We start from the raw sequence: 141,436 nt of genomic DNA on the forward strand, positions 1-141,436 counted from the left end.
TACTGCAGGCAGGAGCACCGTGTTTAGAGCCTCAAGCCCTGGAAAGTGAGTTCATGCCTTCACTCTGCCTCTGACCACTGTGTGACCACTGGCAAGTGAGGATGGCAAGTTCTTAACCACTCTGGGCTTCTACATCCTCATCTATAAAACGGGGGTGAAGAGGAGTTCCCGCTGGGGTGCAATGGGATCGGTGGCGTGTCTGCAGCACCAGGACGCAAGTTCAATTTCCAGACCAGTGCAGTGGGTTAAAGGAGGATCCAGCATCGCCCCAACTGCGGCGTACGTCGCAACTGCAGCTCGGATCTGAACCTGACCCAGGAAATCCATAGGCGGCGGGGCGGCCAAAATAAAGAAATGAAATAGAACAGGCGTTCCAGTGGTGGCTCAGGGGACCCAACACAGTGTCTATGAAGATATGAGTTCAATCCCTGGCCTGTCTCAGTGGGTTAAGGGTCTGGTGTTGCCTCAAGCTGCAGCTTGGAAACTTTCATACACTGCAGCTCCAGCCCTAACAAGAAAAACATAATAAAATAAAATGGGGGTGATGATAGCACCTACCACCTAGGGCTGTGGTGAGGAGTCCGGGAACTCATGACTCTAAACCTTTTCGCAGGATGCCTGGCACATGGACATGCTTGCTAAATGTTGGTTATTATTGTGTGGGCCTGGCAAAAGGCAGATAGCTAGACAATTGGTAAAATGAATGTTCAATGGCCATCTCTTTTCTCCTCCCTGTCATCCCCGGAGGCCAGGTAGATAAAATCTGTTTCTGTGTGTATATAATTGAATGTTTAACCATGTGTGTATGAGCCCAGGAGGGGACAAGAGGACGCAAGCCCCCTGGCCCTCTTCCCTCACCTGTCCGCCCAGGCCCTGGCTTAGTCCACCTCCTCTGGCCCAGCCGAAGCCTCCCCTCCCATCAGACAGGCTCCCTGCTCTCTGTCCTCGGGACATTGTCCCCAGTGGCATCAGGAGCCCCAGCTGTCCCTGCTCCCTGGCTTTGGCCTATCCTTAAAGCAGGCCCCTGGGTGTGCCTGGGTGGGGGAGAATGGGAAGGGCTTAGATTTGGGGGTTAGAGTCAGTCACTGCTGCCATATCAATCAGAGCCCTTTCATCATCCGGAAACACCGGCTGCTCCAACAAGTCCAGACGGGGGTTCCCTGCCCCTCCCCAGTCTGCCCCCCTCTCCCCCCTTCCCTAGCTGACAGTCACTCTCACCCTTCCCCGGATGTGGGGGACAGGCTGGGGCAAGCCAGGGACACACTCAATTTCCCTTCCCTGCTGCCCCTCCCTGGGGTGATACCCACCCTTCTCCCCACCTGCCCCAAGTCCCCAGGACCTGGCTGGGGTAGCAGCCGGAGGGGTAGCCAGAAGAAGAGTCCACAGGAAGCTGACTGTGATTGGGCCTGAGCTCCTTGGGCAAGATGCTTTAACCAGAACCCTAGAAGAGCAAGGTGGGGATGGGGGACCCCCGAGCACTGAGTGGGGCAGGGCTACACTGGGGCTGATCCAATACTAGAGCCCAGAGTTTTGTGGGGTTTTTTTTGTTTATTTGTTTGTTTGTTTTGTCTTTTTAGGCCTGCACCTTTGGGGCCGTAGCTGCCAGCCTACACCGCAGCTCATGGTAATGCCAGATCCTTAATCCTCTGAGCGATGCCAGGGATCAAACCTGCATCCTCATGGGTACTAGTCAGATTCGTTTCCGCTGAGCCATGACGGGAACTCTGAGCCCAGAGCTTTTAATGACTCCTTTATTTCCCTTGTCCTGCAGCTTCAGTTTCCTTATCTGTGTAGTGAGGGACTAAGTGGGGAGGGGGTCTCCTGACCCGCTTCCAGCCCTGATTCTGTGCGCCTGCTCAGCCTCTCCTCTTGCCATCCTCGTGTTTCCCTGTTGATGTGCCCAGGTTTGCTGGGGGAGGTGGCTGGAGTGGGGTGAGGGAAGGGGGCACTTCCAGCAGATTCAGCCTCTGTTTTTTCCTTTTTTTGTCTTTTTGCCATTTCTTGGGCTGCTCCCATGGCATATGGAGATTCCCAGGCTAGGGGTCGAATCAGAGCTGTAGCTGCCGGCCTTCGCCAGAGCCACAGCAAGGCTGGATCCAAGCTGCGTCTGCAACCCACACCACAGCTCACGGCAACACTGGATCCTTAACCCACTGAGCAAGGCCAGGGATCGAACCTTCGATCTCCTCATTCCTAGTCGGATTCGTTAACCACTGAGCTATGATGGGAACGCCAATTCAGCCTCTGTTTTCAACAACTTGACCCCCTCTGCCGACTAAGACACTGGAGGCTGTTGTATGGGGAGGGTCTGCTTTGGGCAGTGGCCAGATTGGTTCTGTTGGGTTTACAGTTCAGGGCTCTGCTCACTGGACTCTCCAGACTGGAGTCTGATGGAGGCCTGATGTCAACATCTTGTGGGATACGATTGTTCAAAAAGGATGGAGAGGGTATGGATGGACAGGAGACAGTGAGGTGGGCAGGACCCAGGATCCCAAACGGGGTGGGTAGGGAAGGGCTGGCTGAGCCAAACTCAGAGCCAGGCCTCTGGGGATCCAGATAGTGGTGTTCCCCCACCTTAGCCCCTCTGACGGTAAGGACCTAGGCTGAATTGTGCAGGGGTCCCAAAGATCAAAAAAATTCATCTCTCCCCCGGCTGACTTCTGATTGCTCCGCTGGAAGGAGAGAGTGGACCTCACTGTGATAACAGCCAATGTCTTCCCCTTTGGCCTGTATCACCAAGTCGTGGGGGGAAGGGGTGGCGGGAGCCCTGGAGTGTGCTTCGTGATCTTGGGCTCTTCTCCTGGCTCCACCCTTCTCCCATCAGCTGCGTGACTTTAGGTGAGTCACTGGGACTTGGCCTCTCCATCTGGACAATGGGTCCCTGCCCTGCCTTCTCAGTAGCGCAGGTGGGTGTGGGAATCTCCAGGAAGCGGTGGGTGCGCCTCTGGGATAAGATGGTCCTTCAGCATCTACCCATCCCTTACCCCATGGCCTGAGGCAGCTGCTGCTAAAAAAAAAAAAATCATTGACCAATCCTGAGTCAAAATACCTCCATCTCCAGAGAACATCTGACACAGCAGCGCTTGCTGCCCTCAGGGAGCTTGCTGTCAGAGCCAGTCAGCCTACAGGCTGGGGCAGACAGAGGCCCAATTTAAACCTGAGGAAGAAGCGGGGGAGGAGTCCCACAGCCACACAGCCTAGACACAGTGGCTGCCCAGGTGTGTTTGCCTCATAAAACCTGCAAGGCCTTCCCATCGTCCCCATATCCTTTTTTTTTTTTGGCCACGCCTACGACATGTGGAGGTTCCCTCGCCAGGGATCGAACCCTCGCCGCAGCAGTGACAATGCCAGATCCTTAATCCATGGAGCCACCAGGGAACTCCAGCCTCTGAGCCCTCTATCCTTCTCGCCTCTCTCTCTGCCCCTCCTCCCAGCCAGGTGAATGTGCTGTGTCTCCCAGCAGGCTGGAAGCACCTCGAGGACCTGGGCTGCCTCCAACCTGGGGGTGGGGGGGGGGCACCTAGCGCAGTGGCTGTGCCTAGGGGATGCTCATTCGGAGCCGGCAGGGATGCTGGTGGCATCCAATCCCTGTTTGCTTTTCTGTTTCCTGAACAAAGCCCCTGGCCTGAGTTTGAACACTACAGTGGTGGGGGCTATCACAAGGTCATGGTCAGGCGTGTTTTGGGAGGGCAGTGGGGTCCAGAAAAAGAGAGGGAAAGAGAAACCCCAGACCCTGGGTGAAGGGGAGATCCGGGTAGAAACTCAGAAGAGGGAGGAAGGCAGAGTGTCTAAGAGGTCCCCTGGAGCTGAAGCCCTCCTTCCCACCATCTGTCCAGCTTGCAGCTGATTGCTAAGGACAGAGTCATGCCCAGAAAAGCACCCCTACATCCTTGTGGGCTCCCTGACCGGGCATAGGGGTTGAGGTCCTAGGACTCTGGGAGAAAAAGCCTGGGTCCTGGGACTTAGAAGGTCTGAGACAGGCCTTGGGGCCAAAGGGGGTTGTAGCGAGGTCTAGCAGGGGACTGGGGGGCTAGCAAGGGCAAGGCCGAGAAGGTGAAGGGTACCTTGGAAGTGGCAGGTGTACCTTGGGTATTCCCTATCCTTACCTCTGCCCTTCACAGAAATCCCTCAGATAAAATTCAGGATTCCAGTTCAATTGGAATTACAGGGTGCTCCAGCTCTGGGACTCCCTTCTGCATAAACAGAGAGAAGAGTAATTTTTCAGTATATCTCAGCTATCGCACAGGACAACGATCGCCCTGTATTTTTCTTTGCTAAACCTGGCAAGCCTACCCCACCTCCACCATGGGGACACCTGTCTCCCCCGGGGGCTGCCCGGAAGTGGGCTACATCCAAGTTCTGGTGGGCTGGTCCCCCTGCTCCCAGCCAGGCTGGAGGGCCCTGGATGTGCTGGTTCCGTGGCTGTGGTGAGCGGCAAGGCAGGGTGTGTGTGGACTGGGGGAGGGGAACGGGGCAGTGGTGAGAGCCAGAGACAAGGGAAAATTTTCCTGTGGGTTCCTGTCTCGTCCCCTCCCCAGACTCACCGTCACCCAGGGCCTGAGTCACTGGGGGGAAGGGGCCGGGACCAAATTTTTCCACTCAGCCCCTAGCCCTGTAACTCAGCTCACCTGATCGGCCCCGCCCACCCAGAGGGAAATTCCAGTCCTAAATCCTGTCCGGAATTCTCTCTCTGGCCAGCCTGCTCCGCATTGGGGGTTGGGGAGCCTCTGGGGTCAAGAGACACCTCTGGGACTCCCTTCTGCAGAAAGAAGAGAGCAGCTTGCTGAGGGCACAGCTGGGACCAAACTTCAGGGCTGGGCATGGGAGCAGCAGGACTGTGAAATCTGAGGCTGAGCCTGGGACAGTGTGTGTGAAGATGTCTCCTGGGGGCTTCCTGGGTTCAGTTGACACCAATTTAGATGGTCCCCAGCCTGCGGTGTGTGTGAATGCGTACGTGCGTGCTCTTCTCGCCCAACTGCTGGTGGTGGAGGGGCTGCAAGTACACAGCCACTGCCAGCATAAAGCCCATGTTCTTTTATTCCTTTAGTCGGTGAACCGCTTCTTTTATTCAACCTTGTGTATAGATTCGTTCCAGGAAAAAAAGAAAATTCCAAGTCCATTTTAATAAAACAAAGATGTCTATAAAAAGTACAATTCAGGAGTTCCTGTTGTGGCCCAGGGGGTCACGAACCCGACTAGTATCCCTGAGGAGGCAGGTTCGATCCCTGGCCCTGCTCAGGGGTTTAAGGATCTGGGGGTGGCTGCAAGCTTGAGACCATAGGTTAAGGATCCTGTGTTGCCGTGACTGTGGTGTAGGCCGGCAGCTGAGGTTCTGATATGACCCCTAGGGTGGAAACTTCCATATGCCGCAGGTGTGGCCCTAAAAAGAAAAAAAAAGTGCAATTCGGACAGTGACTGAATCATACTCAAGCCTAGTCTTTGGCCTGACGTTCAAAGCCCTTTGTGTCCAGACCTCAAGGTACCTTCCCGTGGTTATCCATTGCTGCTCCTTTTGGTGCTCTGGGCTCTCATCCAGGTCCTCAAACTCAAATGCCTACAGGGGCCAGACAGGTAACTGGGGACATGGGAAGCAGACTGGACTGGGGAGGGGGGGAGGTGTGCTCCTTAGCTTCTCAATGGTTGTTGCATTTCTGGAATTTAAGACTACAAAGCCCGCCTTCCTCCACCCCCAACTTCATTGTTTACCTTCTGGCTCTGGTGATGGACTGTGCCTTTTTCAAGGACGCCGTGCAGGCCAGTGCGGGTGGGCCAGACAGAACACGTCTGAGGGCCGGATGTGGCCCATGGGTGCTGGTTTGCAACCTCCCTATCTGTCAAATTGCACCTTTAGCCGTTTCTTGTAAAGGCTCCTCCAATTCCTGCCTCTGTGCCTTTGCTTAAGCTGTTCCCTGACCTAGAATAACCCTCTGCCATCTCTGGGTGTCCAAATTCTATCCATCTTTCAAAGTTCAGCTCACAGGCCACCTCTCCCATGAGGCCTCGGTCACCCTTGCCTTGCACTTTCTCCATCCTCTGTCTACATATTTTAGGACCCAAATCACTTCCTGTTTTATGTTAAGTTTATTTATAGTCCTGCTGAATCACCTGTAGGGGTCAGTCCTGTGGTCAGTTAACGTCTGACTGCCTGGTACAGAGCAGTCGTTCAATAAATAATTGTGGAAAGAATGTCAAATGGATGAACGTAAAAACCCACACATCCCTTTGAGTCAGAATTGGGCTCAAATCATGGCTTTGCTCATTTATTATGGCTGGGCAACTTAGGGCAAGTTACTTTGTCTGAGCCTCTATTTCATCATCTGTAGAATGGGTGGCATATTAATAGCATCTACATCTGGAGGTAGTATGGAGAAGAAATACATTAACGCATTTTTGTTTTAATTAATACATTAATACAAAAAGCACTGAGAGGAGTGCCTGTGGTGGTTCAGAGGTTAAGAACCCAACTAGTATCCATGAGGAGGAGGGTTCAATCCCTGGCTTCCCTCAGTGGGCTAAGGATCTGGTGTTGCCATGAGCTGTGGTGTGGGTCGCAGACGTGGCTCAGATCTGGCATCGCTGTGGCTGTGGAGGAGGCCGTCAGCTGCAGCTCGGATTCAACCCCTAGCCAGGGAACTTCCATATGCTGCGAGTGTGGCCCTAAGATGAAAGAAAAAAAAAAAAAAGCACTGAGAAATGTGCCAGACAAATACAATAAATATAAGTCCTCCTCCTTCTCATTACTATTATTGTTATTATTATATAGTTTAAAGGCTGCCTCCTCCATGAAGCCTTCCCCCCTCCTGCAGTTGGAGTTCACCTTTCCCTCCATTGAGTTCCTGCTGTAGTTTGTTTGCCCTGTGTTATAAGGAGCAGTCTACATAACTGACTCCTCCCTCAGGTTGTCACCTCTTAGAGGGCAGGTCCACGCTTCATTGATCTCTGTGTTTCTCAGTCATTCACACAAGAGTTACTGAGTGTTTTCAAAAGCCAGGCACAATGCTCGGGGCTGGAGACAGGCTGGTGAAAAGATATGTCCAGTGTAGCACCTGGCGCCATGCCTAGGTTAGCGTTCGTGTCTGCAGAGTCTGCAGAGTCCCATTCTTCTTGACCCAAGGTCTCCTAGCATCACTGGGGGATGGGCTGGAATGAGGTGGAGGGGTGGGGGCCCAGCAGAGCCCAGGCTCCACTGACCACTGAGGGGCAGCTCTCCCACAGTGGGATGGGAGGGCAGGGCTGAGCTGCCACTAAAGGAACAGTGAGCAGGCTGGGCATGGGGGTGCCTGGGTCCTTCATGTGGGGATTGGGATGGTCCTAGCAGGGTAGGGACCAGCTCTATGCCCCAGCCAAGTGGAGACCCCCACCCCCACCCTCCACCCGGCCTCCCCAGAGACACGCAGCTTCAGCTTCAGGATTCAGGCCTCATGCTCAAGAAGCGACCTGGAGAGATCACTGTGAACCAGACTTTTACCGGCTCTAGGGTCAGACTCTGGGTGTGACTTCCAGCAAGTTACCTGGCTTCTCTGAGCCTCGGCTTCTTCAAAAGGAATGGGTGTGTTCAGACCTCCCTGGGTCTCAGCATTAGCATAGGCTGCTTGCGCTAGGCTGGGAGTGGGGAGCTCTTGGTTGATTCCTGGCCTACTCCTAACTTCCTGTGGGACCTTGGACTCGCCCTTTGCCCTGGGACTTGGAGGCTCCCAAGCTGTAAGAGGAGCAGTGACCTCCCAGCCTCAAGAGGCTTTGAGATTCTCGGCCTGGGGTCCAGCCCCTGTGAGAGGGCCTTGCCCTCTCCATCCCCGGGGGGTCAATTTCCCCTGAGAAATGGGGTCCTTATGCACTCAGGTCCCAAGGATCCCAGCCCCAACTCTCCAATTCCAGCTTCAGTTTGGGGACCTGAGTACTTGGTCCTGCCCTAACCCCCCACTTGCTCCCCTTAGACCACTGCCACTTGCAAGTGGGGCTCAGCTCAGTGTCACCCCCGGAAGTAGTCACAGGTGGGTCCCTGTGTCTGCACACTTCATGTTCCCACCCCTTTGCCAGAGGTCATTTACGGGGTCCATGGCCACAGCCAGGAGGCACAGACAGAAGGGAAGGAGCTTCTGGAAACCACCCGCAAGGGTGGGTGATAGAAGACAGGCAGGAGGCTTGGGCTTTGTCCTATAAGTGGGGATTCTTCTTCTTCTTCTTCTTTTTTTTTTTTTTTCATTTTTGGACACCCCAAGGCATAAGGAGTTCCTGAGCCAGGGATCTGATCCGAGCCCCAGTTATAACCCAAGCCGCAGCTGCAGCAGCATGGATCCTCAGCCTACTGTGTGTGGCCAGGGATCAAACCCACGTCCCAGCGCTTCCAAGACACTGGCGATCCCATTGTGCCACAGCGGGAACTCCATAAGTGGGAATTCTGAGCATATGTGGTTCTGTCAGGCCTGGCTTCAGAGTCCTGGTGGGCCATGGAAAGGAGGGACCCTGTTATTTGGCCTCCAAAGGCAGGGGAGAGAGGAGGAGGTGCTGAAAGAGAGGGCTTGGGAAGTCTCCCTCCCCCACCCAGGCCAGGATGAAAGCCCCCTTCCCTAACCCCCTAAGTCCCTGGTCCTCATTAAAGATCCTAATCCTCCAGCCCCCAGCACAGAATCAGAGGCCTCCTCCCCCAGGTCTGGAGGGGAGGGGACAAGATATGCTTTCTCTGTCCCTTTCCCCCTCCCCCACCAGCCAGGCTGGGCTTAGGCACCTGCCTGAGTGGTCAGTGGGCATCTGGGGTCCCCCCACCACCGGCATCCCAGGATGGAGCTTCTGGGAAGCGGAGGAGGGAGAAGGGGAGGAGTCCTGGGAAAAGAGGGAATGAGGAGGAGGTGGTGTCGATGTTGGGACCATGTGGGAGAGTCCCTGGCAAGAGGCACTTCTCGCTTCTCCTTGCCCCTTGCCTCCCGGAGATCCCCCACTGAGGGGAGCCCAGAGGGTGGGCACGGGCACCCAGCTCAGCACCTCTGCTGGGGCAGAGCCAGGCTGGGAGCCCTCGGGCGGCGGTTTCCATGGCTCTCCAATAGGACAGATCCCTCCCTCACTTGCTCTTGCCTCCCCTCCCCCTGGGCGGCTTGAGGACAGAGGGAAAGGCCGAGGGGAAGGCACTTTGGCAGGTTAGCGTAGCAAGTGCAGCAAGTGATGGAGGAGGCCAAGGCCAGCGTTTGCAGTTGGCTCCTGGTCTGGATGGCCTAGTGCCGGCCTGCGTCGTTTCCACGAGCCCAGAGCTTCCTGGAGAAGTGTGGGGCAATCCCGTCCTGCCCTTTTGCCTCCATTCTTCCCAGGGGCCACTGAGATCAGCTTTCCTGGGCTCTCCTTTCTGTGCTGCTGGGTTGGAAGGTCCAAGCTTCTCCATGCCCCCCCCGCCCTCCCTTCCATCGTGTGGGCTTCCCCAGCTGGGGGTGCTGGGCTAGAGGCTGAGGGGAGCTCCGGGGAAAGAATAGAGCATGTTCTTAGGCAGCTCCTGGGCTGTTGGGTCAAGACACAAGCTCCACCCCCAGAAAACAGACTTGGAAACAGAGACATGCCCTGCTTTTCACCCACTGTTGACTGAAAGGGGCAGGTGGTCAGTTATGCAGACCAGAGATGTAATCAACTGTATTTCGTCAAGAGCAAGACAAATTACAGACCATCGAGGAGAAAGAACGCTGCTAATTAAACTATGACACAGTGCCTTCTTGTTGTTGATTGCAAGGTGCATCCTGATTTCAGAGATGTTAAAATGTCAAAAATGTGTGTCAGGGCACCAAAATAAAAAACATTTCTCTGGGACATACATTTATTTTTCTGCATTTCACAGTGTTACTTAGAAAGGTTGTTCTAGGCATTCCCTTTGTGGCTCAGCAGTTAACGAACCCGACTAGGATCCATGAGGATGAGGGTTCCGTCCCTGGCATTGCTCAGTGGGTTAAGGATCTGGCGTTGCTATGAGCTGTGGTGTGGGTCAAAGATGTAGCTTGGATCTGGCATTGCTGTGGCTGTGGTGTAGGCCAGCAGGTGCAGCTCCGTTTCAACCCCTAGCCTGGGAACTTCCAGGTGTGGCCCTGGGGAAAAAAAAAAAGGTTGTTCTGAGGTTAAGGAGATTAGATGGATCAAGCCATTGGGACAGTGCATGACACACAGTAAATGATCACTGAATGTTGTTATTATGCTTGCCATTATAGGTACATGAATTTTATATGCAGGGGAAAGTCCTTTTTTGCTCATTTTGTATTCTCCTAGAGGCTAAGGTCTCCGAGGACAAAAGTGGCTCGAGGCAGAGGGGCCAGCAGAGCTGAGGAGGCAGCTGGGAGGGGTCTCTACTCTCTGAGAGAAATCTCCAGTGTCTTGTAATCCCCATGGAGGCATCAGAAGGGGGCTGAGCCCAGAGGCTGCCCTTGCCAATTGCTCTGAAAAGCACCACCCCTGACTCATTACCCTTATCAATCAATCAGTCAATCAATCATGCAATCAATCCATTCATTAAGATATTTATTGAGCACCTGCGCTGTGACAGTCTCGGGGCTAAATCCCCTCCTCCAGCAGCCCCCAAGTGGCCGGCCTGGCCCCTGTCTATTAGAAGCATCCAGGCCTCAGTTATTCGAACTGGCACATCAAAGGCGGATTGACCCTGACCCACCATCAGGGGCTTTTTTCCATGGATCAGCCCAGCTCCTCCCCGCCTCACCCAAAGGGGTTTTGGTTGGGGCGGGGGCGGGGGGGGAGTGTGGTGGGGGGTGGAATCTTCATTTCCCAGGCACTTCTAGGCCTTTGTAGAGGCTGTTCGCTCTGCCAGGACACCCTCAGTTCTGTTCTGCGCAAAGCCACACAAGGAGGTTTGTTTCAAATCCTTTCTCTAGAAAGTCTTCTCTGAGAACGCCTGCCCCCTGCTCAGCCTCCTGTGGCCCGGGCTTCTCTCTGGCTTTTGCGTCCTAGCTCAGGGGGCCGGATGCCAGCGGAGTGAGGACAGGGTTCCTAACACCCCTGCTCTAATTCCGAGTTCTCCCCTCCCAAATCTATACAGCATGTTCATGGGAACCGGGCACAGTGACAGGCCCTGCCCTGAGCCCTCTCAGCCCACTGGGCTATGACGTCCTCCCCTGCCTGGCCACATTCCTCAGGCCTCCCATCCTCAAATCCCAGCCTCCTCCATCTGATTGGGGTATTCCTCCTGAGCAGGGCAGGCTGTGTGGTAGGCACTTGGGGGGGACCCTTGTCTCTCCCCAGCCACAGATCACCGGCTAAACCCTGCCCCCACCCCCTCTCCTCCCCTGGGGGGGCCCTCGGCTGTTTACCATTCAAGGGCAGACCCCAGGGGCCAAGGCCTTTCCCACACCCAGGACTGAGCTGTCCCGTCCCCAGCTTTCCAAGAACAGGCTCCATCGAGCACACGCATTGTGAAATGATCCTGCTGGGCCCTCAGAGGGATGAGGCCATTTGTGGGCTGAGTGGGCTGCTGCCGGCTGCCAAGGGTCAGGCCAGGGACCTGCATGTGCCAGGAGCCAGGACTCAGGCCACAGCCTCGGGAGCACCCACCTCCTCCCTGAACGCAAGCCTTAGGAGCCAGGGAAGTCGGGGGAGTCTGGGGAGCGGGAGCCAAGCCCCTCAGGCCACCCTCCTGCTTTCCTCCGCAGGAGGGCTTCTCCAGAGGAGGAGACCACAGAGAGGAAAACACAACTTCCGGGCTGGGGGCAAGACCGGAAGTAGAATCTGTGGGGCCAATGAAAGTGAAAACGCAGGTCCTTTGCTGGACAGCAAAACACTGAGCCGAGCAGGGGGCTGCCTGGCACGCATCCTGCTGGAGGTGCCCTAGGAGGCCTGTGGCTGAGCCCCACACTGTCCTGAGGAGGCATCTGTGGCCTGAGAGGGACAGGGCCTTGGCCACTGCCACTTGGAGTGGAGGCTGGGGTCCTGCTCCCTGTCCAGTACCTGCACAGGAGGCCTTTTCTCTGTCTTGGGCTCTCCCACTCGCCTAGATCCTTCCTGGTCACTTCTGAGCCTCCAGAAATGTTTTCTGTCCCCCAAAGTCTCCTCCTCCAGGAAGCCTTCCTTTCCTGTCTAGACCAGTTTGACCTGCTGAGCGTTCCCCTGCTTTTTACCCCTTCCAGGCTCACTCCTGTAGCTTTGCCCTTGAACTTCTGAGCCTTTAGTGAGTACATGTTGGCGAGAGCACAGCCTCCTTCCTCCCTTGCTCACAGTTTTTGAGGGCGTCTCCCTCATCAGACTCGGGGCTCCCTGAGGACAAGGCAGGGCCTCTCTTCAGGCTGGGGGGGGCCTCCTGGTGTTGGAAGCTTCCCTCTAACCTTGCCTCTGCATGCAGGAGGCCCTCCCGACATTGCACACAAGAGGGGACCGAGCTCCTGGGCGGTCACCCCTGCTGGCTGTATGCCTTGCGGGGGCACTCGTCTTGCTCCTCGTTTTCCACCATCTTCGTGTCCTTTCCAGATCCGTGGCAGCGGATTCTGTGAGTGGGGCTGGGTGGGGGAGATGGAGCCAGGGGTGAGGGAGGGAAGCGGGGGCATTGGGAGGCAGGGTGGCTCCCATCCTCCGAGGGCCCCCAAGGAGAGAAGGCAGCAGGGCCTCCTTCCCACGGCCTCCCCTTCGGCCGCATGTGAGGGAGGAGGGCTGGTCCTGGGCTGGGGTCAGGGTCCAGGAGCAGCCACTCAGCTGAGGCCGGTCACGCAGAGGCAGGGTTTGCGGCATTTGGGCCGCAGGAGAAGGGAGGGAATGTGAGGAATATCCTGACTCAGCACCGCGCCCCCCCATCCCGGGATAGGCGTTCGGGGAGGACGGATTTGATTGCTGAGAACACGCAGATGGTGGAGGCCTGTCTGCCGCTCCCTCCGTCATCCCCATTCTGCGTCCCCCTGGGTTGTGTTTGGGGACAGAGAGAAGGCAGGAACCCTGGAGTCTCCCCCTCCCACCCCAAAGATAATGGGGAGGCAAGAAAGGCAGCTGAGGGAGGGGGGTGAAGGGGGGGAGGGGTGCCTTTTGACACTGTCATAACTGTGAATGTCAGTGACCCACCAAGGACTGTCCCATACAAGGAGACGTTTACTCCTTTGCGGGGACAGGCTGGGGGACAGGATGAGGGGAGGGCTGGGCTAGGGAGGAAGGGGGGAGGGGAGGGGAGGGGTATTAACTGTGAGCAGACGGTGGCCAGAGTCCCAGGGCCAGCCAAGTGGGAGGGAGATGGAGGCCTGCTTTAGCGGATTCTAGAGCTTTCCATAACTTGATTATAGGCTTCCTTAAGGCAGGGACCATCTCGTCACTTCTCTTAATTATCTGACAACCCCTCCGCAGGGCTGGGCGCATAGTAGGCATTCTGCCCAAGCTTGAACTTGAACACGCTTACATTATTTTTAAAGTGGTCTCATAATATGCGGTCCCCCCAAACTAAACTCACACCCATAATCCCAGCTATTTACATTTCTCTTTGTACCTTCCAGCGTCTTTATAGGTATACACTTACGTAAGGCTGACTTATGTAAACTCAGCCTGAGTCAAGCTTTTCCAGCAGCCTTGGCAAGAGAGAGTGCTGGCTGACAGAGTGGAAATGCGTGTCACGCTCTCTGCTCCTTCGCTCTGAAGTAACCCTTGTTCACGGGCAAAGAGAGCTGTGTGACACCCTCACTAGGCAGGTTTTCAGCTTCCCTCCACCCCCCCCCCGTGTTTACATTGGTGCCAAGCAGATACCTGCTTCGTTTATCTCCTGATCTGAAAGGATTCTGACTTATGTAAAAACCGACTTATGTAAGGTTTGCCAGAACGGAATACGAACGTGATGGGGATGGCGTGTGTGCAGCAACTGTTGGTTGACTTTTTTTTTTTTTTTTCTTTTCTTTTTAGGGCTGCACCTGTGGCATATGGAGGTTCCCAGGCCAGGGGATGACTCGGAGCTGCAGCTGCTGGCCTATGCCACAGCCACAGCAACGAGGGATCTGAGCCACGTCTGCGACCTACACCATAGCTCACGGCAATGCCAGATCCTTAACCCACTGAGCGAGGCCAGGGATGGAACCTGCATCCTCATGGATCCTAGATGGGTTGGTCAACCACTGAGGCACAAAGGGAACTCCCTGTTGGTTGACTTTGTGCGCAGAACACCAACCATCTTGAGCTGGAAAACCTGACTTGAACACTAAAAACTTCAAGACATCCTCACACTCCAAAGGGCAGTTGCTGTATGGTGGGTATCCATCATTTGAGAAAATCCGTGAAAACAACAATCTATGATGAAGTTAGGAACAATTTGAAATGAAATCAAGGATCATTCATCTCCAATAGTATCTACACAAGTTTGAAAGAACAATAGCAAATGTAGTCGGGAATCATATTCACTAAGTGAGCGGAGATGTTCATTGCAGTGTTATTATTTAAAGTGAAAGCATTAGGATCCATTGGGGGAGGTTGTCTGTCATCCGAGTATACCATGCGGCTATTTAACTGACCTGTGCAGAACTGTGGGGGCGGGGTGGCGTAGAGGTGAAAAATGGGAAGGGAAGACGTTACAACACAGCATCTTGCTTGTGAAAATTCAGTGGTTCTTGGGAGGAGGAGGGGGCACGGAGGAACTACCCTGAGGGTCTCAAATCTGTAGGTGCTGGAAATCCATTCTGAGAGCAGGGAAGTGAGTGTCTGGCCTTGAGTTCTGGGTGGGGATGGGGAGAGGAGGCAGGCACCTGGCCAGATCATGCAGACTCCCAAGCAAAGCAGAGGCTGCTTATCCTTAGCGAGGAGACTGGGTCTTTGGGTGCCACGAGAGAGCTGGGAAGTTCTTCCTTGTGCTGAGAGCCTTCTTGCTGTGGTTTCTGACGCATCCTTCCTTCGTTTCCATTTTACATAACTGCTCACTGTGCCCTGGGCAGCTGGGTCTAGAGATCTTCATTCCGTAGTTCCAGGGACCGTGTGTGTGTGTTTCCTAAACTCCAAATCTGGGCCTGAGGTCTGACAAGTCGCAGACGAGCTGTGGGGATTACGAAGCAGGAGATACTAAATAATCAGGGCCGTCCAGAAAGCCAGCGCCTGAGCGGGGAAGCAGGGGACCCACTCCCGCTCCCTTCCCCACTGTGGCCCCCTGCCTCCCGCTGAGGGAGTGGAGATCCGTTGGCCCAAGGCGTCCTGGGTCTTCGCAGCATCCTCCGCTTGGTGCTTCTCCGAGAGCAACGTGCTGAGAAAGCACTTGTGAGGATGGCGGGAGCGGGGGCAGGGGTCAGGGTGCTTTTTAATTTCTCGTTAGCCGTGACAGCTGTAGAGCTCGAGCAATTAAGGAGGAAGACTCCTCCAGGATGCCAGAGGGCCAGCCCCCCCCCATCCCTGCCCCAAGCTGTGCACATCTTCCTCCCTTCCTCCTTTGCCATTACACTCTGCAGCCCGCGTGGCCCCTTGCGCATGCGCGCACGCCCAGTGCAGCCTCCCCTCTCTGGGCCTAGAAAACTGCGCTACAACTATGGGGAGGCGAGGGTTGCAAAGGGGTCCTTTTCCCTGAGTTGCAGTAGCGGGTACAGGTCAGGCGGAGTAGGGAGAGTCGGATGGTTCTCAAAGATGCCTTCTCCATCCTTCACTCCTGGGGTGGGTTGGACTTGCGGAAAGGGGGTCCCCTCTCTTTGGATGTGGTAATGAGGTTGGGGGCATGAAAATGACCAAGGCGGTAGTAGCCTTTCCTGCACTTCTTGACTAAGCGTCCACTCCCCAACTCAACTTGACCTTTGGGGGTGCAGGAGAAGGGTGTCAGGTGGAGAGGGTGGGAGAAGTTCTGCTTTTATTCTGTTAAGATCTCCAGGACATTAAGAGACATCTCACAAATTTCCTCTTCAGCTTCTTCCTTCCAGCAGCCTAGTCAGGATCCTGCCCATTTCCTGGATTCCTGTTCTGTTCCCAACTGTGGGAGGGAGGGGGGTATGCCTGTTCACTGCTATTCTTTTATTAACATCAGTCCTGCTGCACCAGCGGGCGTGTGTTTTTGGATGCAGGAGCAAAGCTCTATATCCCAGTCCAAACATCTCACTCCACCCACCAGCTGATACTTGAAACCCCACCGTTAACACTTGCTTCCTTTAAGGGTATCTCCTTGTTAAACCACATACGCCCTTGGGAAGGGAACCCCTTTATTGTGAACAAAAGATCTGACAGCTGACCTAGATAAAGGAGTAAGCCGGGTGGGATTCCCAGGGGCGAGGAGGGGTTGGGGGTAGTAGGTTTATAGAAAAGAGTAGACAAGCTTCACAGCTTTCCCCTGCTTCTGATTAAGTCTTTAGAGCGTGGGAGAATGACAGCCCAGGCTGGTTTTCTCTGACCTAGAAGAAAAGGAAGCCTCCAAATTCTCATGGTCATGACCATTATCATCAAGAGCCCTATACAGTGAGTTCCCGTTGTGGCTCAGCAGTTAACGAATCTGGCTAGTATCCATGAGGACATGGGTTCAATCCCTAGCCTCACTCAGTGGGTTAAGGATCTGGTGTTGCTATGCGCTGCAGTGTAGGTTGCAGACGCGGCTTGGATCTGGCATTGCTGTGGCTGAGGTGTAGGCTGGCAGCTACAGCTCTGATTCAACTCCTAGCTTGGGAACTTCCATATGCCACTTGCAACCTGAAAAAAAGAAAAAACAACCAAAAAACAAAAAACAACTTATACAGACATGAAACACTAATGATGCTACCAAGATGCTCGACACACGGCCCTTGCCCTCAAGATGCTCACGGCCTGGTGTGAGGCACCCAGCTCACCTGAGTGGCTGATGAGGAGCCTGATGGAGGTCTTAGAGAAAGGGCTTACATGTGCCCAGTGTTATCTTAGGGGGATTAGCCAGGTGGAGGTGACCAAGGACGACCTGAGATAGGAAGAGGGGATGTGAGGCTCTTTGGGAACCCTTGCCCTCATGCAGGTGGGAGCTGAAAAGGCCTCAGTTGGGCTGACAGTGATGGGAACATGAAGGCTGAGACTTTTCGTTTTCCCTTTTTTTTTTTTTTTGGTGTGTTTTTGCTATTTCTTGGGCCATTCCCGCGGCAGATGGAGGTTCTCAGGCCAGGGGTTGAATCGGAGCTGCAGCCACCGGCCTACGCCAGAGCCAGAGCAATGTGGGATCTGAGCCGGGTCTGCAACCTACACCACAGCTCACGGCAACGCCGGATCGTTAACCCACTGAGCAAGGGCAGGGACCGAACCCGCAACCTCATGGTTCCTAGTTGGATTTGTTAACCACTGCGCCACGACGGGAACTCTGAGACTTTTCGTGTTTGAAAACGAACCTCCAGGACTCTGACTATGGGGAGGATTGGGGTGCAGGCACTGAGTGTGAGTCATATGAGTGAGTAGTCCTTTAAAGTGGTCAGTAGAAGAGGCTGATCAGTAGTAGAAGAGTGTGAGTCATATCAGTAGTCCTGCAAAGTGGTCAGTTGAAGATAGCTTGCCTTTGATCAAAACATTTTACCCATTTGTGGAATAGTTCCTGGGTGTCCACGTGACACCTGGCCTAGTCTTGTGGAGGGACATGTAGACTGTTGGGTTTAGGTCTTCAGGAAGCTTACTGTCTAACTGGGGTGACATTAAAGTAAAACTCACGAAAAAGGTCATATGTAACTATGTCTTCCCATCGTACTGCTCTATATTAAATGAACACTAGTTAACACCACTGAGCAGCAGCCCTTTATTTGCTCACAGTTCTGTAAATCAGAAGGCTTGGCATGGTTGGCTGGGTTTTCTGCTTAGAGTATCACAAGGTTTAAATCAAGGTGTTGGCTGGATTAAGTTTTGTGGGTGTTTTCTTTTTCTTTTTCTTTTTGGCTTTTTAGGGCCACTCTTCTGGCATATGGAAGTTCCCAGGCTAGGGGTTGAATTGGAGCTGTAGCCACCGGCCTACACCACAGCCACAGCAATGCCAGATCCGAGCTGCATCTGCCACCTACACCACAGCTCATGGCAATGCCGGATCCTTAACCCACTGAATTAAGGCCAGAGATCGAACCCGTGTCTTCATGGATACTAGTCAGGGTCGTTACTGCTGAGCTGCGATGGGAACTCTGGATTGAGTTTTTATCTGGAGACTCTTGGGGAAAAAATCCACTTCCAAGATCATTCTTATTGTTGGCAGAATTTGGTTCTTTGCGACTGTAGGTAGCATTGCGTTTCCATTTCTTTGCTGGCTGTCAGCCAGGGCTGCTTGCTGCTCCTAAAGCTGCCTGCATTCCTTGCCGCACGGCCACCTCCATATGGAAGCCAGCAATGGGATGTCAGGACCTCAATGCCTGACTTTCTCTTCTTTGACCAGCCAAAGAAAACTCTGCTTGTTTTTTTTTCTAATTTTTTTATGGTGGTAAAATAAACGTAACATAAAAATTTCCACCATAACCATTTAAGTGTACATCTTGGCTGTGTGAAATACATTCGTAATGTTGTGCAAACATCATCATTTCCAGAACTCTTTCATCTGACCAAACTGAAAGTATATACCCATTAAACAATAATTTTCCATCTTTCCCTCCTCTTGGTCCCCAGCCACCACCATTCTACTTTTTTTTTTTTTTTTTGTCTTTTTGCCTTTTCTTGGGCCACTCGCGTGGCATATGGAGGTTCCCAGGCTAGGGGTCAAATCGGAGCTGTAGCTGCCGGCCTACACCACAGCCACAGGAACGGGGGATCCAGGCCTCGCCTGCGACCTACACCACAGCTCACGGCAACGCCAAATCCTTAACCCACTGAGCAAGGCCAGGGATCGAACTCGCAACCTCATGGTTCCTAGTCCGATCCGCCACGACGGGAACTCCCCCATTCTACTTTTTGTCCTGATGATTTTGACTACTCTAAGTACGTCATATAAGTGGAATCATACCATAACCATACCGTCTTTTTGTGACTGGCTTATTTCACTTAGCATAGCATCCTCAAGGGGAATCCATACTGCAGCATATTAAAGAATGTTGATGTGCCCGATGATCGTGCATTGTAGGTATGCACCGTATTTTGCTTAGTCATTTTTCTATCAAAGGACACTTGGGTTGCTTCCATGTCTTAGCTGTTGTGGATAATGCTGTTATGAGCATAGATGTACAAGGATCTCTTTGAGACCCTGCTTTCAGTTCTTTTGGGTGTATGCCCAGACGTAGAATTGCTGGATCATATAATAATTCTCTTTTTAATTTTTTGAGGACTCTTCATACTGCGTTCCACAGTGGCTGGATCATTTTACATTCCCACCCACAGTGCACAAGGGTTCTAGTTCCTCTATATCTTTGCTGACACTTATTCTGTTCCCTCCCTCCCTGTCTCTTTTTGTAGTAATTATCTTCATGGTCGTATCGTGGTATCTCGCTGTAGTTCTGATTTATGTTTCCTTAAGCATTACTGATGTTGGACATCTTTTCTTATGCTTATGGGCCGTTTGTATATTTTTGGAGAAAGGTCTCTTCAAGCCTTTTGCCCATTTTTGAACTGGGTTGTTTGTTTTTCTTTGTTGAGAAAACTCTGCTTTTAAAAGGTTCATGTGACGAGGTCAGGCCCGTTGGGGCCATCTCTCATTTCTCGAGTCAACTGTGCCATATAGCATAACCTAATCACAGGGGTGAAAGCTGTCATGGTCACAGTCCTGGGAGTGCACAGAGCGGGTACACAGTGAGAGGGGGATCCTGGGAGGCCATCCAGGATTCTCCCTCCCAACTCAGATTTAAATGTGAAGTTTCTACAGCGGCCTATTAGACTTTACATGTTCCGACCCCTAACTTCCTCTCTCCTCAGCCATGCAGACATTCTTACTTTTCTTCAAAAAGACAAGTATGAGGAGTTCCCTGGTGGCTTAGTGGTTAAGGTCTGGGTGTTGTCACTGCTGTGGCTTGGGTTACCGCTGTGGCTCAGGTTCAATCCTTGGCCCAAGAACATTTGCATGCTGTGGTCTCAGCCAAAAAAAGAAAGAAAAAAAAAAAGAGAGAGAGAGAGAGAGAAAGAGAGAGAATAAAAGTGATGACTTCAGGAATTCCCATTGTGGCTTAGCGGGTTAAGAACCCAGTTAGGGGAGTTCCCATTGTGGCTCAATGGAAACGAACCTGACTAGTATCCATGAGGATGTGGGTTCAATCCCTGGCCCTGTTCATTGCATTAAGGATCTGGTGTTGCCGTGAGCTGTGGTGTTGGCCGGCAACTGTAGCTCTGATTCGACCCCTAGCCTAGGAACTTCCATATGCTGCAGGTGTGGCCCTGAAAAGAAAAAAAAAATAAGGGATGACTTCACCATAGATTATACAGATATTAAAAGTAAAGGATACATGTAGTAAAAGAATGTTACAATCAATTTTACTCTAATAATTTCCGTAACTTAGATGAAATAAACAAATTCCTTGAAAGACACAAACTACAGGAAGTTTACTTAAGAAGAAATAGAGAACTTGGAGTGGAGTTCCCCTGTGATGCAGTGGGTTAAGGAGCCGGCATTGTCACTGCAGTGGCGTGGGCCACTGCTGTGGTGAAGTTTTGGTTCTGACCTGGGAACTTCCCCATGCCATGGCATGGTCCCCAACCCCCAAGAAAAGAAAAAGAAAAAGAAAAAGAACTATATAAGCTGAAGAGACCTAGACCAATTTTTATATGTGTGTTTGGTATTTTTTTTTCTTAAATAAATTTTATTGAAATAGAGTTGACATACAAAGTTGTGTTAGTTTCAGGTGTACAGCAAAGTTAATCAGTTATACATGTACATATATTCGTTCCTTTCAGATTCTTCTCCCATGTAGGTTATTACACAGTATTGAAACTGGATTTAGAAGCCTCCAAACCCAGATGGCTTTACTGATGAACTTTGCTAAACATTTAAGGAAGAAATAATATCAATTCTAGGAAATTATTAATTCTAGAAAATCACAAAGGAGGAAGAACTTCTCATTACTCTAATACCAAAATTACAAAGATATTATAGGAATGAAAAACTATAAACCAATATCCCTCATGAGCACTGATGCAAAAATTCCCAACAAATTTTTGTAAATCAAATCTAACTCTATTTTTATCTCTATGGTAACACATCATGACCAAGTGGAAATTATCCTAGGAATGAAGGTTGGTAACATTAAAAAAAAAAAAAATCAGGAGTTCCCATCGTGGCTCAGCAGAAATGAATCTGACTAGAGGATGCAGGTTCAATCCCTGGCCTCGCTCAGTGGGTTAAGGATCCAGTGTTGCTCTGAGCTGTGGTGTAGTTTGCAGACGTGGCTCGGATCTGATGTTGCTGTGGCTGTGGCATAGGCTGGGCGCTACAGCTCTGATTCAACCCCTGGCTTTGGAACCTCCATGTGCCATGAGTGTGGCTCTAAAAAAAAAAAAAAAAAAAAAAATCAGTGTAATTCATTATACCATCTAATTAAAAATGAAAAAAATGATCATCTTAATAGATGTATACAAAGCATTTGACAGGATTCAATAGCCATTCCCGATAAAAGAATTTTAGCAAACCACGCATGGAAAGGAACTTCCACAACCTGATAAAGCACCTCTACCAAAAAACCTATGAAGGTGCTAAGATCAGGAATGAGACGAGGGCGTCTACTCTTACTGTTTCTAGTCAACATTGTACCAGAAGTTCTAACAGTGCAATAAATAAGGCAAGACACATAAATACAAGGCCTTCATATGGGAAAGGAAGAAGTAAAATTGTTTTAATTTGCTGACAACGTAATCATCCAGGTAGACCATCTGATGGAATATACGAAGAAGCTGCTAGAACTAATAAATGGATTTAGTAAGGTTGTAAGATCCAAGAGAGATATACAAAAATCAATTGTATCCCTATGTTTTAGTAATGAACCACTGGAAATTGAAATTGAAAACGGTACCTTAAAAAATGGTCCCACTGCACTGTATCTCAGAAGTTCTTCGGTTCTTTCTTAGCCGATGTCACTGATGATGGCTTTCCCTTAGTTTCTGTTTCTCCAGCTGTTTGGATGTTCTCCTGTTATTTGGTTATTAGTGCCCACACTTCTCCTCTAATTCTGTTGTAGGTGAATATTTTCCCATCCTTTTGTTGTTTTCCCTCCATTTTATGAACGTTTCCTCAGCTTTATTTTCCAAAGCTCTACGGAGTTTTTCATTTCTGCTCTGGCATGTTTGATCTTTCAAGATCTTTCTCTCTCTCTGGTGTTCTCTTTTTAGCAAATACTATTCTATTTTTGTTTCCTTTTTGCAACACTTTCCTTATCAGGATCAGGGTATAATGATAATATTTTTAAGCTTTCTTCCTGCTGCATAGTCTCGGCTTCCTCCAAGTCACGTTTTGCTTTGTTTGGGGCTGTCTCTTGTATTAGAAGCTTTCCTCAGATGGCTCAGAAGCTGTTGTTTTTTGCTAATTTTTAAATGTGGGGGTCTGAAAAGCTAGTTGGAAGCCATGTGTGTGTGTGTTTTGTTATCTGTGAGCCTCACTCTAGGGTGATGTGGCAGGGAGTTTTCTTCCTTTTTTCCTTTCTTCTTTTCTTTCTTTTTTTTGCTTTTTAGGGCCACACATGCAGGATATGGAGGTTCCCAGGCTAGGGGTCAAATCTGAGCTGCAGCTGAGGTCTTTGCCACAGCCACAGCAACGCAGGATCTGAGCCCAAGTCTGTGACCTACACCACAGCTCACGGCATTGCCACATCCTTTACCCTTAACTTGCTGATTGAGGTCAGGGATCGAACCCACATCCTCATGAATACTAGGCGGATTTGTTACCGCTGAGCCGCAACAGGAACTCCGGGGCAGGGACATTTCATTCTGAAGCCTCTGACGTTAGTATCTTTGGGTCTTTTCTTCCTTTTGGGTTGTCAAGATTCCAAAGAACTGCACACTCCAGTTTCCAGCCTGGAGGAAAGAGGCCAGTGTTGTGGGATTCCAGTGGGTGAGAGGACCCAGGTCTCAGCATCCACTATGTGAATATTTTCAATGAGATACTCCTGCCTTCACTGTCCTGGGGTTTCCTTGTCAGAGACCCTTTGTTTCCCCCTCACCAGGGAGGAGACTTTGCCTGGCTGTATGGGACAGGGGGAGAATCTGAGGATCTGACTGCTTTTTAAAACACATTCTCCAGGAGTTCCCGTCGTGGTGCAGTGGTTAACAAATGTGACTAGGAACCATGAGGTTGCAAGTTCGATTCCTGGCTTTGCTCAGTGGGTTAAGGATCTGGCGTTGCCATGACCTGTGGTGTAGGTCGCAGACGAAGCTCGGATCCCGCATTGCTGAGGCTCTGGCGTAGGCAGGCAGCTACAGCTCCGATTAGACCCCTAGCCTGGGAACCTCCATATGTCACGGGAGCGGCCCCAGAAAAAGACAAACAAAACAAAACAAAAAACCCCTACAAAACCCATTTTCTCCAGTCTTCTTTATTTACTCGACCCCCTCCACCCTTACTTCCAGAGGGAACAAGTGCCAATTCCTGAGCCTTTGGGGGATTTTAGGGTATAGATTAGGTGGTAATGGCTTTCACCATTAGGTTCTTTCCTGTTTTTTCCATCTGCTTTCTAGCTTCCAAAATTGTGAGGCTGTGATACACAACACACCTGTTCTCCCTGGCCTTGTGGGTATATACCTTAAGAAAAACAGTCAAAATGAAAGAAAAATGTAGAAAGCCTTTAACTTTGCTTTAACGGCATTTCAGGAAAGAGTGAAAGGGGCTGCCGGTGTTCAGGCTGCTGTCTTTCCCCAAAGTCTCTTAACCTGTGATTCGAGGCTTTTAGGATGACCGGTTCTACTAAATCATAGACCAGGTCTGCTCTACCCGGGAGCTAATGAATTTATTCCAAGAGGGCAGAGGTGGTGTCAGTCCGGTTTACGATGGCATTTCGTCCCCCTGTGCAGGGACTGGTATGTGAGAAAATGTCAAGAAATATTTACTAAATTTATGAATGACAATAGAACAAATGAACTGCCTTCAGAATCTTTGTTATGATAAAAATGTTCCTATGTCCTTGGGGACAGAATAGAATGTGGAAATAGCCAAAAGTTATTTAATGCCAAGATGTGTGACCCAGGAGAGGGAACAAACTGAGCAGGTAATAACAACACTTTTTTTTTTTTTTTGTCTGAAACAAGGTGTGGCACCAAATTATGAGACCGATTTCCTTGTTTGGTGTACAAGGGAGTCTGAGGTCAATTCACAGAAAGAAAGAGTCCAGAAGTGTTTTAAGCAAACTTGGTTTTCTTGGCCGAGGTTGTAAAGGTCTGGTTTTTGGATACGTAGGATTTTTGCTGCAGGGAGTCTGGAATCACACAGTATATGATTTGGAGCAAGTTGTGTAGGTTGCAGAAGGTTTTGCCTTCCATTTCGGGGCGGTGGGGGGGGGAATGAATTGGATGCGTTCCTACTACTTCTTAGTGATGGAGTTCAATGTTGATACTAAGTCTCTGGAGGACCGAGATGTGACTGGTGGGGCAGGACGGAGCGTAAGGCCAATTTCCCAGGAAATGCATTCTGGTAGGCAGGTGGGAAGAGGCTCTGGGAGAAACCGCTTCCCTGCAGCCGAAATGGAATCAGCATCTGGGCACATCTTCCCAGCTTAAAATGACACCACCACGGCCTCAAGTATTTATAAGGCACTCACAATGTGCCAAGCCCTGTGCACTCGTCAGTCACCTCCTGACATCCTTGTGACAGCTCTGTGGAATCGATAGTTTATATCCCCATTTTCCAGGAAAGGAAACAGAGTCACAGGGAGAGGAATGTAGTGTAGATATTCCAAATCTATTTAGAGCTAGAACTATGAAAGGAAGATGGCAAGGGAGTTCCCATTGTGGCCAGTATCCATGAGGTTGCAGGTTCGATCCCTGGCCTTGCTCAGTGGGTTAAGGATCCAGCGTTGCAGTGAGCGTCAGTGTAGGTCGCAGACTTGGCTTGGATCCTGTGTTGCTGTGGTTGTAGTGTAGGACAGCAGCTGTGGTTCTGATTCAGCCATTAGGCTAGGAAATTCCACATGCTACACATGGGGCCCTAAAAAGCAAAAAGAAAAAAAAAAAAAAGAAAGAAAGAAAGAAAGAAAGAAAGAAAGAAAAATCAAGGTGGCAAAGGAGGACAGAGGCATGAGGGGGATGCATTTCCCGTGGCCAAATCTTACTTTAACAGTTGGGGATTGATGGGGGCATATTTTTTTTTTTTTTTTTTTTTTTTTTGGAAGGGGCAGGGGCCGCTCCTGCAGCATGTGGAAGTTCCCAGGCTAGGGGTTGAATTGGAGATGCAGCTGCTTGCCTACACCACAGCCACGGCAACATCAGATCTGAGCCTCATCTGCGACCTACAGTATAGCTCACGGCAACGCTGGATCCTTAACCCACTGATTGGGATTGAACCTGAGTCCTCATGGATACTAGCCGAGTTTGTTACTGCTGAGCCACAGCAGGAACTCTGATGGGGGTATATGTGAAAATCAGTCAGTGAGTGGTCTTCTGTGGTTGCTCCATGTCGTATTTGGTGACTGACCAATGTTGCCCATTTAATTATCAAAAAGCTGCTAAGTTGTTGATCTAAAAAGAGAGGGTAAATTAAGCTTCGCCTACAGACAGTTAAAATTAAACTAGGATAGACTCAAGCATTCTGGAGATTGAACTTTGATCAATACGGTAAGTGAGGGAGTTCCTGTTGTGGTACAGCAGAAACAAATCTGACTAGTATCCCTGAGGATTTGGGTTCGATCCCTGGCCTTGCTCAGTGGGTTAAGGATCTGGCGTTGCCATGAGCTATGGTGTAAGTCTCAGATGTGGCTTGGATCCAGTGTTGCTCTGGCTGCAGCTCCGATTTGACTGCTAGCCCAGGAACTTCCATACACCATGAGTGCAGTCCTCAAAAAAAGGGGAAAAAAAAATCTGGTAAATGATTTTTCTGATTCACTCTGGGATGAATAATTTTCAACTTCATTTGCCTATTTTTTTTCTAGAACCCTAGTGAGTAAGGCAAGGTACCTCTTTCTGCAGTGACTGAGGTCTCTGGCCTCATGACGACCCGTGTGTGATTGAGACCTATCAATGGACTCTGATTTGAAACCCTGAAAGCATTGGACTAAAGTTATTTATTTATTTTTTTGCATCGGGGCACATGGAAGTTCCTGGGCTAGGGGGTGAATCGGAGCTGCAACTACAGGCCTACACCACAGCCACAGCCACTCTCTGGATCCTTAAGCCGCTGAGTGAAGCCGGGGATTGAAACTGCATCCTCATGGATACTAGTCGGGTTCTTTCTTAACTGGCTGATCCATCACGGGAACTCCCTGGACTCAAGTTCTGATAGCACTTCGCTTTACTGTTAGAGCACCAAAAGGAATTTCTGGTTTTCAGCTCACTCTTTTGTTTAAACCAAAGTGGTGAAGCGGGCAGGTTTTGGAGCCAGACAGTTTAAATCCCAGGCTTTGTTGTTTATTGGTGGTATGACCTTGGGCAAGTTACTTAAACTCCGCAAACTGTAGTTTTACAATCATAACCTACGTCTCAGGGTTATCGTGGGGATTAATGAGATAAGGTAAGGCACACAGGAATGCAATCAGTGGCAGTACCGACTGTTATATCATCATCATTCGCACAGAGTCTGCACATGGTTACCTACGCCTGCAGGCCCGTATTAGTCCTTAGGCTGCCGTGGGGGTGGGACTCAGATCACCGAAAAACACAGTCCCTTCTGTGTAAGTATGCTTGGACAGAGATCTCTCACACACACATACACCCTCAAAAAGTCAAATGCATCGAATAGCAAATTGAGGCTGGTGTGAGTGCTGTAGCCAGCTCACGCTGCAGGAGTTTTGGGGAGGCCGCTGAGAAGTAATCCAGGAAGTCTTTTTTTTGTTTGTTTTGTCTTTTTCTGGGGCTGCACCCGAGGCACATGGGGGTTCCCAGGCTAGGGGTCCAATCGGAGCTGTAGCCTCCAGCCTAGGCCACAGCCACACAGGATCCGAGCTGCGTCTGTGACCTATACCACAGCTCATGGCAATGCTGGATCCTTAACCCACTGAGCGAGGCCAGGGATCGAACCGCAATCTCGTGGTTCCTAGTTGGATTCGTTAACCACCGAGCCACGATGGGAACTCCCAGGAAGTCTTTCTTTTTAGATTTATTTTTATTTTTTATATTTTTTTGCTTTTTAGGGCCCCACCCAAGGCATATGGAAATTCCCAGGCTAGGGGTTGAATCGGAGCTGCAGCTGCCGGCTTACACCACAGCCACAGCAATGCCAGATCCGAGCCATGTCTGTGACCTATGCCACAGTTCACGGCAATGCCAGATCCCTAACCCACTGAGCAAGGCCAGGGATCAAACTTGCATCCTCATGGATACTAGTTGTGTTTGTTACTGCTGGGTCACAATGGGAATTCCCTCTTAATTTTTTTTTTTTATTGAAGTATAGTTGATTTATAACGTTCTGTCAATTTCTGCTGTACAGCAATACACATATACATTCTACGTATATATATGTACATTCTTTTTCTCATATTATTTTCTATTGTGTTCTATGACAAGTGATTGGCTATAGTTCTCTGGGCTATACCAAACAGTCTTGTTTTAAGAGGTGCATCTCACAGCTAGTGAGGCACAGACCAGGAGAAAGAAAGGAGCCGTGTGTGTGTTTGTGGCTTTCAGAAGACCTGTCTGGCTGGGGTAGGATGTATGTGTAGGAAGGCGGTGGGAAATAGGCAGCAAAGGAAGCTGAGGCCACACACAATAACGATATTATTAATGATGGGAATAGCAATCACCATTAATTTAGCTTCTACTGTGTGCAAGCCAGGGGCTTATGCTACCTTCTTTCCATATGTTAGCTCATTTAATCCTCACCTCCACCCTATGGTGTAGGTATTATTGATACCGGTTTTTAAAGAAACTGAGGCTCAGAGAGGTTGGGTAACTTGCCCAAGGACACACAGCAAGAAATTGGAGATCCACAACATTTTTTTTTTTTTAATGGCTGCACCAGAGTTCCCGTTGTGGCGCAGTGGTTAACGAATCTGACTAGAAACCATGAGGTTTGCGGGTTCAATCCCTGACCTTGCTCAGTGGGTTAAGGATCCGGCGTTGCCGTGAGCTATAGTGTAGGTTGCAGACACAGCTCGGATCCCGCGTTGCTGTGGCTGTGGTGTAGGCCGGTGGCTACAGCTCCGATTCGACCCCTAGCCTGGGAATCTCCATGTGCCGTGGGATCGGCCCTAGAAAAGGAAAAAAAAAAAAGGCTGCACCTGCAGCATATGGAAGTTCCCAGGCTAGGGGCAGGCCTATGCCACAACCATGGCGTCACTGGATCTGAGCTGCATCTGAGTGACCTGTGGCAATGCCAGATCCTTAACCCACTGAGAGAGGACAGGGATTGAACCTGCATCCTCATGGATACCAGTTGGGTTCTTAACCTGCTGAGCCACAACAGGAACTCTGAGAACCATAATTTGGATGCACAAATACACTGACAGAGACAGCCACTGGGGCCTAGGCTCAAGCAGCTGACAGCTGTGTCCCTCCTCATTCTTTGCTTCCCTCTCCTCTTGCTAAAGTGGGGCCAGTTTTTTTCTTTGAAGGGTCCTGTGTGAAAAAGTGACCCTTCTACTCCTCCACCCCACCTCTGCCTCAAATACACCTGTGGCTTCAGTCCCCAGGACAGGCAGCACAGAGGGCAGTGCTGGGACTGAGATAAGGGGGCTGAGGTGGCAGGCTGCAGTATTATCGGAGGTGTCACTAAGAGGGCCAACCTTGCACTGGAGAGTGAGCACCTCCTTACCTTTTTTTTTTTTTTTTTTTTTTTGTCTTTTTAGGGCTGCACCCGTGGCATATGGTGGTTCCCAGGCTAGGGGTCTAATTGGAGCTACAGCTGCCAGCCTACACCACAGCTCACGGCAATGCTTGATCCTTAATCCACTGAGTGAGGCCGGGGATCGAACCTGTGTCCTCATGGATACTAGTTGGATTCGTTTCTGCTGCGCCACGATGGGAACTTCACCTCCTTAACTTTTGTGCCCTCACTGCCTCACACAAGTTCTGGTCCTATGTCAGGTGAGGAGCTTTGCAGTTCTGCTGGGTGGGCCAAGAAGCCCCTCATTATTCCCAGGTCAGGCAGAGATTCCCTGGGGCCCGGGGTGGGGTGGTGGGAGCGGCGGCTGAGCTCTCCTTTCGGCGCCCAGATGAACAGCAGAATAATCTCAGATTGGAGTCTGATCATCTTTCCACTGTTCCCGCCCACCATTCTTCAGCATCCCCCACAGCCCCTCTACAGCATGTCCCTGTATCCTCTGAGCAGCCCCCCTCCTAGGTCTGGCCCCCACTCTCCTGCCCCTAGACAGTGAGTCTGGCTGCACAGCCTCCGGTGTGTATCCCCCCGCACCAAGGGCAGGAGGTGGGGGCATTTGGTTGGTTCCAGGGGCCTGAGTGGAGAGCCACCAGGGTATGCCCCAGGGGCAGAGGAGTCCAGCGCTGCTCTCCCGCGCCCTCTAGAGGCTCGGGGTGGCACTGAGTGAGACACCCAGGAGGGGTCCTGATTGAGGCGGGGGGCCCTGGGTCTCCTAAGAATGTCTAGAATGTGTTCACTGTCAGACATCAGCTTCATCTAAAGCCCACTGCTGAAAGTGCCTGGCAAGGTTGGCTTGGGTAGCAAGGGGTTCAAGGTCACACATCTGAGTGTGGAGGGCCCTCCCTCCCGTGGGCACCCAGCCAGCCCAGCAGAACAGCCCCTCTCCACTTCTTGCCTCCCCCTTGGGCAGCTTCAAGGAGGCTGGAAGCTGCCGCTGCCAGCCCTAGGGGTGGGGGAGGGGTGTTTAAGGACCACTGTGGCCCTGTCCTCTGACAGTCAGGAATCCCAGAGGAGCTTTAGGTTGGGAGGGGCAGAGGGGTGTCTCCCCTGGTGGCTTTGCGAGGACAGACGTGGGAAAGTGATGGGAGAAATTTCCAACTCCTGGTTGGGTAGGCCAGACAGAGAGCGGGGAGGACAGGGGTGTGGAGAGAGCCTGGAAGGATGGGGGCAGAGTGGACAGAGGTGGGCAATCACTTCATACATCTTTCCAGGCTGGAAGCTTGGGAGCTGGGGACCTGGGCTCCCAGAAGGGATTGGGTGGCTGACCAGCTTCCTTGTAACACTCACGCGTGGCAGCTTGTCTGCTCACCCGGCCCCCATCCGGGGACCCCAGCCTGACTTCAAACTGTCCATTCTTAGGCTCAGGTAGTTGGGAAGCTTGCCCCATTCTCTTGCTCAGACTTCTTACCTGGTCCTCACTGCAGCAAAAAGGAAGGTGGAGAGAGGGAAAGAGGGACTTCCTGGGTGGGTTTTCAAGTCTCAGTTCCCTTAGGAGACCAGAGATTCCTGGCTTTGGTACAGAGGAGGAGGAATTATGGAATAACTCTCAGAACTGTCCCCCCACCCCCGCCCAAGCACCTGGCCAGGACTAGAGCAAGGATGGGTTTTCTCCTAGAGCCTTACCGGCTGCCCCCAGGGGAGCGGGAATGCTGGTACCCAGAGGGACAGCAGAACTGGCCTGAGCATTCCGCACTCTTGGGACAAAGAAGGCACCTAATCCTCAGTCCACCCTGTGGTCACCCCCAGCCTTACCCTCTCTAGGGCCTGGGCCCAGGCTGGGCAGGTGTCACTCTAATTCTCACGCAGTAGCTCTGGGCTCCCCCTGGCCAAGCTGAAGCCACAGCGGAGGTACAAGACCTCTGTTGACCTGGAGAGGGGCTGGGGATGCCCCCGGAGCAGGAAGCCCGAGGCTGAGGCTCCCTCTCTCTCCCTCCCGCTGGAGAAGGGTCTTTCTCTCCATTTCCCACAAACCCTTGCTTTGCCACTTGACAGCCTTGTCATTCCATTCCCTGGCTACCCGGCTCTCGGCCCCACCACACCCGAGACAAATTCCTTCCTCCACTTCAGCGCCCAGACCGGAGGCCTGGGCACCCCACCCACCGCCTCTGCCAAAGAGGGGCCCGGGGAACTAACACTCTGTCCTGCGCTCTCCTGCTTTCTTTCCCCTTCTCTCTCACTCCCTGACCTTTCAGGCCACGAACGGAAGTCTCTAGATGAAACAGTCTGCTGCTGCCATTCCATAAGTACTCCCAGAGAAGGTGAGGTTGAGAGGCCTCTATGTACCTAACTCACATCCTTCTTGCTGCAGTCCTGGCCGTTCTGGTTGATGGCCATGGGCAAACCCAGGACCCAGGCTGCCGGTCAGACATGGACCGATGAGTGTTCTCACCTCCGCCTCCGGCCCACCTAGACTCCTGCGATTCTTTCCTTTTCTTTTCTTTTTAGGGCTGCACCTGCAGCATATGGAAGTTCCCAGGATAGGAGTTGAATCGGAGCTGCAGCTGCCAGCCTACGCCACAGCCACAGCAATGCAGGATCCGAGCTGCGTCTGCGACCTTCACCACAGTTCACAGCAACACCAGATCCCTGACCCACTGGGTGGGGGCCAGGGATCGAACCCGAATCCTTATGGATACTAGTTGGATTCATTTCCACTGCAGCACAACGGGAACTCCTGACTCCTGTGACCCTCAGAGCCTCTCAGAGGTGGTGCTGGAGTGGAGCTCCCCAGGCCTCCCCCCATCTCTTCCAGTCCTCCAGGCCACAGGCCCACGTGTCCACAGCTCTCATCCTTACTGCTTCCTCCCCGGCCTGGGAGCTTTGGCAGGGCTCTAGAAATCAGGCTTTGCCTTCATTCTCTAGAGGAGACGTGGAGGTCAGAGGTGGGCAGGGCCTTGCTCCAGGTCACACAGCCAGGCAGTGACAGGTCCTGGTTTGGAACTCAGATGACATGACCTCCAACCACAGCCCCCGATGCGGGTCTCCGAGGCGCTTGCTCAGGAAGCGGCGGGGCTGCATGGCAGGGACTCAGGGACACTCGGAGGGGTCTTCAAGGTAGCTCCTGCGGCGGTGCTGGCAGAGGGTGCTCAGGGGACGCCCAGCCTCTCCGCAGCTCCCGTAGGAAGGGCGCCGTGACCCAGGGCAGCTTGCCTTGAACAGCTGGATTTCTGGGAACGCTCCTCTCTCCTCCATGGGGCCGTCATGGGCGGCGGTGGTGGTGATTGTGCGTTTGTGTGTGTGTATGTGTGCATGTGTGTTTGTGTGGTTTATTAGTCCCTGCCGCCTTCAGCCTGGAGATCTGTGGGGTGATGGCGAGGAAGAGATTGGCAGATGGGTGGCGGGGAGAAGGTTGTGCCATGGGGGGAGGAGCGGCTTGCCCAGGACGATGGGCAGGGGCTGGTGAAGGGCAGACTCACCTCGCCTACCTCTGTCCTCTTTAAAGCCTCAGGTCACACCAGGGGCTTGGCAGAGGGGCTTTGGCACCCCTCACTGTGCTCTCTCTACAGTGGCCACCCCAGCACCCCTGGCACCCCATAGGCAGGGGTGCATCCCATCTCCTCAGAAATGTCCCTTCTGCAGGTTCTCCTGTAGTCCCTAGAGGGCCAGTGGGAAGTGGGGAGATCTTTCCCCCTGGCTTGTCCCCCACTGTCCAGCCTGCCCGCCAACAGTGAGTGGGAAGAGGGGAGCGGTCACCTCCCAGGGGCTCTGAGAAGCTGAGGCTTCTGAGAGGCCAGCGGGATGCTTACTTAGCCAGCAGGTCTGGCTGGGAGGTCCCTTGGGACAATGGGAACTGGCAGAAAGGAGGGGGAGAGAAGGAGGTGAGGAGGGATGAGGTATCCAAGAAAAGAGACGAGAGGGAAATGAAGATGCTCTGATTACTCATAACTTGTGATCTGGACACGGGAATTCCAGCCCAGGGCTGGCACTCGCATCGCAGTACCTGCCATCTTCCAACAGTGGCTGGAACCCGTGAGCAGTGAGGTCCCTGTCATGCGGGGTGTAGGCTGCACTTATGCACAGAGAGTAGGGGGAGTCATGCCCTGGTCCCCCCAGGAGCAAGGAGGATATGGAGGCACACAGGCCAGGGCCCCAGACAGGCCTCATTCCTGGCTAGAAACTGTACATTCCAGCCGAGAGTTGAGAGTGGACTGGGACCGGGCGGGCTTGCAGCTGGTACAGCCCGGCACGGCCACCTGATTGGTAAATAGCTGCTGTTCCAGCCCCTGAGTTCCCCATATGCCTCTCTGGCCTTCCTAGTCCCGTCCTAGGTCCCGTGGGTCTCCCCTCAAGTCAGAAACAGAGGGGCTGGCGCATGATTCAGCATAGCCCCCAGCTCTGTGTAAACTGTGCCTGGGCTGCAATGGCTGTTAAATATTTTGGCCATCACCCTCAGCTGAGGGGCTGGTGCCCCAACCATGGAGCTGCCCAACACCAGGTCTTAGGATGTGGGGAAGCTGGTAGCAGGCACAGCAGCCTAGAGCATGCCCTGTTTCACTTTTTTTTTCTCTCTTTTTTGGCTGCCCCAGAGGCGTGTGGAGTTCCCAGGCCAGGGAACAGATCTGAGCCACAGTGGATACCTAAGCTGCAGCTGCGGCAACGCAGGATCCTTAACTGACCGTGCCAGGCCAGGGATCGAACCCAAGTCCCAGTGCTCCTAAGATACTGCCGATCCCGTTGCACCACAGCTGGAACTCCTGCTTCACTCTTCTTTTTTTTGGTCATTCTAGGGCCGCACCTGCAGCACATGGAGGTTCCCAGGCCAGGGATTGAATCAGCTACAGCTGCCGACCTATACCAGAGCCACAGCAATGCCACATCTGAGCCGCATCTGCAACCTGCACCACAGCTCAAGGCAACACTGTATCCTTAACCTACCGAGCGAGGCCAGGGATAGAACCTGCATCCTCATGGATACTAGTCAGGTTAGTTTCCCCTAAGCCACAGTGGGAACTCTTGCTTAACTTTTCTTGATCCTTCCAGCTGTGTTCTGGAAGGAGATGGGTCTGACTGAGTGGGCTGGCATGTGGGGAGATGTGGACATGGCCACTTTTCCAGGGGACCCCCTCGGGGCCTGGTTCACAGAAGCTGCACCCCCTGCAGAGCACTACGGAGAATGAGGGAGCACCGAGGCCCTCTACCTGGGAAGGAGGAGCACATAATGGAGCCTTGGGCCTGGAAGCTGATCCGCTCCTGATGGCAGGCACCTGGTGCCAGCACCCCACCCTGGCACTGCCTGGCTCCCCAGAGGACCAAAGCCTGATGTATCCCCAAGGTGCCTGGCTTGGTGCTGGGTCTTGAGTAAGTGCTTAAATGGCCCTTGGAGAGGTATCCTTGGCCCTGAGCTGTGAGTCAAGAGACCTGGATGGCTTTAGACAGCCCCATGGCCTCCTTCTGCTCATTCGGCAGTAAAGGGATTTTCAAGCTTCTTTAGCTGTGGCATCGTTTCTTCAAATGAAATCCCAAGGCTAACTCCAGTCAATGAAGCCAGTAAAACTGAGTGGGCTGTGTCTGTCTCCCCTCCTCCACTGCCCCCACCTCTAAGGACGCCCAAAACTCCCGGGAATCCGTCTGATGTTCTCCTGATGTGGATGCCCCTTGACTAACTGTCTGTTTCACTGATGATCTTGAGGACGTGAGGCCAGGCTGCTTCTGGAAGCCGAGGGGAGGCCCCCCCACTCTCCATGGCCTGCCCTGCTCTTCGGGGTCTGGGAAGGCAGGCAGGATGTTAGGGCCACTCCTCTCAGGGCTTTATCGTTATGAACCATCCCGGGGTGGGGGTGTGGGTCATGAGCCAGACTTCTGGCCCAGGCTCAGGGGGGTCACTGGGGGAGGAGAGAAGGGATCCTTCTAAGAGTTGGGGGCGGGGGGGCACTTTGAGTCCCTGCCTCTTTTTTTCTTTCTTTCTTTTTTTTTTTTTTAGGACTTCCCTGAAGGAATCTACATGGCAGCCAACTCAGCGACAACCTGGTGACACTGTTGCTCTGAAGAAAGGCTAAAGCAGGAACTAAGCCAACATAGCCCCTACCCCTAGTCATCTATGGCATGTGTTGTGTGATTTACTGCTCTTTCTCTCCTTCCTTCTTTCCTTCCTTCCTGCCTTCTTTCTCCAACCCTCCCCACCCTGGCTAGGGGGATAGGATAAACCCATTTCCCTATTCCTTTCTGTTTGACTTTAGCCAAAGGACAGTAGATTTGCATTCTCTGAGAGTTTGTTTCATGCAGGGGAGTAGGCATGGGAGACACGGAAGGGAATAACAGACTCTAGGCTTTGCTTATGCTCGCTGTGTCCATGTATCTCCCTACAGCCTGGGAGGTTATCACAGTGGCTCCCATTATACAGATGAGGAAACAGGCTCAGACAGACAAAGTGACTTGCCCAAGGTCCAAGGCTTGGACCTGTGAACGAAGATTGGGTGTAGCCTGTCTGGCTTTTTCCTCTGCGTGCTATGGGGGAGGAGGGTGGAACAGGGGAGCTGGTGGGGGCGTTTCATAGGGAGGGTTCACCAAGCCGGTGTCTTTTCGAAAAGGACAGAGGTCCTGGCCACCCAGGGAAGAGAGGAAGCAGTTTTCTACCTGCTGGGATTTGAGGGGTTCCTTGGAACCACTAACACTCAGGGTTTCATGCTGGATTTCTTTGAATTAAGGATCACGCTCCCTAGGAGCCTCTAAGAACACATAGACCCCTGGAAGATGGGATGCTGTGTATCTGTGGTCTCAGCTGAAGTGTTTGATGGAACAGTTACAGAGCCTTAAAGCTTAGGGAGTGTGACCTCACGCTCTCACCCAGGAGAAGCCTGAGGTCCAGAAGAGGGGGCTGACTTGGCCAAGGTCACACAGCAGGCAGCAGATTCGACTTTTCCTCCCAGTGCGGTTTCCAATCTCCCACGCCTGTGGCAGGCAGGCAGGAGGGCCCTGGGTACCTGATGCAGATAGGAGGGGGCAGAGCTGGAGAAAAGGTCTTTCTGCTTTGAGCTCTGTCCCAGCCGAGTGGCCCTGTGCTTGTCACAGGCTGGTGTCCTCTGCTCTCCTCCTCTGGCCTACCCCAGGCAAACAACAGCAGCACTCAGTGTTGAGCTGAACCTACCTCCGGTGTCTGCTTGTTTGTTGAAATACTCTGGCTGAGACATGCTGTCCCAGAGGGCGGGGACAGCAGTGCGGGGCTCACCCCCATGAGGGAGTGGCCTTGTCCCTGTGGGCTTTGGCTGGGGATGTTTCGGAAGAAGCCCTAATCCCCTGCTCTGCCTAGCCTCAAAGTTTTTGTCACCCTGGGGAGCCTGCGAGAACTGCATGCGCCAGCTGCGCCCTCCAGACGTCACTTCCCAGCCTGTTCCGTATTCCTGCTCGGCTCAGCCGCCTAGACTCCTGCTCTTCTGTCAAGACAAGTGTCACCTCCTCCAGGAAGACTTCCCTCACTCCCAGCAATCATGTGCCCATCTCTGTTTTCAGTTTACTCTTTGGTTCTCCTCCATATAGGAAGCCCCATGGGTTTATGGGCTGAGTTTCATATTTGCTTGTGGAATGAACGTTCTGTGCCACATCCTGCAGCAGGTACCTCCTGATGTCCATTCCAGCCACTCTGACTGCTCTACCGCAGTAACTTCCTGACACTTTGTGGCTCTCTCAGGGCCTTTTTCCCCTCTTACCTTCTTGGGTAGCTGTGAGCAGCTGTCTGCAACTCTCCAAGGCAGGTATTATCACTCCTGTTTTACAGACAAGGGGAACTGTGGGTCAGAGAGGCTGAGTAACTTGCCTAAGGTCACACAGTTAAGGAGTGGCAGTATCACTTGGGTCCACTGGGAACCAGAGTCCCTGCGCTTTTCACTGCCCTACTTAGGTGTCCCCGTATCGCCTATAATATCAGCACCGTGCCTGGTGCCTAGTAGACCTTGGGAAAGATCCATAAATTGGAATAAAGCTCAGCTCCCAGGCACAGCCCAGGGTGAGAGGGAAAATGCAGCTTTAGGACCTTAGCTGCCGCCTCTGCCACCACCTTTAAAGCAGAGGGACTCCCTTCAAGACTGAGTGGGGGTGTGAACAGGGGCAGCAAGGGGCAGAACGAGGTGGGCAGGTCAGACTTTGAGGGGGAGCAAAGACCGGGGTGTCAGGAAGGGGACATGCCTGGGGCTCTCAGGGAGAAGCAATCCAGGGGGACGGCCTGATGTTCCGTGATTCAGCAGAGGCCCATGGTGGCGGGGCAGAGATGCAGCTGATGAGGCCTGGGGGTGCTGTGGATGGGAGTGGTCCATAAGACAGTGACCCTACCCTGTCCCTTCTGTCCCCTCTCCTTCTTCCCTCCCTTTTTCCTGACTGTCTCCTCTTGGGGAGTTAACTTCTTGGGCTTCCTCTGCTCTGCTCTTGTACTCCAGTTGGCATCATTATCCATCATTACCCCCAATCAGACCTCCAGATCCAGATGGGAATATGATACTCGTGCTGGAAAAAGAGGGCCCTCTTCCTTGCTTGTGCTTCATTTCCCCATGGCTTTATTGCAAAGACCTAGTGAGAGAGAGAGAAAGTTTGACCCACAGCCAGACAGAGAATCGAGCAGAACCAACCCAATTCTCTCTCCTTCTCTTCAACAGCCTCTATCCCACAGCCCTCCCTGCGGATCCGCCCTGTGTCCTGCTAGGCGCCTGGGGCTTGGAGGATGGAAGGAGGGAGAAACTTTTCTTCCATCACAGAGAAACCACTTGGAGAAATGTTTAGACAACAGCAAACCTCAGCGACTCTCTCCTGCCTCCCTCTCCCTGCTCTGGAGGGGCCCTGCCTCTCCATCCATGGGCTTGGAGGGGACAGCCCCTGCCCGCAGAGAGAGACCGTCCCTGGGACATCAGAGGTGTTAGGACATCAGGAAAAAGTGCAACTAGTGTGCCTTGGGCCCCATCGCTGCTTCCTTTGTCTGAGGCCACTGCTGGCTCCTGGCCACCTTTCATGTTCCTCTTCACCCACCCCTGCCCCCTTCTCGACTCCCCCTCACCTGGAACACCTTTCCCTTCCTCTTTGGCTCCTTGAACTGCCTCAGAGCCATAGGAGAAGGCTGTGCTGGCCATGAGGTGGGGTCCTCCGAGGGAGGCTGAGGTTGCCCCCCACCATATGATCTCTGTCTTGGCTGCTCTCTGCTCCATATGCCCCCAGCCTGGCCATGTTCCTGGGTGACCTTGGGTCCCTCTGTGCCCTTGGGACTCTCTGCAGGGACAGTCTGCTCTGATATTCCCTGACCTGATGGGAGGGGCCTGCAGAGAGAGGGTTAGGAATTAAGCTCATTGGAGGAGATCAAATCCACGGGAAGAGAAGATGCTATAGAAACACCATGTGGTCTTAAGATTGTTGACTTGTGTTCCTTGGTCTGTGTATTTCTGGCCCCCAATTTTGAAGACTCAGGTGCGTGGACCTCTCGGTGTGATGATACCCCATGAGGCTGGGTCCATAACAAGGTAGTATTGTGAAAGCTGGTGACACCTCATTGGGGGATGGGATGGGATCCAGAGTCAACCCCCCTCCCAAGTCAGCAGCAGGCCGTGGCTCTGAAATGAAGGGTGGAGATGGGAGACTCCTCTTCAGGCGGGCGAAGGTGCTCAGAACCCCTCAGGCCAGGCTGCCATTCTGCTCCCTCATTTCCCTGGTTCCCTGAGCAGAGGCTACAGAAGTTGCTGGAACACACTTTGCTCAGGGTAAGGGAGAGCTCTATGGCTATTAAGTGGCGATTGATGGCCATCCTTCCTGGGAACCCCTGTGTCTTCCTCTCAACTTCAGGGTCCTTTCTCAAGACCTCCTCTTCAAGCCTCTCCAGGGGCTGAGGAAAGCTGGGATGAGAAGGGGTACAGAGGAGGGGGCCAGAGTGAGCCCAGGTGCTGAAGCCGGGCTCCTCTGTCTTGGGCTCAGCTGGCCTCGGTGCAGGAAGGAGGCCGGGGCTCCCTGCCAAGGTGCATGCGTCTTGTGCTCTGGGGGTGCTAGAGGTGGACCAGGTCCGACAGGGAGGGTGTTTAGGATCTTTGCTTCCATGTTCCACGCGGCAACTTGGAGCGTGGAGACTTGGTGCAGAGGCCTGCCTGAGAGGGGGCCCTGAGCCAGCAAATAAACATTTACTAACTGTAAAAAGACCTTGTCCCTGCTGCTGGGGAGCCTGCCAGGTGGTGGAGACGAGACTGGAGGCATGAATGATGGAGAGGGAAGGATGGGGTGGCGGCTGAGCCGGCCCCTCTGCTTGTAGGGGCTTCGGGACACCCCTCCTGTGAAACTGGGGTACTAAGGGGGTAAGCTAGTGCCCTGATCATGTGCTGAGACTGGCAGCTGGCTGAGCAACTCCTTGGATCCTTTTGGTCAACCTGGGGGCAGTGACTGGCTCCTGTTCTCAGCCTTGCTCCCATTCTCCGCCCAGGCCTTCACAGAGGCTCCATCAGCTCCAGGCCAGGGCCTGGCTAGATCTGGATGAATAATGAGACTGGTCGGTCCCTCTCTTCCCACAGGTATCAGCCCCCCCACCCCTACCCACTTTGTTCCCTGGGGGAGCCTGGGAGCTGCTGGGTCAAAGCCCAACCAGGAATTTTTCCAGGCTGGTTCCTGTATGTGAGGGAGAGTTGGGGGGCCTTTGAGGGGGGGCAGTTAGGGAAGACATGGGGAGTTGGGGGAGAGGCTTTGAAGGAAGGGAGAGGATCCAGGGGAAGGGAGGAGAGGCTGTCAGCTGTGAGAAGGAGGCAAGGGATCCTGGAAGTCTGGGGGCTGCTGAGGAGAACTCTCCAGTTCTGTTCAGAGGATGAGCTGTGAGCCTGGACTGGGGCTGATAGAAGCTTTGGCCCCCGGCCTGGTGGGAGCTCCGGGCAGCTGGCCTACAGACGTTCCTTAGTGCTGGTGAGTAGGTTTGAATCATCACTCAGGCCCTGGCCTCCATCCGCCCCCACCAGCCCCCTGGCCTCAGTTCCCTGGCAACATCTGGGGTGGGGGGGGGAGGCAGGAACAAGGGCCTCTGTCTGCCCAGCTGCCTCTCCCTTTGGGCTCTGCCAGACTCGGCAGTGCATACGTGGGCTCCAACAGGTCCTCTTCCCTCTGGGCCACTGACTAACCCCAGAGCCACACAGCTTCCCGCTCTCTGCCCCCCAAACTTGGTGCCAAATACTTCTACCCAGGGGAATCTCCCCAAACACTTCCCAAAGGACTCCACTCACTCCAGCCCATTGGCTGCAACTCACTCTGATGTCAGCAGGCCAGATGAAGGCTCCAGATGGGCACCCTGTCCAAGATGGATACATCGTGCCCCCTGTGCCCAGCTCCGGGCTCTGTGCACATGTGGCCATTATAGTCCCAAACATGCCACTGTTTGAGAGATCAGAAACGGGGCGTCAGGGGTAATGTCCCTTTACCCTCTTCTGAGGCCTCTTGAGCCAGAGCTGGGGTGTGCAGACGGTAGTCACTAGGGGGCGCTCAGCCACCACAGGGAAGCTGGGTGAACTTGGCGAGCGGCGTCTGCGTGAGAGTGAAGACGCGTGTGTCTGGGTGTGTGTGGGTAGGACTCTGAGAGCGCTGGAGGTGGGAGGCCAGAGATCGCCCCAGGATTCCAACAGATCTGTACGTCTCTCTCTTCACCTGTCCCTGTCCAACTTCCCCAAACCCCTATTCTCTCCAATATTCCCAGCGTAAAGGGAATGGCTCTCGAGCCCTGGCCGCACATAACCTCACTTTTCTGTACCCTCCCCCCAAATACCGCGCGGTCGTGTGCCTCTCCGGGCAAAGGGAGGCGGATAGGTCATGTTGAGGCTGTGACCCTTGGTGGGGGTCGAGCTTCCCTTCGCTGGGGTGAAATGGGGGCCCAGGCTTCGTTCGGTATCCCTAGGGAAAGGCAGCGCCAGGGGTCGGAGCCGCGCGCGGAGGGGACGGACTCCAGGGTTGAGGCTGGGCCTGTCCCCGCCCCTGGGCGTGTCGGGGGCGTGCCGGGGCGGGGCCAGGCCTTCTTTTTAGTCAGCTTCTAGCGGTGAAGAGCGCAGAGGCTTGGGGCAGCCGGGCTGCTGGGAGGCCGCGGCACTGGGGGCGAGAGGAGCCGGCGGCAGCGGCGCTCGGTCGAGAGACGCATCCGCAAGGCGGACGAGCCGGCGGGGTCACCAGCTTGGGGGTCTCCGCGCTGGAATTTGATATTCATTTATCCAGGGCTCACCCTCCTCCTTTTTTTCGGAGACATTTTTGGAAAACCGTATTCTTTTCCGTTTTAATTTATTTTTGCTTTCCATTCCCCGCTAAATCGGGCCGATCGTTTGGGGAGATTGCTCCTTTACTCCCCCAAATCACTTCGGATTTTGGAAACCAGCAAAGAGAAGAAAGAGGTAGCAAGAGCTCCAAAGAGAAGTCGAGGAAGAGAGAGAGACCGGGTCAGAGAGCGCGCGCGGGCAAGCAAGAAACGAGAGGGACAGGGGCAAAGTGAGTGACCTGCTTTTGGGGGTGACCGCCAGAGCGCAGCGTGAGCCCTCCCCCTCGGGATCCCGCGTCGGACCAGCAGCGCTGACGGACAGACAGACAGACACCGCCCCCCGCCCCAGCGCCCACCTCCTACCCGGCCGGCGGCCGACCGTGGACGCGGCGGCGAGCCGCGGGCAGGAGCCGGAGCTCGCGCCCGGAGGCGGGGTGGAGGGGGTCGGGGCTCGCGGCGTTGCACTGAAACTTTTCGTCCAACTTCTGGGCTGTTCTCGCTCCGGAGGAGCCGTGGTCCGCGCCGGGGCAGCCGAGCCGAGCGGAACCGGGAGAAGTGCTAGCTCGGGCCGGGAGGAGCCGCAGTCGGAGGAGGGGGAGGAGGAAGAAGAGAAGGAAGAGGAGAGGGGGCCGCGGTGGCGACTCGGCTCTCGGAAGCCGGGCTCATGGACGGGTGAGGCGGCTGTGTGCGCAGACAGTGCTCCAGCCGAGCGCGCGCCCCAGGCCCTGGCCCGGGCCTCGGCTCCGGGAGGAAGAGGAGCCCGCCTGGGCGCTGAGGAGAGCGGGCCGTCCCGCAGCCCGAGCCGGAGAGGGAGCGCGAGCGGCGCCGGCCCCGGCCGGGCTTCCGAAACCATGAACTTTCTGCTCTCTTGGGTGCATTGGAGCCTTGCCTTGCTGCTCTACCTCCACCATGCCAAGGTAAGCGGCCGTGCCCGCCTGGCGCCGCGGGCCGCTGCGAGCGCCTCTCCCGGCTGGGGACGTGCGTGCGAGCGCGCGCGTGGGGGCTCCGTGCCCCACGCGGGTCCTTGGGCACCGGGCGCGCGGCTTCCCCTCTATCCTCGTACATGTAGGGGGAGGGGGCGCGCGCTAGGTGGGAGGGCACCGGGCTAGAGTCTCACCGCCCACGCGGGCCCTGCCCACCCACCAGAGTCACCGCACGTACGATCTGGGCCGACCAGCCGAGGGCGGGAGCCGGAGGAGGCGGCTGAGGGGGCTGGGCTTGCGCTGCCGCCGGCGGCTGAAGTTTGCTCCCGGCCGCTGGTCCCCGAGAACTGGAAGTCCGGGCAGCGGGGGCGGGAGTCGGAGCCCAGCGGGCGGGGGTGGGGGTGCTCGGACCTTGGACCGGAGGAGGGCAGAGAGCGTAGAGGGGGCAGGGCGCCGGCAGGAGAGGGGGCTGGCTGTCACTGCTGCTCGATCTCTGCGGCCCTCGCCGCGAGTTGCGGAAAAGTTTTTGGGTGGATTGCTGCTGGGACCCCCTCCTCTCCGCCGGACCACCTGCGCCGCACCACCCCCGCCCGTCCTCGCTCGCGTCCCGCTCGGTGCCCGCCCTCCCCCGCCCGGCCGGGCGCGCGCGGCGCGGAGCCGATTACATCAGCCCGGGCCTGGCCGGCCGCGTGTTCCCGGAGCTGCGGCGGCCCGAGCCGGGAGCCCGGGGCGGCAAGCGGCGCCCCTCCCCCCGCCGGCCCTCCGCGGGAAGGTGACCTCTCGAGGTAGCCCCAGCCGGAGGACCCGGAGAACCACCCCTATCCCCTCCCGCCGTTCCCGGCCCCTAACCCCGTCCTAGGAGGAATTTCCTGACGCCCCTTCCCCATTTCCTCCTTGGCTCGAAGCGAAACCCTTGTCACCCCTTTATTTTCACTCCCTTATGCCGAGAAGACCCATCTAACCCCTCGCTGGCCCCAGAGTCCGGGGGAAGAATGGCCACTGTCAGGAGTCGGGCTGCTGGGGCCCAGCCGGTGCTTTGTCGAGACTCTACCTAAAGTCCCGACTTGGTGACAGCCTGCTTCCTTCTCCTCCCCCACATTTCCGAGGGAGCTGTACTTTAGCTTTTATGGGGGTGGCCTAAGGGAGGGTTTAAAGAGTGTCGTTTTCCCATTTTACACTTTTAGGGAAAATGGTTGGAAATTTGCTGTGACATGGGCAGTGTGGGACCAGCCCTCCCTGAACCTTTGGAGGGAGCTCCTGCCAGCCTTGCAAACACACTTTGTTCTGGTGAAATGGGCGTTGGAGCAGGAGCAGGTGGTTTGGGAACTCCAAACTTGCCCACCCAGCGTGGTTCTCAGAGGCGCCTCAGGGGTCCTTTGCGCTCCCCCCTCAGGCACAGAGTCCCCTTGGGCAGAGGCAGAAGGAAAGAAACGGGCTAGGGTCCCTGCTGCCACCCGGAGTTCCTCAGACCCTGGCACAAAGGCCTTGGCTCCAGGCCTCCAAGGGAGGGGGAGGGGGAGGAGAGGCTGCCTAGCCACAGCGTGACCTTCAGAGGCCCCCAGAGAAGGGCACCTGGCCCCTCCCCGCCCAGAACTGTCTCTCCGGGTGCCCCCTGGCCTTGGAGGGGGTATGAAGTTTCCGTCCCCTTTGCTCGTTGGGGGCCCAGGAGGAGTGGAGGGCATAGGGGGAATGTTGGCAGAGGGAAGCCAGGGGGTGCCAGGGAGATGGGTGACGGGCTGAGGTGGAGGCTCCAGGGGGTCCCCAAGGGAGCTACAGGGGGAGGCGATCCATCTGGGATCCTGGAAACTGTTATCTGATCTTGGCCCTGGGGGCAAGGCTGGGGGTCTGGGGTGCATTGAGGGGTGTGTAGGAAGGAGGGGGACAGACAGTCAGACTTCTCTGCAGAGTCTGCAGTTCTGTGGGCCAGAGTGCAGCTCTGCTGCTCTGGATCTGCTCCCAAAAAGGGGCAGGTGGGGTGGGCAGTTGGTGACAACTGGAGACCCTCTGGAAGGGCGGGGGTGGGGTCCGGGGTGGGGGGAAGCCTTTGCCTGTGGGGTGCTGTCAGGTCCACATGGTTGGGCTAGTTGACCTTCACAGCTTCTGGGGAGGGGAGGAATGATATGGTGGGGGCGGGGAGGGACAGGGAGGCCGCAGGCCTAGGTGGTGCAGGGGGCCCCCTAGGGGCTGGGCAGTGCTAAGGCACCAAAGGCTTCCCAGGTTGCCTTTGAGGAAGGTGCCCGGCAGGTGCAGGTGCGAGGCACTTGGGACCCCCCTCCATCTGGGAGGAAGAAGAAACCAGGGTTTAGGTGGGCGTGTGAGGCTTTGGAGATACAGTCAGGCTCTAGGGAGATTTGCGCACAGGAAAAAATGGGGCTCTCCCCTCCCTGAGGGTTTCCTCCCAGGTTTGAACCTCTAGGCAACCTGTGGGTTTGCTGAGTGTTCCTGAGGACCGAAGCATTGGGATGGGGGAGGGAGCTTGGTGCCCTTCGGTCCTCTGCACCCCCCTCCCCTCCCCAGCACCAGCTCACCCTGGTATTTGTCATGTCAGCAGGAGAAGGTCACCATGTTGTTTTTCTCGCCCCTGGTCCTTCCTTCCTGCCCCAGTCCAAATCTGTCCTCCTGTTTGACCTTAATACTTACCCGTGGCTTTGGACCAGGGAGTCAGGGGGGCTGAGAGACGCCACTGCTCTTAGCTCAGCAAGGGGCCAGTGAGAGCTGGAAAAGGGGATTGTGGGGGAGGGGCAGGGACCTGGACAGCACAGCCTTCTGGTGTGTTCGTCCCGTGTTTTGAGCATCTTTCCCCCCCTCCGCCATAGCTGGTCCGTCTTGATCTTCCTTGGCTTCAGAATTGGAGTCGCGAGCATGCTTTGTGCTCCGGGGAGGTGCCCTGTTCCATTCAGAAGCCTTGGAGAAGCCACAGGCTGCGGGCTGGGAGGGACTGAGGCGGGAGCAGGGGCGGGGTGGCCGGGCCTGTGCATCCCTGCCCCTGCCCATTCTTCCCTCTTTGTTTTGTCCTCAGTGGTCCCAGGCTGCACCCATGGCAGAAGGAGACCAGAAACCCCACGAAGGTGAGTGTCCGTCTCCCCCCCCCCCCCCCCCCGCCGTGGCTCCCTTGATCTCCGGGGCATGGGTGGGAAGGCTTAGTTCCTTCTTCTCAGGTCTGGGTAGTGGGGGGAAGGGGCACAGGAATCTGGGGACCAAGAAAAGAAGAGGTGAGGGCCAGGAGATTAACCCTTCCGTCTGGAGGGTCTGTCTTTCCGACTCAGACTTCTGCCAGAAATGTCTTTTTTTCTTCTGCTCTTTCCAGTAAAATCTTATCTTGAGAAGGAGCCATGAGCACAGACTGGGAAAACAAATAGTATTCAAGGATCCCAGATGTCCTGGGAGGTGTCCCTCGTCCCCCCAGCTCCCAGGGGAGGATGGATATTCCATGTCACTTTCCAGCACAGCCAGGTTCCCACCTGTGGGGTCTGTGACCCTTGCAGTCCAGATGCGGGCTGTGCATGAGGTGGAGGTGAGGGAGCCTAGCTCCATGGAACCCTCTCTCCCCAGTGTGCATTCCTTGTAGGGTGGAGAGAGAAAGATTTACATGCCACCCCCTCCCCGCCCCCGACCCAGCCCTCCTGGGGAGCAGCTTTGGGTGCTTGTGAACTTCCCTCCGGGTCCAGCAGAGGGCTGGCTGTAGCTCCCGGGAGCCCCGCCCCTCTGGCCAGCCGAGTCGCCTGCCTTTTGTTCGCTGCAGTTTGGAGTACAGATCCTCCTGTTTCTCTAGGGACACCCTGGCTCTCCCTACCACTGAATGTGGCCTCTGCACCAGCCTGATGTGCCACTCCCCCAGCGCCCCACCTCTGAGGAAGGGAGGCCCTGGGGTCTTCCCCCACGCCCTTTCTCTCCACCCAGATCCAGTGGCCTGGGTAGTGGCTAGGGGCAGGGTTTGTACTCCCCAGGCTGGTGGCTGTGTCCAGCCGGTTCTGCCTCCTTCCTTGCCCAGGAGGAGTGCTTTCCTTGATGCAGGGCCTGGCTTCCCAGCCTGTGCCACCGACAGACCCTCTGACCCCCACTCCCTGGGTGCACCCCCCCCCAGCCTCCAGTGGTCTCTCTCTGGCCCTGGAGAAGCAAGACAAATGATCTTTGTTTGCTGGGGAAAAGGTTGTCTTCGAGAAATAAGGAAAACCACGAAGCCTGAAGTTGGAGTGATGTGTGTGCCCACGGCTGTGCCAAAGCAGGACAGCTTTTCCTGGAGGCAGTGGCTGGGGTGCAAAGGGTGTAGGTCAAGTCGCCCCCCTCCACCTCCTGTAGGCCTTAGGGATTCCAGGGAGCTATTACCCTCCATGGCCCAGGCCAGATGGTTCTGCTGGCTTGTCCTTGTGGCCCCGAAGCCTGTGCCCCCTCTGTCCCTAGCCACAATGAGGTGTCAGGTTAAGAATTCTTGATTAGTCATCTTCTTCAATATAGACTTGGCTTCAAAAAAGACCTCTTGAGATCCCTGCTCTTGTTTGTACTCTTTTTGATGACACTTGATCTTAACCCTTTGGGGGTAGAGAATTCTAGGTCCATTGGCTGGAGGGGGAAGCAGAGACCTCGGGCAAGGCCAGGGACAAGCTTGGGAGCCCCCATGGTTCTCCTTCCTGTTTTCACACCTGTGGCCTCCCCGCTTTCCGCCACATTCTCCTTGTGTGTGTACACTCCCCCACACCGAGCTCGGCTCATCTTCCTTTACCCCTCTGGAGGGAGGAGCAAGGGGAGGCCCAGCTACGGCCTCTGGGGAGAGGCAGCTGGGGAAATGCCCTTGGATGCCTTGGTGGGATTCCAAACCTTGTGTCACCCTGGCCGATGAAAGGGCACTTGTTTTGGGGCTGGAAAAGTGGAAGGCAAAAGCCTATACTTTAGCCTGTGTTTCAGTGTCTTTAGTGATCAGCCCAAGCCACTTACACGGATGTGCAGAGTCTGAGGCCCATATTGGGAGGAACGGGCCCAAGGTCACACCAAGTCCTGGCCAGAGCCCAGGCTTCCTCGCTGGCCAGGTGCTGCTTCTCCCCTCCTGTATAGGGGAAGCTCATCTCAGGGACAGGATATGCCCAGTGGTGTTGGTGGTGTGGTTGGTGGGGAGTGATGGGGAGTGGCAGGCTGGGGCACAATTTGGAGTAGTCATTCCAGTATCCTGACTTTATTTCTTCTCAAGGGCCCCGCCCCCGTGGCCCAGAATTACCTCTTCATGCTCTGGCTCCACAGGCAGCCTGGGAAGCTGTCTTTACCCTGGGCTCCCTGCAGGTCAGCTTCTAGAAACACTGTAGCTGTAGTGGCAGCACCGTTTTTGCCATGATGCAAGCACTTTGCCTTCCTGGGTGGGGTTATCGGTGCCTGGCAGGGCCCGCACAGTGTGCCCGCCCAGAGCCCCCTGCTGATTGCGGGCAGATCCAGCCTCTGCCCTTCACCTCCTCATGTCCAGGGAGAGGATCTGGCAGGTGGCAAAGCGCCCCCTGGTGCTGCCCCCTCTGTTATGTTAGTTTGGGAAGGCTTTGATGTCAAGAGCTGACTTTATTACTCATAGGCAGTGTGGCCTTGGAGCCAGTAACCCTGCATCTCTAAGCCTCTACTTTCCCATTTATAAAATGGGGGGTCCTACTAGAACCTCGTAGGACCAAGGGGGACAGTTGTTTGGAGTGACCTCTCTGGGCTCTTGTACACAGCGCTCAGCAAGCCCTCATTAAGTGGTTGTCGGTTAATGGTGTGGCTGTGGGGAGGTTGGAGGGAAATGGGGGGGCAGGTTTGCTAAGCTGGCTGTTCCTCCTTTCCCGGGAAGCTTAGAGCACCCCCAACACGAACACTCATGCACAGACTATCCTCTGGCATCAAGGTTGACCCAGGGATTGGCTTGGCTGTCATGGGCAGGCGGGGGGGATCCGATCTGGCAGGCTGCTGGAACCGCCAGCCACGTGTAATCTTTGATGAGAACTCAGTGTTTCCGCCTGGTTTTGAACTGGGGACCTTTTGCATGTTAGGCGAACGTGATAACCACTACACTACGGAAACCACGTGCGTGTGATCTCTGGAATCAAAACAAGCCTTCACCAGTGTGGATGGTGGAAAGCTTAGGAAAGGGCTTCAACCGCAGCCTGAGGGACTAAAGTTAGAGTTTCGGAAGGGCTAGCCCTGCCGTGGCTGCCTCTCCCAGGAAGGAGCAGCTTTGCCGAGCCAGGTGGAGAGAGGGGCCGGCCCCCTCTACAGTGACCTGATGGGCTCACGTGTCACCCCTCCCACGCAGTGGTGAAGTTCATGGACGTCTACCAGCGCAGCTACTGCCGTCCAATCGAGACCCTGGTGGACATCTTCCAGGAGTACCCCGATGAGATCGAGTACATCTTCAAGCCGTCCTGTGTGCCCCTGATGCGGTGCGGGGGCTGCTGCAACGACGAAGGTCTGGAGTGTGTGCCCACTGAGGAGTTCAACATCACCATGCAGGTGGGCACCAGCGGGGAGTGGGGGAGGGGGCTGCAGCTGGGGCATCGGGCTTTGGCCACAGGTGGTCCCTGGTCCTCTCCTGGGCAGCTCTTGAAGGGAGGAGCCAGCCTCGCCTTGCCTGGCTCCTGCCCCTGAGTCAGTCATGGGGAGGCGTGGGGGGCTTGCTCTCTTTGGAGAAAGAGATGCTCGCATATCCCAGGCCAGGTTTCCAGCAAGCCCTGACCACCACCTCCTCCCCCTGACCTCTGCCCCTCGACCCCCGCCCCCGGAACAGGAGTCCTTCCCTTTCTCTCTTGGAGGAAGAGGGTCCACCCTCCTTGGGGGCCCCGTTTGGGAAGCTGGATGAGCCTGGTCTGTGGAGAGTTTAAAAAGCCCGTTGTTGGGTGCTGCCTGCTGATGGGCATGTCTCAGCCTGGATGGGGAGGGAGGGAGATCTGAGACCCCCCCGCGAGAGGTGGGTGGCTCTTGGGTAGCTATGGGAGGGTAGGGTGAGCCCCGGAGGGGATGACAGGAGGGGAGGGGTGCGGAGTGGCAAGAACCCAGGACCTGAATTCCCAGCCTGGCCAGCCCTGCAGCCATGATTGCCCTCAAGAGAAACAGAGGCTCCTTGAGGTCAGCAGGGTGGCGGGGAGTTGGGCGTGGGCCTGAGGCTCTTCCCAGTAGAGCCCCTGGTCCCCCGCTACCTCCACCACCCATCCCTGCTCTGTAGAACCCCTGGGTGCTGAGTGGCAGGAGCCACAGGGGTGTCCCACCTGGGTATGGCTGGCTGGGTCACTAACCTCTGTGATCTGCTTCCTCTCCCTCCAGATTATGCGGATCAAACCTCACCAAGGCCAGCACATAGGAGAGATGAGCTTCCTACAGCACAACAAATGTGAATGCAGGTGAGGATGGAATCACAGAGCCATTGGTTCAGCGAACGGCTGCAGAGGGGCCTGCTCTGGGACGGGGTTCAGCAAGTTCCACTTGTTAGCCCTCTTCTACTTTCCAGCCATGTAACTGAGGGCTTTTCGATTTTATTCCAGCCCACCTCGGGCACATAATAGAATGTACCACCTAGCATTGTTATGAGGATTAAGTGATTTATTATATGTCAAGAGATTAAAACTGCACCGATGGGTCATAAATACTGTTTTTACGATTATTATTGTGATTGTAATCGTTACCATCAGCACCTGAACGCCTCTCTGTTTTGTTCTTTTCTCTTTCTCTACCCACTGCAGACCAAAGAAAGATAGAGCGAGGCAAGAAAAGTAAGTGGCCATGACTTTAGCTCTTCTTCCTCTTCTTGGCCAATTGTCTGGGTTTGGGGCTCTTGGCTTCCTCTCTCAGGGGCATCCAATGGCTTCACTGGGTCTGAGAGCTGGTCTCATGGGGACTTAGGGTGACAGCCGTGGGATGGAGCAAAGTCTCTGGCTCTAGGACAAGTGACAAAACCCAGCCTGGTGCCTGGAGCTTCCTTTGGAAGCGGCGCTGCGTCTCCAGGCCATTCCTGGCCGGGACTTGGTGGTCTTGGTGTTTGGGGGCCAGTGTGGACGCTGGCTCCCGGGCTTGCTCTAGCCTCCCATTGCCCACAGCAGGGAGAGGGAGTGGGTGGCGGAGAGGCCAGCTTTTGTGTGTCAGAGGACTTGGACTCTGTTGGTGGCTGCAGTAGTGGTGCAGTTGGATTGGGGGTCGGCCGGGGTGTTTTCTTGGCGCGTGCCCTCCTGTGGGAGCGAGGCAGGCCGGAGACACTCAGCCCCCTGGGCCAGGGGGAAAGGGAGAAGAGGCTGAATGTTGGTGGATTTCAGAGACTTGCAGTTGCTCCGTGTGGAGGCTCAGGTCAGGATGGGGCAGGGAGCGAGTGAGCCTTCAAGACGGGGTGAGCAGCTGGCACGGCAGGTGGGGGGAACGAGCCTGCAGGGGAAGAGACTGAGAGAGAGCATCCCTGTCCTTCCCCCACCTACCATCCTGTCTGCCCCCGGTGCCCTGGAGACACTGACACCCCAGAGGCTCCCCAACCCCTGCCTCTTCTCTAAGACCCCAACTTCCAGGATTTCTGTGGCTACCAGCACAGTGGTTTGGGAGAGTAGGCTCAGTGAGAGAGTGCCCACGCATGCGTGCGCGTGTGTGTGTGCGCGCGCGTGTGTGTGTGCGCGCGCGTGTGTGTGCGTGTGTGTGCGCATGTGTGCGCATGGGAGTGAAGACCCTCCTCCTTCTAGTACTTCCTTCTGAGAGGGGACAGACTTTCCCCGCTCCTCCCTGGCTCCCCCACTGCATTTCTCCCCCATGCCAGCCGTCCTGGGGGGCATTTTCCAGCGGGCAGCTGTGGAGAGGGCTGGTTTCCTTGAGGGGGACAGGCTTCAGCCTGCCCCCCCTTGCCCACACGGAGAGCAGGGGGCTCGCCTGGGCTCGGGAGAGAGTCTGGTGCGGTGGTGTAGCAGGCATTGTCAGGCTGGTGACAGGATGGCCTGCCAAGTGCTGCCCAGGCTCCTCCTCCCCACGCCTCCCTAACTCCCACCCCACCCTGCCGCCTGCCTGGGGCTCTGGGGACACCCAGCCCCTCCTCTCAGCTCAGGTTATGGCTGGGCTGGCTGGCGTCTTTCATGTGCCGCCCTTGGTTTTGTGCCAGCTCGCAAGGGAGCTGCTCCCCCACACTGAGACTCGCAGAGGCAGGGCCCCTGGAGGGACCCCCCGCCCCCGGCAGTGATCCTACTTGGAAATGAAGGCAGAAGGTGCCAGAGCGTGTCCTGCCCATCATCAGCCCCCTCCCCGCCCCCCACCTCAAGTCAGGTCTCTGACCTTCTCCCTGAACTCTGGTCTCCCTTTTATGGCCCTTGACCTTCAGGGTCAGACCTGTTCAGAGATGCTGGGCAGACTGCTTGCCCTCCAGACGTTGCCCCTTGCCCGGGGCCAGGAGACACTGAGCTTCGAGGCCTGTGGGTCTGGTGCCCTCCGCCAGCCTCTGTTCCCCACCCACAGCCTTGCTAGGGGCTGAGTTTGCCCCCTGCCCCGAGGGTGACCAAAGTGAGAAGGAGCCCTTGAGTGCCAGCTGCTGCATCCTGCTTGTGCACATGTGCATGCATGTGAGTGTCTGTGTGTGTGTGTGTGTGTGTGTGTAGAGGACTTCCCTGAAACCCGCAGCCTCCCCATGTCGCGGAGCCTGTCCTGGGCCCTGCCCTCCTCGCTGCCTCCTCTCCTCTCCCCTTCCCCCTCGCTCTCTCTCTGTCTGTCTCTGTTTTTTTATTTTCCAGAAAATCAGTTCGAGGAAAGGGAAAGGGGCAAAAAAGAAAGCGCAAGAAATCCCGGTATAAACCCTGGAGCGTGTACGTGGTGCCACCGCTGTCTCGTTCCCTGGAGCCTCCCTGGCCCCCCAATCCAACTCCTGCCTGCAGGACCCTGGCATCCCGCCTCCCACCCTCCCCTCCCCATCTCTGGCTCCCATCCGCCTCCCCGCCCCGCCCCTGTGTCTCTCTCTCACTCTTACTCCACTAATTGGCACCATGGGTAGATGTGGTGGCGGCGGCGGCGGCGTTGCTGGTCCAGGGTTGGGGGTGGACAGAGGGGGCCTGGAGGATTCAGGGAGGGGCCTCTGGCTTGGCTGGGCACCGCCTTTCTCTCACCCACTGGGCACTGGTGTCGGGCCCATGTTGGCACGGGTGCCGGGTACTGATGCCTGCTCACCCAACTGGTTTCCACTGCTCCCAGCTTCCGCACTGTCAGGAAGCTGGGGGGCAGGGGTGGGGAGGGCAGACGTGGCGTGAGGAAGGGGCGTGGATAACATGAGGCAGCTCGTTGTCGGCCAAAGGAGGAGGTGGGGTCCAGCAGCACTGCAGCCTGTCCTTGTGGACTGGGGGTCTCTGGAGGGGGGCTCCACCCCTGGCACCCACAGAAGCCATAGGGCTGCCTCTTCCTCTGGGTTTGAGGCTGTCAGGGGGGCCCTTTGGCCACTGGCCCGTGGACCCAGCCTCTAGGCCTAGCCGTCACTCCCTGCCTCAGCCCACCTTTGGTGAAGGGGCCTGGGCATGAGCCTTGGCACAGGGAGGAGGTGGCTGTGATTGCTGTCCCCAGCAGATGGAGAGTCAGGTTGTGCTTTTTTCGGGGGTGGTAGCTGTGGGGGCCCCATGGCCCGAGACTTGCACTTGTGCCCATGGGACAGCACTGCCCCTTATGACAGCCCTCTCCTCGCATTCTGCCCATCTGCGTCTGCCTCTTTCTGCGGGCAGGCTTCCTAGCCAGTGCTGCCTCTTTCTGCCGCTGTCTCTTGTCTTCTGCTCTGGCATTGGACCCTTCCAGGGCGTGGAAGGGCATGGGGGCCCGCGCTCCGGGTGGGGGTGCAGCTGCGGACGTGGTAGGGGGTGTTGCATGGATTTTTTTTCTCTCTCTCTGCTGACGCTCTAGCTTAGATGTCTTTCCTTTTGCCTTTTGCAGTCCCTGTGGGCCTTGCTCAGAGCGGAGAAAGCATTTGTTTGTACAAGATCCGCAGACGTGTAAATGTTCCTGCAAAAACACAGACTCGCGTTGCAAGGCGAGGCAGCTTGAGTTAAACGAACGTACTTGCAGGTTGGTTCCCAGAGGGCAAGCAAGTCAGAGAGGGGCTTCCACAGAGATGGGGAGAGAGAGAGAGCGAGAAAGCGAGAGAGAGAGAGAGAGAGAGAGAGAGAGAGAGAGAGAGAGAGAGAGAGAGAGAACGAGAGAGCGAGAGCGAGCACGCACCTGAGAGGAGCCAGCTGCTTGCCTGGCTTCTAGCTGCCTGCCTGGTGACGGCTGCCTTCTCTGCTCGCGGGGCCCCTGCGCCAGGTGGCAGGCGTGGCTGGCCTGGTGGGGGCCCGGTCAGAGCTTGCCGGGGTTGCCTGAGTGGGCAGGCCAGTGTGGCTTCCTGTGGCGGTGTGGACGCAAGCTGAGTGTTGTGTCCTGTGGTCCTGCTCGTGGTGGCTGTTGGTCCTGATGTTGTTACCACTACCTTTGCTACTAATAGGGAGGGCCCTGCCCCTTGGGGGGGGCTGAGGGGGTGGACGCTGCCTCTTCAAAGCGCAAACACTCGAGGGCCTGGCCAAAGCCTCTGATGCCTGCACTGCTGGGTATCTCTTCCCTTTAGTGTCTCTCGGTGAGGACAGGGTTTGAGTCCATCTTCAGACTGGGGTCCTGGGGGGGCATGGGCTCTGGCTGTTGGCTTAGGGCGGTTAGGAGATTGAATTCAGGGGACACTAGATACCCTTAATACTCCAGGAGTCACAGCGACAACCTCAAACAGCCCACGTGTTTCCAAATGCCCCCAGGGTGGGGGCCATGCCCTCACCCTGAATATTAGCCTGTGAGCTCCTTCTGCCTGGGCCTGAGCTTTAGTCACCTGTCTGACCCTCCCAGGTGTCTGTCCCTTGTTCACACTGGGGACCGAGGAAGTATCAAGTGTGTGAGTGAAAACAAGACAAGAGTTCGGTGATGAGGGCAGGAGCTCGGGGCAGTGACAGGTGGCTGGCAATCTTTTGATGCCTCGATTGGCATTCGTACCTATTTGTCCTGTGCTCAAAGGCAGGGAGTCCTCTGGACCAGTGTCACCCTCACCCAGGGCAGAAAGGCTCTTATGAGGTCTCCCCCGGGCAGGGCCATGGTGCCCCAAGCCCTCCCAGATGCCTCATTAATTACCAAGGTCCTTGGGGTGAGGCTGTCTGTCCCATGTTCCTGTGGCTTGTGAGTGTCAGGGGACGCTGGGGGCCGGGCCCTGGGGTGTCGGCAGTGTTTGATGACAGGAAGTGTATGCCAGCGCTGGGGGTGGGGGCTCTGCCTCACCTCAGGGCTGGGTGAGGGCTTTGCCACATCCCCCGGGGGCCTCAGAGAAGATAAGGGACTTGCTATTTTTTAGGTGTATCATAGTGATTGTTCTGCAGAGCTGGGAAGGGGGCTGTCTGCCGCGACCTGGGAGCTGATGGAAGTTACCCCAACCCACCTGCTAACCTGGCTCTATGGGGGTGTTTCAGTCCCCACATCAGAGGCTTAGGATCCCTATTACCCTGGCTCTCAGCAGGGTAGGGCCTGCTCTGACCCCTCCTCACGTGGGGAGGGTAAAAGGCCAGCAGCCCAGGGGGAGGGGCCTGTCCTAGGCATCCCCTCTGCTCCCCCCACCCTAAGTTCACTAGCATATTGGAAAGGCAGCCTGGTGCCTGGGGCCCACAGCCGAGGCTGGGACGGTGGGCACAGAGAAGGGGCGTGTGTCCCTCACCTTCCCAGAGCCGCGGGCCCTGCTGGCTCCCTCTCTCTTGGGAGTCTCCCTTCCTGGCCGGCTGGCCTCTGCACAGACCCCGTCCTTTGCTCCCCCAACTGGCGCCCTCAAACCAGCCCCACAGGGACTGCAGCAAAACACCTTCCGCAGAGACGCTTTGCTGATTAACTTGGTCCAGCTCTGCTCACCCATCAGCTCTTAAATGTCACGTAGGGACTCTTCTTTGGTACGTGTTCATCTGTTCTTTGTGATGAGATGTCCTCGTGTCCTTGTCTAGTTGTCACAACTAGATCGTAAACTCCGGAGGGCAGGCTGCAGGCCCCCTCCCCTGGGCAGAGCTGCTGCTCTGTAGGGGCCCCCCTCGGACAGGGGCTCCTGGAGGCAGGACCTCGCTTTCTCTGTCCTCTCCACCGCCGCCACCGGCCTCCGCCTCGGGGGGCCGTGGCCTCCGCATCAGGCCTCCTCCCCGGGCCCTAACCCCCGGCCTCCGTTTCCTGTCCCCCGCAGATGTGACAAGCCGAGGCGGTGAGCCAGGCTGGAGGAAGGAGCCTCCCTCAGCGTTTTGGGCACCAGACGTCTCACCAGGAAAGACTGACACAGAACGACCCGTAGCCGCCGCCACCACCACACCACCGCCATCGACAGAACAATCCTGAATCCAGAAACCTGACGTGAAGGAAGAGGAGGCTGAGCGCAGAGCACTTTGGGTCCGGAGCGCGCGACTCCGGCAGAGGCATTCCCGGGCCGGTGACCCAGCACGGCCCCTCTTGGGATTGGATGGCCGTTTTTGTTTCTCTTGCTGCTAAATCACCGAGCCCGGAAGATTAGAGAGTTTTATTTCTGGGGTTCCTATAGACACACCCACCCACATACATACATTATATATATATATATATATTATATATATAAAAATAAATATATATATTTTATATATATATAAAATATATATATTCTTTTTTTAAATTAACATTGCTAATGTTATTGGTGTCTTCACTGGATGTATTTGACTGCTGTGGACTTGAGCTGGGAGGAGAACGTCCCTACCCAGATCCCGACAGGGAAGAGGATGGACCGAGAGACTCCGGCGCCGTCTTTTTGTCCCTCTTAGGGAAGCCGGGGTCCCCTCCCCTGCCTGGGAATGCGCAAGGCCAGGGCATGGGGGCACATTTGGCCTGCTTCTGGGAACACCGACAAACCCAGCCCTGGCCCCGAGCCTCTACCCTGAGTCAAACGGATGGAAAGACAGACGACAGGGACAGGGGTGAGGACGCTGGCTCCGACCAGGAGTTCGGGGGAGCCTCGGGACACTGCTGTGCTTTGGGGACCCCCTCCGCGTGCTGCACCGGCATCTTGCCCCCAGGGGCACTGCCTGGATGATTTGGGAGCCCGGGTGGCCTTCACCCCCTCTCCCCTGCTCCCGAGATGCCCGGGGGCCACTGACACGTGGCGGAGACGCGAACAGAGATGGTGGTGGAGGAAGGGCCGCCCGGTGCCGGCTCGTCCTTTTCGGGAGGGGCCTTCTGCCTTAGCCCTCTCCCAGCTTCGCTTCCTGGGTGCAGCCCAGGAGGGCCCCATGTCCTCAGACCATTGAAACCACTAGTTCTCTCCCCCCCCAGGAAACCTGGCTGTGTGTGTGTGAGTGGTTAACCCACCCCTGTCCCCGACCCTTCCCGCGGCGTAGAGAGACAGGGCTGGGTCCCCGTGCCCACCCTGGAGGCAGAGGAAAGAGAAGTGTTTTATATGCGATACTTATTTAATATCCCTTTTTAATTAGAAATTAAAACAGTTAATTTAATTAAAGAGTAGGGTTTTTTTCAGTATTCTTGGTTAATATTTAATTTCAACTATTTATGAGATATATCTGTCTTGCTCTCTCTTACTTGTACTGGTCTTTGTGTATAAATTCCTGTTTCTAATCTCTCTCTCTCTGATCGGTGACAGTCACTAGCTGGTCCTGAACAGATATTTAATTTTGCTAACACTCAACTCTGCCCTCCCCTTTCCCCTGGCTCCCCGCCACACATTCCTTTGAAATAAGGTTTCAATATACATCTACATACTATATATATATTTGGCAACTTGTGTTTGTGTATATATATATATATATATATATATATATGTTTATGTATATATGTGATTCTGATAAAATAGACATTGCTATTCTGTTTTTTATATGTAAAGACAAAACCAGAAAAAATAGAGAATTCTACATACTAAATCTCTCTCCTTTTTTAATTTTAATATTTGTTATCATTTATTTATTGGTGCTACTGTTTATCCGTAATAATTGTGGGGGAAAAAGATATTAACATCACATCTTTGTCTCTAGTGCAGTTTTTCGAGATATTCCGTAGTACATATTTATTTTTAAACAACAACAAAGAAATACAGCTATATCTTAAAAAAAAAAGCATTTTGTATTAAAGAATTTAATTCTGATCTCAAAGCTCCTCCTGGTTTCTCCTTCTCCATTGAATCCTTGTTCCAGACTTCCTCCTGCCCCCTCTCCCTCCTCCCTTGGGGAACATGGCATTTGCCTGAGGTCTGGGAAAGGGGTTCTAGATGTGTAGGTTATGGGGTGACCCACCTCGTTGTGCTGGGGGCCAGAGTCCTTCCATTCTGGCTGGGCCAGTCCTGGGGGAGCTCATCCAGGCCCTGCCATCTATAGAAGGCGAGGGAGGGAGAGAAAGCTTAGATCAGAGTTGAGAGCCAGAGCTGAGCCACCTTCAGGAGTCATGTGATCCAGGTGGTTCCTTTGTTCAGGGAAGGGGATAGCCATGTGTCTGAGCTTGCTGCCCAGGGCACAGGATGGGGCTGGATTTGGCCCTGGAGCCTTGGCTGCAACAGGCTGGGAGTGGAAAGGGACTGCTCGTGGGGGCCAGTGACCCAGGATGTAATTTTGGAGGTAGGAGAGAGAGGTGGAGTAGCCCATATCTGCAGTGCCACAGTGTCAGGAACCCATGGCCTGGGCATGAGCTGCAGCTGAGCGGTTTTAAACAGGCACTGCTCCAGCAGGGGAGTCAGGGAGGCTGTTCAGGAGGCTGTTGTAGTCCTGGGGGAGGTGCTCTGAGCTGGTAGCAGTGACTTGGGTGACTGATCAAGGAGGATGCCCCCTGCCTCTCCTGGCCACCCTGTCCCTGTCATCGTGCAGCTTTGTGTCTACTAGACCCAAAAGTCTCTCTCTTTCTTTTCTTTTTTTTGCTTTCAGGGCTGCACCCGGAACATATGGAAGTTCTCAGTCCAGGGGTCAAATCAGAGCTACAGCTGCTGGCCACAGCCACAGCAACTCGGGGATCCGAGCTGCATCTGTGACCTACATCACAGCTCATGGCAACACCAGATCCTTAACCTACCAAGCGAGGCCAGGGATCAAACCTGAGTCCTCATGGATACTAGTCGGGATTGTTACCACTGAGCCACAATGGGAACTCCCCCAAAGTCTCATTTTTAAGTGTTCATTTTGCAAGCACTTTCCACCTGTGGCTCTTCTAACTGGTTAACACTGAATCCGCACCAGCACCCTGTGAGGTCGGGCCTCTTGCCATCCTGGGTGGGTATTTGCCTGAGCCTCCCACCTGGCTTCCCGGATTCTCCTCTCACCTGCACTGTCATCAGCACGGTGAGCCTGTTAAAATGTGAGCGGAATCATGTCACCTTTTGGCTCAAACCCCCACAGACTCTGTTTTACTCGGTGAAATAAGCCAAAGTCCATACGGTGGCCTTAAAAGGCCCTGCACCATCTGTGCTGCCCCCATCTCCCCGACTTAGTGACCTCCAGCCAGCACCCCCATGTCACTTGGTCGGCTCCAGCCACACTAGCTTCTCTGTTCCTCAGATGGTGGGCGTGCTCTCACCCCAGGGCCTTTGCACAGGCTGCTCCCTCTTCCTGGAGTGTCTTTCTCCAGACATGCCTTGTGTGACCCTCTTCCCTTCAAGTCTTGTTCTCTTCTCAACGAGGCCACCTCGACCATGGCATTTACAGTTGAAACCCCTTCTTCACTCTGCACGTGGGGTCTTCCTTTTCACTCACCTCCCCCGCCCCCGACCGCCACAGAACAGGCTATTTTCTAGCATACTCTAGAACAGCGCTGTGAACCACGATCTATGATGTGAACCACGTATGTAGTTTCAAGTGTTCTCCGAGCCAGATTTTAAAAGATAAAAGAAACAGGTAACATTTAATTTAATAATAACACATTTTACTTAACCCCAACATATCTAAAATATCATTCCAACGCTGAATCGAAATAAAAATGATTAATGAGAGGTTTTTACATTATTTTTGGTACTGTCTTCAAATCTGATGCGTATTTTTTTTTTTTTCTTTTTTTGGTCATGCCTGTAATATGTGGCAGTTCCCTGCCCGGGGATCGAACCTGTGCTGCTGCAGTGACAACTCCAGATCCTTAATCTGCTGCGCAACAAGAGAACTCCTATTTTGCTTTTCTATTGAACATTCAACTGGGAGTAGCCACAATTATCTTTTTTAAGGGCCGCACCCGAGGCATATGGAGATTCCCAGGCTGGGAGTCTAATTGGAGCTACAGCTGCTGGCCTACGCCACAGTCACAGCGACACAAGATCTGAGCCGTGTCTGCGACCTACACCACAGCTCATGGCCACGTCGGATCCTCAACCCACTGAGCCAGGCCAGGGATCGAACTGGCGTCCTCGTGGATCCTAGTTAACCACGGAGCCACGAAGGGAACTCCAGGGAGTAGCCACATTTCAAGTGCTTGTCATGTACACGGGACTAGTGACTGCCATTTAGGACAGTGTAGCTTTAAATTTTACCCCCCACTGTGGGCCTTCCCCCCACTACTAGAATGCAAGCAATGCGAGGCCAGAGCCTTTTATGTGTTTTGTTCATTGTTATATCTCCAGCTCCTAGAATGGTGCCTGAGACATAGAACATGCTCAATAAACACTTGTTATCTGGCTGACATTGTTGAAACTGAGGCCTGGCGACTGAAGATTTATTTCAGCCCAAGACTGTGGAGGTAGGTGAGGGGCCGCCCTGGTGGGAGTGGAGGGTTGAGGGCCTTGTTAACAGGTGGGGGGACATGAGCAGGGCTGGATGGAGAGAAGGGAACTCAGTCGTTGGTGGGGATTAGAAAAAGAGGCCTCTTCAGCCATGCCAGTCCCTGTCTCCTCCTCTTAGCCACCCTGGAGATGGGGCTCATTATGGCCGCTTGGCCGATGAGGCTCAGAGAGGGTAAATCACTTGCCCGAATTGACGCACAGCCAGGCCGTGGCCAAGCCAGAATTTAAACCAGCTTGCCTGACTCCACTTCTAGGGCTCTTCCACCTCACCACAGTTGCCCCAGGCTAGGGCAGAACATCAACCAAGAAAAATGAATCGTCTAGACTGAATACAAACAGGCAGCACAAAAGTGGGACAGGGGGAGGATGTGGTGGTGGCCAAACCCAGGGCTGACATCCAGATTTCCCCAAATGTGGTAAGGCAAGGCAAGGCAAGAGAGGTCTCCAGGGGCTAGGGCTCGTCCGTAGAAGATCCGAAACCTAAGCACGAAAGAGATTGCAACATGCAGCCTTGGAAGAGAGAAACAGTCTTTAAATAGACTCTGGTGAAAAGGAGGATAAAATGAGCGGGCTGAGTCCCCCGATTGTATAAGACCTGTCACACACCCCCTGCAGCCTTCCCAAAGGACCTCGGAAGGCCCAGTGCCAACATGTCCCCACTTTTCTCCCCACTGTGGGACTGGCACCCTCCCGTCTGGTCTGGCCAGTGCTGTCCCTGGAAATGCACTGTGCCTTCTCAACTAGGCTCTGCCCAGCCTGAGCCCCTTTCCCTTTTTCCTGAGGGGCAACCTACCCTGGCCTCAGCGCCAAAGGCCTTTGGAGTACTTGCTTCTCCAAGGAACTGCCGAGCCTATGCTCCTTCCTCCTGCAAGGAGCCGGGATGGACCCACACAGAACTAGGTGATTCGGGATCGGTTTCCTACGTTAGCACCATCATGGTGGCCTGGGAGGAAATATGGCAGCCAAAGGCTCTTCCCGCCCCTGTGCCTGCGTGCGGCAAGACATAGAGTCAACTCTTCCTGGGCTGGCCTTCTTCTTCTTCTTTTTTTTTTTTTTTTTTTTTTTTTTTTTTTTTTTTTTGTCTTTTTGCTACTTATTGGGCCGCTCCCATGGCACATGGAGGTTCCCAGGCTAGGGGTCGAATCGGAGCTGTAGCCACCGGCCTACGCCAGAGCCATAGCAACGCAGGATCCGAGCCACGTCTGCGACCTACACCACAGCTCACAGCAACACCGGATCCTTAACCCACTGAGCAAGGCCAGGGACCGAACCCGCAACCTCATGGTTCCTAGTCACATTTGTTAACCACTGCACCACGACGGGAACTCCTGGGCTGGCCTTCTGACTTGCTTTGACTAAGAAGATGTGGCAGATGTGCTGGGACTTTCAGGCCTCGGCCTTCAGGGGCCTCGCTGTTTCCATTTTTTCCCCACGCCACTTGGAAGGTAGCTTCCATGCTGTGAGGAGGTCCAACTACCCTGCTGGGGAGCGCGGCCATGGAGGGAGAAGGAGAGGGGCTCAGGCAGGCCCTGCAGGGGCCCACGACCTGTGAGGGAGGCCGTTGGGATTCTCCAAACCCAAGCTAGCCATTCTTGGAACAACACAGAAAGGAAAGCTGTACCGGGCTGTGAGTAAATATATGGCTGTTTTTTCAAGCTATGATATTCTGGGGTCGTTGTTACCCTCCAGTCATATCTGAACCATCTAACTAAGTGGTCATTTCTTCAGGGCCAGGACCTCTGTCCCTTCCTATCCATATGGCTTTACCGTGTGCATGGTGGATTCAGGGTGGAGGAAAGTTCAAGGCAAGAAGGATCTTTATAAATGAATCAGAGAACAGCAATCTCTCCTGGTGGGAAGACCCAGGGCAAGGGCTAAGCAAGGCGGGACAAAATCTTGTCTGAATTTCCCGAATGAGGAGAGCCACTCAGTTTTATTGATGTCTCGCCGAGAGAAAGTGGGCCTGACTTACAGCATGAGGGAGAGAGGCTAGAGGCTATGATGAACTGGCAGAGAGAGAAGCACAAGAGATTTGAAGGATGAGCCTATGGAATCATCTCCTTCCTGTCCTTCCTGCCTCCCTCCCATCCTCTAGCCTTTAGGAAATAGTAGCCATGTGTGCTGTGCCCTGGTGCAGCCTGGGCTCTCATCAACTGAGATGGCTTCGGCACACCCCAGCCGCAAGATGGGGGCCAGACGAGCTGACCCTTGGGAGGCCCGACCAGGCTGGCCTCAGAGTTCTTGGGAGGAAGACAATTCAGCTACATCCACAGGACATTATCCATCAGGACATGGGGCACAGGGGAGGGCAGGGAAGGAATCAGTAAATATTTATAATCTGCCTGGAAAGGGAAAACGCAAGGCGAAGATAGGGCCTGGCTGAACATCTGCAGAGGAGGGGAGTGACTCAGAAAGGGGAATGCACTGGGACTGAGGGGAGCAGGGGTTCAAAGGAAAAGGGCCTGTCAGGCATCAGTGCCCATGGAAGGAAGGCCGGGCCTGGGTCTTTTCAGGACCAGAGGGCCCATGTCTGAAACAGATTTGCATTGGGGGAGTTCCCTGGTGGCTCAGCAGGGTAAGGATCTGGCATTGTTACTGCTGTGGTTTGGGTCACTGTTATGGTGCAGGTTCAATCCCTGGCCTGGGGATGGCAAAAAAAAAAAAAAAAAAAAAAAAAAAAAAAAAAAAATTTGCATTTGCCTTTGGGAGGTTGGCCCTTTTCAGGACCTGCAACCTCACCTCGCCCCCCAGCAGCACACGGTGACCTTCCCCACCGGAATTCTCTCTGTGTCTGTGCTGAGCCAAGGCTGGCTGGGCCCTGTTGTTGCCTCACATCCCTTGATGGTCCCTAGGTCTGGCTCCAAGTGGGGAAGATGCCAACACAGATCTCTCTCCTGGGGCTTTGCCTGTCCCCTCTGAGAATCCCATTCCATCGGGCTGCCTGGGGGACACGGTGTGCCCACTCCCCACCCCGTTTGCAGCTGATGCAGACATCTTGGGGCTGAATGTCCCAGGAGGCAGGGTGATGGCTTGCCAGGCCAGCCCCAAGGGACCTCTCCTCAAACGCCCTGCCTGCAGCCTCTGCCGAGCCTGATCTGGGCTACCCTAAGCCTCACCAGAACTGGTGACGGGTCCGGGTGGGAATCCTGGCTCTGCCGCTGGCCACCGTGATGTCTCTGGGCCTCAACATTCTCATCTCTAAAATGGGGACACACGCACCTGCACTGTGAGCTTGAGGGGAGGAAGGGAAGTGGACGACGTGCAAAAGTACCTGGGACAGTGCCTGGTATGCAGGGTGTGCTCACGGTGCTCATTGTAATTATGTAGTTATTTCTAGTCTCCACGTCAATGCCTTTTTCTTCTCCTACTTTAGTATAATTTGGCTATTTTGTTTCCCCTCCTCACTTTTTAATGTTTAAACCAAAATACCGTGACCTGGGTTTATACCATCTTTGCAAGCACACATCCTCACTCCCCCACGGAGGAGTGAGGCAAGCCAGGCTCTCAGGAGTGTCCATCTCAGAAGCCCTCCCAGAAGGGCTCCAGGATCTTTGGGGGGAGGGTCTGAGGTGCAGGGACGGATGGGGAGGGGCCTCTGGGATGAAGGGAGAGGGGAGAAGAATGCCTTTCCTGGTGCTCAGAGAGCTGGAAGCTGCCGTCTCCTGGGGAAATGGGCCCTTGCATATCTGTTTGTGTTTGGCTTCCTTCTGGTGGGGGACCTCTCCACCCCCCACCCCAGGTCTCTGTTTTGCTCCCCAGGGTTTTCGTCCCACTGCCCCATCTTCAGTTCTGCCCATCCAGCCTGAGAAAGAGAGAGGATGGCGGGGGCCGGGATTCAGGGCCGGCTGGAGGCTGAGGACTGTGGGGAAGGCCAGGCCCTGGCTGACACCCTGGCCACCTCCTCTCACCCGGAGTAAGACGCCAGGTCACAGGTCTCCTTCCGCACGAGTCCATCCACACGGCTTGCACACTTACCAGTGTGACAGGGGTCACCACTCCCAGTCATGGGGCGGCTGCCCGATTGGGTAAGGGTTCCCTGGGTGGGGGCTGTGGGGCCGAGCTGAGGGATCTGGCTTCTCAGGATGAGCCCCCCGGGAGTGAGGGGTGAGGGGCTGACCTGGCTGGAGTCCCATGACCCCGAGCTCCCCTCCAGGAGCTGCTGATTCTTTAGCAATAATAAACACCTCGTGGCTATTAATAAACTGCTATCTGGCAGCCGCGGGAGTGATAACACTGGGCCACTTCTGGCCCAGCCTGGCCTGACGGCCTGAGTTCAAATCCCGGAGGGCTGATTCTGGGTCCCTGGGGTCCAAAACCCAACCCCCAAACACAGGCCCAACTCTGACAGCTTCAAAACATGTCTTAGGGTGTTCCCGTTGTGGCTCAGCAGAAGCGAATCTGACGAGCATCCATGAGGATGCAGGTTCGATCCCTGGCCTCGCTCAGTGCGTTAAGGATCCGGCATTGCTGTGAGCTATGGTGTAGGTTGCAGATGTGGCTTGGATCCTGCGTGGCTGTGGCCGTGGTGTAGGCTTGCAGCTATAGCTCTGATTCGACTCCTGGCCTGGGAACCTCCATATGCCATGGGTGCGGCCCTAAAAAGAAAAAAAGGTGCCTACGGACAAAGTTACCTTTTTGAGACTCAGTTGTTGTCTTTTAAACGGGCACCCTCAGAAACCCGAGGCCTGGGGAAATGTGGATGGACAGAGGGTGGTGACCGGCATGTAGTAAGTGCCCCCAGAGCGTCAGCTACCGTGGCCCGTGTGACCGGGCACAGGGCAGTTGAGATCAGAGGGAGCTGGGCTGTGCTTTTGACATGGGTCGTGTTTTCTGGCTCTGTGACTCTGGGCAAGTGACTTGACCTCTCTGGGCCTCATTATCAGGATCTGTCCAATGGGCCTAATCTCACCCATCTTCCAGACATTAATGTGGATTCACTTAGATAATATAAAGTGATTTCCGCTTAAGAGGGGCTAAAGCAATAGCGTACTTGAATGAATGAGTGCGTGGACATTAGTCATGTCACCTGGTTAGAGTCCCTAAGGGCACCGACAGATTCTCCCTCGTCAGTCTGAGTGCTCCCTGAGGATGGGGGTGCCACTCGGGGCTTGCTTCCTGGAGGCTGATCTGTAGAACCCCCAAATGGCCCAGCACATTAGGTGGTTCATTCCTTTGCTTGGTGGGGTGTGGAAATGGCCAGTGTAGAAACCCACGGGGAAGCAGAAACAACTTTTCCTCTCCTCTCAGTAACGAGGTGCAGGCAGGGCCTGGGACCCCACGCTTCGCTCCCCTCCTGGGTCTGGGAAGCGGGATGTTTTTGGCTCTTAAAGGCTTCGAGAGCTCAGGGAAAGCCCTCCTGGTGAAGCTGGTGGGCTCGCCCCCTCACCTTCTGACTGCGGCCACCTCAGCCACACCCTTGGCACTGCCTGACTCTGGCAGCCACACAACAAGCCCACACGGTGTGGGGGGGAGGGTTGGGGGCTGCAGGGAGGAAGGCAGGCAGAAGAGATGCAAGGGTCGGGGGCGGAATGTGGCTAGAGGCTGGTAAAACCCTCCTGCCCCAGGCCCCGTGACTTCAGAGAAACGGCCTCCAGGGGCCAGGGGAGCATCAGGCCCAGCGGTTGGCTTTGTCTCACAGGAAGTTTCCCTGAAGACTCTCTTATCTCGACTGTCCTGATGAGGCTGCAGACAAGGGGCAAAGGAAGCCGTTCGCTCCCTTGCCCACCACCACGTGCCCACCCCGAGGCCGCTCCTCGCCTTCCCCATTGCAGCCATGCTCCTCGGGTTGGGGGGATGGCCGGGGGTGGGGCAGCTGCCCAAGCTGGGGGTGTCTGTGGGTCTGAAGACTGCCTGCTGCAGGTTGATGGGGTCCCCTGGATCATTACCCCTGAGTCTCCCCCACGTTAGTCCTAGATGGTCCTTAGGACCCCTGGTCAGCTTGGCCAGTTGGGTCTGAGGAGGGACAGTCCTGGAGGCGGGTTGGTTGCCAGATACAGCAAATGAAAAGACAGGCTGCCCCATGAAATTTTCATTGTTTATCTGAAATTCAAGTGTCACTGGGCATCTTGTACTTAACCTGGCAAGGCTGCCTGCGGGGAGTGGGGGGCCCTTCCATGCAGGTGATACCTTTAGGGGCTTCGATGTTTCCTTCCTTCCTCCCACCCTTCTTGCTGCTTTGCTGGTGAGGCTCCCAGCGTAGACGTGGAATTCAGGCCCTCCTTCTGGATACATCCTCGGTTTCTGCCTGCAGCAGAGATAGGGTCTCCCCTTTTCCAGTGGGGGCTCCCTGAGGGAGGGCCTTTATGTCTCCTCCCTCAGACTGGGAGCCTCCCTCTCTCGCACCGCTGGGACCTTTCTCTGGAGGCACTAGAGGCTGAATCTTTTGGAGGTTCCCCGGCTAGGCGTCGAATCAGAGCTGTAGCCACCAGCCTATACCACAGCCACAGCAATGCCAGATCTGAGCCTCGTCTGCGACCTATACCACAGCTCACAGTAATGCCGGTTGCTTAACTCATTGAGTGAGGCCAGGGATCGAACCCTCATCCTCATGGATCCTAGCCAGGTTCGTTACTGCTGAGCCACAGCAGGAACTCTGAGGCTGACTCTTGAGGCTGAACTTTTCCTGGGCTCAACCTGGCCTTGAGCACTGTGACCTGGGGGAACTCTATCAGAGTCTGCTGGTCAGCAAACATCCTTCTCATCTTCCAGCTGCAACCTTCTCCCCAGGCTTTGTTTTTGCAGGCAGCTATATCAAGAAGTCCCCCAGGCTCTGGAAACTTACTGTGAAAAATCTACCCCGGGAGCCACCTGAGCTCTGGCTGAGGCTCTGTCACCAACCAGACCTTGGGAAGGCTAGGGTTTCCCTCTGGGCCTCAGTGTCCACATCTGTGCCATGGCGATGGATCCAGCCTGGTGAGCTTGCACACTTTTCCAAGCTGCAAACTATCATTTATCAGTAGCTCCTGAGGTCAGTTGAGTGGTTTGCAACCAGCATGACACCTTTTCTAAAATATGAACAAGAATTGGGTAGAAAATATTTGGAGAAGCTTGCATGTAGTGAGGGTAGGTATTGTTTCTTGCAACTCTTGGGGTGTGTATGTGTGCATGGGTGTTTAGGGGGCTCCAAGTAGGATATATTTTTTCACATGGGTTAGGGTAAAACAAAAATGTCAAGGAGTTCCCGTTGTGGCTCAGTGGGTTAAGAACCTAACATGGTGTTTGTGAAGATGTGGGTTTGATCCCTGGTTTTGCTCAGTAGGTTAAGGATCCAGCATTGCCACAAGCTGCGGTATAGGTCAAAGATGAGGCTCAGATCCCAAATTGCTGTGGCTCAGATCTCTTGTTTCTGTGGCTGTGACGTAGGCCGGCAGCTGCAGCTCCAATTCAACCCCTAGCCCGGGAACGTCCATGTGCCTCAGGTGTGGCCCTAAAAAGAAAAAAAAAAAAAAAAAATGTCGGGAAGACAATGTCTTAGATGCTGTGACAGAAGGTGGCAGGGGGGACTGGAGACCCAGAAGAGGATGTCTGCTACTCCTCCACCTCATGGATGCTTGGCCTGCCGGTAGCCTCCCCTCTGGGGTTCTTCCTTCTCCTCTTAGATGGTAGCTCTGTCTTCCTGCCCTGCCTCAGCTGGGCCCTGGGCCCCTGTCCCCAGGGACCAGGCCTCTCCTGGCTGAGAGCCTCAGGGCCAGTCTGGTTCCCTGGCCACACAACAGGAGAAGGTGCTGGGATCCCTGGCCCAGCAGTGCCCAGCCGGCCCGGCTCCTGTCTCTGCCCCGCTGGATTGGGAAACCGAAGCTCTGGCCAGATGGAGAAATTCTGCTCCCTCCCTAGCTTTCCCAACTGCCCTCCACCCTGTGAAGCTTCGTGCTCATTAACCCATTCCTGGGGGTGGGAGAGGCAGCCCTCACCGGGAGGTATGGGGCTGGGCGGGTGGACACGATGGATGGAAGGTGGGGGGCCAGGGACCCGCTGCTGTGTGTCCTTGCAAATCCCTGGCTTTCTAAAACTCGCTGCCTTGTCTTTCCTCTGGGGAATGCAATCTAGGTGTGACCCACATTCCTGGGATGATTTGAGGTAAAACAGGTGGAAGATGCAAAAGACACGGAAGATCACTCTTCAGATTGTTACCTCACTGCTGGCCTCTATCTCTGTGGGTGCCGTCACGCTGGGGTCCAAGTCACGTATTGGAAAATAGACAGAAGGGGAGCTGGCCTTGGAGTTGGGTCAGGTTCATGTGAGGAGGGGGAGATTTGGTTTGGAACAAAAGACGGAACCAAAAGCTCTTGACCTATGGGGTTCTCAGTCTGAAGGGAGACACAGCCCTGCCTCAGGGAGCCCCTGTCTGAGGGGAGTCCTGTGGAAGTTTCCCTCCTAGGCCTTTCCCCTGGAGAGGGGGTGGCTGCAAGGGGCCCCTGGCGACCCTGCCAGGGCATCACCATCTCTTCCTCTGCAGTGCTTTGTCTGTAGCCTTAAGCGTGGAAGGGTCTGGAAGGTACCAGGAAGGCGACTTCCCCCTCAGCTGGGGCCACCATCACCCTGCTTGCTCTCCCTTCACCAGCTAACCACAGGTCTGCCATCACTTCACAAAAGGGCCTCCTTAGATTGTGGACTCAAAGGGATCTTGGCGATTGAGGGCTGCCAGAGTCAGAGGGGGAACCTGAGGCCTAGGAGGGGGCAGAATCCTTCCTGAGGTCTCATGAGGAGTAACAGCAGAGCCCAAGGGACAGCTGGAGACTGGGGCATGTGGAGCCACCCAGCACGTGTGTGAGTGTGAAGGCGCCATGAAGGAGTGTGTGTGTGTGTGTGTGTGTGTGTGTGTAGGGGAAGGATCCGGCAGGAGCTGCTCCGGGTCCTCTGGGAGCAGAGGTGTGTTCACAGGGTGTCCTTTGCGCATGTCCAGCTCTATCCTGTGTCTCCGGGCAGGGGCGGGGCCGGGGGAGGGCCAGGCCTGGACCAGGGATACCAGACAGGTCTTACCGTCCCCATGCCAAGTCCACCTGGCCCGGCCCTCTTGAGACCAAGGGCAGAGGGCGGTGAGTCATGGATGACTCAGGTGCTGGAGGCCACAGCCACGCATGGCACGTGACAGCCAAGAAGCGCTGGGCCTGTTCCTGGACAGACAGATGACCCAGGAGGCTGACATCTGTATCCTAGACTCAGGAGGCTGAGGCCTGTATCCTAGAGGACAAAGGGCTCCCGTTCAGGCTTGGGAGCCTGGGCCTCCGGAATGGGGCTGACCTTCCTTTTGTCCCGAGCCTTTAGCCCACTGGGCAGCCAAGCGTCCCTCCGGTGGGTTGGGAGCAGAGCTGGGCCGAGCCATCCCTGCTCTCCCAGAGCTGTGGGGTAAGCGGCCTTCACAATGTGAAGTGTTTTCCCAGTTGTTGGGAGCCCGCTGTCCAGCGGTGCGCCCCCCGCCCTGCCCTTAGAGCGCAATCTCTGCCCATGACCCGTGACGGCCCTGCCTTCTTGGTCTGAATGCCAAAACCTCCACCTGCTTCTTGAGCCCAAGGCCTGGGCCGCAGGATGAGACAGTCTGGGGTGTGGACAGTGTCCTGGGTTTGAATCTTCCTGTGTGACCAGAACTGCACAATGTCTTCTCAGGGCCTCCGTCCCACCCTTTGTGCAATGAGGGGTTGGGATGGAAAGCTCCGTGGTTCCTCTGAGCCTCTCCCCTGGCAGGGCTTGAAGGCCAGGCTGAGGCCAAAGCCCAAAAGACACCCCCTCTTTCCTCCGGGCTTGCGGTGGGGGCCTGGGGAGGGGCTGACTGGGGCCGGGAAGGCCTGGCCCAGTGGGCACGTGCCCTGGGGTCCCTGTCCACCCGAGACACCCTGCTGATTACAGGGTGAGCGGCCAGCGCCAGACACTGTAATCTGTCGCCCTCCCTCCTGCCAAGGGCCTGCTGCCGGGCTTCCTTCTGCTTTTTACAACTGTTTTCTAAGAACCCGGGGAAGGGAGAGGCCCTTATCTCCATGGGTTGAGGCTAGAGACAAAAATTGGTGAGGGGAAGGAGGAAGATGGGGGGGGGGGTTGACAAGGGAGTGGGGGAGGGGGGAGGGAAAGAGGACGAGGGGGAGGGGGCTGAAAGGAGAGGGAGTGGGGAGTCGGATAGCAGAGGGCTTTGCCCTGGTTGACAGTTTGAGGAAGAGGAGGGGAATGGAGGGTGGGCGTGTCCCTGCGCTGCCTCTCAGCCCCCAGCTTAGATGTGCCTCCCCAGAGAGACTTCCCTGACCTCATTAGCTAAACACACAAACAAATAAGTAAATCAATATAGCACCCCCATCACTTTCTGTCAATCACAACATTTAATCTGGAAAGGGTGGGTTAGATAGTGTCACTTTCTTTCTTTTTGCTTTTTAGGGCCGCACCTGCGGCATATGGAAATTTCTAGGCTAGGGGTTGAATTGGAGCTACAGCTGCAAGCCTGCACCACAGGCACAGCCACGCAGGATCCGAGCTGCGCCTGTGACCTACACCACAGTGGATCCTTAAGGCTGGATCCTTAACCCACTGAGCGAGGCAGGGGATCAAACCCTCATCCTCATGGATACTGGTCGGAGCCACAAGGGGGAACTGAGCCAAAAGGGGGAAATGAGCCACAAGGGGGAACTCCCAGATGGTGTTATTTTTTGCTCAGATCCCTGCAGTGGTTCCTCATTTTCTTCAGAGTGAAAATCAAAGTCCTCCCAATGGCCTTCAAGGTCCTACCTGATCCCTCCCCAGTCCGATGGCCTTCCTGACTCCAGCTTCGGCTCCTCTCCCCCTCACTGCTTTAACCCCACTGGCTTCCTTACAATACATCATGCCTGCTCCTGCCCCAGGGGCTTTGCACGGCCTTTCTCCTCTACCTGAAACATTCTTTCTCCAGATATCTGCGGGACTCACTCTCTCACCTTTTTCAAGTTTTTGCTCAAACATCAGCTTCTTAAGGATAACTACCCTGAGGGTCCTAATTAAAATGGCAACATGCTGGAGTTCCCGTTGTGGCTCAGCAGTAACGAACCTGACTAGTATCCATAAGGATGTGCGTTCAATCCCTGGTCTCACTCAGTGGGTTAAGGATCCAGCATTGCCATGAGCTGTGGTGTAGGTCATAGACTTGGCTTGGATTTGACCCTTAGCCTGGGAACTTCCATGTGCCACAGGTGCGGCCCTGAAAAAAGACAAAAATAAAATAAAATAAAATAAAATAAAATAAAATGGCAACATGCTTCCCACATTCTCATCTCCCTTACCCTACTCTCTGTTTTTTTCCTAACCACCAACCACGTTCTAATGTTCTCACGTGATTCAGTGCATTTATTCACTATGTGCATGGTGTCTTGTCTGTCTCCCCCACTAGGGTTTAAGTCCCACAAGGACAGGTATCTTTGTCTGTTTTGATTGCTGATATATCTCAAATCCCTGGTACAGCACCCAGTGCATTATAGGTATTCCGTTTGTCAAGTGAGTGAACAGGATCCAGTCTTTTTTTTTTTTTTTCTCCATTTCTAGGGTCACTTCTGCGGCACATGGAGGTCCCCAGGCTAGGGGTCGAATTGGAGCTATAGCCACCGGCCTACGCCAGAGCCACAGCAACTCGGTCTGCAACCTACACCACAGCTCACGGCAACGCCGGATCCTTAACCCACTGAGCAAGCCCAGGGATCGAACCCGTAACCTCATGGTTCCTAGTTGGATATGTTAACCACTGAGCCATGACAGGAACTCCACAGGATCCATTCCTGTTAGCGATCTCTTCTCTCTTCATCTCCGCAACTTACCTACTCCCCACCCCTCATCCACCCCCCTGTTTATAATCTGACTCCCCGTTCAGAGTACCAGTTCCATGGGAGATGGGGGCTTGTCTGGGTTGCTCATTGGTGCTTTCCCAGCATCTGTCTGGCACAGAATATGTGCTTGGTAGATATTTGAATTGAAGGGACCTGAGGCAGAGCCCGGGGAGAGTAAGAAAGCAGGGCAGTGGCAGTGGAGCTACAGCTGCAAGCCTGCACCACAGGCACAGCCACGCAGGATTCTTGAGGAAAAGAATGGGAGGGTGTCCACTGGCCTCTTAAGATTCCCCAGCCTGAGCAGGGGATGTATTCTTCTAGGCTTGTTCCTCACACACACCCAGACACACACACACACACACCCACCCAGACACACACACACACACACACTTCCGGGTTATCACACATCAGTGAATGGAGCAGAGAGGAAAGAAGGGCCAGAAACCCTACATCTAGGTGGATGGTGGTGGCATCAGGCTTAACCACAGGGGGCTTCCTGGAGGAGGTGACCTAGTGCTAGGCTAGCACAGGAGGGAAAACATCTGAGGTCTCCAGTCAGAAGGAAAGAAGGGCCATGTGGAGGGATTGGGAGGGGGGAGAAAGAGAAAGGATGCGACCAAGGTCAGCAGAAGTCTGGGGGAGGGGCCAGGCTCAGCCTGGTCCCGAGACTGAGGCTAGTTCAGGTCCCAAGGGCTTCGGTTTGTGTTCCATGGGGCCTTGAGGGGTACAGAGTTGGAGGAAGAGGCTGAGTTTCCCAACTAGAATCCCTGGAGGAAGGAATTTGCCTGATCTTCCTCTGTGGTTTGCAGTGGGCGGGCTTAGGGGCGGTGGTCAGTGTCACCCTCGAATCCAGGCCCCCAGTGGGGGCTCTGGCTGCAGGACCTAGGCTCATGTTTCCCTCAGAACATGGCACTGAGAGTGTGGTTTGGCATATGATTCTAGCTGATACTTTCTTCCAATAAAAAGGAACTTTTTTTGCATGTGTCTTTTTAGGGCTGCACCTCCACCAAATGGAAGTTTCCAGGCTAGGGGTCAAATCAGATCTGCAGCTGCTGGCCTACACCACAGCCACAGCAAACGCAGAATCCTTAACCCACTGAGTGAGGCCAGGGATTGAACTTGCGTCCCCATGGATACTAGTTGGGTTCGTTACTGCTGAGCCACAAGGGGAACTCCAAGGAACTTGTATTTTTTAAAAAATCTCGAAATCCATAGTTCCTGCTGTGGTTGGATCCCGCAGCGGATTAAGGACCCGGCGTTCTACAGCTGTGGTGTAGGCCGGCAGCTGCAGCCTGGGTTTGATCCCTGGCCCGGGAACTTCCAGGTGTGGAGGAAAAAACAAATCAGAATCCAATGATCACTGTTCCCATAATGTAGAGATGGGATGAGAGAGTGAGCAAGAGTTAAAGAAGCACAAACACCGGCCCGAGGCCTCCCTGCCAGCCCCGCTGCCCCTGCCCGCTCTCCTTTGGCCCCAGGGGGGAGGTTAGCTGTCGGCCTCACAGTGTGTGGAAAACCCAGAGCGAAAGCAATTTTGAAATTCTGCTCATGATTGATAGGCTTCTGGACGTTGTCACCATTTTCAGAGGCCTCTGCTTCCCCCATCCGTCCCCGCCTCCTTTGAAATTTTGAAAAGGCTCTATCTTTTGTGGTCATATGGACACACTGTCATACAGCACATTCAAACGGGACAGGTTTTGTGAGCAAAGGACACTGAGCTTTTCCCCTGATCTACAACCTGTAACCCTTGGTTGCTGTAAAGGCTGCTGCCATCCCCACTGATGCTCGGGGCTGAAGCTTGGCATCTGTATTTGATCAGCACTCTTGCTTTATCCCCTGCTTCCAAAGCCATCAGCAGCCCCGGGGGCCTGTTTTACTTCAAAAATAGTTCCATCCCTTGCTCCCTGTGCCCCAGCATCTGGCCCGGGCCCCGTGGCTTCCTTGGTCCCCTCCAGCCCCTCTTATTCTTGTCCCTCCCAGCGGCTAGGATAAGGGTTGACACCACACACACACACACACACACACACACAGCACCATGCTGCCTCTGCTTAAATCCTCCCCAGCCTATAAAGCCTGCCCTCCTCATCTACCTCCTGATCCCCCCTTCCACCTCCCCGAGGGGGGCCCTTCACCCCTGCACACACTGACCTCACTCTTCCTGAACATATCAGATTCATGGCTGCCTTAGGGCCTTTGCTCTTGCTGTTCCTTCCTTCTGGAACATTCTGGCTCCACACCTTTACGGGGATGCCTCCACTTCACCTCTCAGGACTCAACTCAATGTCACTTCCTCCAGGAAGCCTTCCTTGCACACCTCCCCCTCCCCATGTAAATTCCATCCTGGAGCTGTTCAAATATCACCCTGTTTGCTTTCTTCCTAGTATCGACCCCTAGTTCGATTAATTTGATTTGTTTACTTGTTTATTGTCTTTCTCCCTCTCAAGGATTCCAGGAAAGCAGGACCCCTGTCCAGGTGATTTGCCACTGTACGCCCGCGTCTAGTGCTCGGGGTTCAATACATATTTGCCGACTGGATGAATGCTCCAACTCTGCCTTTGCTGAACTTCTAGAGATTTTGCAAGCTCTCTTACACAATCAGGAGCCTGGTAACCTGTTTGCAGTCTCATTCCAAGGATTTTAGGCCTGCTTGGCCAACCAAGTTACAACTCATCAGTTCTTGGCGGCCCCACCCCTGCCAGCAGGGCACAGAACCCGCAGTAGGTCCTCGGCGCCTGCTTGTGGGGCTGAGTTGGTTAATGCAGCCTGGCCCCTGTACTGATGATCTGGGTGACTTCAAAAAAGTCGGTATACAAGTTTCATTGTCTATATTCCTCATCTGGAAAGATAAAGAGCTTTGCACAGATGGTCTTGAAGATTCTGTTTGACTTTCAAGGACCAGAGTGGAATTCATCAGTTCAGGAGGTTTTGGTGGATTGAGAGGGAATGAATGGGTGGGGGAAGGGCCGGGGTGGTGAGTGGTTTGGAGGGGGGCTCAGGTAGGAGTTTCTTTCCAGGGGCCTTGAGGGTCGGCTTGGGGGGACTCTTGGGTGAGTTTTGTCCCCCAGAGTTTAGGATTTACCCTGTGTCATTTCCTGCATCCCTGGGGCTGTGACCATGGGAAGCTTGATCTGGGGACTGTGATGGCCTCTGTCTTCCTGCGCTATCACAGGCCCAGGATCTCCAATCTGGGGAAATGAAACCCTTGCAATTGCTTGCACAGACTTGAGGCGATGTTCTTTTTCTTCTTCTTCTTCTTTTTTTTTTTTCTTTTTCTTTTTAGGGCTACACCCACAGCTTATGGAAGCTCCCAGGCTAAGGGTTGAATTGGAGTGGCAGCTGCCTGCCTATGCCATGGCCATGGCAACACCGGATCTTTAACCCAGTGGAGTGAGGCCAGGAATGGAACCTGCATCTTCATGGAGATTACATTGGGTTCTTTCTTTTTTTTTTTTTTTGGCTTTTTTTTTTTTTGCTATTTCTTTGGGCCGCTCCCGCGGCATATGGAGGTTCCCAGGCTAGGGGTCTATTGGAGCTGAACCCCGGGGCCTATGCCAGAGCCACAGCAACGCCAGATCCGAGCCGCATCTGCAACCTACACCACAGCTCACGGCAACGCCGGATCGTTAACCCACTGAGCAAGGGCAGGGACCGAACCTGCAACCTCATGGTTCCTAGTCGGATTCGTTAACCACTGCGCCACGACAGGAACTCCTACATTGGGTTCTTAACCTGCTGAGCCACACTGGGAACTCCAAGACTTGAGGGTACATTGACGGATGCATTTTAGGGGGAAGAAGTCCTTGCTTTCATTACTTTCTCTGAGGAACCTGTGCCCCTAAAGCTGAGGCAGCCGTGTTGAGAAGGCCAGGCTAAGATAAGATGAGTGGAAGGAGAGAGCAGAGGAGGGGAGAGGACCCCAACCTTTCACTTTTTCAGATCTTTTCTGGACCTCAGTGTCCTCACCAGTGCCATTAGAAGTGACATCCAGCCTTTAGAACAGTAGTGCTTAATTTTCTTCCATATATGTTCTCTCATTTACTCTTCCCAGAAGCCCTGGGAAGGGGTTCCCTATCAGCATCCCGATTTTCCGGATCAGCAAACAGGTTTGGTGAGGTTTGGTGACTTGCCCAAAGTCACACAGCCTGTGAGGGGCAGAGTGGGCCCTCAACCCGGAGGCTGGCAGAGAAATTGCAGGGCTTCCTTGCACCGCCCAGGAGGGTCGCCCACAGCAAGGCCTCAAGGGCCCTCCCACCACACCGGCCCATTTGGGCTGAGGGGACAAGAGGAGGAGGTGCTTGTGTCCTGATGGGAATCCTTGGCTCCTTCCAGCCAATCCAGAAGGCCTCCTGGAGAAGGCTGCATTTCGGGGAACTGAGCTGTGGGGTGGGGGAGGGGAGGAATGCCCAAAGCATCCTTTCTGGTGGGTTCGCAGGTATTTATAGCTTCTTCGGGTGGCTGGAATGCAGGTGTGGGTTTGCTCTCGGACTTTGGGCTTTGCTGCAGGCCTCAGGCTGGGGAGACTTTTTGGAATGTGCCCCTTGCCTTCCAGAGCCACCTTTGGCCTCACCTGCTATTTACCCTCCTCTTCCTCCCCCTCTGTCCCCCTTGGCAGCCTGAGCCAGTGCCAGGAAACTGTTGGTCAAAGGTGAGGTCACCAAGAACCTGGAGAAACAACCTTGTTTACCTGCTGGGTACCTGTTACCTGACAAAGTTCCTCCTCTCATTACCTGCGTCTCTTGCTCTCTTAGAAGCTCAGAGGCACTGATCAGACTTTGGGGGGTATTTCCTCACCACTGACCTTCCCAGGAGGTTCCCCGTTCCTCCAGTTTCTGATGCATGGTCTGTCTATCTTGGGTCACATCTCGGACCACAGTGTCACCTGAGTTTGGATGCCGCCTTCCCAGGGAGGCTGTAAGCTCCTTGAGGTAAGGATTGTGCTCATTGACTATTGTGTCCTCAGGGCCTGGCTTTGAATAGTGTCTACTTCAATGGGATCGATGAATGGACGGGTTGTAGTTCAAAACTCACCTCCTCTAGGAAGCCTCCTGGGATTACTTCCACCCCGTTCTATTATCCTCCCATTCCTATTTTTGGTCTGTCCATCTGGCCCTGATTTCTCTTGCTGTGGCTCTTAGGTTATTTCAGAGGGGCACCTCCGCGAACAGGTGAGCTCTGCAAAGGCTGGCCATGTCCTCTAATTCTGCCGGGTGGCCCCTCAGGGATGCTCACCAACCCACTGGCCTTTGGGATCTGGGCCAAAGTGGGGCCAGGGGAGTTCCCACTGTGGCTCAGTGGGTTAAAAACCCAACTAGTATCCATGAGGATGCGGGTTCGATCCCTGGCCTTGCTCAGCAGGTTAAGGGTCCTGCGTTGCCTCAAGCTGTAGCATAGGTCGAGGATGCGGCTCGGATCTGGGGGTGCTGTGGCTGTGGTGAAGGCTGTGGTGTCTATGGCTCCAATTTGACCCCTTGCCTGGGAACCACCCTATGCCATAGGTTGTGGCCTTAAAAACAAACAAAAAACCAACCAATAAACAAACAACCCCAAGTGGGGCCAGGAAGGCCAGATTCCTTCTCGAGCTCATCTTTTTGGTGGAAGAGCTTTTGGGCCTGTCCTGGCCCAACCTGCACATCATCACTCAAAGCTGGGGCGGCCCCTGTGAGCAGGGCTGATGTTTTACCCTTTTTTTTTTTGATCTTTCGTCTTTTTAGGGCCGCACCCGCAGCATATGGAGGTTCCCAGGCTAGGAGTCTAATCGGAGCTGCCAGCCCACGCCACAGCCACAGTCACACCAGATCCAAGCCACATCTGTGAACTACACCACAGCTCACGACAATGCCAGATCCTTATCCCACTGAACGAAGCCAGGGATCGAACCTGCATCCTCATGGGTACTGGTGGGGTTCTTAATATGATGAGCCACAACAGGAACTCCCTGATGTAGCTGTTTAAGAGAGTTTTGCCCATTTCAGTTAGGCCCAGGTATGCCTGTCGCCCACCTGCGGTTCACAGGGAGGAGGAGGCTGGAGATCCTCCCGCTCTGCATCAGCACCCCTGCTCCATCATCACCACTGAGGGCTGCAGAGCCACAGGCACCGGCTGGCCGTGAGAAGGCCATCACTTGCAGGCAGACATGCTGGGCTCAGAGATGAGCAGAGACACCCCCCATGCCCCGCAGTGACTCAGGGCAAAGCTGGGTTCAGAACCTGTGTTCTGACTCCCTCCCCGTGCTCTCTCCCCTAGATCCCGCCCCATGCCCCGGCCCTTGTCCTCCCTCGGCCAGTGCCTTTGCTGGGCCAGCACCTGGGGCTCTGGGCTGGGACCCGGGCACAGATGGGCTCCCCTTCCACACAGTGACAGACAGACATTGAAAGGATGGGCCAGGCTGAGACACCTCTTGGAAAGAGGTGGGCTATGAACCAAGCCTAACAATTTGGGCCGAAGGATGCCCATCTTTGGGAGCGTGACTCTGGGAGAACTGCGTGAGCAGCCGGGCTCCCATCTTCGCGGGGAGGGCAAGCTTATCAGAAGGAGAGAAGGAGAAGGAGAGGGTTCAGGAGAAGCCACTCTCCAGGCTGGAGCGCCCGGCCGTGGGCCTGCCTGAGCAGGCTGCACATAGCTCCCAGGCCTTGTTTTCCACCAAGGCCTCAGGGCACAAAGTCCAGTGGGGTGATTTTGTCATCCTTTCCCAGAGCAACCTTAAAGGGCCAGCACCTCTCCCTGGGCTAATGATTACCTGGTGGGTCACCAACAGACCCAGATGTCAGTTGTGTGGGGATGGATAGGAGGTGGGGACCGAGGGGTGGCCCCAGTGGCAGGGTTGGGGGGTGCTGCTGGGAAGAGACCTGCAGGGGAAGGATGATGCCTCCTTGGAACATGCTTTCTCAGGGCTGCCTCCCCTTCTGGCTAGCATGGGCCGTGAAGAGGGACCTGGGTCTTTAAGGGCAAACAGCCCGGGAAACTTGTCAGCCCCAAAGGGAGGATAAAGTCCAGGTTGCTGCCCCCCGGTACTGACAGGAAAGTGATTTGGGGGAGAGAAAAAAATCCGACAGGCTTGGGATTCCCATGGGTTGAGGCGGGTGGATGCTTCTAATCAAATCAGCAGGAGGGGCTTGTCTGAGACTTTAGGAGGTCAGGACCCTGGGCCCCTCACCCCCACCCAGTGTCACTCACGTGCCACAGCTGTGAGGGCCCAGCATCGCCCCATCCCGAGCCAGCAACACCTCCTGTCCTTCCGTTCTCCATCTCTGATTCGCATGGGACACAGAGTAACAAGTAATAATAAAGATGACTTTGTGGGTCCCTGGGCTCAGTGTTTAGATTCACCTGTTCTCTTTATCACAGCCTCACGAGAGGGGTGCAAGTGTCACCCCCATTTTTACCAGAGTGGAGAAGAAAGCCAGGGGAGCTTATGTAATGGCTCATGATCACACAGAAAGCAAGGGGCAGAGTAGGGCCTGAGCCCTGACCCGGGTTGTATCAAAGTTCCGTGCTTTTTGCCGCTGCGGGTGGTGGGCTCTGCTGCTCCCCTGCCAGGCGGGCTCAGCCAGCCCTCCGGGAAGCTTTTACATTTACCCATCCAGCGCATATCTCTCCTTCTCTTCCTCCCCTGGCGAGAACCTAGTGACCCTGTGCTCAGCCAGCCTGGAGCCACTTGTCACAGCCTTGAGCTCCGTGGCTGCAAGTGGCAGTGGCTTCCCTGTAGCTCTGGGGGCTCCCCAGGGCGAGAGGCAGGGGCTCTGAGGGGCTCATGGAGCGGCACAGGCCTGGAGCAGGCAGAGGGATGGACCAAATGACCCTTATAGTAAAGCCCAGTGGAAAGGCCTGTCTCCACCTCTGGGAAGGTTCCATCTTAAACGCTTGCTCCTTTCCTACTTCTGATACACAGAGCTCTTGAGGAAACTTCTGGATGTGTCACTCTAACAGCGTTCACCTGATTCCTGACTGTGGCTTTCAGCAGTTGTCATCCCTCTCCAATACCACCTGCTCTTGGCATATCCTTTCTCAAGCCCTTTGCACACGCAACTGCCCATGGGTTTGGCAGAGCAGGGTTTTCAGCCCCATTAGACAGATGAGAAAACTGAGGCCTTAGGAGAGGAGGTGAAAGAACACAGAGAGGTTTGGTGGCAAGGGCCAGCTCGTCCCTCGCCCACCCTCAGTTTCCCTCTTGGCAGTTTCTTCCTCTGTGACCTCTGTGCTGTCCCCACCTCCAGAAACTTTCTCCTCTCACCCTGGCTGGCTCTGAAATTACTCTTCACCGCTAGTTCTTGTATTTCACTGTTTTTTTGTGTGGTAAGATACACGTAGTGTAAAATGCAGTGACTTAACCATTTTAAAGTGTACAGGTCAGTGGCATTAAGCACATTTATGTTGTTTCTTTTCTTTCTTTCTTTCTTTCTTTCTCTTTCTTTCTTTCTTTCTTTCTTTCTTTCTTTCTTTCTTCCTCCCTCCCTCCCTCCCTCCCTCCCTCCCTCCCTTCCTTCCTTCCTTCCTTCCTTCCTTCCTTCCTTCCTTCCTTCCTTTCTTTCTTTTAGGGCTGCACCTGTGGCATATAGAAATTCCTAGGCTAAGGGTTGAATTGGAGCTGTAGCTGCTGGCCAATACCGCAGCCACCGTCATGCCAGATCTGAACTGCCTCTACAACCTACACCACAGCTCATGGCAACATCAGATCCTTAACCCACTGAGCGAGGCCGGAGATCGAACCCACAACCTCATGGTTCTTAGTCGGATTCATTTCTGCTGAGCTACGATGGGAACTCCAGCACATTTACATTGTTATGCAACTATCATCGCTATCCATTTCTAGAACTTCTGTCTTTTCCAACTGAAACTCAGGACCCATGAACAACTCTCCATTATCCGCCATTCTACTGTCTGTCTCTAGGATTTTTACTACCCCAAATACCTCACACAAGTGGACTCATAAGGTATTTGTCTTTTTTTGTGACTGGCTTCTTTCTTTCTTTTTTTTTTTTTGTCTTTTTTGCCATTTCTTGGGCTGCTTCCGCGGCATATGGAGGTTCCCACGCTAGGGGTCGAATCGGAGCTGTAGCTGCCGACCTCCGCCAGAGCCACAGCAACACGAGATCCGAGCCGCGTCTGCAACCTACACCACAGCTCATGGCAATGCCGGATCCTCAACCTGCTGAGCAAGGCCAGGGATCGAACCCACAACCTCCTGATTCCTAGTCAGATTCGCTAACCACTGAGCCATGACGGGAATGCCACGACTGGCTTATTTCACTTAGTAAAATATCCTTCGGGTGTATGCCAGTTGTAGCATCCTTTCGAATTTCCTTTCTTTTTCAGGCTGAATAATATTCCTTTGTATGTAAATCCCACATTTTGCTTATTCATTCATCCATCCATCCCACATACCCTTGTGTTGCTTCCATATTTTAACTACTGTGAATTATGCTGCTATGAACACGGGTGTATAAATATCTCTTCAAGACCCTGCTTTCCATTCTTTGGGTATTTACCCAGAAGTGGGATTGCTGGATCATATGGCCGGTCTATTTTTAATGTTTTGAGGAGCTGCCAAACTGTCTTCTACTGCGGCTATACCATGCAGGCTGGGGGTGTGTGGGCGGGATGAGGGCCCACCCATCATGGGGGGGAGTTGGCCGGCTGCTGCTGTAGCAGAGGGGGGAGCAGGAGAGCAAGATGGCATGGACTCTGGAGCCAGGGTGCTCAGTTCAAATCTTCCCCTATAGGCTCTGCTGCCTTGGGCAAGTTACTTAACCCTTCTCTGCCTCAATTTCTTTGCTATCTTTGAGAGGGAGTAAAAATGGTACATTGTGGAGTTCCCGTTGTGGCTCTGCAGTAATGAACCCAGCTGGTATCCATGAGGACACAGGTTCAATCCCTGGCTTCACTCAGTGGGTTAAGGATCCAGTGTTGCTGTGAGCTGTGGTGTACGTCGCAGATGTGGCTTGGATCTGGTGTTGCTGTGGCTGCGGTGTAGGCTGGTGGCTACAGCTCCGATTTGACCCCTAGCCTGGGAATTTCCATATGCTGCGGGTGCGGCCCTAAAAGACAGAAAAAAAAAAAAAAAAGACAAAAAAACCCAGTATCTTGTTTAGAAGACTGGTTATGAGAATCAAATGACATATAAAGCCTGGAGATTAGGGCTTAGCATGTCATAAACATTATATAGGAACTGGCTGTTACTATTACTTCATTATAGTTTCAGCTCTTAGAGGGCAGAGAGCATCTTTGTAGAGTCCCAGCACCTCGCACGGTACCCAGTGCAGAACTGGATCTCCTATGCCCTTTGCTTTTTCAAAAATTTTATTATTATTATTTTTGTTATAGTTGGTTTACAATGTTCTGCCAATTTCCGCTGTACAGCAAAGTGACCCAGCTACACACATATATATACAATTCTTTTTCTCACACTATCCTCCATCCTGTTCCATCACAAGTGATTGGGCATGCATCCCTGTGCGGTACAGCAGGATCTCAGTATCTGCTAACAGAATTAAATTGTCTTTTGTTGACCAGGCAGTCCCTCCTTACTCTTCCCTTAGTTTCTCCTGCTGCATCTTCCTGATGCTTTTAGTTCTGGTCTCCAACATCCTGCTGTGCAGCTGGGTCTTGGTGGCCTTTCTGAAAAGGGCTTCTCGGAAAGAAAACGGCTGGTTCTCAGTCTTTCGGGGAAGCCTGGGGCTGGGCTGGGACAGGGCCTGGGTGGGCGAGGTGGCATCTCAGGGGAATGGGGACTGGAAGAGGGCAGCTTCTCTCCATTTCCTTTCTCGTCTGTATACCCCTGCCCCAAGCGGTAGAATCACAGAATCTCAGGTCTGTTCTATTCCCGCAGAAAGGCCTGAACCATTCTGTTGTGAGCCACACGGGAAGTCCGTGCCTGAACCATTCTGGCGTGTTCTCCTTGTGGCTTGCCAGCGGCTGGTTCTCTCTGGGAACCAGGGGGTCAGAGAGCAGGGAAGATGTTCTCGAAGGGTGCCTGCCTCTCTCCTTCCAGAGACTTTCCGATGTGACCCCTTCGATCAGCTCCGTGGCACTGCTGTTACTTCCAGGGGTGCCTGGGAGTCAAGCCTGACTACGAGGGTGGAAGGACATCCCCGATGCTTCTCCAAGTCCAGTGGCAGCGGGACAGGCTCCTCTGCGGGCTGCCCCACTGCCCTGCATTCACCTGTGGCCACGGTCAGCTGGGCCCCAGGGCACCAGGCCCACGTGGACCAGGGCAGCCAGCTGTGCCCTCTGCTCAGAGGTCACCGTTCCCTGGGCTCCTGATGTCCCGAGTTCCCTGACGTCACCTTGGATCCTGTGACTTGCCCAGCCTACTCAGGAGGGACCTTGCCCTTTGCCTCTCCTTGGACACTCCTGGGCAGTGTGGCTGGTGGGTCAGGTGCCACTGGACGATGGGGAGGCTTGGAGGCTGGCTTGGTCCTGCATGGGTGGCTCTGGGTGTGAGAGCAGTGAGTCACAACTTTCAGGCAGTGTTGAGGAGAGAGGGCAGGGCATGGGCCCCGGATATGTGTGGGTGTGGAGGGGTGGGGAGTCCAGGTTTACACCCGATATTCCCATCTCCCAAGAAGCCTGGTAGCTGACCTGCATCTCAGTGCAAGGGGGACAGGCTTGTGTGGGAGTGTGTGCTTCGTGAGTGTGAGTTCAGGGACGTGAGGATGTGGATTAAGTGGAGTGTGGGTAGAGTATATGCCCTGAGGGTCTGCGCTGTGAGTGGGGTGGTTTGCACTGGGAGTGGGTGGGTATTGGGTGCGATGCTGGGCTTGGGGGCTGAGCAGAGGTCCATGTAGAGTGACCCCCCTCCCCCCAAAATCACAAGGTATGTTGATCTTTATTTATTTATTTATTTATTTTGTCTTTTTAGGGCCACACTCATGGCATATGGAGGTTCCCAGGCTAGGGGTCGAATTGGAGCTGCAGCTGCCGGCCTACACCACAGCTCATGGCAACGCCGGATCCTTAACCCGCTGAGCAAGGCCAGGGATCGAACCTGCATCCTCATGAATACTAGTCAGGTTCTTTACCTGATGAGCCACGATAGGAACTCTGATCTCCCTTTATTTTAATTTAACCTCAGCCTCTATGGGAGTCAGATTACTGGGTCACTCTGGTGGGAATAGGGGGGAACTCAGGGCCCCTATTGCCATCCCAGCTGCTGATTATCTTCTGAATAATGATGACGTAGGAGGGGGGAGAATTGCCACCTCAGTAATCACACCTTCAGGAGGCAGGGTGGGCTGCTGGGGGGGTGTCTCTGTGTGTTTATGACTGTCTAAGTGTGTGTGTATTGTTTGGAGTCTACTGCATCTTTGTGTACATATAGGTGTATGAACCCGTGGCCTCTGATGGGCTCTGCTTTTCAGTGTTGAGGGATGTGTGTTCATGCGAGCAATGTCAGTGTTCTTTACTTTATTTTATTTATTTTATTTTTTCTTTTTTACGGCTTCACCTGTGGCATATGGAAGTTCCCGGGCTAGAGGTCAAGTCGGAACTGCAGCTGCAGGTCTATACCACAGCCATGGCAACACCAGATCCAAGCTGCATCTCTGACCTACGCCGCAGCTTGCAGCAATGCCAGCTCCTTAACCCACTGAGGGAGGCTAGGGATTGAACCTGAATCCTCACAGACACTACGTCGTGTTCTTAACCCACTGAGCCACAATGGGAACTCCTTATTTTGTTTTTTGATTGGGGGAACACGCCTGAGTCATATTTTCCAAACGATACAAACGGAAACAACATTCCAGAACTAAATTTTAATATCCCCTGTTATGTAAATATATACATGTATGTATCATACTTTATAGCATATATTTTACAAATATCAAAATAAGTGCCTTTGATATATTATTGAAACAATTCTTTGTAAACAATGAAAAAAATATAAATCATGTCTTCTAATAATTTATTTCTTCTAGTAATAAAATGATTCATATTATGATTTGATGCTTTTATTACCACCATCTGAAAAGCGTACCTAATTGTTTATTATCTTTCTTTCCCACTAGAATATAATCTTGTGGAGGGCAGGGATTTTGTCTTGGGGTGGTTGTATTCCCAATGCCTAGAACTGTGCCTGGCTTGTCAAAGGTGAAAGGGAAAGCATTCCTGAGAAAAATGGCATTTAAGAAGGTGGAAGGATGAGGAGGCATTCACCTGCTCAAGAGGGGGTAAGCACTGTGCCAGGTGTCAGGCACAGTATGTACAGCATGTACTAAGGTCCTGGGGCAGACAGGGCAGAGTGCATTCTGCGGAGCCAACAGGCAGCTGGTGCAGCTGGAGTACTCTGTGCACATGCATGTGTGGATAGGGCTTTCTTAGCCATTTGAAGAAACTCGAAAAGTTGTTGAAGAGTTTTAAGCGAAGGATCGGCAGGATTGGATCTGTTTTTATTTTTTATTTATTTTATTAATTTTTTCCTTTTTAGGGCTGCGCTGTGGCATGTAGAAATTCCCAGGCTAGGGGTCTAATCAGAGCTACAGCTACCGGCCTTCGCCACAGCCATAGCAACGTGGGATGTGAGATTCCTCTGTGACTTACAACACAACTCATGGCAGTGCCAGATCTTCAACCACTGAGCGAGGCCAGGGGTTGAACCGGCGTCCTCATGGATACTAGTCGGGTTTGTTAACCACTGAGCCACGACGGGAACTCCCAGATCTGTTTTTAAAAACATCCCTCTTATTGCTGGAGGAGGCTGGACTCTGGAGTCCAGGCGGGAGGGCAAGCGGCAGGACTAAGTAGGGCCTTGGTCCTGTGCTTCAGTGAGGTGGTGACTTGGCCTTTCGGGGGGTGGGGGGTGGGGGGGTTGCCATGAGGATGGAGCTCCTAGGACAGAGTCAGGAGTTTTTTCAGCAGTAGACTTGGCTGGCTTGCAGTGATAGGCTGGGTGGAAGGGGCTGGGGGAAGAGGGAGAGGGAGGTGCTGGGAATAACTCCAAAATTTCTGACTTGCTTAATTGGTTGGCTGGTGAATTGAGTGCTTCCTACGTGCTGGGTGATTTGCTAACTACTTCACTCTCCCAGTTAATCTTCACAGCCCTCTGAGGCAGGTTGGATGGTAATCCACGAGGAAACAGAGGTGCCGAGTGATAAGCCCTCTGCTGTAGGGTTTACTCTTGGCACAGCGAAGCCCTCCTATCTAATAACATTGAGGTTTGCAGTTGGCTGGTTCAAATGGGGATCATAAAATAACTAGACATATGCAGGGTAAAGATTTCATTTGAACTGGAGACCTGTGGATGTGCTAACTTTTGCCTGCTTTTACATGTGTGACTGAGGCCCTCCCCCAGACCTTCCTGAGCTCTGATTCTGGTCTATCATGTACAAACCACCCCATGATGCTCTGTCTTCTCTGAGGTCCAGCTTTGGTGTGCCTATATTTCACGAAGAGAGAGGAGGAGCTACCATTGTGGCTCCGCAGGTTACCAACCCGACTAGTATCCATGAGGATTTGGGTTCAATCCCTCACCTCGCTCAGTGGGTTAAAGATCTGGCATTGCCATGAGATGTGGTGTAGGTTGCAGATGCAGCTCAGATCTGGCATTGCTATGGCTGTGGTATAGGCTGGAAGCTACAGCTCTGATTGTACCCCTAGCCTGGGAACCTTCATATGCTGTGGGTGCGGCCCTAAAAAAAAAAAAAAAAGTACAGAGAGGAGTTCCCATGTGGCTCATTGGGTTAAGGATTTGGCATTGTCACTGCTATATCTCAGGTTCTATCTCTGGCCTGGGAACTTTTGTAGGCTGAGGGCCCAGCCACCCCCCACCACAAAAAAGGAAATCAAGAACTTCATACTTCTCAAGAACCAGTCAAGGGCAGGATTCTTCCAGATGTTTCCCTCTCGCACGCTCGCCCCTACCCGCTACCAGCCTGCTAGCCCCACTTTTTACAGTCTGTCTTTTTCCCCTTTGACTCAACGGCATTGTTTTCAGTGGGTTGCTATTACCAAACTTTCCAAAGCCTTCAACTTAAAAGGTTTAATTAAAAAAAAAAAAGAAAAGAAAACTTTCTTTTCAGTGACTTTCATTGTTTTGTGCCATATTGAATTAAATTATGTAATTGCAATAACCAGTCCAACTGGCAAACAGACTTGGGGACAAACACAATGGCTCTTGGGACACACATGGCTTGGCTGGTGAGAGCAGAAATGGGCAAGCACGTTGGCGAGGCCCCCCTCCCCACCCCACCCTCGCCCCCTCCCGGGGCTGGGACTGGGGGCTGGCTCGAGCCCTCCCTGCTGTGGGCATTCGTCTGCAGGCTTCATGGAGGCAAGGCAGGGTTATCAGGTGAGGCCCCAGGCAAGTTGGTCACCAGGTGGGAACAGGAGCAAGGGGGAGAGCTGTCCCCGAGGTCCAACTCTGTTACGCTTTACCAGAGGGTGAATTCTGTGTTCAGTATTTTGTACACATTTTTGGAGCCCTTGGGAATCGATACAAAAGGCTATCCGTGGTTTCAATGCTCAGCATCGATTAAGCTTAATAACTACACTTTGTGCCTTAAATATAATGGGTCTATTAATAATGAGCTGGCAGGGCTGGCGATTCATTCTGGAACTTCACGTTTGCCTGAGCCAAGCCCTGGGAAAGGCCGTAGTTAGCACCGTTGGGAGGGGCTGATGCAGCGCCCTCTTTGTTACTCAGGCGTGGGCTGTGGTTGGCTAGGCTGGGCTCCATCCTGAAGGCCAAGTGCCTGCCCTTGAGGAATGTCTATTCCTAAAGAGAGCGAAGGTGACATTGCCTGAAGCAGAAGGCATCTGGATTCAGATGCCAGGAAAGAGTGATCTTCTGGTTGGGCTAACAGGGTGTGTCCTGCCCCCAGGGCCGCTGGGGCAGCAGGAGGATGGAGATGGGATGGCGCTTTCTTGATGCGCCGTGCCCACCTGGCCCAGGATGGGACACAGCGGGTGGGGACCTCAACCGGAAATACTTGTGTGGCATCCGACTAGTTCTTAACAGGGGTTGGGGACCCTTTCATCTCTCAGGGGTTGGGAGAAGTGAATGGAGTGAGAGGATTGATTGACAGAATGGATTGGCAGAGTGGCAATGATATACGACACTGTAAAATATGCTTGTCCCCTTGTTCCCAACAGCTAGGGAAGGGAAGCTGGTTCAATTCAGTTGAACCATCATTTCTTTCTTTTCTTTCTTTCCTTCCTTCCTTCCTTCCTTCCTTCCTTCCTTCCTTCCTTCCTTCCTTCCTTCTTTCTTTCTTTCTTTCTTTCTTTCTTTCTTTCTTTCTTTCTTTCTTTCTTTCTTTTTCTTTCTTTCTTTCTCTCTTTCTCTCTCTCTTTCTTTCTTTCTCTCTTTCTTTCTTTCTTCTTTTTTTTGCCACACCTGTGGCATGCAGAAGTTCCCAGGCTAGGGATCGAACCCGAGGCATGACAGCGACCAGGCCAGATCCTTAACCTGCTGTGCCACAGGGGAACTCTGAACCATCATTTCTTGAGTCATTGAGCTAGACTCTGGGTTCACCAAGAGGAATAAGACCCCAGTCCTGCCTTCAAAAGCTTTCCATCTAGTCATGGAGACAGATTCCAGCAAGAGCTTTTTCATATAACATGCTGTGGCCATTGGGAGCACATCTGGTATCAAGTAACAGAATGCCCAGTGGACAGTGGCTTGAGCACTAAAGACAGTTATCAGTCTCACTCAGCAGGAGGTCTGAAGGCAGGTGGCTCCAGGTTTGGTAGAAGGACTCAACCAGTTTATTAAAAAAATCCTCAGGCTTTTTCTTTCTGCCCTGCCATCCTCACCATGGTCACTTGTCCATGTGCTTGTTGCCTCATGGTTGCCAGTTGGTGGCTACAGTGCGACCTACAATTATATTCAAGGCAGAAACAAGAAAGGCCAAGGAGAATATGGGGCTGGTTTTCTTTTTTCTTTTTTTCTTTTTTTGTCTTTTTAGGGCTGCACCTGAGGCATATGGAGGTTCCCAGGCTAGGGGTCCAATTGGAGCTGCAGCTGCTGGCCTACGCCACAGCCACAGCAACATCAGATCCAAACCACGTCTTTTTTTTTTTTTTTTTTTTTGTCTTTTTGTTATTGTTGTTGTTGCTATTTCTTGGGCCGCTCCCGCGGCATATGGAGGTTCCCAGGCTAGGGGTTGAATCGGAGCTGTAGCCACCGACCTACGCCAAAGCCACAGCAACTCGGGATCTGAGCCGCGTCTGCAACCTACACCACAGCTCACGGCAACGCCGGATCGTTAACCCACTGAGCAAGGGCAGGGACCGAACCGGCAACCTCATGGTTCCTAGTCGGATTCGTTAACCACTGCGCCACGACGGGAACTCCCCAAACCACGTCTTGATCTACACCACAGCTCAGGGCAATGCCAGATCCTTAATCTGCTGAACGAGGCCAGGGATCGAACCTGCATCCTCATGGGTACTAGTCAGGTTCATTACCACTGAGCCACAATGGGAACTCCTGGGCTGTATTTTTAATCAGGGAAGAAAACTGTCCCCTTTAGAAAACGGCCTCTGGTGTTTCCTTGGCAGGGACTGAGAGGGGATGCTGCAAGGGAGGTGGGGAAAAGGAGGCGGGGAAAGTGAGGGGAGGTGGCTGGGAATTGGATGCTCATGGAAGTTTATATATTTTTTTTTTATTTTTTATTTTTTATTTTTTATTTTTTTTTATTTTTATTTTTTTGTTATTTCTTGGGCCGCTCTGGCGGCATATGGAGGTTCCCAGGCTAGGGGTCCAATCGGAGCTGTAGCCACCGGCCTACGCCAGAGCCACAGCAACGCGGGATCCGAGCCGCGTCTGCAACCTACACCACAGCTCACGGCAACGCCGGATCGTTAACCCACTGAGCAAGGGCAGGGACCGAACCCGCAACCTCATGGTTCCTAGTCGGATTCGTTAACCACTGCGCCATGATGGGAACTCCTGGAAGTTTAGATGAAGCTTGATTCAGGCCCTGGATTCCTCGCCACCTGGCAAGGTAGGGGTTCGGGTGGCAAAGGAGGAAGGAGTGAGGGGCATGGCTGTGAGGGAGAATGAGCCGTGTCTTCCATGTGCGATGAGCCAAGTTCAGGGCCAGGGAGCAAAGACAGAGCAGAGGAGTGGAATAGCCCTGCTTGGGGAGGGAGGGGTCAGGGAAGGTTTCCTGGAATAGGTGACCCCCTGAGTGAGGTCTGAGTACCCCTCTTGAGAATGGTTGGAAGGCAGTCCTAGTTAGAAGGAAGAGCCGGAGCAGAAGTACAAAGATGTGCAATGACATAGGATGCCTGGGGAAGTGTGTACAGTTAGATATTCAGTTAAAGGGTGGAATTAGAGAAAGAAAGAGAGAGGGAGAGAGGGAGGAGAGGTGCAGGTGGAGAGGCCACCAGAAACCAGACCGTGGTGGGCTTTGCAGGGTAGGGTTTGGTGGAGGTGAGCTTGGTGAGCTGGGCATTTTAGAAAGCTCCCTCAGTGCTGGTGCAGAGAATGGACGGGAGAAGCCAGGAGGAGTTCAGACCGAAACAGGGAGGTTCTTGCAACCACCACAACAAAAACTGCCTAGGGCCAGTAGCAAGGCTTTCCAAAGTCAGCCTGATGAGATGTCAGCTACGAGATAGGCAGGATTCCATGGCATGAAACTCTGGGAGGGAAAGATGTCCTCGGAGGCCTTGGAAGCTCCCCAAAGCATACATCAGACTGTGCAATCACACACAGGGTGATTTACGTCCCAGTGATGGAGAAAGAGGGGAGGTGGCCCAAGAGAGAGTGCGGAGAGCCCTGGCCCTGTCACGTCTCTGTGCTGAGAAGGAAGGACGTACATGGGACAGGGCTATGGGCCTGGAAAGAGGGGGCCTGGAAGACAAGACTGAGCAGTATTTTGTGAAGACTCAAGTATACTTGGCCCAAATCAGGTCCCCAGGAGACCCCGGGAGGAGGAGGCTGCAGCTAAACCTGGTGGCAGGAGGCGGGTGGGAAGTAGAGGGAAGGCGGTTCTCCCAGGCTTCGCCCCTTTTCTAGCAATCAGGAGATGGGCCTTCAGACCCAGAGGCCAGGATCACGTAGGGAGAAGAAAGAGAAGCCCAGGGCCCTGGGGGCAGGACAAACTCCTCCCTACCAGCTGCTCCCTGGAAGTTCCGGCAGCTTCTCCCCATAAGACGGCATTTCTGGCACAAAAGAAGCTTGTGAACAAGACGGCTGGGTCCACTTGGCCCCCTCAGAGGGAGCTCGGGGCACCAGGGACTGATATAGAGGAAACGTGATTCTTTTTTTTTTTTTTTTTTTGTCTTTTGTCTTTTTAGGGCTGTACCCGCGGCATATGGAAGTTCCCAGGTTGGGGTTGAATCGGAGCTGTAGCCACCAGCCTACACCACAGCCACAGCAACACCAGATCTGAGCCATGTCTGTGACCTATATCACAGCTCATGGCAACACCGGATACTTAACCCACTGAGCGAGGCCAGGGATCGAACCTGTAACCTCATGGTTCCTAGTCGGATTCGTTTCCGCTGCGCCACAGTGGGAACTCCTGGAAATGTGGTTCTGAGTTTCAGAAAGAGGTCTGAATCTGCAGCCACATATAGGAGGGCAGTCCTGGGCCAGCATCCTTGTGGATTGTTAAAGACATGTTCTGTGAGCACTGAGAAAAGGAAGGGGTCACCAGGAGCCAACCTGGCCACCCCAGCCTGGTCACCAGAAGCCAACAAACAAAGCTATTGAGAAATAGGTGTGAATAAAATGGAATAAAATTCAAAAAGTACCAAAGGATATACAGTGAATACTCTCTCACTCGCCTCCTAGCCTCTCTGCTCCCATCCTCAAAGGCAACCAAGTGTTACCGTTGCTGATTCATAACTATCTGTCTGTCTGTCTGTCTATCCATCCGTCCACCTGCCTACCTATCCTTTTTTTATTAATTAAATTTATTTATTTATTTATTTTTTATTTTCCCACTGTACGGCAAGGGGGTCAGGTTATCCTTACATGTATACATTGCAATTACAGTTTTTCCCCCACCCTTTCTTCTGTTGCAACATGAGTATCTAGACATAGTTCTCAATGCTATTCAGCAGGATCTCCTTGTAAATCTATTCTAGGTTGTGTCTGATAAGCCCAAGCTCCCGATCCCTCCCACTCCCTCCCCCTCCCATCAGGCAACCACAAGTCTCTTCTCCAAGTCCATGATTTTCTTTTCTGAGGAGATGTTCATTTGTGCTGGATATTAGATTCCAGTTATAAGTGATATCATATGGTATTTGTCTTTGTCTTTCTGGCTCATTTCACTCAGGATGAGATTCTCTAGTTCCATCCATGTTGCTGCAAATGGCATTATGTCATCCTTTTTTATGGCTGAGTAGTATTCCATTGTGTATATATACCACATCTTCTGAATCCAGTCATCTGTCGATGGACATTTGGGTTGTTTCCATGTCCTGGCTATTGTGAATAGTGCTGCAATGAACATGCGGGTGCATGTGTCTCTTTTAAGTAGAGCTTTGTCCGGATAGATGCCCAAGAGTGGGATTGCAGGGTGGTATGGAAGTTCTATGTATAGATTTCTAAGGTATCTCCAAACTGTTCTCCATAGTGGCTGTACCAGTTTACATTCCCACCAGCAGTGCAGGAGGGTTCCCTTTTCTCCACAGCCCCTCCAGCACTTGTTATTTGCGGATTTATTTATGATGGCCGTTCTGACTGGTGTGAGGTGGTATCTCATGGTAGTTTTGATTTGCATTTCTCTTATAATCAGCGATGTTGAGCATTTTTTCATGTGTTTGTTGGCCATCTGTATATCTTCTTTGGAGACATGTCTATTCAGGTCTTTTGCCCATTTTTCCATTGATTGATTGGTTTTTTTGCTGTTGAGTTGTATAAGTTGCTTATATATTCTACAGATTAAGCCCTTGTCAGTTGCATCATTTGAAACTATTTTCTCCCATTCTGTAAGTTGTCTTTTTGTTTTCTTTTTGGTTTCCTTTGCTGTGCAAAAGCTTTTCAGTTTGATGAGGTCCCATGGGTTTATTTTGCTCTAATTTCTATTGCTTTGGGAGACTGACCTGAGAAAATATTCATGATGTTGATGTCAGAGAGTGTTTTGCCTATGTTTTCTTCTAGGAGTTTGATGGTGTCCTGTCGTATATTTAAGTCTTTCAGCCATTTGGAGTTTATTTTTGTGCATGGTGTGAGGGTGTGTTCTAGTTTCATTGCTTTGCATGCAGCTGTCCAGGTTTCCCAGCAATGCTTGCTGAATAGACTTTCCTTTTCCCATTTTATGTTCTTGCCTCCCTTGTCAAAGATTAATTGACCATAGGTGTCAGGGTTTATTTCCGGATTCTCTATTCTGTTCCATTGGTCTGTCTGTCTGTTTTGATACCAGTACCATGCTGTTTTGATGACTGTGGCTTTGTAGTATTTCTTGAAGTCTGGGAGAGTTATGCCTCCTGCTTGGTTTTTGTTTCTCAGGATTGCTTTGGCGATTCTGGGTCTTTTGTTGTTCCATGTTGGATTGTTTGTCCTAGTTCTGTGAAAAATATCATGGGTAATTTGATAGGGATTGCATTGAATCTGTAGATTGCTTTGGGTAGTATGGCCATTTTCACAATATTGATTTTTCCAATCCAGGAACATGGAATATCTTTCCATTTCTTTACATCTTCTTTGATTTCTTTGATTAAAGTTTTATAGTTCTCGGCATATAGGTCCTTTACCTCTTTGGTCAGGTGTATTCCGAGGTATTTGATTTTGTGAGGTACAATTTTAAAAGGTAACGTATTTTTGTGTTCCTTTTCTAATGTTTCATTGCTGGTATACAGAAATGCAACTGACTTCTGAATGTTAATCTTATATCCTGCTACTTTGCTGAATTTATTAATCAGTTCAAGGAGTTTTGGGGTTGAGTCCTTAGGGTTTTCTAGGTATAGTATCATGTCATCTGCATACAGTGACAGTTTGATCTCTTCTCTTCCTATATGGATGCCTTTTATTTCTTTTGTTTGTCTAATTGCTGTGGCTAAGACTTCCAAAACTATGTTGAAGAGCAGTGGTGAGAGTGGGCATCCCTGTCTTGTTCCAGATTTGAGTGAGAAGGCTTTCAGTTTTTCCCCATTGAGTATTATATTTGCTGTGGGTTTATCATAAATGGCTTTGATTATATTCAGGAATGTTCCCTCTATACTCACTTTGGCGAGGGTCTTGATCATGAATGGATGTTGGACTTTGTCAAATGATTTTTCTGCGTCTATTGAGATGATCATATGATTTTTGACTTTTTTTTTGTTAATGTGGTGTATGATGCTAATTGATTTGCGTATGTTGACCCATCCTTGTGAACCTGGGATGAACCCAACCTGGTCATGGTGTATAATTTTTTTGATATGTTGTTGGATTCGGTTGGCTAAGATTTTGTTGAGAATTTATGCATCTATATTCATCAATGATATTGGCTGATAGTTTTCTTTTTTGGTGGTATCTCTGTCTGGTTTTGGAATGAGGGTGATGGTGGCCTCATAGAATGTCTTTGGGAGTATTCCTTCTTCTTCAACCTTTTGAAAGAGTTTAAGGAGGATGGGCACCAATTCCTCTTTATATGTTTGATAAAATTCACCTGTGAAGCCATCTGGTTCTGGACTTTTATTTGTAGGGAGTGATTTTATGACCTCTTCAATTTCATTTCTAGTGATCGGTCTGTTCAGTTGGTCTGTTTCTGCTTGATTCAGTTTTGGCAGGCTGTAAGATTCTAGAAAATTGTCCATTTCTTCCAGATTGTCAAACTTGTTGCCATACAGTTGTTCATAGTATTCTCTTATGGTTTTTTGTATTTCTGCTGTATCCGTTGTGATTTCTCCTTTTTCATTTATAATTTTGGTTATTTGGGTTCTTTCTCTCCTCTTTTTAGTGAGTCTGGCCAGGGGTTTGTCAATTTTGTTCACCTTTTCAAAGAACCAGCTCTTGGTTTTATTAATTTTCTCTATTGTTTTTTGAGTCTCTATTTTATTGATTTCTTCTTTGATCATTATAATTTCCTTCCTTCTGCTGACTTTAGGACTTTTTTGTTCTTCTTTTTCTAATTCGTTTAGGTGGAGGGTTAAGTTGTCAATTTGGGATCTTTCTTCTTTTTTGAGAAAGGCCTGGATTGCTATAAATTTCCCTCTGAGCACTGCTTTCGCAGCATCCCATAGATTTTGAGAGGTTGTGTCTTCATTATCATTTGTTTCAAGGTAGTTTTTAATTTCCTTCTTGATTTCCTCATTGACCCATTGGTTTTTTAGTAGCATGTTGTTTAGTCTCCATGTTGTAGGTTTTTTCTCTTTGCTTTTCCCATGGTTGATTTCCAATTTCATGGCATTGTGGTCAGAGAAGATACTTGAGATAATTTCCACGCTCCTAAATTTATTGAGATTCACTTTGTGTCCCAATATGTGGTTGATTCTTGAGAATGTTCCATGAGCATTTGAGAAGAATGTGTATTCTGATTTTTTTGGATGTAGTGTCCTGAAGATATCAATTAAGTCTAACTTTTCTATTGTTTCCTTTAGGATCTCTGTTGCTTTATTGGTTTTCTGTCTAGAGGATCTGTCCATTGATGTGTTAAATTTATTTTTATTAGGGTACCGTTGATTTGCAGTGTTAAGTCAATTTCGACTACACAGCATAGTGAGCCAGTCATAAATATATACATTCTTTTTCTCACGTTATCTTCCATCAAGGTCTATCTGGAGACTGGATATAGTTCCCAGTGCTAGACAGTAGGACCTCATTGCTTATCCATTCCAACTATATCTACCTATTCTTTTAAAAAGGTAAATCATAGCATATTTCACTTGTCATTTTAAAATGTAACTTTCTCTTCCGCAAACAATACATCTTGGAGATTTTTTTTTTGGCCACATCTGCAGCATGTGGAAATTCCGGGGCCAAGGACTGACCCCACACTACGGCAATGACTTGAGCCATTGCAGTGACAACACAGGATCCATAACCCTCTGTGCCGCAAGGGAACTCTCTACCATGGAGATTTTTACAGTCAAGCATGTGGAGTTGCTTCATTTTTTTTTTTTTTAATGCCCTGAGGGTAACCATGGAAGTCCAAATGCCCCATCATTTATTCACCAGCCCCTCCACAATCCCCAGGCTTTCTCTCTCATCAACATCTCTATAATGGGAGTTCCTTAGTGGCACAGCAGGTTAAGGATCCAGTGTTGTCACTGCTGTGGGTTGGATCACTGCTGTGGCTTGTGTTCAATCCCCGGCCCGGGAACTTCCGCACGCCCTGGGTGTGGTCCAAAACAAACAAACAAAATTTCTACAACGAATAACCTTGTATTTATGTCACTTCCTGCCTGTTTTATATTCATGGTACGTATGTCTTTCTAGAATGAATACTCAGAGGTGGAATTGTTGAGCCAAAGGATATGTGCCTGTTTAGATTCAATAAATATTGCCAAACTGACAAATTCTGTAGTTGTGTCAATTTCTGTCACCATCTAGAATATACAAGAAGGTCTGTCTCCCTACATTTTGGCTAATATGTGTTTTGTTTTCAAACTTTCAAGTCTCACGGTCCTGGGTAATCAGATAGAAAATAACTCCAGTTTTCATGTGCTTTTCTGTTATTAAGATTTCTGGGAGTTCCTGTCCTGGCATAGCAGAAACCAATCCAACTAGGAACAATGACGAGGAACCATGTGGTTGCGGGTTCGATCCCTGGCCTCGCTCAGCGGATTAAGGATCCGGTGTTGCTGTGAGCTGTGGTGTAGGCTGGCAGCTACAGCTCTGATTCGACCCCTAGCCTGGGAACCTCCATATGCCATGGGTGCAGCCCTAAAAAGCAAAAAAAAAAAAAAAAAAAAAAAAAATTCCAATTGGACTTTATGATTCTCAGGAGGATTAGAGACTGGAAGATACGGGAATTGTAAGACGTGTGGGAACGCCACAGAGTTCTTGATAAAGTCTCTCAGGTATTTTGATGGTCAAGATGGAGCAATGTAGCCGGATCTGGAAGTGGTTTTATGGATCAGTAGCTGGCTAAATGGTCACCCATTCATGTGGGCATTCCTCTAGACACTGGTATGAACAAACTAGGACCCACCCCCCAAAAAAAATTCCTTCAGGGAGCCTATGCTCTACAGGAAAAGATGAACAATAAATGAAAACCAAAAAAAAAAAAAGTACATTATGTAAGGTATTAAAAGGCCATATGCCAAGGGCATTGCTTAATAACCCCACATGGGTCTAGAAGAGGACAGTTTCATTTCCAATGGATGCCACAGGGGCTGGGGAGCTGTCATTAGTGCTGCCTTGTTTATTCAACAAATATTGATTGAACATCTACTATATGCCAGGTGTTCTTTTAGGAGCCAAGGATACAGCTGTGAACAAAACAGACAAAAATCCCTGTCCCCTTATATTCTAGCAGTAGGAGCCCGACAGTAACAAATGAAGAAATGTATAAAGTGTACGACAAAGAAAAAAAGTGCTAGGGGGAAAAATTAGGTGGGAAAGAATGATAAAGAAAGTGCCAGGAGGTAGATCTGCAATTCCAGATGAGTGGTCAGGGAAGAAGGTGACGTTTGAGCAAAGACGGGAAGGAAAGCTGAGCGGAAGCCATTGGGAGATGGGGGTGGGGGGACACCCCGCAGCTTCAAAGCCAAGCTGGTGGGGGGTTAGTTGGAGGAGAGGCAGGAGGCCGATGTGGCTGGAGCAGAGAGAAGGGGCTGTGGCGAGGAGGGAATAGTTCAGAGACGGAAAGGAAAGCTGGGTCCTGTAGGGACTGGGGGCCCCTGGGAAGGCTTCAGCTTCTACTCTGAGTGAAGTGGGGGTATTGAAGGGTCTAAACAGAGGAGGGGTAGGCTCTGAATTAGATTTTATTTATTTATTTATCGCCATACCTGGGGCGTGAGGAAGTTCCTGGGCCAGGGATCGAACCCACGAACCCACGCCACAGCAGTGATCTGAGCCATATTGGTGACCATGCTGGCTTTTTAACCTGCTAGGCCACTAGAGAACTCCTGAATTAAATTTGAATAGGATGATTCTGGCTGCTATGTTGAGAACAGACTGTTGTGCGGGGGAGGGCCGAGCAAAGAAACGGCAGTAATCCAAAGAGCGAGGGCAAAAGTCACGAGGCTCTTGCAAAAATCCAAGCGAGAAGTGATAGTGTGTCGAACCAGATTGGAAGTGACAGAAATTGTTGGGTTTGGACATGGTTTCAAAAGCAAGTCGACAGGATTGGCTGACAAATTGGATATGGGTTGGGAGGGAAAGAGAGGCGTTGAAGGCAAGGTTTTTGGTCTGAGCCACTGAAAGGATGGAGTTGACATGACTGAGGTCCTGAGACCGTGGGGCCTGTGGGCAGACGTGTTGGCTGAGTGGGGAGATCAGAAGGGCAGGGATGAGATGCTAAGTCTGAGATGCTCCTTTGGAGTTCCTGATATGGCTCAGAGGTAATGAACCCAACTAGTATCCATGAGGATGCAGGTTCAATCCCTGGCCCTGCTCAGTGGGTTAAGGACCTGGCATTGCCCTGAGCTGTGGTATAGGTCACAGAGGTGGCTTGGATCCTGTGGCTGTGGCTGTGGTGTAGGCTGCAGGTGCAGTTCTGATTCAACCCCTAGCCTGGGAACTTCCATATCCTACAGGCGCAGCCCTAAAAAGCAAAAAAGAAAAATAAGTAAGTAACTAAATAAACAGAAAAGAAAATGAGATCTTCCTTAGACATCTGGGTGGAGATGAGAATGTACAAAAGGACACGTGCAATTGGGATTCAGGGAGAAGTCTGGGCCGGAGATTCAAGTTTGGGAGTCATCAATTTATAAATAATATTTAAAGCCTCTAATCTGGATGAGCTCACCAGGGGAATGAGTGATGATAAGAAGGGGTCCAGAGACTAGCTGTGGGGCATTCCAATGTCACAGAGTTTAGCAGCTGAGGAAGAATCAGCAAAAGAGGCGCTCCCATTGTGGTTCATTGGGTTAAGCACCCGACATAACATCCATGAGGTTGTGGCTTAGATCCCTGGCTTCGCTCAGTAGGTCAAGGATCCAGCCTTTCCACAAGCTGTGGTGGAGATCGCAGATGTGGCTTGGATCCAGCGTTGCTGTGGCTGTGGCTGTGGCTGTGGTGTAGGCTGGCAGCTGCAGCTCCGATTCAACCCCTAGCCTGGAAATTTCCGTATGCCGTGGGTGTGGCCCTAAACAGAAAAAGAAAAGAAACCAGCAAAGGAGGCTGAGAAGGTGCAGCCAGGAGTGGAAGGAAATCTAGGAGAATGCAAAAAAAAAGTTTCAATAAGAGGGCGACCAACTGTGGTACATGGTACTGAGAAGCCAACTGGTATGAAGTCTGAGGATGGACCTTAGGACTGACCAGAGCAGGGACGCACCAGTAAGGGAATCAGAACCCAGAAGGGCCATGACAGGTGGCCGTGAGGGATACAGTGATACAAGATGGCACCTGCCAGGTCCTGCCTTGTGGTTCACAATGCCAACCATCTAAGTGGGAGGGGGCAGAGGGACTTAGTACCAAAGACGTGGAGGCTTGCTGACCACTCATGATGTGTCAACATAATGTGAAAAGATCTGAAGAGGAAGGAAATTACAGGCTGGGTTAATGGACGTATCATATCCAGAACCAGGGAGGTGACTGACCTGCTGAGCACAGCACCTGCTGAAAGGGAACCGGGTTCAGTTGGGGGAGGGGGGGCAGACAGTGAGCATGTGCAGGGTGTGCAGCAGGGGTAAAGGAGGCTTCGTGAGAAATGGGTAAAGAGCTAGAAGGTTGAGCTCAGGAAAGAGGTGGCGGGGCGGGGGGAAGTTGGGGGGGGGTCTTCCATTCCAAGGAGAGTCTCCTGGGGGGGTTTGTAAGTCCAAAAACGGGAGAGGAGGTCCCATTGGGGCTCGATGGAAATGAACCTGATTAGTATTCATGAGGATGTGGGCTCCATCCCTGGCCCCGAGCAGCGATAAGCATCCAGCGTTGCCGTGAGCTGTGGTGTAGGTCACAGGTACAGCTCAGATCCCGTGTTGCTGTGGCTGTGGTGTAGGCTGGCAGCTGTAGCTCCAATTCGACCCCTAGCCTGGGAATTTCCATATGCCGTGGGCACGGCCCTAAAAGACAAAAAATAAAAAAAAATAAAAATAAAAATGGGAGAATGAGGCGGAAAGGATTGTGCTGTGACCTCTCCTACATTTCCTGTGGATTCCTTGCGACATTCTGTCATTCGTAGGCACTCCATGCCATTTCCAAGCCGGGTGTATTCCCCAACGTGCTGAACGACGGAATCTGAAGGCTTGGGAAAATGATGCCTCCTCTTAAAACCAACTGACTGAATGACACGAACAACTTGTGATTATGGCAGGCCACAGGGCTGGGGGCGTGGCCTTCCCCTCACTGACTTGGCAGAGGGCGTGGCCGGCTGGCTCCCACGTTGCCACTACCCGCTCCCCAACCCCTGCAATGGTCTAGGCACTGGGGTGAAATTAGGAGAGAGCAGACAGCTGACTCTTGTCCTCAGAGGGACCCCGGTCTGATGGCAGGACAGGCTTGAGGGGCCGGAGGTGGTGGTGTGATCATATCCCAAGTGTCACAGCCTCCAAGATAGATTTCCTATAATGCTTTGGGTCAGCACTATTTAATAGAATTATAACGTGAGTCACATCTGTATTTACATTTTTTCTAGTAGCCACATTAAAAAAGTAAAAGGAGGAGTTCCTGTCGTGGCGCAGTGGTTAACGAATCTGACTAGGAACCATGAGGTTGCAGGTTCGATCCCTGGCCTTGCTCAGTGGGTTAAGGATCCAGCATTGCCGTGAGCTGTGGTGTAGGTCGAAGCTCGGATCCTGCGTTGCTGTGGCTCTGCGTTGCTGTGGCTCCGATTGGACCCCTAGCCTGGGAACCTCCCGCAGCCCTAGAAAAGGCAAAAAGACACCCCCCCCCAAAAAAAGTAAAAGGAACAAATGAAATTAATTTTAATAATAGATTTTATATATTGATATGTGTTGATTGAATCTAATACAGCTCCCCATTTTTTTTTTTTTTCTTTTTAGGGCCTCACCTGCTGCATATGGAAGTTCTGGCCTAGGGGTCAAACTGAAGCTGCAGCTGAGGCCAACACCAGAGCCACAACCACGGCAATACTGGATTCAAGCCACATCTGCGACCTACACCACAGCTCACAGCAACAGTGGATCCTCAACCCTCTGAGCAAGGCCAGAGATCGAACCTGCGTCCTCACTCACCCTGTGTTGGGTTCTTAATCCTCTGAGCTACAACAGGAACTCCTTCCCCAAATATTTTCTATGGGTAATCAATATATGAAAAGTAATTGAGATAGTTTACTTTAGTTTTGTAGGCTAAGCCTTCATAATCTGGGTGAATTCTACACTTAGAACAGATCTCGATTTGCACCAGCCACGTGTGGGCTGGATGGTGAGGTCTGGGTGCACTGTCCCTCCCTGTGCTTGCAGGAGGTAGGCCTACCAGCAGAGAATCAAAGATCTGATGCTGGTGGCTGCCTGGCTGTGGGAGGGGCTCACAGGGACCCTCCGAAGCGGTCTGTGATCGCTTGCCCCTGTGGGCATTTCTGGGTGGGACGGTGGCCGGTGCAGTGTGTGCCTGCTGTTTTCCAGCGATGGTAAACATTAATGAAACAGTGGGAGCCGGGCCCTCCGGGAGGCCAGGGCTCCCCGGCAGGAGGAATGGAGATAACGCTGTGTACCTTAGATAGGGCTTTAGCCCCGGCCTCCGAGGCTGCTGGGGCTGGAGCTGCCAGGGAGACACGGGCACGACTTCTGTTCCCAGGACCAGGACGCCTGGCAGGGAGACTCCCAGAACCCGCAGACCTCAGAAGTGCCACTTGCTCTACATTTGTGTTGGCCGCACCCCACTCCTCGGTCTTCCCCCAACCCCCGCTCCTCGGCCTCTTTACTTGGAGAGTTCGTCTCTCCAAATCCACTTGCCAGCAAGCCCAGTGCAGCCCAATTTAAGGGCAGAAGGAACAGATTGAATTCAGTTAATTTACCCTTTAAAAAAACCCCAAACCTGGAGTTCCCGTTGTGGCTCAGCAGTAACGAACCTGACTAGTATTCATGAGGATGTGGGTTCGATCCCTGGCCTCTCTCAGTGGGTCAAGGATCCAGTGTTGCCATGAGCTGTGGTGTAGGTCGAAGAAGCGGCTTGGATCCGGGGTGGATGTGGCTGTGGCTATGGCTGTGGCTCTGGCATAGGCTGTGGCGTTGACTGGCAGCTGTGGCTCCAATTAGACCTGTAGCCTGGGAAGGACCAGGGCATATGCCGCAGGTGCAGTCCTAAAAAGACAAAAACAAAACAAAAAAACCCAAACAACCCAAACTAGAGTTCCTGCTGTGGTGCAGCGGATTAAAGATCTGATGTTGTCTCTTTATCAGTGTGGGTTTGATCTCTAGCCTGGCACAGAGGGTTAAGGATCTGGCATTGCTGCAACTGTGGCATAGGTCACAGCTGCAGCTTCGATTTGATCTCTGGCCAGGGAACTTCATATGCCATGGATGTGGCAAAACAATAAACATAAAATAAATTAAAAAACCCAAACCAGTAAGCACTCACTTATGGAGCACTTGCTCTGTATGGGCATCTTACCAGGCTGCCTCCCTCCTCACAGCAAGCAGGGTTACAGGTTGGCACCCCTACCCAGAAGGATGCAGGTTCGATCCCTGGTCCCGCTCAGTGGGTTAAGGGTCCGGTGTTGCCATGAGCTGTGATGTAGGTCGCAGAAGCGGCTCAGATCTGGCATTGCTGTGGCTGTGGTGCAGACCTGCACCTGCAGCTCTGGTTTGACCCTTAGCCAATGAACTTCCACATGCCTTGGGTACAGCCAAAAAAAAAAAAAAAAAAAAAAAAAAAAAAAAAGAAAGAAAGAAAAAAATTGAGATGAAATTTTAACTGTTCATTTTTATCCTAGAAATTTATAGGCTGATCAGGGAAAAAAACCTCCTACAACTCCCATTCTGAGGGGGAGACACAGCCCTGCCTCAGGGAGTTTTCAAGTCCAGCTTCTCTGTACCTGGTGAAGCATATGAGGGATTCCTCTGTGTTCTGAAGCAGCCACTTCTGCCCTGAGCCTGGCTCCTGCCACCTATCCCAGGATATCTCCTTAGTTCCCAGCCTGCTCAGTGTATCAACGCTTGATTGGTTTCCCCTGAGTTCTTGGTCCCTGGACCTTGGGCCCCGGTCCCTGGTCCCTTGTCCCTGTGTGTCATCTTTTCTTGCTCTCTGAGAGCCTAAGAATGCATGTCCTGAGGAAAAGAGGGGAGAAAGGTCCCTCTTGGAGAGGCTTCCAGATTCTATACCACCAGTCAGATGGATGCCCAGGCTGGGTTGTGGTGATGGGGGCTCTTGTGCATCCAGGTGGGGCTCTAGGGGGGCTGCCTGTCCTTTTAGCTGAGGCAAGGGCCCCAGGAGCCGTCTCCCTGCTTGGGGATCTTGTTTATTGAGTCAGACCTGGAGACAGGCAGAATGGTGGGAGGCTCCTGAGTGAGAGTCCCAGAGGTCACTGACTTGGGAATCAAGGGTGAGCCTGGGGTGGGGCAGGCCGGGACACGCACCCAGGCTGTGCTTCCTTCTGAGAAGGTGCTGTCCTTGGCAGAGCTGGAGGCACCCTTCCCCACCCCCAGCCAGGGCTCCTCAGCATCCTTGAAGGGAAGCCAGGCTCTGAGGCCAGTGGCTGCAGACCCCATGCTTATGTTCCCTTTTCTTCTCCCACCTGCAGAGGGGTCCTGAGGGGGTCTAGTTCCAGGTGTTGGAGGCTGGCACGCTGAGTGGGGATAGTGATGAAAATTGGCTGGGAGACTGGTGATGATGCTGGGTGAAGCCCTTTTTTTTTTTTTTGCAATTTCTTGGGCCGCACCCGAGACATATGGAGGTTCCCAGGCTAGAGGTCGAATCAGAGCTGTAGCCACTGGCCTATGCCAGAGCCACAGAACGAGGCATCCAAGCCACATCTGTGACCTACACCAGAGCTCACGGCAACGCCAGATCCTTAACCCACTGAGCAAGGCCAGGGATCGAACCCGCAACCTCATTGTTCCTAGTCAGATTCGTTAACCACTGCGCCACGATGGGAACTCCAGGGTGAAGCCCTTCTTGAATACCCTTCTCTGAGCTCTCACCCTTCCTATCTTCCTGTACCCACCCTTGACCTTCTCCCAACTCGCTTGCGAAACTGAGAGCAGACCCAAGCTCCCCGCTGGGTCCAGAGTGGCGGAGACAGAAGCCACTCTGCTGAATGTAGAAATAGAGCCTGAGGAGTTTCCACTGTGGTTCAGCTGGTTAGGAACCTGACATCCTGTGAGGATGCAGGTTTGATTCCTGGCCTTGCTCAGTGGGTTAAGGATCCAGTGTTGCCATGAGCTGCAGCATAGGTCACAGATGTGGCTTGGATCCCAAGTTGCTGTGGCTGTGGTATAGGCCGGCAGGTGCAGCTCCGATTGGACCCCTAGCCTGGAAACTTACACATGCTGCAGGGGCAGCCCTGAAAAGAAAAAAGAAAGAGAGAAAGAGAGAAAGAAAAAGAAAGAAAGGAAGAACGGAAGAAAGAAAGAAAGAAAGAAAGAAAGAAAGAAAGAAAGAAAGAAAGAAAGAAAGGAAGGAAGGAAGGAAGGAAGGAAGGAAGGAGGGAAGGAAAGAAAGAAAGAGAAAGAAAGAGAGAAAGAAAGAGAGAAAGAAAGAGAGAAAGGAAAGAGTCTGAGATTCCTGACACCTCAGAGGTAGGGAGGGTGGGATCTTGGGGATCAGCCAGCCCGGTGCCCTCACAGAGCCCCATGGAGATTTTTCTAAGACATACTGGAGAAGCCACAGAAGAGAGGGAGGGCCCTACGCCTGGGACCTGGCAAGCAATTTGCTGGGACGATGCGAGAAAATAGGGTGAGGGTGGGTGAAGTGGGAGATAAGAGAGAGGGGCTGGGGTGTTTACCCAGAGAATCAGCCTTGCAGGAAAAGAACACAAAGCATTTGGGATTCTTGGAAGACAAGACCTCAGGTAACCCTAGGGCTCAGCAATCGGCGTCCTAGGAATGTCGGCCAGTCAGCAGCTCCTTTGATTCAGCGCCCTGGCTCTGCAGCCCCAAGGAGCCTTGTGCAAGTCATTCCCCCCTGAGGGCCTCAGTCTTCACATCTGTAAAAGGAGGCAGGTCCCCAGGCCTCTCAGAGATGGCCACCTCCACATTTCTGTATTTGCAGACCACAGGACATGGTATCTTTGACAGGCATCTCTATTTGGCATCTTGCACACACCCTGTGCCTTGGTGTCTGTATCGGTAAAGTGGGGATGAAAAGAATAATACGCATCTCAAAGTTGTTGTGAGGATTACAGGAGTTAATGCTTATAAAGCCTTTGGTGCTTGGCACATGGAAGGCTCTTAATAAACATTGCTTATCACTATCGGCCATTGGAAGGCAGTTGACTGCTACACAGTGGTCCATGACCCATAGCTGGTTTCTTTTTCTATCTTTCCTTCTTTCCTTCTTTCTTTCTTTCTTTCTTTCTTTGTATTTTCTAGGGCTGCACCTGTGGCATATGGAGGTTCCCAGGCTAGGGGTCTAATCAGAGCTGTAGCCATCGGTCTATGCCACAGCTCACGGCAACGCCGGATCCTTAACCCAATGGGCGAGGCCAGGGATCGAACTCGCAACCTCATCGTTCCTAGTCGGATTCGTTAACCACTGAGCCACAACTGGAACTCCGTGTTTCTTTTTTAATGAAGGAGCTGGGACAAGGGCCTCCATTGGGCAACTTGGCTTTGAGGAGGCCTCCAGCCTATTCCAGTTGCCACCCACATCCAGGCTGGGAGCCCAGAGAGTGAGACCCAGGCTTGGAAGCTCCTGGAACCTCACGGCAGGACCAGCGAGGCAGATACTGTGTCCCCCACCTGCTCAGGACTTCTGGGCCTTGGGTCCCCAAGGCAGAGCTGCGTCCCTTTCCTCTCCTCCCCCACAGCCAGAGGCACTCGGGGAGGGTGGCTGGAGATAGGAGAACGGCGAGAGGCATGCCATGGAGGGCTTTCAAGAGGCCGCCCTGCTCAGGGTCAATATTTGTTGAGCTCTTGGCCTGGCCTGGTCCATCAGTGCCTCTGGCCCCTCACATTCCGGCCGAGGCATCCCTATCTCAGGAACGTGGTCCAGTCGACTTGGGGGCACCACGCCCCGGGTCGGCAGTGGTCTGCCCTGGTCTGCCACCACCACCGGACCAGGCGGGAAACCGGAGGCCCCAGGCAGTTGTGTGGAGGATCGAGCCAGGTGTGGGCCCTGGGTCCTGCCGCGCCTGCTCCCCTTGATGAAGGCCTGGCTTCCTTGCCAACTGCCATAGGTGAGGGAGGGGGGCATGACCTCCTGGCTTCCATCTGAGATTCCGACTTTGATTAGATACAGATCTCAACAAATATTTCCTAAGTACCTACTGTGTCCCCGAGAGGATTCCCCACCCCAACCCTTGCCACCCCGCCTCCACCAGCTAGGAGCTCCTTTCATGCAGAAAATACCCTCAGGGGACCCCAGTATAAGTTCAGTTAGGTTTGCTTAGCTGTATATGAGGCTACACAATTCGATATAACATCTTTCACCATCAGCATACACATGACTCAAAAGCCAAAATCTATTTGTAGTTTATTATTTATTTATTTATTTGGCTGCACCCAGGGCATGTGGGAGTTCCCCAGGCCAGGGATTGACCTGTGCCACAGCAGCGACCCCCTCCGCTGCAGTGACAGTGCTGGATCCTTAACCTGCTATGCCACAGATAATTCCCAGTTTGCAGCTCAAATACAAAGCAAAGAATACAAGCAGTCAATATTAAATAGAGGACATAATCTTTAGTGCGGAAACCAAACCAGCTCTTGCAGTGCGAATCGTGCCTGGACAGCCAGAATGTAAGGTTTTGTTCCTTTAAGAGGGGGTGGGGTGGGGCTGGGCGGGGTTTGCCTTTATCAGATGCATACCTCATTTACATGTGAAGCCCCACCCCTGTTCTTTCCTCACAGACCCAGGACCATTGGGCCTAAAGAGGCCAGGGGCTGCTGGTTTAGACTCATTTCCTGAGGTTAGATTTTTTAAGTGAGAACGCCCTGAGGGGTGAGAGGAAGTCCTGGGGACAGGACTAATTCCACCCTGGCTCTAGCAGTGCTTGCCTCTGGTCTGTGTGGACTGTGACAGCGTCCAGAGTGCTTGAGTTTCTCATTACCCCATTTACTCTTCAATCCAAGGTGGAGATGTGGGCGGGGCAAGTTGGTTCCCACACTCCTGAGATGATACCCTGTCTCCGAGAGGGAAGGCATGATTTTTTTTTTCTTTCTTTTTCTTTTTAGGGCCGCACTCACTGTGTATGGAAGTTGGCAGGCTAGGGGTTGAATCTGAGCTACAGCTTCTGGCCCACACCAGAGTCACAGCAACATGGGATCCAAGCCATGTCTATGACCTACATTGCATCTCAGGGCAATGCCAGATCCCTGACCCACTGAAAAAGGCCAGGGATCAAACCTGCATCCTTATGGATACTATTTGGACTTGTTGCCACTGTGCCACAATGGGAACTCTAATTTTTATATTTCTATTCTTATTTCCCTTTTCCTCCAAAAAAGGTAACATACTTTATGTACAGTTCTGTACATCACCTCTCCAGTTTCATTCCTCTTGGAGGACTTTAGATGATGATACATAAAGAATGCCTTGATGCCCCCTTTTAACAGCTGCATAGTATTCCATTTCATGGCCGATCTGTCATTTATTCAACAGGTCCCTTGTTAAGTTAGGTTATTTCCACCTTTAGCTTTTACAAACAATGATGCAGCAAATAATCTTGTACATGCGTCATTTCACACGTATTAGGTGTATCTGTAGCATTAATTCCCAGACCTGGAATTGTTGGTCAAAGCCTATATGCTTTTGTAATCTGGATACATATTGTCAAATTGTTCTCCAGAGATTGTAACAATTAAACTTCCTGTGGCAGTGGATGAGTGTAACTATTTCCCCACAGCCTGGTTAACAAAGTGTGCTATCACTTTTTTTTTTTTGAATTTTTGCCAATCTGATAGGTGAAAAATTGTATCTTATTATAGTTCTAATTTGGACATGCTTTTATTCAGAAGGTCTGACTGGGGTGAGACAGATACAGTGTTCTGACAGGGAGTGGAGGGTTTCCCAGGGCTAAACTCCTGAACTTATTTATTTTTAACCTGTGGACAACTGGCTCCAGGGAGAGACCCTAGTCATGGCAGGACCCAGCCAAGTCATCTCCAAACATGAAGCTGCCTGGAAAAGCGCCGTTGTATTATCCTGATGGGTGGGGTGGGACCTTGGTGTGTCATTATTATTATTATTATTATTATTATCATCCGTCTTTTTAGGGCTACACTTGTGGCATATGGAGGTTCACAGGCTAGGGGTCGAATTGGAACTATAGCCACTGGCCTACACCACAGCTCACAGCCACACCCAGATCCTTAACACATTGATCAAGGCCAGGAATGGAACCTGCATCCTCATGGATACCAGTTGGGCTCATTATCACTGAGCCATGATGGGAACTCCCTACCTTGGTGTATTAATTTAGAGCGCTCTCTTGGGACGTGGCCAACCCCCCTGGGACCTCACATCAGTGGGGAAGTTTCCCTGAGGTTTAACCTCCTCTATCAAAGCCCATGATGTTCTTCCAGGCTGGTCCTCCACAGCGTGGAAGAATCACAAGAAGGGAGGCTCCAATGATCGACTGGCTGCTAAGCCCCTGTGGGTTTCCCTGGAATCACAGTACTTTGCCATGGTGTCTCTCGGGACCAGAGACCCTGCAGAAGGAGAAAGCAAAGTTAACTTCATGATTTGTTCTATGCGAACCCATTTTTTTTTTTTTTTGGTCTTTTTTAGGGCTGTACCCACGGCATATGGAGGTTCCCAGGCTAGAGGTCTAATTGGAGCTGTAGCTACTGGCTTACACCACAGCCACAGCAACTCGGGATCCAAGCTGCATCTGCGACCTACATCACAGCTCATGGCAACGCTGTATCCTTAACCCACTGAGCGAGGCCAGGGATCAAACCCACAACCTCATGGTTCCTAGTCGGATTGATTTCTGCTGCGCCCCGACAGCAACTCCGCGAACCCATTCTTGCTCCAGGTGATCACAAGTCTTTCCTGAGAAAGAGAGGTAAGGAGAGAAGCCAGGGGTGACCTGACCCAGAATGTGTGGGCCTGGTGTCGCTGAGGCCTGTGAAGCTTGGAGAAGGGCCCATGGGATCCTCTTCCCCTGGAACCCAGGGGTTCAAATGCTGGTCTTCCTCTCTTCCTTCTGAATTTTCACAGTCTTTACAACAGCGCCGTGGCCCCAGCCTGGGACCCCAGAGCAGCTTAGTTTGAGACTCATGGCTCAGGCCCCCAGAGTCTCTGGGCTGAAGAGTCCTGGACAGAAAGAAGCTCAGACCTAGAACATAAAACACAGAACTGAAGGACTATGTATCCCCTTCCCTCATTGCACAGTTGGGGAAACTGAGTCATGAGTTGGGTTGGGGACTTGTCCAAGGTCCCCCAACTAGCAGATGGCAGAGCCAGGCTGGACACGAGGTGTCTGGACTCCTAGGCCAGCCCTCTCTGAGTTCATTTCTAAGGGGTGGGGGCTTGGCCGCAGAACAAGCCCGCTCCTTTTCTGGCTGAGTGTGGGCTCCCAGGATGGCTGTTGCTGCTGCTGCTGCTGCTGCTGCTGTAGCCACCACTGCCTGGATGGCTGCCAGCTCAGGCAGGACCCCTGAGGCCAGGGTGGAGGAGAGGATTCGCAGGGCCCACTGTTGTTGTGCCCAGATTTGTTTCCTGCCTCCTTTTATTTTTTATTTTTATTTATTAATTATTATTATTATTATTTGTTTTTTTGTCTTTTTAGGGCCATACCCATGGCATATGGAGGTTCCCAGGCTAGAGGTCTAATTAGAGCTGTAGCTGCCAGCCCACACTACAGCCATAGCAACGTCAGATCTGAACCGTGTCTGCAACCTACCCCCAGCTCATGGCAACGCTGGATCCACTGAGCGAGGCCAGGAATCGAACCCGTGTCCTCATGGATCTTAGTTGGTTTGGTTAACCACTGAGCCAAGACAGGAACTCCCCCGGCCTACTTTTAATTGCATTTCATGATCAGCAGTGCACTGGAGAGCGCCCCTGGCTCCCCTTCTTCTGCCTCCCTCCCTTCTCCAGGCATGGGGAGCAGGGCGCAGGCGGGGGGGGGGGGGCATCACCCTTCGCAGAAGTCAGCCTAATCCCTTTGCCCGTCTTGGGAAAGCCCTTAATGAGGACTGCTCCAAAGGGCGGGGGGGCGGGGGGGCCAGGGAGGGGGCTTGCTCCTCTGCCTGTGTGTGGAATTTCTGAGAAGCCCCTCCCTGGACATGCCAAGTCCCAAGTCTAGCTGCCAAGACTCTGGACTCAAGGAAGAGGAACCCCGGGACTAGGCATGGAACAGGGAAGCCCCCGGGGGGCCGGGTAAGGTGTGTCACTCAGCCCTTCCGCATTGCCCTCTGACTTGGCTGCTTTCTTTCTTATATGCCTGCCTTTGCTCACTCCCTTCCCTCTCCTGGCACATCTCCACTGCTATCTGCCTGTCCCACCCTGCCCATCCTGGATGGCCCAGCTCAATCCACCGCCTCAGGAACTTCTGCTACTGCTCCAGCCCAGGGGGTTTTCCCTTCCTCGAACTTTCCATGCTTGGAATATAGACATCGCTCAATAGACCCTCATTAATCAGAATTTGTTAAGCACCTAATGCATGTCGGTGTCTTGGGCTGGTTTCTCCTGAGAGAAGGACTTGAGCTGATTTGGGAGGTGATCCCATGAAACACGGGTCAGGATGTGAACATGGGTGGGCCTGTCTGTGTCTGTGAGTGCTGCTGGCCAGGGATGCAAAGATGAATATAACAACCTCTCATCCTGTAGGCATTTGCAGTCTAGGGAGAGAGCAGGTTAAACACGTCATTCCAGTGCGAGGCAGTAAATGCTGCAGCGCATCCCCAACAAGGTATCCCTGTTGGGCTGTGGGAGCTGAGAGATGGGGCACTTGACCATTCTGAGAGTCAGGGAGGATATTCTAGAGAAGAGCAGAGGTTTGGTGTTTGGGACGGTGATTGTCCAGGTGGAGAAAGGAAGCAGGGCCTTCAGCACAGAGGGAAGAACGTGGGCAAAATGAGGACGGGGTGGAGGGGGTGCAGGATGGGGGCACTCTCAGCCTGCTGTCAGCCATCACCAGCTCTGCCATGAGCACAAGGGTCAGCTCAAGTTCAGACTAATTTCAAGATATCAACTAATCTTTTTTTTTTTTTAATTTTATTTTTTAGGGCCGCATCCGTGGCATATGGAGCTTCCCAGGCTAGGGATTGAATCAGAGCTGTAGCTGCTGGCTTACACCACAGCCACAGCAATGCAGGATCCTTAACCTACTGAGCGAGGCCAGGATGGAACCTACGTCCTCATGGATACTAGTCAGATTCGTTTCCACTGAGCCGTGACAGGAGCTCCCAGAGAGCAACTAATCTTAACATTAAGCTGGGGGCTGATGTCGAATTTGCAGACACAAGATTTGCTTGTTTATTTATTTATTTATTTATTTTTACTTTTTTGTCTTTTCCAGGGCTGTACCCGAGACATATGGAGGTTCCCAGGCTAGGGGTCTAATCAGAGCTGTAGCCGTCGGTCTATGCCACAGCTCACGGCAACGCCAGATCCTTAACCCACTGAGCGAGGCCAGGGATTGAACCCGAAACCTCATGGTTCCTAGTCGGATTTGTTAACCACTGAGCCATGACGGGAACTCCCAGATTTGCTTGTTTAATGAGCTCCGTTAGAGATGTGTCATGCATACTCTTTAAGTAAATCAGCCGTCTCCAAAACGGGGTGGACAATACTGGTCCACCAACGTTTGGAAAGAATTGGAACCTGACCTATTTGTTTTTTTTCTTTCATCCTTTGAAAACGTCTATTTCTGTGTGTGTATTTTTCAATAATGAACATAATTTATTATATGCAAGCACATGTAAATTATAAACGAATATACGTATTTTGGGACACATCACAGACTTTTTATTTTTTTGTCCTTTTAGGGCTGCACCTGCGGCATGTGGACATTCCCAGGCTAGGGGTTGAATTGGAGTTGTAGCTGCTGGCCTACACCACAGCCACAGCAACATGGGATCCAAGCTGCATCTGAGACCTATACCACAGCTCACGGTAATGCCGGATCCTTAACCCACTGAGCAAGGCCAGGGATCGAGCTCATGTCCTCATGGATACTAGTTGGGTTCGTTAACCACTGAGCCACGATGGGAGCTCCCTCAGACTTTTTTATTAACAGAGGTATATGATCGAAAGAATTGGAAACCTATTGAAGTGGATGATGCGTGAAGGCCTGCTTGGAATTTGCCACAGGAAGAAGGTTTTAAGAACTTCTTCCTTCCATCACCTTCTCCAGCCACCAGCAAGAGGTCCAGGTTGGGCTCCTCAGCAGCATCCCCAGGCCCTTGTCAACACTTGTGAACAGGGGTCCTTTGGGGGCCCAGCTTCTAATGGGTCGGCACTGGTGGCTGCAGACTAGGCCTCTTCCTTCTCAGGCCTGTGGTCCCACTCAGGGGCTGTGCCCTCTTTGGAGCTGTCTCCATGGTAACAAGGCTGAAGCCATCCCTTGCTGTCTCTGTTCCTGGGCCCTCTCCCTTCAGGCTGGAGGTGCCCAGGCCTGGCCCAGGCCATGTGTGCTCACGCTTTCTGGCTGACTCACGGCCTCTGAAGCCACACTCCAGCCCCTGCCACTCCATCCTGGCCTGGCCCCTCTGCTCGGCTACAGCCAGTCACTAATTACCTTAGTCATCTTTCCATCCGTGCTTGTTAATCTAATGGGGAAGGCAAACAGAAATCTCAGCAAATGTGGAAAATTCCTGCTGATGCGGCGAGAGCCCGTGCCTAGGTTTGGGGGCAATCAGACCTTCCCTAATGAGGCTGCAGGGATGGACCCCCAAGGCTGAACAGTGTTCCTTTTTTTTTTTTTTTTTTTTTTTGGTCTTTTTAGGGCCTCACCCATGGCATATGGAGGTTCCCAGGCTAGGGGTTGAATTGAAGCTGTAGCTGCCGGTTTACACTACAGCCACAGCAACACAGGATCTGAGCCGCGTCTGTGACCTACACCACAGCTCACGGCAACGCTGGATCCTTAACTTACTGAGCGAGGCCAGGGATCGAACCCAAGTCCTCATGGATACCAGTTGGGTTCATTACTGCTGAGCCACGATGGGAACTCCCACAGTTTCCATTGTTTAATCAGGAGGTGGTCGGCAGCTTTCCTGGTCAGTGCCTTGTCTCTGGATGGAGGTTCATCTTACTGAACACGAAGCAAGGCTTGGCTCAGAGCGGGGGGGGGGGGGGGGGCTGGGGGTGCATAATACTCGGCCTGGGGCTGTCTCCAGGTGGGATTCGCAGCTTGGGGCCTCCCCGGATGCCCAGCTGGCCTGGTCTGCTGGGCGGAAGGGTAGGGGCCCGGGCTGCACACTCTCTCACACCTGAGGCCTGTTAATAATTACCCCTGGGGAGGGCGAGGCCCCAGAAGACATCACTAATGAGCCTGCGAAGTGACAGCTGGACCCTTTCCTCCTCACCTGCTCGGGGAAAACAAGATGTGGCCAAGGAATTATTTAACCCTCTTTGGGCTGGGAGCTCCCTGAGGACAGGGGCTGTGTCTTTCCCTTAGATGAGGCCCCCTGGGTCCTTGAGGCCTTCTCCCTGGTCACTACCACGTTTCTATTCTTGGTTTTTTTTTTTTTTTTTTTTGTCTTTTGTCTTTTTAGGGCTGCACCCATGGCATATGGAGGTTCCCAGGCTAGGGGCTGAATCAGAGCTGAAGCTGCCGGCCTACGCCAGAGCCACAGCAACGCAAGATTTGAGCCGCGCCTGCGACTTACACCACAGCTCACAGCAACCCTGGATCCTTAACCCCTGAGCAAGGCGAGGGATTGAACTCGCATCCTCATGGATACTAGTCGGGTTCCTTAACTGCTGAGCCACAGTGGGAACTCTCTCTGTTCTTGATGTTGATGCTAGAGTTTCTGCCCTGAACGGGGTCATCGTTACCTCTGGAAAACCGCTCAGCCTAGTATTGGCTACACCCAGCACTGTCCCATAGGATTTTTTTTTTAAACTTTTTTTTTGAACACACCCACGGCATGCAGAAGTTCCTGGCCCAGGAATCGAACCTGTAGCACAGCAGTAACCCGAACAATAACAGGGACAGTGCCGTATACTTAACTCCCTGAGCCATCGGGGAATTCCTGTCCCATGTAATAGATGGTGAAAAGTTTCTAGATGGACGCATTTGACCTTGGAGTGCAGAAACTATGCACTTAAACTAATTTTGGGTTACTGAATTTGTAAAACCTGATTTTATTTATTAATTTATTGGCTGTCCCGCAGCATATGGAGTTCCCCAGTCAGGGCCTGAATCTGAACTGGAGTTGTGACCCATGCCACACCTGCGACAACCATGGGGTCAGAGATGGAACCCACATTCCTGACGCTGTAGGGACACCATTCATCCTATTGTGGCACAGAGGGAACTCCAAAACCTAATTTTAATTATTTTAAAATTAAGTAGCCACATATGGCTAGTGGCTACCATCCTCCTCCACAGGAAAGGTCTATAAAGTTTCACAAGGGGGGACTTGAACCGGTGGCAAGCAAGTGAATGCCAGGCGACCCTCCAAACTGCCGTGCCATGGGTGAGTCAGAGCCTATGTCCTCACCCTGGCAAGCCTGAAGGGGCCCAAGGTCACTTTTCTTGGAGAGGACTTGGGGGAGGCTGGGTGGGCTTCTTCCCCCATCCCCAACCTCTCCCCCCGCCAGGCTGCTGAGGGGAGCAGTGAGTCAGCCAGACAACACCTGTTCTTAATGAGGGTCCCCAAGATCAGGGCAGCTCTCCCTCTGTAGGACATGGGGCTGTCGCTGCCTGAATGAAGGAGATTTATGGAAAATCCTCTCACACACCAGGCGGATTTTCCAAGACTCCTTGGCCGTTCTGGTTTGAGCCTTCATTGGGGTGGGGTGGGGCCAATGGAGGAGGTGGGGGAGAGGCCCAGGCCCATTCAGCTCCCATCATGCAGCACTGGAAACTCTATAGACACCTGCCCCCCACTCCCTTGCTTAAGGAGAGGCCACCCTCTCTCTTCTTTTAATAATAACAGTGATAATAGCAATAAGGCCTTAACATCCAGCAAACTCAGACTCAGACTTTGAGGGCCATCTTTCTTTCATTTAAAACATTTCCAGAAGAGGCATTCTGGGGTTTTCCTTTATCATTCACTAAGCCTTGTCATGCACAGTGTCCCTTATAGCTAACCTAGTTTTGTCCCGCTGCAGGCCTGACTCAGTAGGATCTCTCCCCCTTTAAAGTTATGGCGACATTTCAAAGTGGGAAGGTCAAGTGTGTGATTTCTCAATAAAAGCCTTGATTGGAAGGAGCAACCACTGTCTACCAGAGATGAGGGATCTGAGAGACTTTTCTGGCCCATCCCCCACAGTGTGCATTCAGAGAACCATGATGCCCGCAAGCAGGGAGTGACAGAATTAGAGGAATTCTTATTCCTGGGTGGTGTCCTACTGTGTACAGATTGTTTCTGTTGGGGCATATCCACCTAAATATCCAGGAACCCTTCTTGAGGAGAGAGCCAGGATTAAGCCAAAGGAATGAATTTACAATAGTGAAATATTGGATCTTATTCACACGTGCTTTTTTGATCCTAAAGTCCCTTCCCGAAAGTACTCCTTGTGTGTGATGGGAATCATGGAAGTGTTTTAGAGGAGGTGAGACCTGATGTGGGCCTTTCAGGGTGGTTAGGTTGGAAGGAAGAAGAGAGGGGTGGGCCTCTCCCAGGGGCAGTTACAGCTGGGGCAAAGGGCTCAGGAGGCACACAAACAGGATCCTGGAACAGAGACCTCCCCCTGTGTTGGGGGCAGGAGGCGAGGTGCTGTTCACCCAGGAGAAAGCAGATGAGTACAGCCAGTCCCTGCGATGATGTGTCCAAGTCCTGGGAGGTGACCTGCCTGTTGAGGGAGCTGGCCGGAGCAGGAGGTGTTTATGGTTTTCCCTCTCCTGGGGGCAGCCCTAGCGAGCCAAGTTTACAGTTGCTCAGAGCTCTATAAACACACTTGGTGAATGTGTATTTATGTGAGTGCCTTTGTGGATGAGTGACCTCTGCCATCTGACTTTCGCTCCCAAGGGTGTGCTGGCCTGTCTCCCTCATCTGGTGAAGATGCTTCAGCTGGGTGGCTGCTGGCTTTCTTGGGCCTGGTACCTCGTGCTGGAGGGCATCAGTAAGCCTGAGCAACGTGGGGCCCTCTGGGCCCCATAGATGTCCTGCAGAGACAAGGTCTTAAGGGATCCTGGAGAATGGGTGTGGGAGGAGGAAGCGCCTTCCAGCCAAGGAGGTGAGTGAGTGTGACAGTGTATGTGTGTGTGTTTGATTGTACAATAGGGAAGGGCAAGCCTTGGGTGCATGGAAGAGAGAGGTTGAGAGGTAACAGGATTGGCAAGAGGTGTTCTAGCTCTGGGGAAGCCTTTATACCTGACCCTGATAGTTAATAGAGTAGTACTGGAGAGCCTTCAGAGAAATCATGGGAGGAGCTCCCATCATGGCTCAGCGGAAATGAATCTGACTAGTATCCATGAGGATGCGGGTTCGATCCCTGGCCTCGCTCAGTGGGTTAAGGAGCCAGCATTGCTGTGAGCTGTGGTGTAGGTCACAGACATGGCTCAGATCCTCTGTTGCTGTGGCTTTGGTGTGGCTCCAATTTGACCCCTAGCCTGGGAACCTCCATGTGCTGCAGGTGCGACCCTCAAATGATGAAAAAAAAAAAAAAAAAGAAGAAAAGAAAAGAAAAATAGAAATCATGGGCGTTTCCATTGTGGCTCAGTGGGTTAAGGACCCAGAGTTGTCTCTGTGAGGATGCAGGTTCAATCTCTGGCTTGGCTCAGTGTGTTAAGGATTCAGCATTGCCACAAGCTGCGGCACAGGTCACAGATGACTTGGATCTGGTGTTGCCGTGGCTGTGGCCTAGGCCGCCGCTGTGGCTCTGCTTCGACCCCTGGCCCAGGAACATCCACAAGCCACAGGCGCAGCCGTAAAAAGAAGAAAAAGGAAGAAGAAATCATGGATACAAAACTCCAACTTCCTGGCTGGCACATGTATATTTTATTACTGTTAGTAATCACGCTATGACGCAGCGGTATTTACCGGTGTTGTGACCGGACTGCCTGTGCTCTCCGCATTGTGACTAGCACCGATTGTGTGTGGGACAGTGGCCAGCGTTAGGGACAGCCCGGCCCTCAGGAAGGACTCAAGGAAGAACTTTCTCCCTTGACCCCCTCCGCCCCTCTGTTTCTTTATCTGCAAAATGGGGCTTTCAGTCGGGGTCGGTCATGGTCAGGGTGAAGGGTCAGGCTGTGGCCAGGGAGGAGGGGGTCTGTGGCAGAGATAAAGGGTCGGTCGCGGTTTTGGCAGCCTGCGGTCAGCGGCCAGGGTGAGGGGTCAGATTCTGCCTGGGAGCTGTTTTCTTTGCCTTAAGCTAACAGCTCTGGAAGAAGCTGGCTGACCTCCTCTCAGAGGCCAGAGCCTTCGTCTCAGAACTCCCAAGGCCTGGGTTTCTGTCCCGGTTCTGCCAACTTGGGAGCCTGGTAGATGGACAAGTTGCCTCCCTTCTCTGTAGAAAAGTAACCACACCTGCCCACCTCGCATGCGAGGCCTTGGTTTCTGAGTATCCTGTTTATTTTATGTTTTTATTTTATTTTATGTTTTGTTTTATTTTGTTTTGTTTTATTTTATTTTATTTTATTTTAGTCTTTTGTCCTTTTAGGGCTGCACCCATGGCATATGGAGGGTCCCAGGCTATGGGTGGAATCGGAGCTACAGCTGCTGGCCACAGCCATAGCCACAGCAATGTGGGATCCGAGCCGAGTCTGTGACCTACACCACAGCTCACAGCAACGCTACATCCTTAACCTACTGTGCGAGGCCAGGGATCGAACTTGCAACCTCATGGTTCCTAGTCAGATTTGTTTCCACTGCGCCACGACGGGAACTCCATGAGTATCTGTTATGAAATATGAGCTCCATAGGTGACAGCACCACAGACTATAATCCTCACCCCGAGGGGCCTAGAGGTAAATCCTCAGGGGTCAGGCAGGTGGCTGGAGGCGGGTGGTGAAAGCAGTGGTCCTCAAACTCGGCTACTTAGTGGAACCAGCCGGACATCTTGAAAAACACGCTGATGTCCAGCAATCCCTCCAGCCCTCCCACACGCGGATTAATTGGTAGGGGGATGACCTGGGCATCAGGGGGTTTGAAAAGCTCCCCAAGTGATTCTAATGCGCAACCCAGTTTGGAAACCACTGTACTAATTAATGAGCTGAAGAGAATGAGTCTTTAAGCGGCCACCTGAGCTGCAGATAAAATCAACCAGCTGGCTCCAGGCTCCCTCGCTGTGGGGACCTGGCTCTGGGAGACGGGGTGAGAACTCAAGGAACTTTCTCACTTGACCTTCGGCACACCTCTGGGCTTCCTCTGTAAAATGGGATTAATTTCTTCTTTTCTCATGGAGGTTGTTGGCAGACTCAAGTGGAATAAATCACATTATAAACTGTAATCGTTGGCACCAGTCACCCAAGAGAGGTTGCCTGACTACTGGGGATGTGGGTGAAGAAGATCAAAGCCCCGGAACCTTCTTTCAGCTCTCCCCTCACCTGAAATTCTTTTTTTTTTTTTTTTTTTTTTTTTTGTCTTTTCTAGGGCCACATCCGTGGCATATGGAGGTTCCCAGGCTAGGGGTCGAATTGGAGATGCAGCTGCTGGCCTACGCCATAGCCACAGCAACGCAGGATCCAAGCCAAGTCTGCGACCTACACCGCAGCTCACAGCAACGCCGTATCCTTAACCCACTGAGCAAGGCTAGGGATCAAACCCGCAACCTCATGGTTCCTAGTTGGATTTGTTAACCACTGAGCCATGACGGGAACTCCCTGAAATTGTTGATGATGTTCTGAAGACAGGGGAATGGACTTCATGGCCCCTGGTGACCTGGAACCTCTTGGCCCTGAGTAGGATCTCTGGGAGGGTGTAGCCCCTGTTTCAAGTATTGGCCCTACTAAATACGTTAGTTTGACTGTGAGTTTCATTTTTAGTTTCAGAAAAATACCACCTCTCTCAGAAACTGAAGGGTGGTGGGGGATAGGGAAAGTGGGGGTTCTGCCCCTCTGGCTTTTTGCAGGGGTTGGGTGGTGAGTTATGGAGCTTCTGGAAGCTTCAGCTCAGTCTTGGAGACAGCTCCTGGCCAGGTTTCCAATGTCTTAATCCTCAGGGGAAAGTGAAGTTTTCTTTTGGAGCCTGTGTCTTTAAGACTTGGAGACGGATGGGGGGACCTGACTGGGGAAAATTCCAACCAGTGGGTTCCTTTGAAATGGAAGTGACATCTAGTGGTTTGAAAAAGAACTACCAAGCCGGCCCCCCAGGCCCAGGCTGGCCTTTGGGGTCTCTTCACGGGCCACCAGGCCCCTCTCCCCCTGAGCCACAACCTTGCTTGTGGGGTCCACAGCCCCAGCCCTGTACACTTGATGGCCAAGTGGCTCCCTTGGCCCAACACCAGGCTGGAACCCCTACCCAGGCCCAGGTACCTGCACTCAGGCCCAGGTGCTCGGAGAGGCCAGGCCCGGGGCAGCCAGGAGGGCCCAGGAGGTGTGCTGCCTTCCCAGTGTGCCAGGGCTATAGGGCAGGGTCCCCAGGTGAGCCGGGCTCCTTGGGTCTCCTCTCTCTTGATTCTGAGGAGCCCTGTTCTGGGTTGAGTACCACAGGAGTCCTGTGTAGGCCACAGTGCTGAATCATCGGAAACCTGCAGCCGGGCTGCTGTTATGCAACGGCCCCACCACCGGCCGCTGGTGTCAGCTACAGGCCTTCAGCCTCCCTTCAAGGCAGGCCAAGGGCCTCTGGGGGCGCATGCAGCCAGGCTGAGGGTGTGAAATATGTGCCTGCACAGAGCCTCAGCCTTGGAGCAAAAAGGGACGCTGGGAGGAGGGGGACAGGACCCAAGCTATTGCTCTGCAAGCTCTCTGACGTGAGGAGCCCCAGCCAGAGAGGAGGAGATACAGCCTTGCCCTCAGGGAGCCCCCATCTGAGGGGGAAGCACAGCCCTGCCTCATGGAACCCCCATCTGAGGGGAGACACATCCCTGTCCTCAGGGAACCCCCGTCTGAGGGGAGACACAGCCCTGCCCTGATGGAGCCCCAGGCTGAGGGGAGACACAGCCCTGCCCTGAGGGAGCCCCAGGCTGAGGGGAGATACAGCCCTGCCCTGAGGGAGCCCCAGGCTGAGGGGAGACACAGCCCTGCCCTGAGGGAGCCCCAGGCTGAGGGGAGACACAGCCCTGCCCACAGGGAGCCCCCGTCTGAGGGAAGACACAGCCCTGGTCTTACAGAAATCCCAGGTAAAGGTGGGGGCAGGAAAGAATGACGCACATATGAAACAGACTGATGACCCTTGCAAAAGCTCTCGAAAAATTAGGGTAGATGATTATAGGGCAGCAGAGCCTCAGGGGCTGGGCTGGCAAAGGGGCAAGTGACAGGCTCTGGGATTAAATAGCAAGTGGTCAGGGAAGGCAGTGCCTTGAAAGGTGGCCAGGAACCCACCCTCTACCCTCTGCGTGATGAGACCTCATGTTTAGATGTGGGGTTTTTCCCCGGTGTCCCATCTCAGGTGCTGAGTTCACTGGCAGCAGGGGCTGAGCAGGTAATAAAAGGGACCTGGGAGGAGTGGCTGGCACTGCCTGGACACCTGGCACCCCTCAGTTTTGTCCCTGCGTGCTGTGGTCCTCACCGTGTGGAGAGAACCTCCCGGGAGCAGCAGCCCTGTGGCCTGTGTCAGCACTACCCCATGCCCTAAGTGAGGGGAGGCTGCTTCTGGTCTCGGCTGGATGGTTCTGGAAGCTTCCTTGCCCCCCTTTTCCAAAACTCTAGGCTCTGTCACATCCTTCTGGGTGAGGAATCATCTGTTCCAGAGGATAGAGTGTTTCAAGATCGACTTCCTAAAACCGTGCAGTCAGCTCTCTTCTGAGAGATGTGAACACCCAGCATCTTGGCATTTCCAGAGTTTCTGAGGTAGAAAATGCTTGTTGAACTTTGTTAATTTTTATTTCACAGAGGTACTGTGTGGACGTGATTTAAAAAAAAAATTTCTGGCACAACAACCACAGTGAATATAGGCAATGCTTATTGCAACTTTGCTCTAAGTTTGAAATCCCTTCGAAATCAAATTAAAAAGCTGAAAACAAATTCAAACAGCAAGGTGAGTTTCTCTTCCATCTTTTCCTCCAGCCACTACTTAGCACCTTTTCTTGGAGGCCCTGAGTTACCAGTTTCCTGTTCATCCTTCTAAAGAGAGTCTGTCTGAAATAAATGGACTTATAAAATTTTTCTCCTCTTGCCCCACACTGGCCTCTTTCACTTTAACGATGTATCTGGAAACCATTTGGCATGAGCACACATAGAGCTGTCCTGGCCTTTTTTATGGCACCCATGCATTCCGCCGAACAGGTGATTCAAATTTTCACTTGGAAGGTGTGATGGAGGAGTTCCTGTTGTGGCGCAGTGGAAACGAATCCAACTAGGAACCATGAGGTTGAGGGTTCGATCCTTGGCCTCCCTCAATGGGTTAAGGATCCGGCGTTGCCGTGATCTGCGGTGTAGGTCGTAGATGTGTCTCGGTTCTGATGTGGCTGTGGTGTAGACTGGCAGCTGTAGCTCCGATGGGACCCCAGCCTGGGAATCTCTCCATATGCCGTGAATGTGGCCCTAAAAAGCAAAAAAAAAAAAAAAAAAAAAAAAAAAAAAAAAAGGGAAGGAAGATGTGATGGAGTGGTGAAGAGCAGAAAATTTGCAAGCAGAATGTGGGAGTGTAGATCCCGGCTCTGCTCCAAGCCAGTTACTTAATCTCTCAGTGACTCAGTTTCCTTGTGTGTCGACCAGAATGAAGAAGAGTGGCGAATGCCTCAGAGTGTTTTGCGTGGATTAAATGAGATAATTCTTATAAAGGAGCTTAGAATCCTGCCTGACGTGCCACCAGTGCTCAGTCAATATAAGCCATTGCTCCCAAGATAATTTTGCCAGATCCCCCCCACTCCCCAAGAGTGTGGGGCTGTTTCCAGGCTTTTATTATTATAAACAATGTCACAAACAAATATCCTTGTCCACACGTCACTTGGTGCTTGTGGGAGTGTATCTGTAGGAAAAATGCCAAGGGAGTAGGGGTGTTGGGTCAGAGGCCATGTGCATTTTTAATTTCAGAAGATGCTCCAGGTTGCCCTCCAGAGAGGTGGCCCCATACCTCTGTACTCGAGCCTGTTACCCCATAGCCTCGCCGATACAGCTGTTTCCCTTGAACACAGCATTTCTCAAATTTCTTTGGGCACGGAAGCCTGTTCTGGAACTTCTCGGAGGGTCCCCTGGACTTACAGACCCTCCCCGCAACGCCCCGAGAATCTATCACGGTGTTTGCCGGAAGAAGCCAAGCCCACGATGAGGCCTCAACTGGTCCCCAGCCAGCAAGTCTCCAAAACTTGGCTCTGCCAAGGCCCCTGCACATTCATTCATGCTCCACATTTTTCTTAACGACCATGGAGCTCACAACAAGTTTATACATTGTTGATGGCTGGGTTTTTTTTTTTTTTTTTTTTTTTTTCCTGGATCTGTTAGCACATCAAAACTGTTGGTGAAATCTGATCATACTTTAGACTGTGCGTGTTGTCACTCTTTCATTCCTGTGCCAGGACTTGCGATTTCCAGTCACATTTTTAGCATTTTATCACACATACGGAGGCACACAGACAATGCCAATCCACAATTAGCTGTGATCCTGGGGAAGCCTGACTGTTCTGCCCGGAATTAGACTTCCTGTTATGGATAACCTATAAACCCTAGCTCTCACCCTTCCCTTCATGGAAAATTGGAGTTGGTTATAAAGAAAAAGAAAGGCAGACCTTACACTGAGAAACCTGTTATCTCAATACTGAAGCCTCACAAATCCAAAACACATCTGCAGTGGGAGTGTTCCTTTCACAAAAAGAGTTCTGACCGAGTAGGTTTCAGTGGATGTTTTATCACGACCCTTTGAGACCATCCGAACCAGGCAGAGCATTGTCTGAGGATGGCGGCTTTGGGTGGGAGGGCAGGCCTGCTCCGTCTCTCCCTGATTCCTAATGTTCTTCTCACCCACAGTTTGCACGTACCCTGATCACACACAGGCCCAGGCTGGAATGCTCCTTTATGATTCACTGTGATTTAGATGGTGTGCCAAACTTTCTAGGACTTTTTGTGGGCTCCCTGGGCTAGCCTGGCATCAAAGCCTCTGACGCCTCCTTCCCCTCCAATGACCTTGCTGATCTAACAAATGCCAAGGACAGTGCCTGCACTAAATCTGCTGCGGAGAGTGTCCCAGGCTGCTCGGAGTAGCCGAAAGCCAACTGGCGGCATCTCCTGGAGTCCCCTCAGGGGTCAGGTTCAAGGGGAGAGCATCCTTGAATGAAGGTCAAATTGGTTTTGTTTTTTCTCCCAATGGATCAATAAACTTTATTTTTTTCTAATTAAAACACTCATGCAGAACAGCATGCAAGTCCTATCTGGATCATTTTTTTTCTTAACGTATAGCTTCTGAGTTTTACATGCAAATAATCACCCAGATCAAGAAAGAGAATTGCCAGCTTCCCCTAACCCTTGCCTGATGCCCCTCCCAGCTGCGACCCCGCTAAAGGCAGGCACTCTTCATCTATTCCCGACAGTTACTATTGCCTGACTTTGTCTTTTTTTGGGGAGGCTATGCCCTTGGCGTGTGGAAGTTCTCAGCCAGGGATCAAACCCACAGCACAGCAGTGACAAGGCTGAATCCTTAATCACTAAGCCGCCAGGAAACTCTGGTCGTGGCTGACTTTGGAACCACTTTGCATGTCCTTAGTTATGTGTGATCTCTTTTGCTCAACACCAGGAAATTCACAGATTGTGAATTCCCCGTGGTGTGTGTGTGTGTGTGTGTGTGTGGTTCATTCATTCCCGTTGCTGCACAGAGTCCCACAGTAGGAATATACAGCTTTTCATCCATTCCACTGATAATCACTGTGTTGTTTCCAGGTTAAGGCGATGGCAAACAACACTGCTGTCAACATTCTTATCTGTGGCTTGTGGTGTACAAGTGTATACGTTTCTGCTATTGTACCTAGGAGAGGACATACTGTGTCATAGGGTAGACACTGCCAGTTGTCCACAGTGATTGTATCAATTTCTGTTACCAGAAGCAGCGGTGAGACTTTCAGTTTCTCCCCAAGCTCACCACTACCACTGTCAGCATTGTTCATTTTATTATTCTGGTGGTTGGGATGAACCGTTCTTTCTTTCTTTCTTTTTTTTTTTTTTTTTTTTTTGCTTTTTAGGGCCTCGCCCATGGCATATGGAGGTTCCCAGGCTAGAGGTCGAATCGCAGCTGTAGCTGCCAGCTTACGCCACAGTCATAGCAATGCCAGATCCGAGCCGCATCTGTGACCTACACCACAGCTCACGGCAGTGCCAGATCCTTAACCCACTGAGCGAGGCCAGGGATTGAACCTGCCTCCTGATGGATACGAGTCAGATTCGTTTCTGCTGAGCCACGACGGGAACGCCTATCTTCTTTTTTCACCTGTCAGGTTCCTTTAAGAAGGTAAAACTTACCTCTCACCACATTCGCCCATTTTCAGCATACATTCAGTGCTCTGAGTAAATTTACATAGTTGTGCAACCATCAGCACAATCCAGTTTTAAACATCTGTCACCTGACAAAGTTCCTGTCTCTGTCTCTACCTCCCAAACTCAGGCAACTGCTGATCTGTTTTCTCTCTATGTAGTTTTACCTTTTCCAGAAATTTCATATCAGTGGGATCATCTGGGGGTTCCCTGGTGGTCCAGTGGTTAAGGAGCTGGCATCAACCCTGCTGTGGCAGGGGTTCGATCCTTGGCCTGGGAACTTCCACATGCCACAGGCGTGGCCAAAATAATGAATAAATAAAAATAAAAAGGGATCATCTGATTAGTGTGTAGCCTTTTCTGCCTGGCCTCTGACATGAGGCATCATGCCTTTGACATTCACCCATTTTGTAGCAGGTACGGTAGCTCCTCTTTCTCGCTGAGCACTGTCCCAACATACGGATGTACCATAGCTGGATTACCCAGCCTCCAATTCATTATCCCAATAGAGTTTTCTGTCTGTTTTTTTTTACAGCTGCATTCGCAGTTATGGCAACATCGATCCTTTAACCCACTGTGCCGGGCCAGGGGTTGAACCGGCACCTCCCCAGGGACCTGAGCTGCTGCAGTCAAGTTCTTAACCCATTGCACCACAGCGGGAACTCCTCCCAATAGAATTTCAATGATAGGATCACAGTCTGTCATACAAAGAGCTTGCTCCTTTCTAGAGGGGTCTAGGTATGGGAAGAAGAAAAGTAGAGAGGGGCAGAGAGAAAGAGAGTTGAAGGCGGAGAAGACCAATATTTGTTTCCTCCACATCCCCTTTCTCAAAGTCAGCACTGGGCCTCCTCCCTTTGGGCAAACTTTCCCATCCACCTGTTCTCAGCCACACACCCCTCGCTGAATGCACCTTACCTGGCCAACCACACTCCTCACAGCTCACTGCCCTGGGATGGTATCTGTTTCATGGGTATCGGTCTTGTTAAGCCCTGCAATGTTCACAAAGAACTCAGCATGATCCAGCACGATCTGGTTTACAGCTTGGGGAAGAGTGGCTGTCAGCACCATCTCCCTTGCAGCTTGAGGGGCTCTTGGAGGGCAGCAGTCATGGCTTTTGCATCCCTTCACTGTAGCTCCAAGGCCCAGGACCCAGGGAGGGAGGAGCAGGGGACAGTGACAGTGCAGTGGGTGGGATGGGGGTGCTTATACAGTCAAGGCCTGAGTCCCCGAACTCAGGTCCTATGGTGAGGTCCCTATTAGGGGAATGGCCCAGTGCCAGGTGGTGGTGGTGGGGGGGGATTGCCAGACCTTGATGCCAAACCACAGCTGGGGATGCCAGCCTCAGTAATGAATTCAGGGTGAGCCCGGGGAAGGACGAGGCGCCTGCCCTCAGAGGCGAGAGTGGCAAACTGCTGGGACCCCCAGCCGGAGAGAGGCCAGAGCAGCAGCCAGGCACGCCGCTCCTTTGCCACTTCCCTCCTGGCCCTGTCATTCCTGAGACATCTGAAGACTCTTCCAGACCCAGGCTGCCCTCCCTTCACGCTTCCAGGAGTGCCGAGGCCCGTGCCTGCCATGCCCTCCCTCCTTTCTTTCCCACGCTAAAATGACTTCCTCGGACCTGGATGTGCCTTAATGGCTCTGGCTGTCCAGGCGTGTTGTGGCGGAGGGTTTCTGTTTTCTAATGCAGTGGTTCTCGAACCTAAGCGATGCTCCCTGCAGTGCGGAAATGGGAATTTTTGATTCAGCACACGTGGGGTGGGGCTCAAGAATCTTGCCCGTCTAATAAGCTCCTCGGTGATGCTCATGCTGCCGGGCCAGGCCGGGGACCACAGTCTTTTTTGTTTTTGTTGTTGCTTTTTAGGGCCGCACCCTCAGCATATGGAAGTTCCCAGGCTAGGGGTTGAATCGTAGCTGCAGCTGCCGGCCTACACCATAGCCACAGCAATGCAGGATCCCAGCCGCATTTGTGACCTACACCCCAGTTCATGGACATGCCAGATCCTTAACCCACTGAGCGGGGCCAGAGATCGAACCCACATCCTCATGGACCCTAGTCAGGTTCCTTAGCCGCTGAGCCATGACGGGAACTCCCAGGACCACTTTGAGCACCACTGTTCTAAAGCTGAGTCCTCCATGGGGCTCTCAGTGTGAACCCTCCTCCCACCCAGTGGGAAGTGGGGGCAGGGAAGGGGGAGCAGCATTGCTTCCTTCTCTGCCCAAGTCCTGAGAAACATTCAGATCCTGGTGGCCATGACAGTGAGAGCTGGAAGTTCACACTCCAGCTGTCTTTGGCCAAAGGGCATGGCAGGACTTACACGGGAAAGGACAGATACAACATCTTGTCTTCAACATGACATAAAGATAAAAAGCTGGAGAGTGTCTGCATATAAAAATAAGGAATCAGTTTCATAAAAGAAACCATCAGAACTCACTCTCCTGTTTTGACTGCAGGGTCGGTAGTAAGCTTAATTTTGAATTTTGGAGGTGACCCAAGTGAAAAAGAACTCTTAAAATCACATGGTTCGGACAGGGTAGTAAGTACAGTTTTTCTGGTGGTATTCTAGAATGACTGTTCAGATTCCGCTCAATCTTGCCATCAAGCTGGGCTTGAAAAAAGGTCCTTAAGGGAGTTCCCGTTGTGGCTCTGTGGGTTAAGGACCCAACATAGTGTCCGTGAGAATGCAGGTTTGACCCCTGGCCTCGCTCAGTGGGTTAAGGACCCAGTGTTGCCGTGAGCTGTGGTGTGGGTCACAGACGCAGCTTGGATCCTGTGTTGCTGTGGCTCTGGTGTAGGCCAGTGGCTACAGCTCTGATTAGATCCCTAGTCTGGGAACTTCCATATGCTGCGGGAGCGGCTGGAGAAAAGACAAAGAGACAAAAAAAAAAAAAAAAAAAAAAATGACAGATTTAGAAACAGATTCCTCTATTGGCTTATCTGAGCTTAAGTCAAGTAAGATTGATCAGGGAGGCTGATCCACTGCGATCACTTTTAATTGTTCTTCAGCACCTGGGTTGTGTGTGTTTAAACAAGCCAGGTAGGCTGCTTCGTGCTTGCTCGGAGGGATGAGACAGGCTGCTGCCTCCAGCTGGGCCCCCCTCAGCCCACCCTGGGTTGGTTGGTTACTAAGTAAGGGAAGTGTCCACATCCTCTGAGTATTTGCAGATGGCCATCTGAATGGCCCCACTGCAAGGGACACCCGTCAAGGAGCAGACAGAACGCTGTTGTCTCCTGGGAGAGTTGTTGGTCTGGATATCATTCCAGCCAAAGTTTATCACTCGGTAAAGAATTTAGACAGGGGGTGAGATCGATCAGGGATTAGATAGCAGCCTGTTGGGCTGGGCTGGGGGAGCACTGCTGGTGGCAGAGGTAAGGATGCAGTTGGGGAGGGGAGTGTGTGAGGGGGGACAGGGTTGTGATGGTGGGAGATGATGGGCAGATGGTGGGGGATGGCGGTGCTGGAGATGGGACGTTAGGAGAAGACTGGTTATTGGGATGATGGGCTGAGTAGCTCAGGGAACCAGCTGGAAGATTGAAAGCTGGGGATGAACATGGGATTGTGGTTTGGGGTGGCTGGGGAGAGGGGAGGGTTGTCTGGGGGAGGCGCTGCTTTCTGATCACCCACCGCTGATTCCAGAGGTGCCTGCCCTGGGTCGTTACCAAAACTGCTCCAGCAGCCCGGCTGGGAGGTCCTCCCTGGCTGAGATTGAGCAAACCTGTTTCCCTAGGAGGCCTCTCTTCCCACCACAAACAGATGGGTGCTGAGGTCAGCAGCCGGCGAGGCTGTAAGTCAGCACCAGAGGGGGTTGTGCTCAGGGGCCGATGGAAGAAAAGGCCCCGCCTGGCAGGGCCTCCTCTCCATCCCCAATGGTAAGGCGAGGCAAGAGGCCATCCTGGGAGATGCTGCCCAGTTCCTGTGGGGTTGGGGCACAACCTAGGGTGGCCTGAGGCTCAAGCTTAGGGAGTTGCCCTTTAAGGGCCAGGTGGTTTAATCCCATGTCGAGAAAAGAGAGATGCTCTGATTCCCATTCCCCAGGTGAGGACTCTGGAAGGGGAGGAGTGGAGCCCAGGGCCCCTTGGAGGAGCAGGGGCACAGCCAGGCTCAGTGCTTCAGCCTCTGGACTCCTGGCTCTGAACTACCTCTGCAATAGTGCCTCCTCCTGTGCACACGGTGGGATCCAGTGTGTGGCCACTGGCTCACAGGAGCTGGCGGCAGACCAAGCCAGGCTGGCTCCTGGGTCTGCCATTCTCTTGGGGGAGGGTGTGACTCAGACCCTCTGTCTCTTCTTCTATAACAGAGGCGTGCTCCACGATCGCTCCTCAGTTGGGAGGAGGGTGAAATGGGGCCGCAAAATCTCCCTGTGAACATCCGTTTTCTACCCGCCCCCCGCAACCATCATCAGTCTGGGTGGGAGGCCTCTGTGTACGTGCGGTTGTGTGTGAGAGCACACACAGGACTCGGGGTGAGAGCCTGCTTGTGTACATGTGTGAGTTTGGCAAATCCTGGCCAGGCAGCCCAAGCGAGGGGAAGCCACCTTGTTCACCAGGGGAACCATTAGAAGTGGGAACCTCTAGGAGTGGCCTGACCTAGAGGGTGGTGCTCGAAGTTGAAAAGCACCTCCCAGGCTGCTCCCAAGCCTGGAGGCTTCTGGGGCAGAGGGCACGGCTGGTCTCAGGGTTGGGCAGCTCTTCTTAGGGGCTGAGGTGACGTTGTCGCCCATCCCCAGATGGAAGGTGGCTTCCACTGTCAAGACCCAGCCCCGAGGAGGCCCCCGTGGGTGTTTGTCGGGCAGCCCCAGTGGAGGCGTCTGATCTGACGAGGGGTTAGAGAATGAGCTTGAGGGGGGCAGGAAGCGGGGATGGCCTGCAGGCCTCCAGCCGGCTCCACCTTCCTCGTAGCCCAAGGTGCTCCTGCCTCCCCTCCCCGCCTTGCTCTAGCCTCGTCTAGTCATTTGTGCTAATTGTTGACATTTCCACCACATGCCTTCCCAGAAGCTTGACGGCTAGAATGCAAATCCACTTTCCAATGTGCAGATTTCCTGACATCAACAAAAAAACCCGGAGCCTGGGGAACTGCTGGGGCAGAAGATCATCCCCTTCGGAACCGCCTCTAAGCCGCCTGGAAGGTCCCCGACGCATGCACAGAGCCACAATGTGTCAGAGTCCTGGAAGGTCAAAGCCGAGGTCAGCCTTCAAGGACCTACCAGTCCCACTGTGTCACTTGACACAGAAGGAAACTGAGGCTCAGGGCAGAGGCATGACCTGCCCCAGCTGGTGGCAGTGTAGGGTCAGAACCCACCCAGCCCAGCGACTTCCAGATTCCTGCCTTGACTTCCTAGGCACAAAGCATTCTTTTGGTGAGCATCCTTCTGGTGAGCATCCTTCACACACACCCAGCCCACCCTTCCTGCAGCATCCCCAGATTTATTTTGCCTCCTAGCGGTACCTGATATTATACATGGATGCGTTTATCTTCTGCCCCCTCACCCGTGAGAATGAAGCTCCACGAGGGCCAGAATTTTGTCCCCATTAACTTCATTGCCATATCGTCAGCAGCTAGAACACATAGCTGCTCAGTAAGGAACCATGACTCATTCGTTCATTTGTTCCTTTATCTGTTGGCTTCTTCTCTGGTCGGTCTGCTTCTTTCTAGACCCTGCCAAGGCAGAGAGGGCCAGACCTGGCCTCTGTTCCACAGAGCAGGTGGCTTCAGGCCCTTTCTTCCAGGCCCCAGCTGCCCAAAGATGGGAGGAAGCACCTTGCTTAGGTACCATGGCTGGGACCCTAGTAGGTCCCCTCAGGGAGGGAGGAGCTGGGACTTGGGGATGAGAATTCCTGAGAAGTGGGTCACATCCCAGAACAGCCCCCAAGGGACAGAAGGGAGCAGAGGTGTAAACACAGGTAGCCTGTGTCCAGAGGGAGGGGGAAAGGCATGTAGTGACTGTAGGGGTGGGGGGAGCGGATGGGATGCTGCAGAGGTGGCTGGGCCCTGGGTATCTTGGGAGTGTGTCATGTTGGCTGGGACACTGGCATTTCTTTTCCTTCCTTCTTTCCCTCCTCCTTCCTTTCTTTCTTGCTTTCTTTCTCTTCCTTCCTGCTTGCTTTTTTAAGGCCCCATGTGCAGCATACGGGAGTTCCCAGACTAGGAGTTGAATTGGAGCTGCAGCTGCCCGCCTGCATCACAGCCACTGCAACAGCAGGATCCGAGCCCCGTCTGTGACCTGCACCACAGCTCATGGCAATGCCAGATCCTTAACTCACTGAGTGAGGCCAGGGATCGAACTTGAGTCCTTATGGATACTAGTTGGGTTCGTTCCCACTGAGCCATGGTGGGCACGCCGATACTGGCATTTCTTGAAATCTGGGTGGGCTAGGGAGTGGGGTCTAGCCTGGAAGGCCAGGAGACTGGGTTCTTACAGTGCAAATGGTCAGATGGGAAGACATTACACCAACCCAACTGAGTCTTGATTGGAGGTTCAGTTTTCTCATCTATAAGATGGGAATGACGAACTGCCCCTGGGGACGGGGGGAGGGGAGGTGAGCCTTAAATGCGATGATCTCCCAGTGCCCCCAGCCCCTGCTGGCTCCCCAAACACCTGCTGGCTTGTCCTCCTAACCACGTCTCCCTTTTCCCCGGGGAACAGTCTCTGGGGAGCGTGGCTCTGGGGGTCTCTTGGCCAGACCCCCACCCTCTCTGTTCCCCAACTGCTATGGTCGGTGGCCCAGGAGGTCACCCGGTTTCCTCCATCACCCTTGACCAGAACCCTGTGGGCTCTGTGGGTGCTGCGGGTTTCCTGGCTGGGGTCCAGGCCTCTGCCTGGCTGGGGGCTGTGAGCAGGAGAGCAGCAGACCAGATTTTGCAAGCCTGAAATAGTTTATGGCCGGGCTGAGGCAGGGAGGAAGGAGGGCATGGCCCCAGGAATGCAGGAGGAATGCCTGGGAGGCTTGTTTCTGCCCCCCACCCCCACCCTCCTCAGCTCCCTGGGGTGGGGCAGGGGGAAGGGAGCGAGGCTTCCAGCTGGCTGGGTACCGGGTGGCACAGAGGGGAACGGTTTGGGCCCTGAGCATTCTTGGGCTGAGATGCTCCGGGCCCAAGGTGTGCATGCTTGCGTGTGTAAGCGCGTGCGTGCGTGCGTGCGTGTGTGTGTGTGTGTGTGTGTGTGTGTGTGTGGTGGACCAGTCTTCTGCCATCGTGGGGATGGGTCCTCTCCAAGGGGGGCACCTGGCTAAACCTGTCTCTCTCCCTCCCTGCAGTCCTCCCTCTGACTCTGCCCTTAGCGCCATGGACACACATCTTCATTACCCAGAGGGGAGGGGGCTGTGTCTGGGCTTGAGGCAGGGCCTCTGTGTCTTCCTCCCAGCCGGACGCTCCCACAAGTCATGGTGTCTGTTTTCCCTTCATCCTGGGTGGATTCCTTGAGGACCGTGGCTGTGACGCTGCCTGAGGGGAGGGCGGTGTCGCCCCTTCACCCAAATGCTTCTTGTGGCCAGGATGGGGTGGCCGCTGAAGCCGGAACTACAAGAGGCGTCTCCACCCACCCCCGCCTCATTCCTTTAGATCCAAGGCTGAAGGGACTTCAAACCTGACCAGAAAGTGGGGAACGTTTAAGGGCCAGTCAAGTCTGGCAGACCAGACACCCACCTCCTAACAGCCTCTGCCCCCCACCACCCCGTTCATGGGACCCCCGAGACCCCGTCTATGTGAGGCCTTGGTTGCCCATCTGGACCGTCTGCTGGGCCTTCCCATCTCTGTGCTCTGGGCTTGCCGCTCCGCCTGTGCCCTGGGGGCTGCCCTGGGCAGGGGTTGGGGACAGACAGGCCAAAGCGTGCCAGGCCTCTGTCCACTAATGATACCTGCACATTCCTGGGCCAGCACCGGGGCCGGTCATCTCCCCTTTCATGTTTGGCTCCGTCAGAAGGAGCCAGTGGGTGTGGCGGGGGCTGGGCGGGGGCTGCCAGGCAGGAGTAGTGGGAGGCAGAAGACGGACACCTGGCCAAGGTCACAAGGTTGCAGCGCCCTTGGTTCCCGCCACACTCCGGCAGGGAAGACGCAAGTCGTCCCAGCTCTGGCTGGTCACCTCCCGTCCCTCTTTAATGGCCAGGGTTCTCCTGCCTCCGTTGGCAGCTCATCCCTTTCCAGTTCACCCCACCTTACGCCCACACCCTAGACCAGCCCTGGGGTGTTAGGGTTACGGTCGGGGTTATGGAGAATCTATGTGGAGTGAGGCCACTCTGCGGCTGGGATTACACGGATGGAGGTCAGGGTTTAGGGTCAGGCTCTGACCAGGGTTAGGAGTCAGGGTTAACAGTCAAACAGACGGTTTTCTGGGCTGGAGGTGATGAAATTTGGACTAGGTAGAATGAAGGGTGAGGCTATACCCAAGATTAGGGGCCAGTCTACACCTAGGATGAGGGGTCAGTCTGTACACAGGAGTAAAGACATGGCTTACTCAGGAACAGAGCTTGTCTATACCCAGAATCAGGGGTTGATGGGCCCCAAAGGGGAAGCCTGTGTTTGCACCAAACTGAACCGACCACTTGGCCACCAAAGGTGACCCTGGCCCAGCTGGTCCTAGAAGACAGAGAGTAGTTGGCCGTTTGGAGGGGAGGGAGGTCACAGATCCCCTGGCCACCCACCGCGGGTACCTGCCAGCCGGAGGTACCAGGATTGGTGTGAGGACCCTCATCGCTCTTGAAAAAGGCTTCACTGGAGCACAAGCCCAAGCCCCGTGCAGACAGAGCACCGTGTCCAGGCAGGCTCCGGTGAGTGGCTCAGAGGCAACCTTGCCCAAGGCCAAAGCCAGCTGGGAAGACTCCTGTGCAAGTCCACGGATGGTGCTTCTGTGTACCCAGGTCCTCTAGAAACTCATTCACCAGTAGCTCATTCTGCAAACATTTCCTGAATACCTTCCATGCTTTAGACCAGAGGTTCTCAAACCTGAGTGCACAGAAGACTCAACCAGGAAGTTTGGGGAAAAAAGGCTGATTCCTGGTCCCCAGCCCAGGGACTCTGGAGCAGGAAGCTGCTGAGGGGCTGCCCAGGAACCTGCATTTTCAATACAGTCCCTGGGGTGATTCTGCTGCACTGGATTTATTTTTTATAAATTGTTGCTATGGTGGTTTTAAGATCATACTTTTGGGCTCTGTCCTCGAAAGGCTCATTGGGTTAAACAAAGATTGTGGAAAATACCTGTAATGCCTTCTGGTGAGTTCGGTGAGCAGAGTGGGGGCCAAGGATTTCCAGGAGAAAAGAGTATATGGGGGAGTTCCTGTCGTGGCTCAGTGGGAACAAATCTGACCAGCATCCATGAGCAGGCAGGTTTGATCTCTGGCCTTGCCCGGTGGGTTAAGAATCTGGCGTTGCCATGAACTGTGGTGTAGGTTGCAGATGCATCTCAGATCCTGTGTTGCTCTGGCTGTGGTGTAGGCCAGCAGCTGCAACTCCAATTCTGTCCCTCTCCTGGGAATCTCCATATGCCACAGGTACAGCCAAAAAAAAAAAAAAAAAAAAAAAGAGTATATGTGACCATTTTCAGAAAAGACCCAAGAAGGCTTTGCAAGGGAGTTAGGAAAGTTCTCCCTCATCTCTGACCACTAGTAAGCTAAAGTCACACTGGTTTTGTTAGAAGAAGTATGTAAAACTTAGCTGTTTAACCATCCCCAAGCATTTTCATGTGCTTGGCAAGGTAGGAGAATTCAGGCAAACACACAGAAGATTAGCTTCTAGCAAAGACGTGTAAAAGCAAAGCATAATTAATGCATTAAATGAGGCCAAGGAAAAGAATGCATATAAAAATGCTGTCTTGGTACAGTGCTGAGGAAGGGAACAATGCATGACAGCCATGTTTATTAATAACTTACCAACTTTCTATAAACAATCCTGGGAAACATGACTGAGGCAGTGCAGGTGAACTTGGCTTAAACCTTGGCCCCGTGCTTTGCCCCTCCTCCCCTCTGCAGCGTTGGGCCCACCAGGAACTTTGCCTGCAGCTGGTCCCGGGAAACAGCAGGGTGTGTGTTTTTATTTTGCAAATATTAAATCACAGTATTGATTATGCTTTTGCAGACAGCACACTTCTCTCTCCCCCAGCTGCCCCCTGGTCAAGAATCTGGCCCTGGGGGGTTCCTGTTGTGGCACAGTGGAAATGAATCCAGCTCGTATCCGTGAGGATGCAGGTTCGATCCCTGGCCCCGCTCAGTGGGTTAGGGATCTGGCGTTGGCCGTGAGCTGGGGTGCGGGTCGTAGACGCGGCTCAGATCCCCAGGTGCTGTGGCTGTGGTGCAGGCCAGCAGCCGTAGCTCCGATTTGATCCCTAGCCTGGGAACCTCCATATGCCACAGGTGCGGCCCTCAAAAAAAAAAAGAATCTGGCGCTGAAGTGCTCAGTCATTTCGAGGACCTTGCTGAAGACAGGGAGGCTGGACGGGTCACCTCCCCACTCCCCGGCTCACTGCCACTGGCATGCTTCTAGAAGGTTACATAATCTTTCTTTATTTAAGGTTTCAATTCTTCCCTCTGAGAGTGAATGGACTTCCGGGCCTGGAGTTGGAGGTATTGGGCTGCTGGACGTGGGGGTGGGGAGAGGGCTGGACTGGGTCCAGGGAGCTTCTGGAGGCCGCACTCTTGCCCTCTCGCCGGCTGGTCCAGGGATGGCAGACCTTCCTGAGGGGAGGCCAGGAGGTGACCTTCCTTACCCTGGGCTGGGCTGCAGGCCCCCCAGTCATTGCCTTCTTGGACACTGCCTGGAAGTTGCTTCATGCATCCCAGTTAAATTTCACCTTGTTGACTCAGGCCAGTGTTCCCAGAGCAGGACAGGTTTCCCTGGCTTCTCTAGCTGGCCTGGGACTTCCCCGGCCCCCTGAACATCCCACACGTGCCTAGGCTCGCCTCCCCAGGGCATCGCTCCTCCTCATGCATTCATTCAACAAACATTCCTTGCACACCCATTAGGCACCCCATACTGTGCTGGGCTGGGCTTCAGAGGCAGAGGCCTGGTCCACGGTGTGGACAGGTGGACAGGTCTAGAAGCAGATCATTTTGCTCTAGTGTGGCATAAGCCAAGGGATTAAGGGGGCAGAGAAGGGTCACCTAATTTAGTTTGGGGGGACATGAGGAAGGCAAGGAAGTCTCCATGAGGGAGATAAAGATCTATCCGAATCTCAGATTATGAGACGGGAGGAGTGGCTGGGGGTGTTCAGCAGAGACAGTACCCTGAACGTGAGGCTGGAAACAGCATGACCAGGGATGACTTAGAAGTCGGCTTAGGAGTTCCCATCGTGGCGCAGTGGAAATGAATCCCACCAGGAACCATGAGGGTGCAGGTTCGATCCCTGGCCTCACTCAGTGGATTAGGGATCCGGTGTTGCCGTAAGCTGTGGTGTAGGTCGCAGACACAGTTTCAAATCCTGCGTTGCTGTGGCTGTAGGCTGGCAGCTGCAGCTCCAATTGGACCCCTAGCCTGGGGACCTCCATATACCGCAGGTGTGGCCCTAAAAAAGGAAAAAAAAAAAAAAGGAAGAATAAGTCAGTTTAGAAGATAAGCCCTAACACCCACATTCTACCATGATCTTAGCCCCACTCTCTCCCTGCTTCAGACCTTGTGATCCAACCCCTAGAAGAGGACTGCTTTTCCTCTTTTTTTTTTTTTTTTTTTTTTTTTTTGTATTTTTAGGGCCACACCCATAGCATATGGAGGTTCCCAGGCTAGAGTTAGAATCGGAGCTGCAGCTGCTGGCCTATGCCACAGCCATAGCAACACAGGATCTGAGCCATATCTGCAACCTACACCACAGCTCACAGCAACACCAGATCCTTAACCCATGAATGGAGGCCAGGGATTGAGCCCCCATCCTCGTGGGTACTAGTCGGGTTCATTCCTGCTGAGCCAAACGGGAACTCCCCCCCCACCCTGGGCGTCTTTCTTAATATTGAGCTCTGGAAAGGTAGGCTGCCACAGGAACTGGACAATGTCACGAAACTATGCAGCTGCAAAAGGTGGGGAAGGCAGAAGACTTCCAAGCCAGAGGGAGCTGGGTTTGAATCCTTCACTGAGTTCTGGCAAGATGCCGAAACTGCCTGAGCCTCAGCTGCCTCGTCTGTGGAATGGGAACCCTATAACTCTGATGGTCAATGGGTAGTGAGAGAGTGAGAGAGCCTATATTGGCAACTGTTGGGGAGTGCAGCCCAGGGGAGGAGGTGGCTGGAGCTCATGCCAAGCCAAGTCTCCCAGCCCGGGGTTTGGGCCACCATCCCCATTGCTGCCTGAGCAGCTGTCTGGGATGTCCCTCTCTGCGTGAGGCCTGATAACGGAGCCTGGGGAGCTGTCCCCAACATAAATAGTGCGGCCCTGAGTGTCTCCTGATCTGGTGCCCTGTGGCCCGCTGGCCCTCTATTTCCAGAGCAGTGGTGCAGAAGAGAGGGGTCTGCCCAGCATCCTTCAGGCCTCGAGGTTGTGCAAGGCTGTGTGACTCTAAACAAACTGTAAACCTACCGCCTCCCAGGCAATTCCAAGCATTCTGGCCAGCAGGTGGGGACACCACTGGGGACAGCCAGGGCCCAGGTCATGGCCAAGCCTGCCTGGCCAGGGGTGAAACTAGACTCACGGTGTCTGGGCCTGACTTTGCTGGGTCCGTGATAGGATGGAAAGAGCTCTGCGCTGAGAGTCAAGGGTAGTAGGTCCTAGTCTAAGACCTGCCACCAATTCACCCGGTGACCCGGGGCAAATTCCTTCCCCGCTCTGGGCCTTAGCCACCTCGGCTGAGCCCTAGGAACTTGGTGATAATGATCCTGGGTGCCTTCTCTCCTGGTGTTCTGGGAGTCTGAGTTCCCGGGACCTAGAGGCCCTGAGAGACTGGTCAGCCCTTCCCCACGCTCTGGACAAGGGCCACACCCACCCCGCTCCCTTCCTTCAGGATCAGCTCTGACTCCAAAGAGCAAACCGCAGGCAATAGAGGAAGAGCTCTGTTTGGTTAAGAGCGAGGCGCTCCTTCTAGGAAGCTTCCACGTGCTGCTTTGTTCATTACTTAATTCATTCCAGGAGTTCCCGTTGTGGCTCAGTGGTTAACGAACCCGACTAGGAACCATGAGGTTGTGGGTTCAATCCCTGGCCTTGCTCAGTGGGTTGAGGATCTGGCATTGCCGTGAGCTGAGGTGTAGGGTGCAGACACAGCTCAGATCTGGCATTGCTGTGGCTGTGCCCAGCAGCTACAGCTCCGATTAGACCCCTAGCCTGGGAATCTCCATGTGCCACAGGCGAGGTCCTAAAAAGACACACACACACACACAAAAAAAAAAAAAAAAAAAAAAGGAAAAAAGAAAAATGAAATAAATAATTCATTCTTTTATTCAATGAAACTGAAAGATGGTCTCATTCATTCTTGTGGTTATAAATATTAAGGGGCACCTGCTCGATGCCAGGTACTATGCTGGGCCCTGGGGTTTACTAGGGAACCTGGCAGGGTCCTAGCTCACTGGAGCTCACAGGCCGGCCCGGCCTATCTTTCCTGAGAAGTGGGGACAGCAGGCCTACATGGAAAGCAAGCTCCGAGAGCCCAGTGCCCCGGGGGGGCCTTGTCCAGCGTCCCAGTGCAGAGCCCTGCCCTAACCACCAAGGGGAAGCCGAGGAAAGCAAGTCTTTGTCTCCCCCAGGAAGCCTCAAGGCTGGGCAGACACCCAGCTCGCTACACCTGGGGCTGGTGGGGAACGCCGCTAACCCCTCAGGAACCCGCAGAAGCCCTGTGTCAGCAGGTGCAAAGCCGGGCCTTGCCCCGAGGGTCCTGGGTGACTTGCCCCGAGTCAGCTAAGGAGCAGGACTGTCTCCTCCTGGGACTCCTCCCCAGTGTGAGGGCTACTGTACAAGTGAGACAGGGGTGGAGAATGGAGGCAGGACACAGTCTGGGGGAGCTGTCCTGGGGAAGACTCTAGGTCCTTCTAGACCTGAGAAGGGAGGGGAGCTACCTTAGCCAGTACCACCTGAGCAGCTGATCCCTTGCTATTTGTTCCCTAAAGCTGAGCCTGACCTCACATCCATTGAAGCCAAGGGTGGTATCAGAGCCTTGGCTCAGAGGGGGCTTTGCCCCAGCGTGCCTTCCACTGGGGTCACGGGCGCGTGGGCCATGTCTGATTGCTCTCTTTACCCACGGCCAACCCAACTATTCCCTCTCCCTGCCTGGCCTTCCCAGCCCCCAGGGAAGGGACACAGAGGGACAGGACAGGCCCCTAGCTCTGCTTGCCCCACACCCCTCGCACCAGGCTCTGCCCAACTGGGGACTGACACACCCCTTCTTCTTTTCTGTCCCCTCCCTGTCTCTCCCTGCTTTTCCTAATTTTGGGCCACTCCACGACATACGGAGCTCCCGGGCAGGGGATCAGATCCTGAGCCATAGTCGCTACCTAAGCCACAGCCACAGCAATGCTGGATCCTTAACCCACTGTGCTGGGCTGAAGATCGAACCTGTATCCCAGCGCTCCCAAGAAGCCACCATTCCCATTGTGCCACAGCGGGAACTCCTCCTCCTGGTCTTGAATGATCTCTAAATTATTTAGGCCCCCATTGAGCCTGGCTTTGGGGTAGTTCCAGGCAGCATTCGAGCTAAACTAGTTTCCTACTCCAAGTCAGCATCCTCTTGGGGAAACTGAGTTCCAGGGGGAGGATAAGGACTTGCCCTGGCTCGCAGACCATCCAGGGCTAAGCTGGGACCAGAACCCACGTGTCCTCAGGCTGGCTGTCTCCTGGGCTTCCTCCAAAACTCTAGGCAGGCCTGGCTGTATAATTTGTCAGGTTCACTGTAAAATGAAAATGCTGTACAGCTTGCTCACAATTAAGAATTTCAAGCTGGGGAGTTCCTGTCGTGGCTCAGTGGTTAACGAATCCGACTAGGGGATTCGATCCCTGGCCTTGCTCAGTGGGTTAAGCCATAGCTCTGATAAGACCCCTAGCCTGGGAACCTCCATATGCCGCGGGAGCGGCCCTAGAAAAGTCAAAAAGAAAAAAAAAAAATAAAAAAGATTTTCAAGCTGATGGACTTCTACTGTGGCGCAGTGGGTTCAGGATCTGATTGTAAGGGCCCAGGTCCCAGTGGAGGCATGGGTTCCATCCCCAGCCCGGTGCAGTGGGCTAAAGGATCTGGCATTATTGCTGTGGCTCAGATTCAATCCCTGGTCCAGGAACTTCCATATGCTAAGGGTGCGGTCATTTAAAAAAAAAAAAGCAAGAATTTCAAGATGATGACAGCAGAGCATTAAACCAAGTGTGGGGCCCTGCTAAACGTGAGCCTTCGTGCAAGGGCATGACTCAGAGAGGACGGAGCCGGCCTGCTCACTAGGAGTGGGGACCCAGCCAGATCGCCCCTGGGGCTTCTGAGGACATGCGCCTCACAGCTGGATGGGTCTCTGAGACAGCCAAAACCATCCTAGTCCCAAGACAAGTAAAATCCCCAGTTTGGGGACCCCGCCTGCACGGAGGAGCAGGGGGTACAAACTCAGGCAGGGAGATGGATTCTGAGGTCTGTCTTGATCAGCAGCTAGATTTTTTTTTTTTTCTTTTTTTTGCTTTTAGGGCCGCACCCAAGGCATATGGAAGTTCCCAGACTAGGGGCCGAATCAGAGCTATGGCTTCCGGCCTATACCACAGCCATAGCAAAGCAGGATCCCAGCCTTGTCTGCGACCTACACCACTGCTCACGGCAATGCTGGATCCTTAACCCAGTGAGCAAGGCCAGGGATTGAGCCCACAACCTCGTGGTTCTAGTCGGATTCGTTTCCGCTGCGCCAAGACGGGAACTTCTAGCTGTTTTAGCTACCTCCCCTGGAAAGTTCTTGGGGGCCTCTGGTTTGGAGGCTGAGGGAGGAGGGGGGCGCCGAGGGAAGGGGGCTGTAGCAGCTCCTACCACCTTTTGCAAAAGGGAGAACAAAGGGGCTTTGCTGGGAGATGTTGGAAGATGAAGCGGCTGGGTCCAGGGCAGACCCAGCAAGCCCCTGGGGGCCTGAATTAGCAGAAGCAGCGACTGAAAGGGGAGAACTGGGGCTCCCGGCCCCCTGACCGAGGCCCCGCCCCCTCGGTCCCCGCCAGGGCCTCCTCACACAGCTAATCTGCTGCTTTGCCTGAGCTCCTGCCTGGGGCCTGTGTGAGAGGCTGGTCTCCTCCACTTAGAGGAGGACCGGAGCCTTCCTGGGGAAGGAGCTGCCTGACCCCTGACCCCTGATCCCAGGGGCACAGCCTCTGAGCAGGCTGGGTGGCCCAATTTGGGCTGACACTTGGCTGAGCTAGGGATGTGAGGTGAAATCACTGCTCCTCCCTGGGCCTCTCCTTTCTGCTGATAAGTGGGCTTCGGGGGCCACCAACTCCTCAGCCACCCCAGGGGTCCTTGAGCTGGTGCCAGCAGGCATGAAGGAAGCCACCTCTCAGTCATGTGGTGCCTGATGGACAAGAGTGTCCCCAACCCAGATGGGACTTTGGGTTCTTGGGCTGATAGATGTCTAATCATTTAATACAAATGAGAAGGGGTTTGAGGTCCCATGATCCGGTCCCCCACTGGCCTTCCCAGTTTTACTTCTTACCACTTCCCATGTTATCACTGATGCTGCAATAACAGCTAGCTGTGCATGCTGTGGTTTTTGTGGCTGCTCTTTCATTCTCTGGAATGCTCTGTCCTGGCTTGCTCTTCTTTTCCTTCTCTCTCTCTTTTTTTTTCTTGGCCATGCCTATGGCAGGGGAAAGTTCCCAAGCCAGGAACTGAACCCACACCACAGCAGTGACCTGCGCTATAGCAGAGACAACACTGGATCCTTAACCCATTGAGCCGCCGGGGAACTCCTCGCTCTTATTTCTTAAGGGCCAGCTCTATTGGCCCCCCTCTCACCCCTCCTTGCGGATCTCAATACGCTCACTAACCTAACAGTCTTTTCTGTGTCTGTGTCTCTCCCAGGATACCACAGGCTTCCTGGGAGCTGGTTTCCCCTGAGCCACAAAGACCTGAGCCTGTGGGCAGCACCTGACGACCAGGATACCTCAGAGCCCATAGGGGAGACAAGGATGACACAGCAAGACAACTACAGAACTGCCTGGGTTCTCAGGGCTGTGGAGAGACTTACAGGGCGACAGGAAAGCACCAGACTGGGGGAGCTGTAATTAGAGGCATCCAGAGGTGAGGGGGGTAGAAGAAGCCGGGAAGGAGCAGAGCATTCCAGGCCGAGGGAACTGAAGGGCTGCGGGTGCTGGAAGGGGAAGGCGGCTGTGTGCAGGAGCTGGGGCCACGGAGAGGGTGGGAGACATGGCTGGGGTGGTCAGGCCCAGCCTCAGAGGCCGTGCAGGGGATTTTAGACCTCGTCTGACGATGAGGGGTGTGAAGTCATTAAGTGGGTTTAAGCGGGTGAAGGAGCGAAGGGGTGCGATTTGCATTTCTAAGG

General features: G+C 53.1%; 1 protein-coding gene, 1 long non-coding RNA gene and 1 other non-coding gene across 4 annotated transcripts; 2 read left to right on the plus strand and 1 right to left on the minus strand.

Moving 5' to 3' along the window:
- LOC106504420 lies at positions 11,859–41,038 on the plus strand. The gene is made up of 3 exons (XR_001297869.2): positions 11,859–12,457; positions 33,848–34,045; positions 34,668–41,038. It is a non-coding gene; the product is annotated as an uncharacterized LOC106504420 (long non-coding RNA).
- Positions 41,063–56,952, plus strand: VEGFA (vascular endothelial growth factor A; the record flags this gene model as incomplete). 2 transcript variants are annotated; one of them, NM_214084.1, is given in 7 exon segments in its annotated part: positions 41,768–41,839; positions 44,865–44,913; positions 48,111–48,307; positions 49,115–49,191; positions 49,531–49,560; positions 52,718–52,849; positions 55,014–55,038. In NM_214084.1, coding segments are annotated over 7 exon segments (573 nt in total). In that variant the 3' UTR covers positions 55,036–55,038.
- Positions 47,806–47,878, minus strand: TRNAV-AAC. Its single transcript has one exon. It is a non-coding gene; the product is annotated as a tRNA-Val (tRNA).

This window comes from Sus scrofa, chromosome 7 (genome assembly GCF_000003025.6).
Source record: "Sus scrofa isolate TJ Tabasco breed Duroc chromosome 7, Sscrofa11.1, whole genome shotgun sequence".
Lineage (NCBI taxonomy): Eukaryota > Metazoa > Chordata > Mammalia > Artiodactyla > Suidae > Sus > Sus scrofa.